Source organism: Crotalus tigris, unplaced genomic scaffold (genome assembly GCF_016545835.1).
Source record: "Crotalus tigris isolate CLP2741 ecotype Arizona unplaced genomic scaffold, ASM1654583v1 scf7180000017793.814357, whole genome shotgun sequence".
NCBI classification, from domain to species: domain Eukaryota; kingdom Metazoa; phylum Chordata; class Lepidosauria; order Squamata; family Viperidae; genus Crotalus; species Crotalus tigris.
Genome location: NW_024096640.1, coordinates 379,865 through 524,043, shown reverse-complemented (window position 1 = coordinate 524,043; position 144,179 = coordinate 379,865).

Below are 144,179 nucleotides of genomic sequence, written 5' to 3'. Positions count from 1 at the left end.
TCTCTCCTTGATTAGTTTCCACCCGTTGCTTCTTGTCCTGCCTTCAGGTGCTTTGGAAAATAGCTTAATTCCCTCTTCTTTATGGCAGCCCCTGAGATATTGGAATACTGCTATCATGTCCCCCCTTGTCCTTCTCTTCGTTAAACTAGACATACCCAATTCTAGCAACCGTTCCTTATATGTTTTAGCCTCCAGTCCCCTAATCATCTTTGTTGCTCTTCTCTGTACTCTTTCCAGAGTCTCAACATCCTTTTTGCATCGTGGTGATCAAAACTTTACAGAGTAAAGTATTGACTTTACTCTGGAACACTGATTTTTTTTTTCAGCTATACACAAATTATAATCCATTTTCCATTGAGGGTAAAGAAGAAATCAGGCAGTGCATAGTTAAGCAATGACTTCCAGAGGAAGGAGTGGCTCTGCCATCAGGCCTTGAAACTCCAAGTGAGATGGTGAAGTGGCTCCATTATTATTAACATCTGTTCTAATCCTAATATCTATTCTCAGCCTTGTTAAAAGGATTTTTTTTATAATAGTTTTCATATATTATTTTTCTCCCTGTTGCATTTTTCCCAGTGTAACAAACAAACTGTCAAGCGCAAATCAGGAAAGAGGGTGGTTCAAATAAATAGAGGTTTATTGCTCGCTAACATTCTCTACAAGAATCTGAACTATTAATGCTCAAAGCATATTGGTGGTAGATCAGAATCAATGGAATTCAAGGTGGGCCTGACTTAGATCTCTTGTGGGTACAAAGGGATTCAAAACTAATATTGCACTTGACCCTTCCCTGGGATCTGATCCCTGATCATCTCCTACATCAACAAACAGATAAGGAATGAGTCAAGCTAAGCTTCACAAGATCCAAGTACAGATTTCTTTTTTCCTGTCTTTGGTTCAGTTGAAAAGGTTGAGAATTTGTGGCCCTGCAAATTACTCTAATCTCATCTTCCTTAATTATTGAGATCAAACATGTAATTTGGAAGACCACATGTTCTATACTGCTGGGTTAATCTTTTCCCCGCAATCCTCATTAAAATCACTAAATCACTAAAAAAAATATGTTTTCTTCTTTATTACTTTCATGATAAAAATTAAGTAAATGAAAACATATGTTATATCATCTGATACAGATTTATAACTCCCAAAATATAGCTTTAGTTAATTCAATGCGAAAATTTAAACTATAAATGTGGTGCGGCTTTAGTTTCTTAGTTTGAGCCTGTTAAACAGCATACAGTGTCAGGTGCAGTTTTAAAAAAAGAAATATTGATCACTTTGTCATGAGTAATTAGTTTATATAGTTTACACGTGCATGTGGAAGAATTAAAAGAAGCTTTCACGGGGACTGATCATAAAAAAAAATATTTTGAGTTAACTGGGATGACAGCAAAAAAAGAGTAGAAAAACCAAAGGCTCAAATGAGTTCATTATTTAATTTTTCCTGACTTTAGAGTTTGTACCAGCAGAGGCCGCTACAAACCTCATAAACTGTGTATAATAATAGATAAAATTAATTATGACTAATAAATCCATAATAATGAAAAGAGAAATTGGATATGTACGTAATGTGATATTCTGCTTCCTAAGCTAATGGAGCAGTTTATTATGGAAGTTTGCTGATACAGACTAAGGACACTTTTTGGAAACTACATGCCTATAGAAATCCAGATAAGCAGAGATTCCAAATGCAACTCAGTAGGAGAGTGACTTGTATGGGTTAATCTGAAATACTTAATATGAAATGGAACAAAATTAACTAGGATTCCCAGAGCTAGTGTCAGGCAGACAAATTACAGAGAATTTGCTTTAAAATTCTCTCAAAATGGAATTTAGAAGGTTTTTTTTAATTTATTCAATCTTATAGTATAGGAAATAGCAATATGGCTTAGACTTATAAATCGTTTCGCAGTGCTTTACAACCCTTTCTAAGCAGTTTACAAAGTCAGCATATTGCCCCCAACAATCTGGGTCCTCATTTTATTGACCTCGGAAGGATGGAAGGCTGAGTCAACCTTGAGCAGGTGAGGATTCAGCTCCTGGCAGTGAGCTGAATTAGCCTGCAATACTGCATTCTAATCATTGTGCCACCACGCTTTAGTGTGAGTATGAGCAAACACATTATAGTCAGAATAATTTTTTTGATGTAGCTGGAAGCCTTTTAACATTCCCATTCAGTTCCTGGGAAATGGTGCCTCCCATGGTGCTTTGGACTAACACAATTCGACCACACTGTGAATGATGACATCTGACATCAACTGAGAGTCACGCCAATCATAGCAAAACTGCAGGAAGGAAGACTTTGGTATGGACACATTATATGCAGTAAAGAAGACTCGGTACAAAAACAGCCATGAGTCTGGACTCTGTTGACCAGCAACCCCACTGTAGACCAAGGAAATGGTAGATGGATCACATCAAGGAGGGCATAAAATGTATGGGCGTCACCCTGAAGATGCCCTGGATTGAGTCAATTGGAGGCAGTTTGGCTGACAAGCGGACCCTGTGATAGTGCAGAAATAATGCTATGAAGAAGATCCAGTTCCTGGGAAAGATATTATAAGGGAATACCACTCACTACTTATTTCAATTTGGTGCTGCTGTCATTGCTAAATGGGAGTCCTGGCTTGAGAAATTGTTAGAAAATGTTCCTTTTAGAGGAAGAATGAAAAATGGACAGTTTTGAAAGTCTATTTCTGCACAGCTGAATTCAGAATAAACTAAGCAGGTCAGCGGTTCAAATCTCATCGGCTCAAGGTTGACTCAGCCTTCCATCCTTCCGGGGTAGGTAAAATGAGGACCCAGATTGTTGGGGGCAATGTAAATATATATATATATATACATTGCTTACTGGTGTACACCGCTTAGAGAGTGCTTGCACTTAAAGCGGTATATAAGTCTCAAATAAATAAATAAATAAGAACGAAACTGTAACATCTAAGTACTCTCCACCAAGTTGGTGATGTTTAAGCCATATCTGCAGTTAGTTATAGGCTGGGTTTGTACATTATTTGTAATTAGTTATTTTTATAAAGTAGTTCAAATTAATGGATAGAACTTGATTTGATTTGCCTTAACAGAACAGGGCAGATTTAAATGGCTTCAGTCTTTGCTTCAGTGGAAGACATCTTTCCTTTTCATCAAAGCGATCCAACCTAGAAGACCTCATGAGATGGTCTCAGGCTTGGGAACTTTAGTATACAATAACGTTAATCCTACAACGTTTGTGGAAGCCAAGAAGCTTTGAAGAACTTCAGTCAGTTCTGTAAGCAAAGACTCCTCTCAGTCTTCAGTCTGCAGCATCCTAAAAAAAGAAAACAAACAACCCTTTTTGAGGCTTTTTATGCCACCAGGTTCTTGTTAAAAAATAATGATTGGAAAATTCAAGATGTATGAAACAAACCTTTTCATGCTGTTGGTGTTATGTCCTGAGCCTGTGCAAGCAGGCTCGGGGCATTGCAAACGGTTCCGGCAGGTGCAAGCTGCCCGGGACCAGACAGGCTGTCGCCAGTACTTGTGCGCATGCGCAAGTGCTGGCGCGCCAAAAGTTGCAGATTTACTCAGGGATGGCCTATATAAGAGGCCAGGAGTTTTGGGCGTCGTCGGCGTCTTCTAACTGTAAGCTGAACACATGAATAAAGAAGTTTCCTGAGAACTACAACTGCTTCTCATGTCTTGCCATTTCGCGAAGGACTCAACACTGGCGATGAAGGTGGGATCGCCTTACATCAACACAAGGGTGTAAGCTTACCCGAGTGAGTCCTGAGCGGCAGGAACGGCGTTGACTCGGCAGCTACCCACCAATCCAGCGTGCATTCGGGGGTAGGCTGGCTGATAGACCCTTCCTGATACAAAAATGGCAAAGATTGGAAGGCTTTCGGAATTCGACGTCTCACATCCAGAGAGGTGGGAGTCCTACACAGCCAGGGTGGAGAACTACCTCAAAGTGAATCAAGTGAGGGAAGAAAGTTTGAAGGCTGCCACCCTGCTGTGTGTTTGCGGTCAAGATGCATTCGAAATCGCTGAGAACCTTGCAGCACCTGTTCCTTTAGACTCTGTCAGCTACGCAGATCTAAAAAAGCTACTGAAGGAGCACTTCCAGCCTAAGATGTCCGTCATCGCGTGGCGCCACACCTTCGAGCAGAGGGATCAACGACCCAGAGAATCGGCCAAGGAGTACATCGCCGCATTAAGGAAAGCCGCCAAACATTACGAGTTCAAGGACCTCGAAGAACGACTGAGGGACAGATTCGTATGCGGGCTAAGGCATCGTGAGTTACAACAGAGACTTTTTGCTAAGAAGGACTTGTCTTTCCAAGATGCCTTGAGAGAGGTCACCGCAGAGGAAGCAGCGGGCGGCGCCATCAAGAACATGCGGCCTATCAGGAACAGTCCAGATGCTGCATCCGTGCACCAGGAAGAAGTCCAAAGGAACTCTGAGGAGGATCCGAACGAGGAAGTCAACCGTCTTCATCCCACAAAGGAAGGGAAACAAAAAGGAAGCTCTTCAGCTCTCCTCAAGTGCATCGGCTGTGGAGGTCGCCACAAGAGAACCGACTGCAAGTTCCGCTCCGCTATCTGCAGGGCGTGCGGAAAACAAGGACACATTGCAGCTGTGTGCCTGGGCTGTCTGAAGGTACAACCTCAGGAAGAATTGCGCCTGAAAGGTACCAGGGTTCCCAGCCAGAATAGGGTGGGGTTTTGCGTTTCGCGAAGAAGCATCTATAGGACAGGCACACACAAGCCAATTAAGAAAAAGCTGTCACTTAAGGTGAAGCTACAAGGGGTTCCATTAGCTATGGAACTGGATACGGGGTCTGCACTTTCAATCATTTCCATGCAAACGTTTAGGAAGATTTGTTCCGGTAGTGGAACCCAGGCCAAGCTGAGGCCTTCTGACATTGTGTTAACAGACTTTCAAAACTCCAGAGTGTGTGTTAAGGGGGAGGCCACCCTTAACGTACAGTATAAGGATTTTGAAGGTCCACTAGACCTATTAGTAGTAGGGGGTGAACGAACGAGTCTCATAGGACTCGATTGGTTTGAGGCCTTGGGAATACACGTCACAGGGCTCAACAGCCTACAAACACTCGACCTACAGGAAGTCTGCAAAGAATTTGCAGATGTTTTCAGCCCCCAGCTGGGCACATTCAAAGGACCTCCTGTGTCCTTAAAGCTAGACCCCACTGTCACTCCCATTAGAATTAAAGCAAGAAGGGTCCCTTTTGCTTTAAAGAGTAAAATTGACACTGAGTTGGATAAACTGATCCAACAAGGAATTCTAGAACCAGTTGACTCCAGTCCCTGGGAAACCCCCATTGTCACGCCTCTCAAGGCAAATGGGGACATTCGCATCTGTGCTGATTACAAATGCACTCTGAATAAGGCATTGCAGCAACATGCCTATCCTGTTCCTGTGGTCAGTCATATTCTGGCCTCCCTCAAGGGGGGGCGTGTTTTTGCAAAGCTTGACCTAGCTCAAGCATATCAACAGCTGCCTGTTGATGATGACGCTGCTATAGCTCAGACTATTGTGACCCACAGAGGGGCTTTCAAGGTAAAGAGACTTCAATTTGGAGTAAATGTCGCTCCTGGGATTTTCCAAAGCATAATGGAAAACACACTACGGGGTATACCAGGGGTTTGCCCCTATTTTGATGATGTCTTAATTGCAGGAGACTCCACACACATTCTAGCTGAAAGGCTAAGGGCTGTCCTGTTAAGGTTCAGGAAAACGGGACTCAAACTCAAGAAGGACAAATGTAAAATTGGGGTGCCTTCCACAGAGTTTCTGGGGTTCAAAATTGATGCTGCTGGGATTCACCCTGCTGAATCCAAACTAAAAGCCATTATGCAAGCCCCTAGGCCAAAGTCTAAGGCCGAACTACAGGCTTTCCTGGGCCTTCTGAATTTCTACAATTCCTTTCTCCCACATAAGGCTAGTGTAGCTGAGCCTCTTCGCAGGCTATTAGATAAACAGGCAGTGTGGCAGTGGTCACAAACACATGAGGCAAGTTTCAATGAGGTCAAGGCCTTGCTCACTTCTAACAGTGTACTTGCACACTTCAATGAGTCCCTTTCTGTGTGCATTGCTTGTGATGCTTCCCCTTATGGGGTAGGAGCTGTACTGAGCCACCTCAGGTCTGATGGAACTCAGGTTCCTGTTGCATATTACTCCAGGACATTGTCTTCAGCTGAGCGCAACTATGCTCAAATAGACAGGAAGGCCTTAGCTGTTGTTGCTGGAATTAAAAAATTCCATGATTTTTTATATGGTAGGCATTTCACGGTCTTCACTGACCATAAGCCTTTGCTGGGACTGTTTACCACACGTAAACAAACCCCCCAAATCATCTCCCCCAGGATGCTCAGGTGGTCTATCTTTTTGTCTGCATATGATTTTTCCCTACTTCACAAGCCTGGGAAGGAAATGGGCCATGCTGATGGCCTCAGTAGATTACCCCTGCCGGTAATAGAAGCTGACCCTGCGCCAGCTATCAATATTCTCTCTATCCAAGCCTTGCCCGAGTCTCCCCTGAATGCCAGGGATGTAGCCGCTGAATCGGGCACAGATCACACACTTTCACATGTCCTTTCTTGGGTTTTGTCTGGATGGCCTGAGCACTGTCCTAGTCCTGAGTTTCAGAGTTTCTGGTCTAAAAGGAACGAGTTGTCCACATCTCAGGGTTGTCTGCTTTGGGGAAGCAGAGTTGTCATTCCCTCCTCAATGAGGACTAGGGTCTTAGGTTCCCTCCACGAAGGTCATCCTGGCATTGTACGAATGAAGGCTCTTGCGCGCAGCCACTTGTGGTGGCCTGGCCTAGACAAAGACATTGAAGCTAAGGTGCATGCATGCCACCTTTGTCAACGCTCGCGCCCTGAAATGCCACAAGCTCCTGTGCATAGATGGGAGGAAACACAATCTCCATGGTCTAGGGTGCACATTGACTACGCTGGGCCCTTTCAGGGTCAATTCTTCTTGGTCCTCGTTGACAGCCATTCGAAATGGCTTGAGGTTGTACCTGTCTCATCCACCACCACTGCAAAGACTATTCAGGTACTGAGGGGGGGTTTTGCTGCACACGGGCTCCCAGACGTCATTGTGTCTGACAACGGCCCTCAACTCACTTCCTCCGAATTCCAAGCTTTCTTGCAGGCTAACATGATTCGTCAAGCCACCTCTGCACCTTTCCACCCGTCCACCAACGGTATGGCTGAACGCATGGTGCGCATCACCAAGGACGCCTTGAAGAAACTCACCTACGGAGACTGGCATCACAGGTTGGGTGACTTCCTCCTTTCTTATCGCACCACACCGTCCACTTCTACAGGGAGAAGCCCAGCTGAACTTCGTTGGGGGCGCAAACTGACTATCAAGCTTGACCAGTTGCATCCGGACAGACTGCCTCCTTCTGTCTCACACCCCAGGGCACTTAGGCAACTACTTGTGGGTGCCCCGGTTTGGACTCGTAATTACGGGCCTGGTCATACATGGGTCCCCGCATCTATATCCAGGGTCACAGGTCCTCTATCCTACGAGGTATCCCTGGACAACGATCGTGTCCTGCGTCGGCACATTGACCAACTTCGCCTTAGACGGGACCTTCCCGATGAGACTCCTGGGTCTTTTCCAGGGGGGGAGGGGGAGCCCTTTGGGCAAAGGGAGGGGCATGGAATGATGCCCATTATCAATGGGGAAGCCACAATCAGCCCATCTCAAGATTCCGCGAGTGCTCCAAACAGGAATTCAAGGAGCCCAACTAGATACCAGGCATCAACGCCTACTCCAGCCAGGGAGTTACCCCGGGAGCATAATCACTACTCACCCGCATCACTCAGTACTCCAGTCAGGGAGAATACCCAGGAGCATCCCAATAAACCATTCCCCGCAAGAGAGCTGGCACACACTCCTTCGAGTTGGCCCGACACTACCCTGTCCCTAGAAGGGGGCAAACACACAGGGAGGTGGTTGAGAAACCAAATCCCGACTACAACACCTCTGACTCCACTCAGAGGACAACTGAGTTTTGGGACAGTACCTGAAACCCACACAAGCCCGGACACAGAACAGGATTCAGGGGACAGACAGCCTCCTGACAGGTCTTGGACGGACCTAGGAGGTTCTACAGAAACGCCCAACAGTGACAGTCACTTAGAAGGGCCAGAGAGCCTACAGCTAGGCAGGACAGCCAGGTCACATAGTGAAAGAAGCCCTGGCCTGATGAGCCCGGTGGGCAAGCAAGCAGGCCGGGCATTGGAGCACAGTCTTTGGGAATCACCAAGGCAAAACAAGGGGGACAGGCACGCATCACCCCTCAATCAGAGGGTACTTGGCAAGCACCCTGAACTTAGGAGGTCACAGAGAGCAAGGAAATCTCCTAAGTATTTGGAGGATTTTGTAACCCTCTTGGCCAAACAAAGCTAGTAGAAAAATAGAGCATTGAAGCTGATGGAAGACCAGGAATACCTGGTATTGGGGAGCATGGCACTACACTACAGAAATGAGTTATGTGTTATTATGGTATAAGGAATAGTTTTAGCTCGGGGGGAAGGGGTGTTATGTCCTGAGCCTGTGCAAGCAGGCTCGGGGCATTGCAAACGGTTCTGGCAGGTGTAAGCTGCCCAGGACCAGACAGGCTGTCGCCAGTACTTGTGCACATGCGCAAGAGCTGGCGTGCCAAAAGTTGCAGATTTACCCGGGGATGGCCTATATAAGAGGCCAGGAGTTTTGGGCGTCGTCGGCGTCTTCTAACTGTAAGCTGAACACATGAATAAAGAAGTTTCCTGAGAACTATAACTGCTTCTCATGTCTTGCCATTTCGCGAAGGACTCAACAGTTGGCCTCAGTCAGTAGAAGCTGAACAGCATACATATAGATAAACTACCAAATCTGATATGTTTTCAGGCTGCATCCAGAGTCACCCCACAGAATATTAAGGGGGAGGGGAATCTAAATTCTAAAGTCGGCACATTGATTACAACTTCTTGAGTTGACCTAACACATGACACCTAATGCCCTAATATGGATTTTAGAATTAATATACTGATGTTTGGAGGTTGGTGACAGCCAGATTCATTTCCCTTTATCTTCTTACATGCCTTAATAAGAAACAGGATCCTACAATTGCCATAGTATATTTTAAATATATATATAAAGTGTTTGTCATTTACATCATATTAAAACAGTTCTTATTCTTAACAGAATGCTCAAAGTACTTCAAATAAAATTTCATGTGAAGAAATAAAACACGATACACTTGTTATCATGTCTACCTACCCTGGGAAGATGTTTGAACAACCATCCCTGAATCTAGTTAGGTCTATTAGCATTTTAATTATTTGTTCCCTGTGGGAAGGCTTCTTCAATTATCATTCCTTTCCCCCCCCCTCTCAGTGGTATGCTGTTCTGTTTCTTTCAGCTCCAAATTTTAAACTCAAGTTACCACAGACTTTACATGGATAAGTATTCTAACCATTTGCTGTTCAGTCTCATGAATTTCAGGCAGGTGTACAATTTGCATGAGATAATCTTTGGGGAGCTACCAAATAGTGTGCTCCCTCTACCCTTAGATGATGATGGCGATGTTTTAGTCTGGATTATGATGCTTGTCTTGATCTGGAAGCCACAATTTCAATGCTTTGTAATTGTCACAATATAACATGTGTACATGTATGTATAATACCTTTTCTCTTCTATGGGTGGTATATGTTTTCCTCAATCTAGGGTCCGCTACCAGAAGCCTGGGAGTCTGAGATTCTGCACAGTATCATAGCTTTTCTGCTCTACCTTCTGGATAGAAAACTCTGACATTGTTCCATTTTTGAGCCATTTTTCCAGTTAGGAGTCACAACCTTGCATGCTCCTATCACCACTGGGACCATTTTACCTTTACTTTCTACATCTTCTCTAGTTCCTCCTGCAGGTTCTGGTACTTCTCCAGCTTTTCATACTCTTTCCTGAAGTTGGTCTCACTTGGCACCACTATATCTATCAACAATGCTGTCTTTTAGACCTTGTTTACTACCACCGTGTCTGGTTGATTGGCCAGTATCTGCCTGTCTGGATCTGGAAGTCCTACAGGATCTGGATTTGGGAGAGTCTAACCATATGACTGTGCAGATGTTCTTGTACATTATGTCAGTTACTTGGTTGTGCTATTTAATATATGCTGTCTTTGTAACACCTTGTCTTTGTGTGTCAGACTGTCTCTGAGGCCTTCCTGCACACTCTTCATTTTGGGTTCTCACTAGTGTGGTAGATCCTCTTCTATGGATCTAGTAGTTAAAGCTTGGTCTTGTGCCGCTATGATCATTGTCTCAGTAGTGTTCTTTTCAGCCACTGCCAGGAGTTTTCAATGTTAGCCACCTCAGCTATCAGTCAATGGTAGATGCAGAATCTTGTCTTGCCATGGCACTTCCTTTGCTTGATCTGCCTCCCATGTCTGCTACTGCCTCAGGCATTTTCTCAGAGGTTCTTCTTTAGGTGCCATCTTACTGATATACTCCTGTGTGTTCTGGTTTTTTCCAGAATAGTAGCTTTGACACTCACCAGATACCACCACCCTTTTTCTGCCTGACTTTCTGTCTCTGGGTGTTGAACTTGTGATGGAAACCTCAATACATTGTGAGAAGCTTCTAGGTCTTCAGGTTGGCAGCCTTCATGTCCTCCTTTCAGCAGCTCATTATATTGGTAGGGTATCTGATACGGGCAGGCAGGCATGTTGATGGTGTGGATCTTGGCTCTTCAAGGACCTTACTTTATCCTTTTGTGGTTCTTGGATGTTGCTGTCTTTCTTGCCTCCTCATTGTAGTTCCCTGTGGGGTACCAATGTACTTGTAGCCAGTCTGTATATCTGCTGTGTGGCAGTTTTTTCATTTCTCACTGTAAGGGTTGAAGAGAAGCTTTATTCTGAAAAAAAAAAAAAAAACGAAGATGTAACAGTGAAATATGAAACCTACAAAACTATGCAATATGTGAATGCTTTCTATTGTCTCTAACCTATTGCTATTATTTCTATATTACTATGCTAATTACTATTATTAAAACTATTAATATACTCTATTATACAACTGTTTGATTACTATAATATACAGTATTATATATTAATATAGTATAACTATGATATAACTCTATGATATAATTACAGTATTTTTTCTTTATTACTACTTTGCTACACTCTGTAGTATTACTAGCAATGTTTTCTTCTTACAAGTCCTGTATTGTCTTCTGCTTTAATTCCTCTCTTTGTCTGGGATTTCTTCTGCTTATTATTTTCTCTGTTAATGATCAGCATGTCAGAGTACCTGTACCTTTCCACATTGTACTTTATTTTGCTGTGCTTCTATACTTCTTTTACCTCTGGACCATCCATTCCCTTTGAAAGAAAGATACCTTCATTTGTCTAATTTTCTCTGTTTGCTAGTGGCTGCAGAGCTTCCAAAATGCACATCTTTTCTCATACCTGCTTACAACCTTATTGGCAATTCTGCCATGATGACAAGGGGCAAAAAGATCAAATGGGAGGGGAGGAAGACAGCATAAATGTCTGCAATTTTTCTAAGCAGGCTACTCTTCCACAGGTTTTAAGAAATGCAAAGCTAGATAACTGTTACAAGCCACAGCTGGATGAAGAGGTTTCCTTCTTAAGCAAGCAAAAGTCAGAAAATCTTATGAGAACTATGAGAGCTTAGAATATGATCCTTATTTGAAATTGCCAGCAGTAGAGCTGCCAAGATCTGTGCCACACTATCATACTTTTGCATTTTTATCAAGCAGAAGATGGGGAATCCTCTCCAATCTGAATCACTGTGATTTTTGCAATACTTTCCTGAAAACTTTATTTCAGCATGAAAAGTATAGAAAAAAAAGTTCAGTTTAGTAAATAATAAAGTTGCTACACACTACATATTTCTGAAGTAAGGCAAACCTTATTCATTGTCTCAGTGGCATTTTACTTTCAAATAAATTATTTTCGATCAATTTATGGGATGCCCATCATGCAAAAGTGACTGAACAGTTTAATAAAATTATTAAGTACTGTAAACTACTGTGTTTCACTGAGAAAACCTATTTGATGCAAAATATCCATACAGTAATCAAAACCTCCATAATACTTCATAATACCATAATACCTCAAAACCTCCTATTTGGTCCTTGCAGGACTTCAGCAAAGAACCCCTCAAACCTCTCTTACTATGAAAAAGTCTCTTCTATTGCTTAAGACAGAACTAGTGTTTCTCCAAATAATAATAATAACAACAACAACAACAACAATAATAGTTGGAAGGAACCTTGGAGGTCATCTAGTCCAACCCCCCTGCTCAGGCAAAAAACCCTATACTAGGGGTCTTCAAACTTGGCCCTTTTATGACCTGTGGACTTCAACTTCCAGAATTCCTCAGCCTGCCCTATACCATTTCAGACAAATGGCTGTCCAGTCTCTTCTTAAAAACTTCCAATGATGAAGCATTCACAGCTTCTGGAGGCAGATTGTTCCACTGATTAATTGTTCTCACTGTCAGGAAATTTCTCCTTAGTTCTAGGTTGCTTCTCTCTTTTGTTAGTTTCCATCCATTGCTTCTTGACCTGCCTTCAGGTGCTTTGACACCCTCTTCTTTGTGGCAGCCCCTGAGATATTGGAACACTGCTATCATGTCACCCCTCATCCTTCTCTTCATTAAACTAGATATACCCAATTCCAACAACTGTGCCTTATATGTTTTAGCCTCCAGTCCCCTGCTCATCTTTGTTGCTCTTCTCTGTACTCTTTCTAGAGTCTCAACATCTTTTTTACATCATGGTGACCAAAACTGGATGCAGTGTTCCAAGTAAAGTGGTATTAACACTTCACGTGATCTTGATTCTATCCTTCTGTTAATGCAGCCTAGCACTGTGTTGGGTTTTTTGGCAGCTGCAGCACATTACTAGCTCATATTTAAGAGAACTTTAAGATCCCTCTCATAGTTGCTACTATTGAGCAAGGTACCACCTATAAACCAGTTGATTCTACCCTCTAAAGCAATAGTGAACAATTTTTTGTGCTGTGCAGGTTTTTGAAATATCTCTTCATATCCTTTTTGCTTCAACATTTTCTCATAGCTTGGTGCAGCCAAAAGGTATAGTGATCAGAATGCTGAACTTGGATAGAGGTTACCAGTACAAATCCTGACTCAACTGTGAAGCTCACTGGGTGACTGTGGGACAATGACTCTAATTTCTCTGAATAGGAAGACAATGAAATATTATCATGCTATAAAGCTTTGGAAAAAAACGGGAGTGGAGTGGAATGGAATTCCAAAGTATACCACTTTGAGTTTGAAAAAAAAATAGAGATTCTGTCTCTGTCTGTCTGTATACACATACATACATACATACATACATACATACATACATACATACATACATACAGTATATATAAATATATGTGTACATATTCAGTATTTTGGAACATTTTGTTTCCCTTTTCAAAACCTATTCTACTGTAGTCTGTCCACAATGCTCTTAAGATGTTGTGAAGTGTACGTAATGTATTAAGGATAACTCTCATTATAATTATTGTTTTTTCTGAACATGTTTTGCTTCTTATATGTTTTATTCATTGCTCTTTTCTCTTTCCTGTATTTTATGAAACAGAATTTCTTTTCTTTTTTAAAAATCCTCTTTTTTATTGGAAAAAAAGGAACTTCATAGTTCTCAACTTTCGGCTTGCAGCTGCATAAGAGAACATTTACTGGATCCATAGAGAGGTCATAATATACATAATCTTTGATAAACTATATTACTGCTTGCCAATGTAATTGAATCCTGGGGCAACGCCAACAAACACAACTGAAATATGCTGATGAGTTATAGTACCATCTGGCTTTTTTCTTAATTACTTGAAGCTTAAAAATATTCAGATATTACACTTTGTAGCAGCAATATATTCATATTTAATGCAGATTGATTTAGAAGAAATAGATCCAAATGCAACACTTGCAAAGATCTGTCGCTTTTTAAAATTATTTTAATGACACATGTCATTCTATCATCTCTGAACTTAGGCAGTTAATTTTCCTAGAAAAGAAATTAGAGCATAGAAGAGGATTCTCAGAGTCTCATCTTCATGTGTCCTATATTTTCCTTTCCTCATTAGGCACAAGGTAGCATGCAGCAACTCCTCCAGTGGATATGATTAGGTGAGAGAGAATCATAAGCTTTCTCAATACAATATTTGTATTGGGCATTGGTGCTTTGGGAAGAGATGCTTGTTTTTATCTCCCATGATGGGAAGCAGGGCACCTCTTGTTGACTATCTTTCCAGTGTGAAACTGAGGTCACTATGAGAACTGTTGTGCTGGCTCCTAGGATTCAACTGGAGTTACATCATATGTTGGCCACAAAGCGGCCAACATATATTTATATATGTAATATATATTGGCAACAGAACAAGAATGGGGTATGACTTGGCTAGTCTAGAGAAAATACTGATTAGGGGGTAACATGATAGCAGTATTTCAGTATTTGAGGGGCTGCCACAAAGAAGAGGGGGGTCAACTTATTTTCCAAAGCATAAAAAGGCAAAACAAGAAACAATGGATGGAAACTAATCAAGGAGAAAAGCAACCTGGAATTAAGGAGAAACTTCTCCTTAATGAGGATAATTAACCAATGGAACAGCTTGCCTTCAAAAATTCTGGGTTCTTCATCACTGGAGGTTTTTAAGAAGAGACTGGACAACCACTTGTCTCAAATTATATAGGATCTCTTGCTTGAGCAGGAGATTGGACTAGAAGACCTCCAAGGTCCCTTCCAGCTCTATTCTGATTGATTGATTGGCTTGCCAAAGTACCCCATTGTAATTCTGGGTTAGAGAAATAGAATTTGGGGAAGAAGCTCTTTTCAGAAGAGAAAAATGTGGTGTGTCAAGAATTAAATATTACTTCATGCCCCTAATTCTCAACTGCAACTGTCCAAAGCCTAAAACCATCTCAGAGATTGAAGCACTATACAAATTGATAAATAGAACAAAATTAAACATTCATTTAAATATTTCAGGCTCTTCTACCTTATTTATGCAATTGTGAATTTAAATATTATGAATGAAATTTTGGTAGAGTATGTAAATTTATTTCAATTGCCCTAGAGCAGAGGTGTCAAACTGCCGGCCCACGGGCCAGTTGCATCATGTGGAGGCCGCACCCACCCCAGCTCCGGCAATGCAAAAAAGGTTGTGATACGTCATGACACATCACATGATGGGGCGAGTTTGACACCCGTGCCCTAGAGGCACATTCAGAGACCTTGCTTAGGAAGCTCCTGAGTAGATTTGAACTGGCACAAAGACAGTGCCAAAAACAAAAGGATAAGCCATAACCCATTAAAGCTCCTGGGTGATTAAGATACAGCATGCAACTGAAAAGTGGATTGCCAGAGCAATAGACTTTTGGGCAATGGAGCCTTATTTTCAAGGAGAAGTTTCTTCTGAACAGCTTAATGTCTAATAACATGAACATTGCAAGAACCCAAAGGCTCTAGTTTATGAGGCCTCAGTTCTGGACAAGCAATACTAGTTAAAGTGGTATTAAGAAATCCTCTGGACTTGGTTTCTGATTGACCTTTGTTTAATTCTTGGGCTCTGTCCTGGGAATCTTTGTAGCTAAGACTTCTATTTTTCAACTTTGTGTTTGAACTTTAGATTTGATATGTTTTAGTATTCCATCTGTTTAATTGTTCAAATACAGAGGTGATTAAATCCTTTTATTTCTCATGCATTCATGTGTAAGTCTATTTCAAATCACTTTCCATACTAAAGTGCAATTAAAAACAAGTTTTAGTTGTCACGGTTGCAGACCCCTGCCCTAGGGTGAGAGCATAGGTGTCGCTGTTGTAAATATAGGAGTGGAGGCCCAGTAGCCCTCTCCCTGAGTGACAGTCAGGGACAAGGGGCGTGTGGTATATGTGTGTGCGCGCACGTGCAAGTGTGTGTGTGTGTGTGTGTGTGTGTGTGTGTATTTGCTTGTACCCTAACCCAAATTGGCCAATGAGACAGACCAGATCTGGAGTAGGACACATTGGATGTGAATGGGGATAAAGATGAGGGAGAGCTCTCTCTGGCACTAAGAGCCAATGCCGAAGTGCCACTGGAGCTTCTCCCCTCACCTATCAGGTGATTGAGTTGCAGTGGATGGTTGAAGGAGGGCTGAATAGATGGTTGAGGGAAGGGCAGGATCTCTGCCTCAGAGGAGAGGGATGCGAAAGCCGGCAGGTTTATTCAAGAGGTGATGAGCATGGGGCATTTAGATGGGAGTCAAAGGGCAGGCTGTTGCATGGGAAGACGCCATTGATGCTTAAGACCAGTGGCATGTTCTGGCCCTCTGAATTCCCATCTAGACCCTGGACAGCAGTCCCTCAGAAGCCCGGATCTTGATGATGAATAGAATAGAATAATAATAGTAGTAACAGTAGTAACAATAACAATGTAACAGCAACAGTAACAATAATAATATCAATCAGAATAGAGTTGGAAGGGATCTTGGAGGTCTTCTAGTCCAACCCCCTGCTCAGGCAGGAAACCCTAGAATAGAATAGAATAGAATAGAATAGAATAGAATAGAATAGAATAGAATAGAATAGAATAGAATAGAATAGAATAGAATATTCTTTATTGGCCAAGCATGATTGGACACACAAGGAATTTGTCTCTGGTGCATAAGCTCTCAGTATACATACAAGCAACAAAGTGATAAATCATGAATCATAAGATACAACCAACAAACAACCTTTCTGTCAGAGCAACCCACTGCTAATAATCAGAAGAAGAATTACTATCAAAGGCCTACATTCCTGGAAGGTGCCAATGAGAATGTTTTTGATTAGTAGAGTGTTTTCTTTGAAGTATATTATTCATTCAACTTGCAGGTTCAAAATCCAAGAATGCAAAGAGAAACATCCCCCCAAAATGCTCAGTGGCGTTATTATCTGGTGTATGGACTAAGCAACTTCCAAAAATATTGCAAGATATTGTTATATGGATTAAGTTCTGTTGTCAGGAGGGCTTTTTCATTTGCTTGTTATGATATGGAGCCTGGAAAGTATGACTCTGACCTTGCAATAGTGTGTGAAGGGTAATAATAATAAATAAAACCTCCTATTGCATAATAATCTGCTGAGGATCTGGAAGATTATTAGCCATAGACTTGAGGTTTTAATGCTTCACAATAGCAGTTTATTGCCAGGGTGATTTAAGAAGAGCCAGAATGTTAATTATTCCGGTAACAGCTATTCATCTTCAGGAAAAAATCCAAATGGACTAGGGGCATTTTTTAAAGCAAGAGCATCTCATAATTTAAAATTACCCTGTCTGTTGCCTGAGGCTGCACATGTTTCCCAGCATTTATATAATCAACAAAGTATTCATAATGTGAGATAGATGTGTGTAGTGATTTATGACAGCCTGTCAGAACAAAAAAGTAGTTTTTGATGGAATGGAAACACATCCTGAAGTTATTTCCTGAAAACCAATCATTTTCATTTCATTATCTCTGTAGTAAACACTAATGCAGGGGGTTGGACTAGAAGACCTCCAAGGTCCCTTTCAGCAATATGATTCTATAAAATTTAGAAATTAAAAAATTATACATTTCTTACCTCTTTTTTCCAGCAATGGATTCTATAACATTCTTACAATTAATATTCTAGTTTGCGATACAAAAGTATTAGGTTAAAAGCACAATGTGATCTAATATGTCATGTTTTATATTTTGAATGGTGAAGAAGTTTCTCTGAGAAAATATGTTAAATTTCCTGTCATACAAGTAGTATCAACTAAATAAATGGGTATTTGGAATCAGGAAATTGTAAACTTTGGCCACAGGACTAAAATTCTAATCAAAAACAATGTACAATAGAAGGCAAAGCTGCATTCAGAAGCTTGAGTGTTCCATTTTATGATGGAATATAGTAAGGAGGTGGATCTCCAGGAGGGAGAGGGTGCATTCCAGAAGAGTAAGAGGCAATTCAGTCCAGATGTTATGTATAAGGAAAAGAGGATGAAGACAGCCCTTCCCCAATAATTTGCTGTGTATACTATATATTTAGTATATACTAAATATGTGTATACTATATGTATGTATGTATGTATGTATATATGTATGTATACTATATACTTTGAAAGATTAGTGTTCAGCAGATCACAGATCTGCTTTTAGACCCTTTGCAATTTGCCTACCAAGAAATAGATTGTCAGATGATGCTATTAATATGGCTCTGCACTACATCCTATAACATTTTGAATCTCCAAGGACCTGTGCAAGGAGCTTTTTGTAGACTTCACTGCAACCAAGCAAGAGAGACACAGACTTCAACAGATAGTTAGAATTGCAGAAAAAACAATTCCTACCAGCCTGCCTTCCACTGAGGACCTGTGTACTGCATGAGCCAGAAAGAGGGCTGTGAAAATATCTACAGACCCCTCACATCCTGGCCAAAACTGTTTCAACTTCTTCCCTCAAGGTAACACTATAGGGCATTGCACACCAAAACAAGTAGACACAAGGACAGTCCCCTCCCCCCATGCATCACTCTGCTAAACAATTAATTCCCACAACACTGTTAAACTATCTAGTAGGCCTGTACACCTAGTAGGGCTGTATTACTTTTTTAAAAAAAAAAACAAATTTTATTGGTTTTTTAATTAATACAAAGTGCTCAAGACACACCATGGGGCTGGGGTAATCAAAAATCCAAAAACAAAACATATATAAGTAATTCAATCAATACATCAAATATTCCCTATTTCCCTCAAATAGCTTATATATTTAGACTAGTCTATTTCTACCTTAAATTTCTATTAATCCTAAACCTGTTTTAAAGCTTGTGCAATTACAAGACCATAATTAAATTTGACTTCAAATACACACATTATCAGTTCAGGTATCCCTTCTAAATATGTCCTAATTCTTTAATTTCATCATAAATCTTATTTATTTCTTCTTCCACAAATATCTCCCAATTAAAATAAAAATTAATCTATCCTATACATATCTAATCCGTCAATCCATCAATTTTTTTTGTTAACAAAATAATAACAACTCTTAAATCATTTGAGTCCCTTAAACAAGGATCTGTTTTATCCAATTAAATTATCAAACCTAATGTCATCCATATTATCAGAGAGAACACATCATCTTATTAAAATCACATTCAATTAATTATTAATTCAATCCCGATCTAAAACATCTCTTCATTTTTCTTTATTCCATTATATAGTAATTTTCATACATTAATCACCCATTTTTTCTTATTTCTATTCAAAAACTTAATCCTTAACTCAGTCCATAGTTCTAAAATGCCTTATATCCAATATATATAATTTTAAATTTCTCTTTTCAGTCTTATTCTAGGCTTTTTTTTCTGCCAAGCAGGTTTCCACAACAACACTTCCCTTCCAACTGGTAAATCTCTCTTTGTTGCTTGTGATGTTATTTGAGGCAGCAATAAGCTTCCTGTCATCTGGATTGGACCTCCATTTCTCTTATTCTTGAAGCCTCGCTGCAATAAACATTCAAATCTCAATCTTTGTTATTTCTGGTCCTCACAACTGTAGATAAGATACTTGTAGGATGAAATAAGTTCCTCTGTATTCTCAATGAAGTCCTCTTTTAGTGTATTTTGGTTTGTAGAGTAGTCTGGTGTAATCTGAAAGTCACTTTTAAAATTTGAAGAAGAATCTCTGATTCTTAGTTCTGTGGTGATCTCTTTCATTGTAACAAATTCCTCTTTAATTTCTTTTAATTCCTCTTCTGGTATGTTTTGGTTTCTAGCATAAACAGCTGTAATCTGAAGGCCAGTTTGAAAGTTTGGGGTAGCATTGACTCTTCGTTCTGTAGTAATCCTTTTCCTTATAGCACATATTTCTTCAGAAACCTCATAAATCTTTTCCAGTATAAAGCCTGTAATTTAAATAGGGGTCAAGACGCCTTCGAAATTGCGGAGAACCTTGCAGCACCTGTCCCATTAGAGTCTGTCAGCTATGCAGATCTAAAGAAGCTACTGAAGGAGCACTTCCAGCCTAAGATGTCCGTCATCGCATGGCGCCACACCTTCGAGCAGAGGGATCAACGATCCGGAGAATCGGCCAAAGAATACATCGCCGAATTAAGAAAGGCCGCCAAGCACTGCGAGTTCAAGGACCTCTAAGAACAACTGAGGGACCGATTTGTGAGTGGAATTTCTCCATTTTAAAAGTAATAAAAAGTCTTTTCTTTATTATTATTATTTTTTAATGAAGGCTGTAATTAAACAGTGTCCACCCCCTCAGTTCCCACAGCTGCACCAGCTTATCTCTTCCAGGAATATTTTGAAGATCAGGTTTCTATCCAAAGAATAGTTGCAACATTAACTTTTCACCACTAGATGTCCTCAGTAAATAAAAAAGAAACTTTTCCAGACACCATTTTTTCTTTTTTTCTCTCTTTTAAAGGAAAGAGAGGAGAAAAAAGTATTATTCCAATATTAGCTCTTAATAAAATAAAAAAAAATGTTTTTTTTTTCTGTATCCCAAAATGAGTGAAAATAGAGTGTGGTCTTTAAAAAGTTTTTATTCTCAACGCCTCTCTTCCTACACATACAGAAGCCGCCCTTTCCAAACGGGGAAATAATTCCAACCCAAGTTTTTCAGGCCAAAAAAAAACCAAGTAAAGGAAAGAGAGGGGCTAAAGGGGTCTCACCTGGATCCTCCGTGGTGGGTCTAATATCGCTTAGCAGTAATTGTGACTTCGGCTGGTGCAGCAGGATAATCGGCCATCTTGCAGGACAATCGTTGCTTTGTCGGCCCTAAGGAAATAGCTGGAGCCGCAGGAGAAGCTGCCGCTCTCCCGCAGTCACCAGCAAGCCTCCTTCTTGGTAGTTGCCCCTCCAGGGCAACTTTTGACTCACTGGGGGGTCTACTGACGCAGAAAACCCAGCCGAGCTGGTGACAAGTCCCCAGACATGACCGGCGTTGCCGCGTACCGGAACCAGAAGTATTACTATTGTCCTTCTCACCTTTTCTATTACCTATTCTTTATCTTCTTATGACTATATCTTTGTTGCTTGTATCTTACAATTTATATTAATCATTTTATTTAGTATCCTAGTATGATTTATGTAGATTGCTTATTTAGTATCCTATGACTATCACTGAGTGTTGTATCTTATGATTTAGTATCCTAGTACAATTTATGTAGATTGTTTATTTAGTATCCTATGACTATCACTGAGTGTGGTATCTTATGATTTATGATGAATGTGTTTTATTATTATAATCATGATTTATCACTTGTTGTTTGTAGGTACACTGAGAGCTTATGCACCAGAGACAATAATGAAATAACTAAGCATGGAAGAATCTATATGCGTCTTTCTCATATTTCCCAACACTCAAGCACAGCTTCACAGACATTAGAACTTCACAGACATTTGTGTTACCTCATTATTATTGCCTGTGCTCTCTTACCAATATACCTGCATTTTCTACATTTAGTATGGAGGTTTTGGGGGTCCTTTTATTTGTGTTTCTTTAAAGGTGAATAGAACTATTTTATGATTAAGAATTTTGCAATAGCAATGTTTCCTAACTGCAGATGCAGTTACATTCAAGTGAAGGTGAATTGGAACTTCCCACAGGTTTCCTTGTTCAACAGAAAATTAAGGCCAGGCTGGTAGAACAGATTCTACCTTTCTTGTTGTCCATTATGTTTGTTAATCACTATTTTATTTCTAATCCTTCCAATATTAGAAAATATTTGGATGGGTTACAGGGTTACTGAGAAATTAAAATTTCTTTTTTTTTCTTTTTTGAACAAAGTATAATTTTAAAAAATAAGAAAAATATCCACTCTTGCAGAAAACAATGTTATTAAAACATCTCAGAGAAGATTGACTCTGCATAGCACTGAAAAATCATTAACAGAGGCACCATGTATTTCTTCTGAGGAATTCATTTCATAAGCAAGACTATGTAAGTGAAAGGGCTTCTCCTTTGACCAACCAATCACATTAACATAATAAGGGTTTCTGGATAAATCCTTTGGATGATGATCAAAGAAAATAATCAGGTACATATTAGAGGAAATATTCCTTGAATTATTGTGGTCCCAAACAGTTAGTCTATTCATGTATCCTATTCAAGGATAATTAATACCTTGGCTTTTATCAAAATGGGCAGTATGATGGCTCAATGGTTAAAACGCTGGGTCTGTCACTGACAGCTCAGGTTGTACAATGGAGTGAGCTGCCCTCACCCTAGCTCCTGTCAACCTAGCACAGGGCTTTTCAACTTTTTCACCCATTGTACCACTTTTAGAATATGGCAACATCCAAGTACCACCAGTCGCCTAGCAAGGTGTCAAAAACTTGATGACCAAAAAAAAAAGGAAAAAAGTGATAAAGTACAGGTAGTCCTCGACTTACAACAGTTCACTTAGTGGCCTGCCTGCCCACCCAGCTGTTCTCTTCCTCCTGTCTGAGGTTTTCATTGTTGTGAGCATTTCTCTTGAGGGTTGGCAGTGGGAGTGGGGTGGGGGTGTTTGGTTTTTATCCCCCCTGTCTGCTGGGTGGTTGCAGCAGGTTTTGGTCACTTCACATGACCCTGGGTCACTGTGACCATCATAAATATGAATCAGTTGCCAAGCATCTGAATGTAAATCACAAGACCCTGGAGATGCTGCAACATTCCAGCTGATCGACGCTTCTTCTGGGCTCAGCAGAAGTGCCAGGATCAGTGCTGCTTTCCAGCTGATTGGTGCTTCTTCAGGGCTCAGCAGAAGTGCCAGGATCAGCTCTGAGCTCCAGCTGGAGCCTGGTGCTGATCCTGGCGCTTCCCCTGAGCCCTGACAGCCCTGCAGCTCCAGCCATCTCTTGCTCAGGCTTGTGCGGTGCTGCCATTGGTTCAGCTCATTCCCCTCCCCCACTACCACATTTCTAGGATAGTCACGTACCACCTGCCAGGTGCCAATGTACCACAGGTGGTACCCATACCACTGGTTGAAAAGCCCTGACCTAGCCGTTCTAAAGCATGTACATGTGAGTAGATAAATAGATAGCACTTTGGTGGAAAAAATAACAGTGCTTCGTGTTGTCATGCTGGCCACATGACCTCAGAAAAATCTTCAGTGGTTCAGTGTCCCTTGAAACAGATGAGCACCATCCCCTATAGTCAGCAACAATTAGTGGAATAAAAACCACAGGGACTCCTTTTATCAAAATAAATGTTCATGATACCACTCCAAAAAGCTTCATAGGAGCAGAATTTTTCATGCAGAACATGTTTATTTATTGTAGTACTATTTTTTATTTTTCTTTCCAAAAGAGTTTAATTAAAAACACAAGAATAAGGGGCAGCCTAGTCCAACTTTCTGTTCCTGTTCTGACCTATGAAAAGTTTCTAATGAGCCCACAAGCAAAATATTTTAGCACCAACCTCATAATGTTTCCCAGCAACTGGTGCCAGAAACAATATATAATAATTATCTCTGACAACTTTATCTTCAATAAGTGACCTTATTTTCTATGTATTTAATTCTCTATTAAAATTATCCCAGTTGGTGGTTGTCATTGATTCTTATTTCCAAACCTGGATACCCTCCTAATGTGTGATCAACTCTGAGAATTGCACAGATAGCATTATCTTTGCAGAGTTTCCACTGAAATCCATACTTCCAGTGCATGTTCAGGCAGGAGAAAAGACTCTTTTATAACAGCCTTTCTCCTAATATAGGAGAAGAAGTGACTTTTTCTGTATATCCAGTTTCTTCGTGCATAGCTTTATTCATAGGTATTATATGATAGTCTTATTCATCTTTCCCTAAAAGACTTAAACAATGAAAAAAGAGCTAAAAATGAAGAAGAAACTTAGCTGCATTATTATCTACAAATTGAAATTCATACCCATTTAATTCATTCATATTTATTCATCCATTATCCATTTTGCTAAAATGAAATTAACTTATTAACCCTGTTTAAATACATAATACAGAAACACAATTATTTGGAATGATAAAAAACGTTACATCATTCATACATTTGTAGAATGAAGACAGGGAATTAGCAGAGAAGTACAGTGTTACTAAACTGAGAGTTCTACAATGACCAAAAATTCAATAAATTACAAGTTATCTACAGACTGGTAAGTATTCTAGGATTAAAAAAAAGATGGGTATGTAATTTATTAATATGTCTCCTGCTTCTGGTTTCAATTATACACTCTCTCATGCAGTTGTTTTGGAAATTAGTAATTATGGCCAAGGAAATAAAGCAGACAAGAAATGCAAACCAAAACAGTTTCTAAAAAAGCTTGCCTGAAGGGTTTTGCTTATAACCGGGGTGCACAGAATAGTCAAACTCCAGAGTTCCAAGATACAGGTCAGGGCTGTCAGCCAGTTTAGAGGTCAGAGGTTAATGAGCACAATCCATGCAAATATTATGCAACAGCTAGAGATAAGAGAGCCAAATCCAACAAGGGATCACAGGTCAGGGTTACCTCTTTATATCAGGCTTTAGCCTACTGCCTTTGCTTGGCAAGAAGCCTTTTTGCTCTGCTCTTTGCTCTACTCACTGAGTATGGGAGTTGGGAGGCCTAACGTCATCCTCATATGACTGCTCCAGCTGTTGAGACTGGTGCCTGTTTCAGGTGATTTTTGAGTTTGTGCCTCCTGAGGCTGACATTCCACAGATTCTCTTGAAGCAGTTTCTTCTAATTCAAATCCACCATCTGAGTCTTGGGCCCTACAATATGATACCTAAACCACATATAAGCAGAAAGGAAATCTAGATCAACATTCTACAGCTGATAACTTCCAGATCCTGTTTGGGAATTCTGGGATTTATTAGAATCCCAACACATCTGGATGGTGCTAAATTGTTTCACACTGATCTATATCTGAGACCACTGGGGTAGTTAGCAGTAAAGTGACAAACATTTTGAAATCCATTGTTCATTAAGAAAACTAATATACATACATACATACATACATACATACATACATACATACATATATAAAGTTGGAAGGGACCTTGGAGGTCATCTAGTCCAACCCCCTGCTCAGGCAGGAAATCCTATATCATTTTGGACAAATGGCTGTCCAGTCTCTTCTTAAAAACTTCCAGTGTTGGAGCATTCACCACTTCTAGAGTGCTTTACAGCCCTCTCTAAGCAGTTTATAGAGTCAACATCTTGCCCGCAACCATCTGGGGCCTCATTTTACTGACCTCGGAAGGATGAAAGTCTGAGTTAACCTTGAGCCAGTGAGAATCGAATTCTGCAGTCGGCAGAATTAGCCTGCAATACTGCATTCTAACCACTGTGTCACCACAGCTCTAGAGAAACTGTAAAAGTATAATTGTCTTCAAGCTCTCAAAAAATGAATTCCTGGTCTCAGAATGTTTTCATATCTCATGTATGTATGTATGTATGTATGTATGTATGTATGTATGTATGTATGTATTACAATGCTGTTATGCTGCCCAGTTATAGGACCATGGACAGTTTACATAATAACATACATTAAAATGTCTGTTTTTTAAAATTCCTATGTATAAAACTATCTGATTGTTGTGTGCTACCCAGAGTTGCTTTCAATGAGATGGGTGGTTATATAAATTTAATAAATAAACTCCATACTATCTCCAAAGACACATACTATACAGACCAAAATAAAACAAACAGGCAAAAAAGCATCAAAGAGGTAGCTCAACAGTAATACTACTGTCCAAATGAAACTGCTTTAATAGTTCTGCAAAAGTCCATCAGGATGGAAATCAGTTGAGCCCAAGAGATCATCAGATATTCCGTTACTGAGAATGTCTGCCTCCAAGCCTCCATCCCATTTATCTCCAATAGGGTAAGGATTAAGCATCTCTCCTAGAATGACCATAAAAATGGAGAAATTCATCTTGGAATAAACAGTCTTGAAGAAATGAGAACTTAGCTAAGTAGTCTTTATAGACTTACCTCTGCACTTTGGATTAGGCCCAGAAACTGACTGACAGACAATGCAGGGAAGATAACACAGGTATTATGCTACCAACGTGACTCTCATTGACACACAAATGGGTTGCTGCATTGTGAACCTTCAGTTCTGAATTGTTTTCAAAGTCAACTCCAGGTACAGTGCATTACAACAGTCTAATCACATAGTGAGAACTATGAAATGATAACAGCATGAAATATTTCCATAAGAACTTCTCAATCCAAACAAGACCACAAACCAACCTAATATGGGCAAAGGCACCTTGGCCTTCACCTGCCACTGTAAGGGATCCAAGCCACAGACCTGCTCCTGCAAGGGAGTATGAATCAATGCAAAGACAAGATAGAACCAGAATGAGGCCACAAGATTCTATTATTATAATCCATTTTTATAAAATATATTTCTATTCTTCCTGGTTGATATTTTGGTCTTGTCTACCTAGTTGGACTGACACTGTATGAAAAAAATGAGGTAGGACAATGAGCCAGCTCAAAGGTTGCAAAGCTCATGCTACAGGGAATAGTATTTACTTTTTCAAGTTCCACAAGATCAGGGGTCTTGGATTACCTTGCACCAGGTATCTCACTCAATTCTCTTCAATGACAGCCATCTCCAAGCAAACATGAATGATTTTATCAACATAACACAAGAGCCTGCAGTAGAATTGATCCACCTTTTCTTCTCCAGAAGGATGCAGATAATCTTGAACAGAGTCACTTTATGAGAATTCAGATACAGTGAGAATGGAGAACTCTTTTGCTGATTTTATTGCCATAGAAGAGGCCCAAATATGGAGACATGAATGTCTGGGTCACATTCATTCTTTGTCTTCTTCCATTGTCACCTTAGGCAAGTCTTCTGTTGCTTCATCTTTCAGAGCCAAGAAGTTTTAAGGAATTGAAAATCAGAGAGAAGTTGCTTTGTAGTAATCTCATCCAGTGCCTCATCACTTTGAATTACAATGCTCAACAAAGTTCTAATTGGTCCACTACTCTTGTTGATATCAAAGCCACCTAACATAAGTTAATGGGGAAATGTTCTGGCCATTGCAAAGGATTGATCATAATGTCCTCCATCTGTAGATTACACGTCATCTTCTATAAAATAAAGACCAACTTTAACACAACTATCTCAATGAGTTGGGCTTGGGGATCACCTGGGACAAGTCCATGATTGCTATAGAAGCATGAATTCCTAAGCCCATTCAGTTCCTAAATTCAAAATGAATTTCCCCATCCCTAACTGTGGTAGAAAAGTACAGAGATAACTTTGATGAAGGAATACAGGAATTGTTAGCAGAAAATAAATAGCAACTCAATCCTAGAAAATGATATAGTATGAGAAAGAGACTCAAAATAACCTCAGCTTGATTCCTTGTGCTGTAAGGAGCAAAAGGAAATTCTGGAAGCTTCAGGATTCTGTTATTAAACCCTATAAATTGGGGGTCCAATAGTCCTCTTGTTGACTGTTCCATGATCTAGCCTATTTCAAAGGATTAGGAGATTCCAACATGAAGCCTGCCACTAGAAGCTCAGGGAGAATTGCTGCTAAGCAGCATGATAAATGGCATATCAGCAGTCCTTATTCCATCTTTGAGTTAGGGACTTGTTGTCAATAATCTTAATATAAAATCCAAAGCAGGCAGCCATTATTTCTGAATATGCTTCTCCCAGTTTCCAGTGGAGAGGAAGGAAAGAAGGAAAGCAACTTCTCAAATAGTGAGGAGCCTCAATCAGTCATCTATATTCTTTTTAGCTGACATAATATTATTTAAACATTTTCATCAACATATTTTGTCTACCTGTCAGTTGCTATATGGATGACATGTCAACTAGGGAGCAATACAGACAGACACAGAATCTGATTATTATACCCTTACGTAGCTATTTGCTCTACCTGACTGCATCTGAAGCATTCCTGTGATTGATACTTTTGATGCTTGAGAGATTCACACTCCATGGGATAAGCAAAGAAGCAAACTCTGTGTTGGGATTGGCAATTTCTCTACCAATGTTAACCACCGGGGATAGGTGCATTTTAATGATGGCTGTGGGAGAATCATACACCTTAAATCCTAATTCACACGGTACTCTCAATAAATTAGGAATCAGTTAACTATTCACACTAGTAAATGTTTTTTGCTGAGCAATTATATTTTGATATTCTGCTTTTATTTGTATTCCATAAGATACTCAGACTGTTTGTAATCAGAATAGATTTCATTTATAAATTTTTGCAAACAGAATTTTTGTTAAAATAATTTTGCTCAAAAGAAAACAGAATAAAACAAACTTTTTTTTAAGAAATAAAAAGCCACATCATTCTTAGACATAAATTGAAGTTGCTTCTGATTATAAAGCTGATGTCAGTTATTTTTTTTAAAAGTACATTAATAACAGAATTCTGGTTTGCTTTATATCTTGGTTTAGATAAAATCAGAATATTTACATTCACGGGTATAGTGTATTATGTTGTTGCAATTCCAAAGTTTACCCTGCACTTCTGTTCGTGTTTGTCAATATTTTTTCATCCACAGGCACTCTGAGTATGTCCATAAGATCCACCAGTAGTGGATTCTGAATTAGTTCACATTACAATATCCTCCAAATAAATAATAAATACATTTCATTTATTTTCGTTCCCATGTGCTTGGAGGTTTCTTCTGTATATAGCCCTATTGGATTTTTTTTCCTTTCAAGGAGTCGGTGGCAAAGAACATTGTAAATAATATAAATGATTGCCCTTGTGGCTGCATGGGGATATTACAGTAAAAACCTTTCTTAATGAAGAAGAATGAGATTTGGGAGTGAAGGAGACCAACTGTAAAAGGCAACTAGAAAGATTTGGTGGTGACAGCCTCTGTGGGAGGGGATGATGCTAGACTGCAGATGAGGTATCTGATCTGTTTTCAGATGGAAGTAAAACACTAGAGCTAAGAACAGAGGATAGGGTGAGAATTTCTCCCAAGGAAAAAGATATCTGTGGTTGTACAAGTACAAATATTGCTACAACATGGATAAGAGGAACAGAAAAGATCAAATAAATTGAGAAAGAGGAATAATTAAGATTACTAATTTTAGGAACAACATTGGAAACAATTAGAATAACCTCCAACCTTCTGAAATTTCAGGCTCTTTGTTTTTCTTTCTTGCCATTATCATCTGCTCCTCGGCCTCTCTTAGAGGTATCAAGGCAGATTAGATTATAAATTAAAATGCAGGCAAATAGGCAATAAAATGGGAATAAAGAGACAGTAGAAAGGATGGCTAGTTGAAGGTACCTTGCTTAAGAATTCTTCAAAACTTGAAATTATAAGGTTCCTTTTTAATTCCCTGATTAACTGAGACAGTCTTGGTTTCTCCTGCCAATTCCATTATAATTTGCAACCTTCCAAAGCCCTCATGCTCCACCATGCATCTTTAATTTCCCAACTCTCACAAACCACTTTTCCAAGGTCAAAATAGTCCCGTAGACTTTACATCAAGACTCAATTTCTTTGATTGCTTCAATTACAACCTCACAAGAACCTTGTTTTCATTTTAGTCAACCTAGTTCAATCTTGCCTTCACAAGTTGGCTTCCTGGCTTTCTGATAGGACTCTTCTCTGCTGCCTGGCAATGCTGTGGATTAAACCTGCAATTTAACTTTCCTATCTCTGCCAAAGCAGAGAAAGAATTCATTGCTGCATAAAGGGCATTGCTTGCAATAACATTCTTGGCTTTACACAATGGATGAGGCTAGCACAGAAAGTAAATGAGGAGCACCTTGTTATACTGCAAGCAATCATAACGAACAATGTCCTGTGAGTGCCAGGAATAAAGGGAAGAGATGGAAATATATAATGATAGAAGGTGGTTTTTTTTTTTTAATCTGGGAAGATAGGAGGAAAAAAAGCAGAAGAATACAAAGTGATCTTTGAAAACAACAAAATGCCATCATAACTCTAAGAGAGATAACTTCTTACTTAAGTTGAATATGGTTGATTCTGATTGAGTTGAGTTGAAGTGGGCAACCCGGTAAAACACAGCCCACAAATATAAAATGTAGAAATAGCAATAGCACTTAGATTTATACACTGCTCCATAGTGCTTTACAGCCCTCTCTAAGTGGTTTACACAGTCAGCCTATTGCCCCCAACAATCTGGGTCCTCATTTTACTGACCTCAGAAGGATGAAAGGCTGAGTCAACCTTGAGCCAGTCAGGATGGAAGGAACTGAACTTCTGGCAATGTGAACATGGTTAGCCTGCAATAATGCATTCTAGAGATTGGACCCAAACAGAAAAAGGCAATTATTTTAAAGCATTTCAAAATCCACCTGCATCTATTCTGTGACATATTCAGTGAGCTGGAGTGTTTTTTTGTTTCCTCTGTCTCCCATCCAGCCAAGCTGTTCAGCTACTATCAATCAACCTGATGGCTAACAGCCCCACTGAGCTCAATGGACAAGCCAGTTTATCAGCACTAATTAGCTCTTAAGTGCTGTTTAACGAATTGTGCTCTTCCACAGACCATGCACTGCGGAGCAAGGAATAACCTATGCATGTTCATTATATCTAAGAAAAAAGAAAGATCAGCCCTTTGTCTAAATTGTCCGGGGTGGGGTTTTTTGTAAGTTTGTAACTTATCTTGTAAGTTTCCTGAAGTGCTTTCACCATGTTGTAGATGATATATCTCCATATTTATCACAGATGCCCAAATCACCAAAGCTACGGGGTACATATTGAATTTGCTCAGCTTTTTAAAAACAATCTTACCAAGGTTGTGTGGGATTATTAACATTGAGAGAGTTTAAAATATAAATGTGAGATACAAGCACCTTTTAATCTGATTTCTTTCTTCATGTCCCAATATTTGGAGTACTTTTCATTAGAGGCAGTGATGACCAGTTATGATTACTTCAGATCAGATCAGAAAAATAGCGTGTAGAACCTGTTGTAAGCTAATAAGCTTTTTTCTGTGGCACTGGATTCTAATTCTAATTCCCTATAAACGTATTTCTACTCTAAATGTTGCACTGCATTATTTAGCCATTAAATGTATTTGGCACATATTTGGTTGTGTGCGGTATCCCTCCATTGGTCCCCATTTTAGAATTTTAGTTTCTTCTAAATCTTTGTACTTTTCCAATGTCTTGGCTTCTCCAAAGTCTGCTTATTGGTCTTTTATGTAAAACTAATCCTTACAGAAAAAATACACTACTCAGGGTAAAAGTGTGTGTGTGTGTGTGTGTGTGTGTGTGTGTCCTAGCTGCATTCACTGCCATCCTGCCCAATATCAGCTATTCACCCAGATGACCCCAAAGAGTTCTCTACAATCATTAATTCATATCCCTGTGTTCAAAGGGTTTTCTCACTCTAAGATAAATTAAATCTCCAGACACAGTTAGTATTCATCTGAATATTAGTTGCCTGCGAGGTGAAGATATGTAATACATATATTATTTCTATTTTAATCTACCCAATTTCAGAATTCTCAGGGTGGATTATAAAGCTATTAAAAGAGAATCAAAGGGAATAAAATCATGTTTTAAAAGGCATTAAAGTATTGATAGATAATAAATGCCATATCCCTAAATACTGTGTATGTTGACAATCTCAGAATTCTTAAAAATTACAATGCCTAGCAAAAGAGATGCTTGTCTTTGCCTGGTTCAGAAAGGATAATAGTGCTATTCCCAGACTGTTCTCCTTATTTATTATTACTTCAATTTTGATGTCACCTGATTCCACAGTGACTTTGGATGGCTTACAATTATGAATTTAAAAGAAATGTAAATGAAAACAACATGTATTCAGAGAAGAATATATCAGAGAGAAACATATATCAGAGAGAAGGATGCAGCTGATTGGAATATAGAACCTAAAAACCAAAAGGGATGCAACCACCATCCTAGTCCAAGGCCTGGGAGAACATTCAAAAGATAGGGAACAGTACAGATCTCTGAGGAGATGTCTTGCTTCCTGGCTCACACAAGGCGTCATTGCTTCCTTAATGGGGATCCAGACCATGCTCACTCTAACTGAACAGGCAATGTACCATGAAGAGCTTGATAAGTGATAACCAACACCTTGAATTGCTCCCAGAAGCCAATTGGCAGCTGGGACAGCTCCCAAAGCAGTCAGATATGTGCATATGATGCCGTATCATACATCCATCACTGCCCATGCCACTGCATTTTGGAATAGCTGTAGCTTTTGAGTGGTCTTCATAGCAGCCCCATATAGAGTGTATTACAGTAGTCCAAAGCATAAATATGTAAAGGACCTCTTGGTCCAGGAATGGGTTCAACTATCACACCAGGTGAACCTGTGCAAAGGCCCTCTTGGTTACAGCTGCCACCTGCTAGTTTCCCATTTTCCCATTAAAAGCAAAATATGGACTATCCCCAAACTAGGGGGTGAGGTTTATCAAACAAACAAAGGCAATCTTGGTTGTCAAAGACTGAAATATATAAGTGGGTATCATCCACACACTGCCTATTGAGAAGAGACATTCCATAACTTGTTTCCCAGAGGGAAGAGAGCCTTTCTCCAAAAGTGGGATATGAGACTTCCTCAACATCTCCATCAGAGACAGCTTTTCCCCAGTACCTATTCTTTCCATTTTTAACGGAAGCTTTAACCCCTCTCTTTATTACTCGTATTTCTCCTGCCTCTTTCTAGGTGGAAATTTTATACCAATTCCACCAAATATTCAAGTCTATTCCAATAGCATAAGAAACCCTATAGCACATAAGGCATAGGGAGGGTGTGATTTTGCAGACTTTATTGAGCTCCAGCTCCCATAAATGCCAACCATCCTGGAAAATGAGAAAAATTATGGACACTGATCTCTTTGTTATAGGAGATATAATTTCTCCATACCATTTCTAGTTATTCAGGAAAAAGAGATCACACTGCTACCAAATATAGCATTATGTTCCAATTTAATTATAACCCTTCAACATAATTCTCTGTGTTCATCAGAATAAACCAGAAGTGAGCATTTTTAAAACCCCAAATGCCCTACATTATATTAAAAAAATAAGTCCCCAAGGGCTGGGAGGATATATAATAAAGTGATATATGATTAAGGAAAAAAGGTTTATGGTTTGTGATTGAAGAAAAAGTTTGTGGATCAAATGAACCACAGCCTCTGAAGTGCTTAAGAAGATGCAAAATGCTTTGAATGAATTTTATAATTTCTGTAGATCAAATTTATTGGGTAAACCTAAACATTTTTCTATCATTGAATTGATTAGATCACCACTTTGTTTCTCTGCCTAAGAAAAATTCCCATTAGTGACTAGTAGCATCCTCATAGCATAAACAAGCATCACTGAAGTGATTCAAAATCTGTTCCACTTAGTAAGGAAATAAAAGTAAAGAGTTAGCCAACTGCCACTATACCAAAATAACGAAAATAACGATGGCTGGATAATTTTTCTGCATTCATTCCCTCAATTTGGCAGGAAAGGACTGGTTGTCTTACTGTTTGCAGTGCTGTGTACCTTAACAATTTTGAAAGTGTCTTCCTCCTGCATAACATCCCTGAGCTAATTTGATCCCGAGTTCCCTGATCTCGTCAGGTATTGTGTCCTTAATTTGCATGCCCACTAGACAAGCAGGATCCCCTAATTTTCATAAAATGTGCTTTTCAAAAAGGTCATTTGTCTTTTAGTTGCTACTTATGAAAAATTGCAATTATTTTAATGAGTATTTATCAGGCAATATCAGAGTAGCGAGTGACATACGAAGAAATAACTGCACATTCATTGATGGTTCAGGCATTTGCTCAGCATATTAAGGAAGCAAAAATACATTTAACAAGGACAAAGACATTCAAATGAGCTACTTAGAAATGATATTATTTCAATATTGTGCTGAAGAAACAGATTTTATTGTGCTACATTTTTAGGATGAGATTGTATTTTAACACATTTAAATCTAACGTGCTTCTGCGGGTCACAAAGTGACTAATCTACCAGAGAGATTCCCAAAAAGATTAATTTTCTCCTTAGAACATGTGCATTTCTGGCACAGAAATAATTAACAATACTGAGACCAGTATTTTAAAGTTGCAGCCAATTATAACTGGGGGGAGGGGCAGGAAGAAGAAGCTCTTCACTTCTTAAAATTGATCTATGCACTATGCTTTTAACAGCAGCTTGGTATACCAGAGTTTCTGGTATAGAGATAAACATTGGATGAATCATTTTGGTTCCTTGGGTGCATTTGAAAGCCTAAAAACTGAAATGAAAACACCGGGCAACATTGAGCAGTAGTAGAGGAGACAATACTTTAATATTCATTCTTATGTTCAAAGAATCATGGTCTTTAAAACATTAATACCTGCATATATTTAAAAAATACAAATGTACTAGTATCAGATGCAATAGATATTACCTGCTAAATCATGTGTCATGGAGAGGTGTGAGCTGGAACCAGAGGCAGATGTTGTGGGCAGGTGCTAGGGTGAACAAGCACAAGTAAGTGCATGGATGCTATGGGTTGGTTCCACTGATTAATTGTTCTGTTAATTGTTTCTCCTTAGTTCTAGATTGCTTCTCTCCTTCATTAGTTTTCATCCATTGTTTCTTGTCCTGCTTTCAGGTGCTTTGGAGAATAGATTGACCCCATCTTCCTTGTGGCAACCTCTGAAATATTGGAACACTGCTATCATGTCACCCCTCATCCTTCTCTTCATTAAACTAGTTGTACCCATTTCCTGCAACCATTCTTCATATGTTTTAGCCTCTAGTACCCTAATCATCTTTGTTGCTGTTCTCTGCACTCTTTCTAGAGTCTCAACATCTTTTTTATATTGTAGTGCCCAAAACTGGATGCAGTGTTCCTAGTATGGTCTTATTAAGGCATTGTAAAGTGGTATTAACACTTCACATGATCTTTATTCTATTCTTCTGTTAATCCGTCTGTTGACATCATGTATTTAAGGATAACATGTCATTTTTCTCCTAGGTTCCAGTCACTGTCAGATCTATAACCATTTGCTTTCTCTTTGAAAGTATTAGGTTCAGAATAGCAGAACTCTTTATTTCTTTTCTTCCTCCTATCCAAATACTAGCTCATCTTAGCTTTTCAAATCATCCAAAAATGGCAATATGTAACATATAAACTTCCCAGTCTATCCTACAATCATGATATTTTCTGAAGTTTTTTACTCAAATACTGTATTAATCAGACAAATTCTGCCTAGATTCCAAACTCAGATCAAGTCAACCCTGCTTGAAAGCCTACAACTCTACCTTGAAACCCAGATAATTTGTTATGTAGATGTACTGTAGATGGAAACCTAGAAACTTTTTTTGAGGATTTTTGTTCCTCCTACAAAATTTTTCACCACCCGTCCAAATAGACACAATCACCAGTTACAAATATCCCTACTTCCTTCTGTCGGCAAGCACTCTGAGCTCTTTGCAAAACACAAAAGTTTGATAAATATAGGTTGTGTCTGGCTGTCCTGTTTTATTGCAGAAGCAGGATTCAATGGCTCTTTCATCTCCTCTGCATCTAAAACCATTTTTATAGCACCTCTTGGAACGTTTTACTTGGAATCATTAAACTTTAAACTAATTTCTGATCCTGCTGTTTTCAACAGCATGCAGTAATAAAAATTAAACTTCATCACCCACAGCAATTAATAGCACACCATTTTATTACAGCTCATTCCTCTGATAGGAATGCTGCTCTCAAAATCACACTTTGGGTAGTGCAAGGAGTAACTGTAAACACTGTTTTTTTCCCCCTATTTTTGCCTTCATTCAGTACCATTTTTTCCCCCTTCTATTCAATCATGTCCGATTCTTGGAGAGTGCCTGGACATGTTCCTGCATTTTCTTGGCAAGGTTTTTCAGAAGTGGTTTGTCATTTCCTCCTTCCTAGGGCTGAGAAAAAGTGACTGGCCCAGGATCATCCAACTGGCTTTGTAACTAAGGTGGGACTAGAACTCACAATTTCCAGGTTTCTACCCTGATACATTAACCACTACATCAAACTGACTCTCTCATACGGTACTAGAGCTTTCCAAATTGTGCTTGGTAGACCTGTATATGTTTGATTGTAAATCTGTTGCATTCCAAATTCCCCAAATAAAAAATAAATGTATATTTTTATATATCTTTCAACTAAGAACTGTGTAACAAATTTCAAAAGAATACACAAGTGGTAACTCGGTTTCAGTATGTAGTTTTATTTAGAAAGTTCCATATGGAAATTTCCCTTATTTGTGCCTTAAAATACAAGCCAAACAACATTCTCCAATATCGCTAAAACTTCTAAAATCATGTTCATGTGTAAACATAAGAAAATGATTTCTTTAACATTTAGATGTAATGACTCCTTTCAGTTGAATACAGATATCCTATGGGAAAAAGTATGGAAGTGGTTTGCAATGATGCAAATAGTTGCTTTAGATTCTGAGTCTAATGATCCTACATGTATACAACCTTAAATTATTAAGTATTATCCTTCTTCTTTGTTTTTCTTATCTTATCCTACCCAGCTTCACAACTCTTCTGTATTTGAATGTTTTGTGCTAATTCTTGCAAATTTAATCTTGGACCTTTTGCTTTAAAACCCTACTGCCACTACCAACTAAGAAAGAAGTGAAGCGGATCATATTGAGAATGAGACAAGTCATATTGAAGAGCAAAGCTATCATTTTGTGATATCTGATATCCCAGAAGATTGCAAATGAGAAGAAAAGAATACCAGTTAGTGAGCATGTTCAACCTGAAAAGCTGCTTTGTCACATCCCTAATTTGTGTTCATGTCAAGCACTACATTTCATGAGCCAACAAATCCATTCAACAGTAATTTGTTTTTACCTGTTGTGGACTAGTACTGTAACTTTGAGGGGGGAAAAACAGGATACCAAAAGGATCAATGCTTTTGAAATCTGGTTTTGGAGAACATGCCTGAAAATACCAGGGACAGCCAAGGAAACAAACAAATTGAATATAGCAATCCAGATTATGTTACTTCATAAATATTATGTGAAGACTTAGCTCTCTGTAGAAGAAACTAATGTTGAGAAAGGCTGAAGGAAAGAAAAGAAGAAGAGGGCCAGCAATGAGGATGGACTTGGTTACAGGGGTAATGAGAGCACTGTTGGAAGACCTGAAGGATCAGGTAAAGGATAGATTGTCATAGAGAAAATATATGTGCGTGGTCATGAAGAGTCAGCACCAACCTGATGGTACATAATTAATCAATTATAGTACTGAGTTGATAAATGCCACAAGTCTTTGCCTTATTGCAAGGTACATCTGTCTCTGCTTTGCTCTTCTGGGATTCACTGCCCAATCTCCTATTCAGAAATATATTTATTTCTTTATTCATGAAGGACCAGATCCAGATTCTGAGTCTTCTATGACTATTTCAAAACTATTTCTGAGTGCCATTGTTGCAGAATATCTTCTAGGCTTCTTGCTTGTGACTATCACTTTAACCCATTTATGCTCCCTGGAAACTGAAACTTGACAGTTTTTTTTAATCACCTCTATTTTAAAATGAAAATATTCACCACAGAAAATTCAGTGCAACGCTAACTACATACATCTGAAAACATTCTAATTATGTTCAGTTTACTTCTACTTCAGGTAGTGTAGGAAATAGCTCTTCCTCAATTTCTTTTCACAATATATTCTAGTAAGATACAGACAGATAAAAACTGGCCCAAAGCCACTAATAAGCTATATCTCATTGTAGCACTGAACCTGGATTTCCTTGGTTCTACCTAAATATGTAAACTACTAGCTCAGCAATGAAATATGCACCGAACATAAAGTATCATACAATCCAATATCCTTCCATACTACAAGTTATTTGCTTTTTTTGCTTGAATATATTTACAAGGTGATATAACATTTATCCACAGGTACTTTAAAATTGCTTTAATTGTATCCATAGGTACTTTAAAATTGCTTTAATTGATGAGTTTCAATTAAATAGAATGCAAAATTTTCATTAACTAAATGGAAAACGCATGCTTCCCCTGATAATGCTTGATGGTTCTCACTCTCCCCTCCCCTCCTTTCCCCAAATTAAAACAAGCCAACTTTATATTTTCTGCATTTCTTGCCAGTTTTGGAGCACAGATATTACTCAGTTTACAACTCTCCATAGGAGTATTTAAAAGTGAAGAGGGAAATAGAATTGGAGTAAGAAATGATGGTATTTCAGCTATAAATTCAGCCAGCCTTGAACTTGAGCCATTGCAAGAGCTTTGAAAGAACTCTGAGGTCCCTAAAGAAGCAGATGTAGAACTGTTGCAAAATTGTTGTCTGGCAAAAAGAGCTACTAGAACAGTGGTTCTCAACCTTTTTAATGCCGCGACCCCCAACCAGTCATAAGTCGAGGACTACTCAACCGGTCGTAAGTCGAGGACTACTCAACTGGTGTAGCACTGTTTGCAGAATGGGACTTTTGGCGGGCTCCGCAGGGCAGAGACAGCCTGGACAATTCCTATTGGCTTTTGAAAGCCAACAGAATTAGACTCTATTCAAGAGTGTCTATTCTATTGGCTTTCAAAAGCCAATAGAATAAAAGGGAGTAGCACAGCTAAGGAAAGGGGGGGAAAATGGCGGACTGCATTGTTTGGCGACCCCCATGAAATGGTCGTTCGACCCCAAATGGGGTCCCGACCCATAGGTTGAGAACCACTGTACTAGAAGGAGAATCTTTGGGCTTTATTTTTTGCACCAGCTTTGGCTGTTAAGCCAATTGCCTCCCCTTTTTCCACTTTCCTGTAAAGCTGAATATTGCCAGTCTTTTTTTTTTTTGTAATATTTTATTAATTTTCTAATTTTACATTTAAGTATTTAAAAGCAATGTGGTGGCTGAGTTAATCAATAATTCAATAACATGCAAAAATCTTTAGTACAAATCTCAAGCTACCACATCAACTCGCGATGTCACGTGACGTTGTGCGACATATCGTAACTTTTTACCCATTGCTGGCAATGGGGTGGACGCAGTTTCCTCGTGACACGTCGGCCCTGCTCTAGCCTATCAAAGACAAGGATTGGGGGGGAGGGACATGATCACTGCCTTCTAGGATTTCAGGGGCGAGAAGAGGGGACTGACTTACTCTCCAAAGCAGCAGAGAGAAGGACAAGAAGTAGTGGGTGGAAGCTTGTTAAAGAGAGATCCAACCTAGGAGTAAGGAGTAATTTTCTGACAATAACAATAATTAATCAGTGGAATAACTTGCCTCCCAGAGTTGTGGGTGCTCCATCATTGAAGGTTTTCAAAAATAAACAGGATAACCATTTGACTAGGAGGGCATAAGGTTTTTGCCTTGAGCAGGGAGATGGACTAGAAGACCTCCAAGGTCCCTCCCTACAAGTGCACAGATGTAGAAACCCTTGAGGATGAGGTAACAATAGAAAAATTCACATTGCATACTTGCTTGGCCACTCACATCTCTGTAGTTAAAAAGATAAAAGCTGGAAAGATTCATTGTAATAACATTTAACCAATATCTGGCTTTTTAAAAATACAATGCTGTCTGAAGAATTTTATATGACATGATGTTAAATATAATTCTGCCACTCATGTGTAGCCGCAGACATTAGTCAAAGAAGATATACCCTAACAAGATTTACTTTTCAAGTGCCAGTGGAGTACTTTCAAATTATGACGCAGTTTAAAAAGCTGCATTGATCTGTGAAACTTTAAGCAAGTCTGCCAGACAACCTAGCATATATCACTGACTGAGTTCCCTTCCAGCATGTCCAGTTTATCACTGGAATGACGCACAGAGCAATGCAAAGTGAAGCAACGCAGACATTTCACTTCTGTCTTCTAGAGGGGGCTCCCAAATCTCCCACACTAGAGATTTGTTAAGAAAAACCAGCCAATTTTACCATCTACATTACTAGGGTAGTAATTCTTTTCCAGGGAGAGGGTTTTTTTTTTCTTCCAAATGTAGAAATCAACATAGAAAAACTACTACTCTATAGGTAATCCTCAACGTATGACCACAATTGAGCTCAAAGTTTCTGTTACTGAGACATTTGTTAAGTAAGATTTACCCCATTTTATGACCTTCCTTGCCACAGTGGTTTGTGAATCACTGCAGTTGTTAAATTAGTAACACGATTATAAAGTGAAACTGGCTTCCCCATTGACTTTGCTGTCAGAAGGTTACAAAAGGGGATCACATGACCCCGGGACACTGCAACCGTCATAAATATGAGTCAGTGGCCAAGGGTCTGAATTTTGATCACGTGACCATGAGGAGGCTGCAAATCATAAGTTTGTAAAATGATCATAAGTCACCTTTTTCAGTGCCGTTGTAGCGTTGAACAGTCACTAAATGAACTGTTGTAAGTCAAGGACTACCTGTAATTGTTTATGCTTGCAACATCTCTTAGCATTTGGAGCTTTTATAAACTTCTTTCACTAATTAAAATAATTGTTAATGTAAAGTGCCTAAGACCCTTTTTATTTTAGTGCAAATTGCTTAAATATTGGATAACAAAAGCTTCTACTGTGCAGACCTTTTCAAGAAAAATTTCCCTAATGCTATTCTTTAAAATTGTTACTGTTTTTATCAGCTTTCACTGATTTTACTTCTATTGAGACATATTTCTTTGTGAAGTATGATCAGAGAACTTTAATTGGCTTCCTTGTGCTAATACTGAGTCGAGTGGAAATGGGAAGCCTAACTTGGTTCTCAGTGAATGCCATGATGGAATAGATCAATTTTAACATCATCATCATCATGAGTTGGAAGGGACCTTTGAGATCTTCTAGTCCAACCCCCTGCTCAGACAGGAAACCCTATACCATTTCAGACAAATGGTTGTCCAGTCTCTTCTTAAAAACCTCCAATGTTGGAGTATTCATCGCTTCTGGAGGCAGGTTGTTCCACTGATAAATTGTTCTAACTGTCAGGAAATTTCTCCTTAGTTCTAGGTTGCTTCTCTTTGATTAGTTTCCATCCATTGCTTCTTGTCCTGCCTTCAGGCGCTTTGGAGAATAGCTTGACTTCCTCTTTTCTATGGCAACTCCTGAGATATTGGAACACTGCTATCATGTCACCTCTTGTCCTTCTCTTCATTAAACTAGACATACCCAATTCCAGCAACCGTTCCTTATGTTTTAGCCTCCAGTCCCCTAATCATCTTTGTTGCTCTTCTCTGTACTCTTTCTAGAGTCTCAACATCTTTTTTACATCATGGTGACCAAAACTGGATGCAGTATTCCAAGTGTGGCCTTACCAAGGCATTGTAACACTTCACATTATCTTTATTCTATCCCTCTGCTAATGCAGCCTAGCACTGTGTTGGCTTTTTTGGCAGCTGCAGCACACTGCTGGCTCATATTTAAGTGATTGTCCACTAAGACTCCAAGATCCCTCTCATAGTTACTACTATTGAGCAAGTTTCCACCTATACTGTACCCGTGCATTTAGTTGTTCTTGTCTAAATATAAATAGCGCACAATGTCCAAGTCTGTCAAGATCCTTCAGTCTCAGATATATGTAGTTGTTGATCATTCTGTAATCAAACAAGTTAATTTTGGCCTTTCTGCTAGTTCTGTTACCTTTACTAAGCATTACCCCCTTGTGGGCATTTCAGAATCTTTCAATTTTGGTGCATATAACAGTCTCACACTAGTAACCATACATTTAAAAAAATCTTCTTTAGCTCTTTTCTAATTGATTGTCACTCCTCTTCTAATTTAATGAACAGAAATCTGGACTTGAGAGATAGCGATATATCTAAATTAATCTTTGGCAGGGTTACTTTAGTCCCTAAATCACTAAATTATATAATAATTCTTCATGCCAGAAATATTTTCAATGTCCTCCTGCCTTTTGTAACACTTTCTCTAACTTAGCCATGTCTCAGTGCTGATAAGATTACTGCTTATTATCCAATCATCGAACTGGAAGGCATCTTTCAGATTATTGACTCTAGTCTAACACCTGTTCAGTACAGAATCCACCAGAGTCAATCTCATCTAATCGTTAAGACAACAGGCTATGGGTGACTGTGAGTTCTAGTCCTATTTTAGGCACAAAGCCCACTGGGTGATTTTGAACTAGTCACTGTCTCGAAGCCCTAGGAAGCAAGCAATGGCAAACCACTTCTGAAAAACCTTGCCAAGAAAACTGCAGGGACTGGTCCAGTCACCAGAAGTCAAAAATTAACAGGAGAATTCCCAACCAACCACCCCCCCCCCCGCAAATTGTAGAAAACCATGTAGTCTTTTTTGAAGACTTCAAGCAGAAGACAAGTCACTACTTTAATAATAATAATAATAATAATAATAATAATAATAATAATAATAATAATCACTACCTTGACGTGGTTGTGGGGCTTGTGTACTCTGAGGAAGATGAGAGCTATGCCAGAGGTTCAACCATACTGGACAGGTCTCATCAGAGGAGTCAGACAAAGAGTGTCTCTCCCATAAAAAAATATGGTGAGACGTAAATTTCAGAATGCCATACCGGCTCGGATGTCACCCGGGTTAACAAGGTCCGCGCTAGATATTGGAGTTCCTGGATATCTGGTGAAAAATGGGTTACAGGACTCAGGACTATTGGTTGAGCAACCAGGGCCAGCAGCTGCAGAACTACTGGAAGGAAAGGTGTTTACCCGTCGCAGATACACAGTGATGGAAAACAAAGAAATAATGAACTGTTATTACAGATCAAGTCCAACAAGAAGAGGATATCTAAAACGAATGCACTAGTTCTGGAAAGAACAACATCCAGAATCAGAAATAACAGAACAGAGACTAGCAGATCAACGCCGATTTATAACAAGAAATAAAGTATTCACAGAGACAGAATTGGACGAACTGCAAAGGTTTACCCAGGGCAAAGAAATCAAAGCCTTACCAGAAGTAATTCAGAATGTAGAGGCAAACCAGGGGGAGTTGGCAGTGAAAGAATCCAGTATAGATATACAACTGTTCTCATTTGGAAACCAGGCACCTCTTCCTCAGGAAGAACAAAACCCTCTAACTAAAGAAATAAAAGAATTGAAACAAAGAATAACTGAACATCTAGAACAGCACAAAAACAACAGAATAAGGCTGCCTGCATTGAAGCTTTTTCCAAAGAAACAGCTAGCACAAGCATTAAAAGATGCAAATACTGCAATAGCAAGTATAAGCACCAATTCACTGCAAGAAACAAACCAACTAATGTACAGCATAGCTGCAGTTATAACAGAATACCTGGGATGTAAAATCAACAAAAAAGAAAAACAAACAAACAATGCACCAGAAAAATGGAAGGTTAGACTAGAAAATAAGATCAGCAAGTTAAGATCACATGAAAGCAAGCTAGAACAGATGAAAGAAAAGAAGCTGAAGAACAAGAAGACCAAAGAATACCTAATCAAGAAATACCACTTAGAAACAAGGAAGATCAAGGAAGCACTGGAAATAATAAAGCAACAGATAACAGCTATAGCCAGGAAAATCAGTAGATATGAAGCTCGAATTGCAAACTATAGGCAGAACCTCCAATTTCAATCCAATCAGAAATGTTTCTACCAATCCATCAATGGAGAAAATGCAAGGAATCAGTCAGTACCTGACAAGGAAGAAACAGTGAAGTTCTGGAAGCAGATATGGGATAACCCAAAGAAATACAACAAGGATGCGGCTTGGTTAAAAGAGGTGGATGCAAATAAAACAGAAGTTGAAATGAAAGAACTAGTAATAACAACAAAAATGATAGAAAAAAGAGCAAGGAAATCAAAAATTGGTCAGCACCAGGTGAAGATGAACTGCATGGGTTTTGGTTGAAACATCTAACTGTTATACACCCACTCATTGCCAAGCAGTTCAACAATATACTACAAGGAGGAGAAATTGAAAAGTGGCTAACAACTGGGAAAACCTATCTAATAATGAAAAATCCAGCAAAAGGGGCAACACCAGGCAACTACAGGCCAATTACCTGTTTACCAACAACTTTCAAATTACTAACTGGGTGGTAGCTGATGCAGTACAACAGCATCTAGTTGAAAACAATCTCTTTCCACCTGAGCAGAAAGGAAACCGCCCCAATAGCAGAGGAACAAAAGATCAACTCCTAATAGACAAAATGATCTTGGAAAACTGCAAGAGAAGGAAGACCAACCTGAATGTGGCATGGATTGACTACAAAAAGGCATTTGACTCTCTGCCACATGATTGGATGGATAATCAAGTGCCTAGAAATAACAGGAGTCAGTAGAAACATCAGAAAATTTGTGCAAAGATCGATGGCACAATGGAAGACACAGTTGCAGATCAATGGTGAGAAGCTGGGAGAGGTTAATATCAAGAGAGGAATATTTCAAGGAGATTCATTATCACCATTACTATTTGTTATTGCACTGTTTCCTCTGTCAACAATACTGAATAACTCAGGACATGGCTATCAAACATCAAAAACATCTGCCAGACTATCCCACCTCCTTTACATGGATGATCTGAAGCTGTATGGAAAAACATCATCTGAAATAGAATCGCTGCTCAACACTGTCCGTATATATAGCCAAGATATTGTAATGGAGTTTGGTTTGGACAAATGTGCCACACTTACTATCAAACAAGGAAAAATAGTGAAAACTGAAGGAATCAAGATGCCCCACGAAAATAACATTAAGAGTCTGGATGAGGAAGAGTACTACAAATACTTGGGTATCCTTCAAGCTGACAACATCAAGCACACTGAAGTCAAGAAAAAGATTAGAGGTGAATACATCAAGAGAGTGAAGAAGATCTTAAAATCCAAACTCAATGGAGGAAATACCATAAAGGCAATCAACACCTGGGCAATCCCAGTCATTAGGTACACAGCTGGAATAGTGGACTGGACTCAAGCAGAACTAAAAGCAATGGATAGGCAGACCAGAAAAATAATGACAATGAATCATGCCCTTCATCCACACAGTGACATTGATAGACTTTATCTACCAAGGCAAATAGGTGGCGTGGAATGCTACAAGTACATCAGATGGTTGAAGAAGAAAAAATGGCTTTGGAAGAATATCTGAAGAACAATGATGAAGATGCACTGAAATTAGTATATCAGGAAGGCTTACTAACTACTGGAGAGACCAAACTGGCCTACAAGAAAGACCAAATGAAGAACAGAATAGAGGCATGGGAAGACAAAGCACTACATGGCCAATACATGAAAAAAATAGCTGGGAAAGCAGATAATAATAAAACCTGGCAATGGCTAAGAGCAGGAAAATTGAAGAAAGAGACCGAGGGACTAATTCTGGCTGCACAAGACCAAGCCTTAAGGACAAATGCATACAAAGTCAAAATTGAGAAGACAGCAACAGACAGTAAGTGCCGCCTATGCAAAGAAGCTGAAGAAACAGTGGACCACTTGGTAAGCTGTTGCAAGAAGATTGCACAGACTGATTACAAGCAGCGGCATGACAAAGTAGCAACAATGGTGCATTGGAAGATCTGCAAAAAATATCATTTGCCTGTAAGCAAAAACTGGTGGGATCATAAAATAGAGAAAGTCATAGAAAATGATAAAATTAAACTGCTCTGGGACTTCAGAATTCAAACAGACAAGCACCTGCAACATAACACCCCAGACTTAACAATTGTCGATAAGAAAGACAAAAAAGTCTGGATAGTGGACGTGGCAGTGCCTGGAGATAGCAGAATAGAAGAGAAAGAACTGGAGAAGATAACAAAATACAAAGACCTACAAATAGAAATAGAAAGACTGTGGCAAAAGCAAGCAAGGGTAGTACCAATAGTAATAGGCTCCTTGGGTGCAATCCCAAAATAACTGGAGCACCACTTGAACACCATTGGCAGTGACAAATTCGCTATTTGTCAATTGCAAAAGGCGGCCTTATTAGGAACTGCTTCCATCCTGCGACGATATCTGTAATACCATCAATCATCCACATCTGCCTATCCCAGGTCCTGGGTAAGGACTCGATAGGTAGACAAAATGCCAAATCCAGTCTGAACATCTGGCTGACTGTGCGATGACCCATAATAATAATAATAATAATAATAATAATAATAATAATAATAATAATAATAATAGTAATACCATCAAACATCCACATCTGCCTATCCCAGGTCCTGGGTAAGGACTCGATAGGTAGACAAAATGCCAAATCCAGGCTGAACATCTGGCTGACTGTGCGATGAATGATAATAATAATAATAGTCAATTGCAAAAGGCGGCCTTATTAGGAACTGCTTCCATCCTGCGGCGATATCTGTAATACCATCAAACATCCACATCTGCCTATCCCAGGTCCTGGGTAAGGACTCGATAGGTAGACAAAATGCCAAATCCAGTCTGAACATCTGGCTGACTGTGCGATGATCGATAATAATAATAATAATAATAAAGTTGGAAGGGACCTTGGAGGTCATCGAGTCCAACCCCCTGCTCAGGCAGGAAACCCTATACCATTTCGGACAAATGGCTGTCTAGTCTCTTCTTAAAAACTTCCAGTGTTGTTGTTCCACAAGCGGAGAGTTTGTAAAATCAGGGAGTTCTTCCTGATGTCTAGCCTGACTTTTCCTCCTTTTATGTGAACACACTGGTTCTGGTCCCATTAGGTTATCCTAGAAGTTCCAGCTATTATACACTGATGCAAACAATAGTTCACCCATTATTTTAATTTTACATTTAAACCCAGTCACTTCAGATGTAATAGATAATGTTTACCAAACAGAATGTAGCGTTATACACAAAGTAAGCCTTACCTAAAGTTTGTTTAATTCGCCCTCACTATATTCCCTGTCCCTTTGTCTCCAAAATGCAGAGTTCTGACATTCTGTAACAGCAATCTTCTGCAGCGCTTCTACAACCCATGGAAGTCTTCTTCCTTGGGAGAAATTCTCATTCCTCTGCTTTCCAGCTCCTCTGCTTAGATTCAATATTTTACTATCATTCAAAAAACAGATCAGATACCTCATCTGCAGTCTAGTATCAGACCCTCCCACAGTATCACCTCCTAGTCTTTGTATGTACATTTCTATTAGCCAGTCTCCTTTCACTCCCCAAACTCACCACACTTCTACATTCAGAAAAGTTTTCAGTACTATCACCAGGCAGCCACCAGAGCATTCATTTATTATTATTTACAATGTTCTTTGCCACCAAGGGCCAGAAAGGATTAAAAAAAAAAGCAAAGAGCAATATGACAGTAGCACTTAGACTTATATACCACTTCATAATGGTTTACTAAACAGTTTATAGAAACAGCATATTGCCCCCCCAAGAATCTGGGTCCTTACTTTACCAACCTTGTAAGGATGGAAGACTGAGTCAACCTTGAGCCAGTGAGACTCAAACTGTCAGACTGCTGGCAGTCAACAGAATTCCATAGTTCTTGTGTAGCTTAATAAAGTAGAAAATTCCATGCACATGGAAATGAAAGCTAATGAAATTTATTTAATCATTGGAAGGATATTATAATGTGAACTAATTCAGAATACAGTGCACTGTCAGTGGGTCTTGGGGATATACTCAAAGGATACCTATTGGCCAAGAAACACATATTGAAATGCAGTATAAACTTTGGAATTTTAATAATATAATGTAAATATAAATATTCTGAGTTTATTTAAGCCACATTTAAAACTTCAGGAAAATGATAGGATGTATCCTGGATAGCCTCAGTAGGTTAGTTTTGTCCCTATGGGTTTCTTTGCTTCCATAGGAAAAAAAAAATAAAAGTGCATAGAGATATGAAAATTATGAAAATATATTCTTTTTAGTAATAAGTACAAAATGTTAATCTGATATTGTAAGGTGCAAAGAATCAGGACCACACACATTAAGTTCCATTTAAGCTGGTTTATTGCTCAAGCCGATACATGAGAATCTAGTCAACTAATGGTCAGCACTAAACTGGTGCTAGATAAGAGATAACAGAATTCAAGGGGAGCTGGACTTGGATTGTTTGTGGGTACATAATGACTTCAGGCTGATTCCTCTCTTGACTCCAGCCCCAGGATCTGCCTCTTCTTCTCCTACAGATATAATATTCATGTAGTATAAAAAAACAGAAGTCCCATTAATTTCATGGTTGCCATTTCTGTAATTATAATTTAAAACACAATTTCTCACGTGCCCTGATGAGTATTTCCTGACTGATCCATAACCCACAGTGTCATTAAAAGCTCAATATTCTGGTGTCCAATTGGTGATGCTTCCATTTCTTATTTATATTTGTCTTATTGAACACTTTGCCAAGAGTGATTTGTTTATCTTTTTAAGAAAGACAATTAAAAGTCATTGCACTACAAACTATTTGTATTGAAGTACCCTGAAGATTTGTCCTACATCCCACTGATGGAGAACCAGAGGAACTGTAGAGTGAAGTTAAAGAGATAATTAAGGATGAATATGAAAAGGGACTGCCAAACATCAGAAAGCAAACTGGATGTCAGAACAAACAGTGGAAATTGCCAAGAAGAAAAGAAAAGCCAAAACCAAGAAAAATCTCAGAATGAAGTTTAACAAAAATGTCAATGAGAACATATAAGAAGCAGAATTAAAATGACATCTGTAAAGATATCAAAGATAGAAACAGGCAAAAAAAGTCTCCTTTCAAACTTAGGAGGTACTAATCTTGAATTGATATGCTGAAGGACACTAATGAATGGAAAGTAACTAATCCAAAGATGATCAAAGAAAAATGAAGGAATATACTGAAATTATATATAGCTTATATTGTATATAGAATTATGTGCAGAAGAGGTGTCAATATCCAAGATACCTAGAAGGTACTCCCTACTTAGATATCCTACTTAGACTATATCAGCCATCTGTTCACTATCAAGTGAGAAAGCTACATACTTTTAGCCAACCTCTGGCTATCATTAGTGTGTGCATAGCCCTCTACAACTCATGAATCTGCAGTTTCCCACTTCTCCAATTTCCTACAAAAGAGGCAAGCAGTACAATGTCTCTTTAAAGAGCAGTTTTGTCCATTCTTGGATGGAGAGGAATAGATACTGTAAGGCACTCTATATGTAATTCCCCTTGAAATTATAGCTGGTCCAGGATGTAGCTTTATGAGCATTGATAGGCAAGTTTCTCTAGATCCATATAACACCCCTACTATCTGAGGTTCATTGGTTACCAATTGGTTTCCAGCTGCAATTCATGTTGCTTATTGTTACTAAAAAGCCCTATGTGTCAGACAGTCTAGCCATTTGAAGACTGTCTATCATTCCATCCTATTCAGAGCAACAGAGTTAACTTGCTGTCAAATAAACAATGCTATCTACTTGGAACCAAGAGATGGGCTTTCTCTGTTTCTGCATCTGCTCTTTGGAATAGGTTTTCCCCTCTGCAAAGTTCTGCATGTCTGCCTTCTGGCAAACTTTAAAAACCTGTTTTCCCAGGCACCAGCTATTGGTTTCTTTTGGTGTTGCAAAGACATGTTGGATTTGTTGTGATTCCTCCTAAACACACACCAGTTATGTGTTTCAAAATATTGCAGTGTTTCAAATTTTGTGAAGTCAATTTGAAGTTGAGTGGCTTATAAGTTTCTCACATATACACCCTCATACCCCCTCACACCCACAATGCCCAAATAGCTTTGTTTTTAATACCTGTAGCTATTATGTTATCATCCTCTGATTCCTGGTCTATGAATCCTCAGTTGTATCCACATTATAGTACTCTCATCCTTTTGTCAAGATCCTGTCCAAGAGAATCCTCAATCTGAATAAAGCTTTTTCGACTTTGTTAACAATTACCTATGGAAAGAAGTCTGTATTGAAGCAGAGACACAAGAGACAGGAGAGGGATCAGCAACAACTTGAAATTGATATAGCTTTCTGCTGACTTAAGCATGGGTGGAAAACAGTTCTAGCAGGGGGGAATGGACCTTGAAATCAAGAAATACAGAGCTTGAAGAGGTACTTAAGTTTCATCTTTTCTAATTATATCTATAACATAACATAATAAATGTGGTTTTCACACTGTATTGGATATTGGGGCAACATATATAAATATACAGAGATATTATTTCCTACTTCATTAAGTTTGAAAATGGGAAAAATCTTGATAATTTAAACTACTGTTACCAGTTTCATATGGAGCAAATCAAAAGTTGCAGCTGGTGCAGTTGCTCACTGTTCAGGGCCTGCTAGTTCAACAGAATAGCACTTATTTTGCATTGGTTGCCAGCAACTTTCCAGGTTTAATTCAAGATGCTGATGGTTATCCACAAAGACCTATATGGCTTGGGCTCCTCTTTCAAAACTATCAGATCTCTGTAAAATCAACTTGCCTATGAGCCAGCAATGTGCAGCAGCAACCAAAAAAGCTAATACAATCCTGGGTTGTATAAACAGAGGCATAGAATCAAGATCACGCAAGTGTTAGTACCGCTGTATAAAACCCTAGTAAGATCAAACCTGGAATACTGCAGCCAATTTTGGTCATCATATCACAAAAAAGATGTTGAGATTTTGGAAAAAATTCAAAGAAGAGCAACTAAGGTGATCACAGGGCTGGAGACTAAAACATACAAAGAACAGCTGCGGGACTTGGGTTTGGCTAGTCTAAAGAAAATAAGAAATAGGGGAGACATGATAGTAGTATTTCAGTATTTGAGGGGCTACCACAAAGAAGAGGGGGCCACGTTATTCGCCAAAGCATCAGAGGGAAGGACAAGAAGCAATGGATGGAAACTGATCAAAGAGAGAAGCAACTCAGAGTTCCAGTTCTGGATTGCGGCATTTGCAGCCTTTTGAAGAGACTGCTCTCTTTGTTGGCTGATTTCCCTCTGCCGGTAGACCCTTAATCGGGTACTGTTAAGGAGGTCCTCGTCGACCGTGGGAGAGTGGCAGCTTCTTCCGCGGTCTGAGATTGCTCCTTAGGGCTGACGGAGGAAAGATTGGCCAATAAAATGGCCGATCACTTTGCTGCTGTAACCAGAAGTCAGAAGAACATCTAAGCACAAAGAACCACCGTGGTTGATCCAGGTAAGATTTTTCCTTTCCTCTCTTAGTCCCTTTTTCCTTTTGGTTTCCTGCAAAAAGCATTTTTTTGGGAACTATTTCCCTGTTTTGAGAGAGTGGCGTGTGCTAGTGAGGGAAGGAAAGCTGTGAAATGGAATGAAAATTGAATCTAATTGACTATCGTTGACTTTCATCTACTTTGGGGTCTTGAAAAGATTCCTACTATTGAACTTTATTACTGGACTTAGCATATATGCAAAAATATTACTTTTTTTGTTTTTCTTTCTTTTTCTGACTTTGACAATGTTATCTTTGGTGTCTGGAAAAAGTATTTTATGGTCTACTGAGGACACCTTGTGAAGAAATTTAAAACTGTAACTGTCTTTGTTTTCTGTTTGGTGATGAGTTTGGCTTGGACCTTCAGATTATCATAAAGGAAAAGACAAAGAAACAACAGCTGTTTTGTGGGGGTGGACACTGGCTAAATGTTTTTGAATATAACCTCCATTAAAAGATAACAGGTCTAGTCCTAGTTACCATTAAAATGGAGAAATCTTATTTACATTTCAACTTATACTGGAGAAAATCTATGAAGCTACTGAGCAAATATGTTGCCAAATAAGAGAGAGTACTACAGAAATAATAAACAGAAATTCTATCTTGAACTTACAAACCGATTTTCAGATCTTATCTGAATATTCCACAGACCAAAAGGCAATAGAAGAGGAACTAATCATCATTAAAGAGGATTCTATTTCATCTTATATACAACCTTTTGAGATTTTTGATGATCAAAAATGATTGTAATTAAACCATCTATAACTTCAAAATTAACAGAAATGGACTTGCAATTACAATTGATTAAGAACTATTACAATGTTGTTAACCAACTATTAACTACAAAATTGGTCATGAGTGAGTCTCCTATTCAGCAGAGTCAAATGTTGAGGCTTGAATCTTTAAAACAACAAGGGACTACCTACAAAGGACTCAGGCCTCTAAAACAGAAGAGGGGATGCTCTTCCCTGATTCAAATGCTACCACGAGGAATAAAAAGAGACTTATTTGTTGACATAGAGGCTTTGTTATGAAAACCAGCTTGGCACAAAAAGAAAGCTAGAATAAGATTTAAGAGTATGATCTAAAATGGTATATAATGGGTTAAAGGCTTTTTAGACATGGTTTGACTTAAAGTTTAAGATTGGCAAATAAAATACCAGAGATGAGGATTGAAGAAAGACTAATTAAATGTGAAGTTAGTGAAAAGATGTTTGCTTTTTGTACTAATATATGCAAGGGGGATATAACAATAATTTGGACTGTATTTAAATGTTATTGAATGGGTTAAAAAGTATCATATAGATTTTGATTGATAGATTATAGGTTTAAAATAGATTAGAAATGTATTGTTGAGAGCAATATTTTTGTTTTCTAGGAAGGAAAGCTATTTTGTAAAGCAAGGGGAATAAGAGGGATTTTTGATAAAATAAGAAATGATATTAATAAATGAGTTACTGATTAGGTTAAGGAAAAGGGAAAGAAAAGACGCCTGAAGTGTTAATAATATGGTTATCTAAGCCAAATGGGAATATGTAATTGTAAACAGTAAAGCTCAACACAGGATTTTGATTTATATAAATGAAATGTTACTGATGATTGTTTGGATTGATTGAATTATATTGAAAAACATATTAATTTGAATACAATATTTTATTTGAGGGAACAGAGACGAAGTCTTTAATGAGTTAATTTGAATTACATATGTATGATTTTGTTTTGGCATAATTGATTACCCTGTCACCATATTGTTTCTCAAGCATTTGGTTGTAAAAAGTAAAACTAATAAAACTTGTATTATAAAAAAAAAAGAGAGAAGCAACCTGGAATTAAGAATAAACTTCCTGACAGTGAGGACAATTAACCAGTGGATCGCCTTGCCTCCAGAAATCGTGGGCGCTCCATCACTGGAGATTTTTAGGAAGAAACTAGACAGTCACTTGTCTAAGTTGGTATAGGTCAGTGATGGTGAAACTTTTAGAGACCGAGTGCCCAAACTGCAACCCAAAACCCACTTATGTATTGTCAGGTGCTGGGTGGGCGTGGCCCATTGGATGGGCGTGGCTGCAGTGGTAATGCCAGACTAGGTGGGACTAAAAAGTTCAATCAATCAATTCCAACTTTGTGAGATCTTTTTTTCCCCATGAGAAGTTGAAATTGATTGATTGAACTTTTTTTTTTTTTTTTTGCACACGGTGGCGGAGGCCTAAAGCAAAAAGGTTTTATAAAACCCAGCTGAAGGCCTAGGACTGGGGCGATGGCACGCGTGCCCACAGAGAGGGTTCTGCGTGCCACCTGTGGCACTTGTGCCATAGGTTCGCCATCTCAGATATAGGTTCTCCTGCTTGAGCAGGGAGCTGGACTAGAAGACCTCCAAGGTCCCTTCCAGCTCTATTCTATTCTATGATCTAAGAGAGAAAATGATGTGGTGCCCACTCCACAAGAGACTGAAAGAATGGGACCCAGGAAATGACATTCTCAATAGCAGCTCCTCATTGTAAATCAGCATGATCTCTAAGATTAGATTCACTTCCACTGTTTTGTCCTTCACAAAACTGGTAAAGCAGTCATCTTCTATTGCAGGCATGTCAAACTCGCAGCATCATGTGACATCACGTGATGTATCATGACTTTTTCCCCATTGCCGGCAATGGGTTGGGTGCAGTTTTGATGTGACGCATCCAGCCCACAGGCTGGCAGTTTGACATGCCTGTTTTATAGGATATTCTGAATGGAAAATTCTATTTAAATGTTGAATTTTAATTGTTTTTTTTTTGTTGTTGTTATTCAGTATATTGAAAATTATCTAGAGTCCCATGAATATGTGGCATACAAATGCTGGTAATTAATAAAGTTTGAATAAATAGTGTTTGATCTGAAATGAATCTGAGAATTGGACTCTTTTAAAAAAAGCATTGATTGCTATGGGTTTATTTATGGTTTTACGAGTTTGGTTTGGTTTGGCTTGGTTTTGATAACCTATAGAGCAATTTACTTTATTTCATTTGAAGCATGACTGACCAAGTTCAGACTATCATATTTTGAACATTATGCAAAGATTGGGATACTCATAGTGCTGAAATAAGTTGAAGAAAATATGATTATAAGCAAATTCAATGAGCTCATAAAAAACATAAGAGCAATGATTGCACTTAAATAGTCAAGGTGAAGATAGATTGTTTCAGAAAGAATTGATCAATTTGGTCACTAAGCATTGACACTGCCTTGATGGCATTTTATCAATAAGACAGGAGCTCTTTTTTCATATCTGTCTAAAATTGAGAAAGTATGATTTTTCAGAAAGGTTCAAATTTGTACAAAAACATAGAAGTTATATATTAATGACAAGTACTTAGGTCTTCTACAAAAAGCACTATGCAATGAAAACAAATAGAAAAAACAAAAATGAATATAATATAATAAAGATTTGACTTGAATTGATAAAATTATAATTAAAGAAATTTAGACAATCTCAATTTCCCCAACCAGCTTCAAAGGAAGTGCTGCAGTCATCTACTTGAGACATTGAAGCTAATAAATATGCAACAGAAAACAAATAACTGATCGTGTCCTGCCTTTTTGTGGCACTAAAAGCCTGCCTAGGGAACTATGTCAGTTTGCCAAAAGTTGGACAAGCTTGGATGGAGAAGGGACCTCCATAGAGCTTTGCATCCAGGAGAAACTTCAAGAGTAGTGATGGAGTCCTGTCTAAGCACATTATTTTTTTATACATTACCACATGTATAGATTTAGCAGGTGCTTCATTCACATATTAATTTGCAGTCAGCAGATATTCAAGAATACTTGAACCTGAAGGGTTTTTGTTTTTGTTTTTAATTCTACTGCGCAGGCCGTTTTGCTCATCAGTTAACAATGAGATTCCCAGCTGTACTGAACATGCCTCCTGAATAAACATTGGGAGAAAAACAGCTTGTGAATGTAATCGTATTGTTAATCATGGAATGCCGCTGTTTTTCTTCTAGCAATACTATTCTCAAACAGCTTTATTGTCAGGCAAATTATAGCATACTGGAAACCGGATGTCAGCCTCCTCCTTCAACTCTACCCACTGCTATGAAATATCTTTGTTCCATATGGATTACTATTGAAAAATTGGGGTGTCAGGAAACAATCAGTCAATGCAGAAAGCAATTTTCAGAATGGTTCATTTTTACCATCATGGCTAATTATAATAATAATAACCCCATCTAAGAAGAACATCTACAGACTTTGCATCCTGCGATTTTAGATATTTTTTTTCCCTTCTTGCCTCATTAAGGTGACTATACCTACAAAGGTCAGAATTGTGTAGAATATAGTTTTCCCTGTGATACTCTATAGAAACAAAGTTGGACTTTGAAGAAGCAGGATAGAAAGTATTGGCACATTTGAATTTGGGTATTGGACAAGTATAGCCAGGGTTACTAGATATCTGAACACAGGTTATGGACAATTGGAAAGAAGACAAAAAAACAGTGCTTTTTTTCTAAAAAAAAAAAAAAAAGGTGCCGTAACTCACACACGTCATACAAGCCACTTTGCCTACCCTACAAGGTTCCATCCAAAAAAGGTGCCGGAACTCCATTCTGGGCATTCTATGAGAAAAAAAGCCCTGCTTATAACTATATAATCAAAGAGGCTTCAAACTTTTCCTTTGATCACGGAGATCAGATCCTTGGTGCACCCCACTGCCCACAGAACAACTTGCCAATTCCATGGCTGGATCTGCACAACATGCTAGACCAAAATAAAATCAAGTCTGATAGTGAGAAAAATTTCTATGAACCACAACCACCTATATCAGAATTAGGGTACAGTTTGCTTTAAGAACAGAACAATTGTGTTTTTTCAACCCAAGTTTAAAATGAAATGTGTCTTCATTTGAGCAGAGTCTCTACATAAAACTGACATTATTAGTCCTCTGTTCACACCAGAGGGATTGTTTGGTTACTTGTTTGTTTACTTATTTACTGATTTACATTCCATCTTTCATACAGGCTTTCTGGCCAGCAAACACAGCGTTCTTCCTCTTATTTTCTTCCATAATCCCTTTGTGAAGATAGTTATGCTACAAGAGAGAATGATTCACTCAAAGTCTCAAATAGCTTCCATAAAGGAGAGTAAACTAAAATCTGGGTTTTCCCATTCCTAGTCCTTCACAAGGGTTGTCAGAGAATTGTCCAACTTTCAGAACATACGTGAACAGTATGGAGATATGTGGAATTGCAAAAAGACAGAGGGGAATATCAAAATAATAGCATTGGAAGGGACCTTGGAGGACTTCTAATCCAGTCCCCTGCTATAACATTTTAGACAAATGGTTGTGCAATCTCTTCTTAAAAACCTCTAGTGTTGTAGCACCACAACTTCTGGAAGCAAGTGATTCCACTGATTAATTTTTCTATCAGGAAATTTCTCCTTAGTTCTAGGTTGGTTCTCTCTTTCCATCCATTGCTTTTTGTTCTGCCTTCAGCTACTTTGGAGAGCAGGTTAATCCCTCTTCTTTGTAGCAACACCTTAGATATAGAAGAGGGGAAGTTGTAAATTAATTCTGCTCATTGCTTAGACCTAGACTTCCTTGGGTGTTTTTTTTTCTTGCTCTGGTGGTGGTGGTTATGATATGTTGCCAAAGAATAAATACTATTGTCAATGCAAACATTCCTTACAACAACACTATACAGCAGAGAAAAGCAGTACCAAAACATCAGTATTATGAAGTGTCTCCGACTTTGAGGGTTGGGTTCGCTGCCCACTAGATGATGCATTGAAATTCTTTCAGTATCTTGTTAAACTAATCAGAAAAAAATAAAGTGATGTTTTAGGCAGTTTCCAAAAGATTATATGGGTGAGCCTGCTGCAAGAGAAGAAAAAAAATTGAAGTATAATTGATCGGTGGAATCTGGATTGAAAGACTGTTGCTTGCAGAAGCTCATGTCAAAATAAATCCTTTACAGCAATATAGGATTTTGGACCTCAACCTCATGAGAAATCCATTCAATTCTGTGAGCTATCTATGGCTCTGCCTGTGGTCCGAACCAATGCAATCACATGATGAAGGGGAACAGATAACTGTCTGTACAGAAATTTGGCTCAATAATCTTTTTCTCTTTTCAAATGATGTTCCATGGACTTTCTTGCTGGGATTTGGGGATGGTATGGGAAAATAACTCCAATGGATTTTGGAATGGGTTTTCCCTCTGCAACCCTGAGCCTTTGGAGGAGAATGAGCCCTAGAGGGGTGGGAAGGGGATAAAACAAAAACAATAAGTAAAAGAAAAGTCATGCACTTGCAAGATCCCTTAATGGAGGCAATTTGCTTGGAAAAACTTATTCATGAACCTAAGGAGCAGATTCAGAATAGCACCTGCTTCCTCTGGGGGATCGGCCAAACATCCTCATCTCAGCAGGAATAGTCCTTTCCCTTTCCTTTCTCAGGAAACCCTCTTACAAAGCTCCAGTTTCACTTGGCCTAATCCTGTCCCCAAGAGCAAACCCCAGCTTAATGAGATCCCCAGAGGCCCCAGACTTTCAAAGGAGGTGAGCGTGGACTGGGGACCATTGCTTGGATGTCACTAAATGAAGGTTAACATCTGAAAATTGCAAGGCTGATCCATTGCTTTCAGGCTTCCCAGAAATCAGAAATCAGCTATGCAAATGGAAAGAGGTCAGAAGGACACTTGCACAATTGAAGAGGAAAAGTGCTTTCCAAGACTTTTTGTTTAATTTCAGAAAGAAAACTCTATCACAGGGTTAAGCATGGACTCCACCTTCCTGACACGCTATCAATCAATCAATGTATGCAGAGTGCCATCCCAGGGACTATGGCAGGCCTTTATGCTTCCATCCAACTGTGTTACTTCTTGCCTCTAGAAAGGATTGCCTGATTCCTTCCAGGACACAATGGTATTTTCTCTAACTAAATGGGGGAATAATTCCAGCTTGGGTGGGTGGATGAAGGTAGTGGAAGGAAGCCACATGATGACAGCCTATTAGTTACAATCTTGCCATCACACTTGGAAACTTTCCACAGAACTTTCCTTTCTATTAGCCATCCCCTGCTTGTCCATTGGCCTTGACTCATTGATTCTCCATTGCTCCAAGCTCCCTGCCTGGAATAGCCTGGAGTGCCAAGATGCATGCTGCAAAGAAAGCAAAGGACCCTGAGCAGGACAGCTCATCTGAAACACACATTTGCCAAAGACATCAATAAGTAATCCTTAATGGTACTACGTCTACAAGGAGGAAAGTAAGCAGTGGGGCACCACAAGGTTCCGTCTTAGGCCTAGTATTCTTCAATATCCTCATAAATGACTTAGATGAGCGAACAGAAGCAGAACTTATCAAATTTGCGGATGATACTAGGCTGGCAGGAATAGCCAACATCTAAGTGTTAGGCTCAAGATCCAAATGGATCTTGACAGGCTTGAATGCTGCCCCCTATCTAACCAAATGAAATTCAATGTATAGAAAAGCAAAGTCTTACACTTAGGCGAGAAAAACCAAAAGTACACATATAGATTGGTGAAACCAGGCTTAATGGCAATAAATGTAGAGGGATCTTGAAGCCTTAGTGGACAATCAATTAAATAGGAGCCAACAGTGAGCAGCGGCAGCCAAAAAAGCCAATGCAATCCTAAATTGCATTAACAGAGGGATTCAATCAAGATCGCGTGAGGCACTAATACCACTCTATAAAGCCTTAGTAAGACCACATCTAGAAAACTGCAGCCACTTTTGGTCACCACAGTATAAAAAAGATGTTGAGACTCTAGAAAGACTGCAGAGAAGAGCAACAAAAATAATTAGGGGACTGGAGGTTAAAGCATATGAAAAACGGTTACAGGAACTGGGCATGGCTAATCTAGTGAAGAGAAGGACGAGGGGAGACATGATATCAGTGTTCAATATTTGGGGGGCTGTCACAGAGAAGAGGGCATCAACCTATTTTCCAAAGAACCTGAAGGCCAGGCAAGTAATAACGGATGGAAACTGATCAAGGAGAGATTCAACCTAGAAATAAAGAGAATTTTTCTGACAGTGAGAACAATCAACCAATGGAACAGCTTGCCTTCAGAAGTTGTGGGAGCTTCATCACTGGAAGCTTTCAAGAAGAGACTGGACTGCCATCTGTCAGAAATGGTGTAGGGTGTCCTGCTTGGGCAGGGGGTTGGACCAGAGGACCTACATGATCCCTTCAAACTCTGTTATTCTATTGGTTTTATACTATTAGTTTATATATCCACCAACCTCGGTTATGAACAGTGGTCCTCAGCAACCCCTGCCAAATTCTCCTGAGTTCTTCCAATGAATATCCACCAGTTTTCTTTCATTCCACACCATAAGGATGCTTAGTTCCATTCACAGCACCATAAGACCCAACAATGCTGGGCCCAGGCCTTATCCTTCCACACCACCATCACATGAGACTAAGCCGACACCAGGCTCTCTCTTGCACCACGTACACATTCAATAACTGACACATATACACACAAGCACAATGCAGGTTACATCCATTCTGGGATAGTACACACATTGTATTTTCAACTAAGCACTCAGCAATGGCAATCTTAGCATTTTAGATGAGTTAAATGAGATTATGATCAAGAGAAACGTAACAGATGTTCAATATTGGCTGAACTAATAAATATACTTCTTTGGAACTATTTGCTTATGAAAACTGCTTAATGATCATTGATCATAAATAAATGACATTTTGTTTATTGATAATTACTTAAATTGTTTTCTTTTATAGAGAGCTCTATTCCTATTTCCTTTTTTGTCAACAACAAAAAAGATGCAATATGTAGCTAATATTTAACCTGGCACTGAGGAAAACATTTTATTATATAGAAACCATTATACAATGTTTTAAACATTAAAGCCACGGTCTATTGGAAATTAAGCCTAGAAAGAAAACAAGAACCAATGCCTTGAGCTTTGTCTTTGTTTGTAGTAACTATGAAGAACTGGATACTGTTTCCAGTAAACAGGACTGGGCAAATGCTTGTTCCAATGAAAAGGACACATAGACTTTATTATCATGTAATAAAAAAGTTTGTAATTGAGTCTTTGTTTTCATTTCTTCCTGCTGATAATAAAGCAAAAACATTTCCTGTAGCCATCTCTCTCCCTCCCTCCCTCCCTCCCTCCCTCCCTCTTGACCTATTGGGACATGAACAAGATATACAGTATAAGGAAAACTATGACTGAAGATTGCATTAAATTGGCATTACACAAGCCAAGGTGCTTTCAATTACTCATTTCTTACTTGATATTGAGCAGAATGAGTGGGTTGGTTAAGAAAATAGAAGAACATTTGGAATTGAGAAATAGCAAAAGTACATCCAGATAGAATAAAGCACAAGGGTGAAATTAGTAGGATCACCATGCTCTGTTAAAGGCAGCAGATAATCTTTAGTAGAAAAGAATGTGACTTTCTATGTCAATACAAGTTTCATTCCAAGTACATGACATGTTTCAGCCAAGCTAGAGGTAACAATTTTGCCTTCCTCTGCTCTATTATTCCCATTATTTGGCACTAGCTGGATTTGGCTCTTCTTCTGCATGGAGTAAATGTTCAAATTTCTCAACATGCAGCTGAACATAAGAAATAAATATTAATCAGTTAGAAATGAAAGGTAAATGTTTCTGTTTTAAAGAACTATCCCCACCATCACCAAAGCAATAAATAGTTATCTGACAGCATTCCAAAAATAAGAAATGTGAGATTTCTCTCAAGATTCTCTATAATAAAATAATCCTTCAGTGAGAAATCAAAAGTCTCCCACAGGGAAAACAATCTGGAATATTTGAATTTCATTGGCAATAATAATTGTCAATCAACATTGCTTTGTGTTTTGATTGAATATTCTAATTTTCAGTTTCTTTTTTTAGTTGAAAGCAGCTGCAAGGGGTTCTTAATTTAGATGTAAAAATAAATCTGTGGGAGTTAAGTTTCACTGTATTCTTTTTATTGACACACTTATGAGCTACATTAGTAGTGAAAGAAAAATGTCAAAGATACCCATGTTGTACCTGTCTCATTTTTTTGTCCAAGTAAAATGTTCTAGATTAAAGTCAAGAGCCATAGAGAAAATAATTAATCATTCTATACCAGAATCATAGACCTGCCCCATGATTTTAGATCCATATACTTATTTTTAACTTTTAGGAGATCCAGCCACATATTTCCCATTGTGCTCTGATATATTTCAAAATAGGGTAGCAGCAAATATTGAGAAATTTCAAGGCCATGGGAATCAAGGTAGAACAAATACATTTTGTGTGAATTGTTGAAACATTTCCTGTTTTAACATGTTTTTTGAAAAATTGGTTGCTAGAAAGATCTTCCCCAGAACTTAATCTGCAGCATATTGTTTTAAATTAATTCAGCTCTCCTTATGTAAATATTGGCTCAGGACTGAGCAGATTTCAGAGTTATGAAATTACTTTTTTAACGCTTCCTTTACCGAAGTCTCAAAATCCATCATCTGGAACTTGCAATAGAATATACCAATTGAGCATTAAAGTTTAAAACTGAATTTTGAATACCAGCAATGAATGGACCTCAGAGTCATTCTGCATCAGAATTTACTCCTGTTACTAGTCCAGATTTTCCTCATTTCAGCAATATATTTTAGGCAGGAAAGGAATAATTTTGTGGCTATTATATGTAAACAGCTAGGAATTGTATAAAGGATGCAAAGGATCTTACTAGGATACCGAAATCTATCTTTAACCACTCTGGAAGACAAGTTTTTAAGTATTTTTTTAATGTATTATGTCCTTTCAGGTTGTTTCTGGGCTTTTTAAACATTCCTTTTATTGTGATCATCTCCCATGAAATAATATGTAAAAGGAGTTATCATTTTAAAGCTGCCAGCATAATATTGTTTTGCCCTGCCATTTCTTGAACCTTATATTTTGGCCCCAAGACTTGAATAATAAGTATCTGAATTCTTAAACAGTTCTTTTTAGACATACACTCCTGGGGGGGGGGAGATTGACCATTGTAATGGTATATAGGAATGACTCAGGGAAACAGGGTGAAGGAACACAACCAAGGGAATGGTCAAATAAAAAGTAAATTAGCTGCAGAAAAGTGGATGGGGCAGAAGGCTCAAAAGGAACCCTCTCCAGTTTCTTGGGCTATAAAGATGATGGGAAGGGAAATACATTTTCAGGTTTGCAAGACTCTCTTAGTATAATTTTCAAATAAAGCAGAATAACCTTTTCTGGCCATATTACCTGTCTGATTTAACTTGCAAGGCTGACACCCATGTACTGAAGGGACTCTTGGTTACTTCTCATCAAACTAATAATTTATAAACTGGCATCCTTAGTTATTTTAGCATAGTGTTTCTCAAACTGATTGTGGGAGTTAAAGTTCACATGTCTGAAAGATGCCAGGTTTGAGAAACATTGTTAGCATCCCAGATTTGAATGGCTGCTCTAGTTCCTAGGTTTGTTTGTTTGTTTAAACTAAAGAAGACCTACTGCCAAAATCTGTAAGCAATGAGTTCTATTTTATTATCCATGCATTTACATGGTGATGTCAATCTGCCTTAACTTTTCTAGGGTGAAACTAATAAAGAATTAGGAAGAAGACAAAATTGTCAAAACATGCTACTACTTAGTAAGATAGAGGTACTAAAGGTAGGCCTTGACTTACAACAATTCATTTAGTGACCATTTGAAGTTACAATGGCACAGAAAAAAGTGACTTACAACTATTTTTCACACTGTTGCAGCATCCCCATGGGCACATGATCAAAATTTGGACACTTGGCAACTGAATCATATTAATGATAGTCGCATGGGCTCATGTGACCATCTTTTGTGACCTTCTGATAAGCAAAGTCAATGGAGAAGCCAGATTCATGTAACAATCCTGTTAACTTAACAACTGCAATGATTCACTTAATAACTGTGGCAAGAAAGGTTGTAAAATGAGGCAAAACTTACTTAATAACTGTCTCACTTAGTAATAGAAAGTCTGGGCTCAATTGTGGTGATAAGTTGAGGACTATGTACCTGTCTAGCTATCTATAGCTTCTCCATCTATTCAAACAGCACTTCTTGAAGAGGCATGTTTTTTGTTGTTATTGTTTTTGCTAAAAGAGACATTTATTAGGTTGTGGTTGCCTTTCCTAGGAAGAAATAGTGACTTAATTTGGAACCTGTATTTAAAGTTGTGACTAGAGACACAAATAACTTCAGTAATGAACAAGGTCTATGCTCATTTTTTATTATTTTTGATGGACCAGGATTCGCTGACTTCAGTTATCCACAGCACAACAATCTCACAACCATAATGCCAATTTTCCTAACAGGTTTTCTGCAGCTATATTGGTTTTTCTGTTTTCTTCCATGGTTTCCTCATCCACATTGGTACTGTTTGCAGCATGGCTCTTAACACCTTTCTTTAAGTCATTCCTACTCTTCCCCCCCCCCCCATTAACTAATGTCAGTCTTGCAAGGCAGACTGGACAGAAAACATAGCCATATGAGCTAACTCTACTTTAGTGTACAGTTTTATTAACAGAATAGTGCAAGTCTGAAAGTATCTCTCCCCCCCCCCCACTCTATGACTGCCGCCTCAGCTGCAGTCCAAGAAACTAGGGAGACATTTGATATGCCCACATTGCTGTTGTAGGCTAAGCTGCCTCTTATCCAAACATTTCCCTAGCTGTTGCTTCCCTTATTTCCCAATATCATTCCCACTTAATTATACACAACTTTAATTACTTGTAATATCAAGATTTCCAGCATCACATGGTTACTTCCTCTCCAAGCTGCCACTCTTTATCTACTAAATTCCCTTTGCTGGTTGGCATCAAACTGGATATGCATCAGAGATAGCATATCCTCTTGTGCATCCCTCCACCCTCTGAAGGAAAATTTATTTGCTAAACTGACCCAGATTGGCAAAGTTTGTTTCCTAATAATTCTCGCTCTAATTCTAACCCCAACTTTAATGATCTTTTGCTGAAATTAAAGCCTAAGAATGACAGTCCTCCCAATCGGATTCTCACAATGGAAAGCAGTTTCTTTTTGCTCACAATGTTTTAGAGTGCAGCAGTGATGTTGTATCAATCATTGCAGTGGTAAGGCACACTTTATTGATTTTTTTGATTGTTTGTTTAGTAAAATAGGCAAGTCACAACATCTATTTTACTTCATTTGAGGAAGGGGTTTGTGAGCCACAGAATAAGGCCTAGGGGGCTACTGATTACCTTTCATAGCCAAAGTAGCTTGGAAACGTTTCTTCTTGTTATTTTTATTACTTTGCTTTCTAATGCTTTGGGAAACCAATAAATAAATGGATTGATTTGCTGCTAAAATTCCAAATACTAAATTTAAAATGCTAAAATTGCATAATTCCTGGTCAAAACGATGTGCTAATGATGACTTCTCATTTATGAAATTAGATTGATCGTGTATTCTGGCCTACCTCACAGCACTGTAAAAACAATTTGCAAAATAAAGGACATTGCACACTAAGCAAGCTGTATGGAAGATTAATACAGTAATAACTATTTTTGGCATTAGATTTTTTTGGTAATATTCCTCAGCCTAACTCCAGATCATCTTTTCCTTAAACACAACCTGTCAAAGAGCTTAATTATGTTTTTCTTCCTTAGCAATGCTAATTATATCTTTCAGTACATAAAATAAAATCAGTATGCCATCTGATATTTCCTGTGCATCAGCACCTGTTTGTGAACCAATGGGATTATTTTCAATCACCTTCTGACCGTTACTGCTCCTTCTCAATATATTATGTGTAAATAAGAATGCATGAAAGTAATGAGGGTATCAGTTACTGAATATGTGTGCCTCATCCATCCATTCTTCATAAGGCAGTATAACTGTAATTCAGGAAATGAGATGAAAGTGAGAAATTCTAAGCCTTGAATCTGTTATTATGGATCACAGTTCAAAGCAAAAGTGAACACTTTCATGTAGACTATATCCTGTTGAATAGTGGGTTTTGGGGTTTTTTTTTGAAAAAAATGATGAAATTCCTGTGATACTATGCATATTTATTGTGGCATGAAATTTTACAACAAAAAAGCACTTCATCAAATGAATATTTGTATGGGATTTCCAGTGGATACCATCTTTAAAACTGCCTTTGAAATGTCTGGGTAATGACATGAGATCTGCACAACAAAGTTGCCACCAACTGGAAAAAAAAAAAAAAAGCTCACCCACAGGCTCTGCTGAATAACAGCACTACAAAGGGAAAAAGTTCCCCCCTCTTTCAATGAAAATGGTATGAAGCCAGAAATGAGTTGATTCAGCTTTTGAAATCAGCCAACATGGGGAAATGAGAGAGGTTCTAAGCTTCTGCTTTAGAAGTGAGGTACCCTCGCATAGAGACACCCAAGTTTTCCCAAAGAAATACTACAAAATTAGGGAAGAGGTAGAGCCCACCAAATTCTCTAGACCAGTGTTTCTCAACTTCAGGAAGTTTCAGACATGTGGTCTTCAACTCCAACTTCAGCTCCCAGATTCTCACATCCAGCATTCCTCAAAGGAAGTCCATACTGCTTGCACTGGAATAAAATTTTCATTAGCATCCACAACTTTTTTTTTCAAACTCTAACAACAGACTGATAGGATGATTTTCATTGGGAGAGGGATGGGATGAATTTTGCTTCCCCTCTTATTTGATATGGTTGTGATGATGATGCTAAAATTCTCCATGTCTGTTGGCATTTTTTTTTAACCAAACTCATTGCTGTGTGCTTGAGATATAATGATACATGTGGGTTTATGCATAATGCTGTATTTATTTATTTTTGTCATATTTATGTAGTGTATATTAAAGGTGGTGACCCTTTAAGAGCTGTACACAATGACATTTGATTTTAATGTATCCGATTAGTCTACATTCAAAGTTATTATTCTATTCTATTATTCTATTGAGACATTTTTGAGCTGAGTTTTAAACTGATCATCTTCTAAAGTCTTAAAAGATGCAACCGTATTTTATGCAGAATGAGATGTCCCTTGTTAAAATAGAGATCCTATTTAAGATACTAAACTTAGTCAAAGTTTCTATAATACTGCCTCTTTTTCCTCCATTTTAATTCTTATGTAGAAATAATTATTAAGAATAAATAATAAAAGGGTCTAACTCTGTAAAAAAAACTAAAGGGTAATTAATTAAATAAGAATGGATACAAGACACTCATTTCACTAATCATTATTTTAAAAGACATCTATGCCCCTTAAGAGCATGATCTCCACAATAGCTGATAAGAAAAGGCAGAGTTTTCAAATACGTCCTTTCATATTTCTTCATACAAAGGTTAACTTGCCTCCTCCCCATTTACTTTTCCAGCAACAGGGTTCCCCTTATTCTGGAATGCTAGCTTCATGTCACGATTAAATCAAAACAGTTCTCAAGAGCTCTTAGAGCTAAGGCTCCAATTAGATAAAAATATAGCCTTGATGTAGTTAGTTTTCTCTAGCTCTGTAAGCACCTCATGAAAGATAAGAGGTGAAAAATGTCAAATTGCTGGCACAATCATCAGGAAGTTCATTTTGTTTCCACTTATGCCAATTTCAGCTGGAGGCAATGACATCTCTAGCTGGACTTGAGAGAGTTTATGTCATATTAAATGCAGCAGCACATTTTTTGACATGAATAGTTTGCTGCCTAGTCTATGTTGATGTCCAATAAAAAAGAACTCTGACTCTTTATTGCTGTTCTATTGTTTTACAAAAATCTGGAAGAAAATAGACCACCACATACAAACATTTTGGCCTGATGCTGAGTTTACATAGCATTCATCATTGGCATCCTTCAATCTCGAGAGACCATGGTATCGTGCTCTGGAAAGAGGTCCCAAGGCAGCACCTGGTGTGGTTAAAAAGGCCAATTCGAGAATGGCAGCCCCTTCCACACTGAGGGAAGATACAATCTGTCCCCTGTCCACCCCCCAGATTTCGCTGGTTCCAGGACTGTCCAATGCATGATTTTTTGTATTCCTCAGGATAATGTATTTCAATTATAAGGATAAAAAGAAACTGGTTAGAAAAGATACTTTTCGGCACATTTTTCTTTCAAATGGAAGATATCTTAAAATACTCAGTTATTTCCCATCATACAGATATGTTTAAAGGGAGGTGGCTGCAAAAGAGAATATCCATAGATCAAAAAATCTTGCCCATTCATTAAATCCCCTTTTTAAAAATATTAAATGAGATACAGTCCTTTATAACCAAATGGGTAACTAGAATAAATTTTCTTGCTGTATCCAATGTTCACTTGGGATTTAATTACAATCTTACAAAGTCACAGTGGTTTCTAATCATACTGCATAAGTTAATTATATGATTTCACCAAAAAGGCAAATGTTGCAAGTCACAGATATGCCAAAACATTGCTCCAATAACCAAGAGAGAAAAACAAGACAGCGTTTATATAAATTGTAAGAGATCAAGAGTTGTAAAATAGCAAGAGAAACCTTCTACATTCTTCATGCAAGAGATGTCAGTCTGTGTTCTAAGTTAGATCAGAAAAAAGGAAAAAAAATATCCTGTTGTTAAATCCTAGATTTTATTGTGCAGTTGACAGGTATCCTGTTCACCAATACTTGCCCCTAAAACTTGCAGAACTTCCGCCTAATGGAAGTATGCCTTATTTAACAGCACACAGCAAACAAAAAAGAAACAGAAAAAATGATCACCATTCCATTTAGTCTTCATTCATTTCCAAGCAAATGCCAGGAATAACCGTTGGGAATTGCTCAATTTCTGCCACCCCATTCATAACACATTCAAGCGTGGGAGGGTCCCTGAAATTCACAAGAAAAGCAATGGCACCTGATCTAATCAAATCTATGCAGAATAAATCCAGTGCAAATGGATTAGTTAACTCTAACCAGAAGAGGTAGCACATTTAGAACAGGAAGGTAGGAAATTGTGCATATTGTAGATTATATCAGAATAATGGCTGGTTCAAGCTGGAAGAAGAGCAGCTAAAGCTCTCTGCCAGTAAAGGATAATATTTGCAGCTCAGGGTTGAAATGAGGGGTCTCTGAGCTTGGTTGTTTTCTTGCAGATTTTTCATTACCCAAACTATCAGTGCTAGTCATAAAGCTGTATACTAATAAACAATGAGAAAGTACTTTACCAAGAGCCAGCTGAAACTTAGCAATAAACATTTTTAATATAGCTGGTTCCACAATTTCTGGAAGACTTGACTGGACTCTTAAGAGATTGCCATTGATGCTAAGCAGAGTTCTGCAAAGCCAGGGAGATGGACCCATCTGGAAAAAAATGACAAAACTATATACACTTTCTGGCAGAGTCTTTGTTTGATATCTTTTCACAGAAAAGAAAGAGAGAAATTTCACTTGTACCCAGAATGTCTGAATGCTATGCAGCCTCAGAACTCTTCCCAGTGAGTGACATCTGCTTAGATAAATAGCATTTGTATAGCTAATGTAGATTGGCTCTTCTCATTTTCAAATTGTGCAGAATGATGCAACCATATTATACAAATAAAACATGTTATGTGATCTTATTGGGATTCAAATCTTCTCTCCCCCCCCCCAAACTGTCATCTGTACATAAAAATGTTGTTTGCAATAAATAACCTTAGGGACACATAGCAAGTGTTGGGTTTGATTTGAAAGCACAAGATTGCAAAGAGGATAATTAACAATCTTTTTTCTAAAAGTGTGAATAATTTACACCTTTTTCTTTCACTCCACTGTCTGTATGACATTTTCTATCAATTTGGCAGATTTGTTCTCATCTTTAATCAACATGTTCTGGCTTTCATTTAACACATCAGTTTAACCTCAAAAGAAAAGAAATGTGGAATATTTAAATTTTTAAACATTAAAGTATTAAAAATAATATCACAGACTATTTAAAGACCTTTAGAATTACTTACATAGAATGCTTAATGCATGTTTTCACAATCCTTAAAGTCAAGTTTACTGTTCATTCAGAATTCAATTCCATTTAATTCATTGGTAAATATGCTTAGGATTGCAATTCCAAAATAGGACACATAAATATTTTAAATTGCAAATATTATCCCAGGTTTAGCACAGAGGGATTATAGAAAATGGGGCAATGGAAAAATCACAGTAATATAATTCCATTAGCTTCTTAAACAATTCATGCTTTTCAAAGAGCAATTCTGATTACACTGTAAGGTGAAATGAATGAAAACTGTCAGAAAATGTGTGTAGGTGTGCAGTAGCCAGGCAGTTGGGAAATGTGTGACTGATGTGATGATAAGCAGCTATGTTCAAAGCAAGATAAAGGAAGAGAAGGAATTTATTATATTTTAAAAGGAGCTTGCAGAGATGTTATTATCTCTTTTTGGAGATAATTTGTCCAGATGTTTTATTATGAATACCTTTGTCAAAGAAACTTAATGGCACCATTTATCATGATGTAGTTTTAATATCAGGCTCCATTTGCATCATCTTTCAAGAGGTTTTTTTTAAAGTTCCCTATGAACAGATCCTTCACTGGTTCCTCCTTTTCTTTTGCCTTTTTAAACATGAAAACAAATGTTTCTTTGATCCAGCAATCTATTTTCCAGAGTAGGCAAATAGAGTTACACAGGACAAAGTGTAATAACCTTTTCCTTTTTGCAGATAAGATGACCATTCACACATTGTTAAAAAGACAGTCTGAGTTTTATGAAATACATAAAAATAATTACTCTAAATAAAAATATAAACTATTTAACATAGGTGGGAAAACTGTTACAAGAAACATTGGGTAGTTAACTCAGTCTACTTATTGTTGTTCATCAACTTTAGATTGCTAACTATCCCTCGTTATAATCCATTCTTTTTAAAGCAGACTAAACAGATGTTTACATAAATCATATCTTCAATTAAAAGATAATCTTATGCAAAGCAAAACAAAAAACATCTTTACAGAGAACCCATAAAGTTGCAATAAAATTCATTGCCATGAAGGTGATATAAAATAAATGTATACAATTATCAAAGAAAGCCACCAAGTGGAACTTCCAGGAGAGGAAGTGAAGATGGCTCTACAAAAGCAATTCCAACAACTGGAGCAAGGACTAAGGAATCAGTGAGTAAACTGGCTCCATGGAACTGTCTGAATAAGAAGATGGAAAATTGCTCACATGTGCTCCAGACAGTTGCTCCTCTCAAGGAGACTGCAGAACAACAGTTTTCCATGGGTTTGAGTACAGAGAGATGATGGGATTAGCCATCTTGCTCACAATTGCAGGGGAGCTTTTAAAAAGATGTTAAGTTTGCAACCCTCATTTTCTAATCACTTTCAAAAATTGTCTATTAGCATCCTAAAAGTATCCATGACTTTCAAAATGACAAGTTTGAAAAGTCCTCATTGGACAATGGGTTCCTGTGTGATCCAGTAGGATTTCTCTTTCATTGGCTGCTGGGCTGGTTTCTTTCTTACTGGTCCCAGCTGCTGAGGGTAAGGGACTGGACAACTTGCTGCTCGATGTCCCTGAAACACTTGATCAGTGGGCCTGCAGGTGGTCTGGGATTTTCAGTAGCCACAGCAGTTGGAGGCTTTTGGGGATTGTGGCTGTCATTTGGGCTAATCTGGCCTTGACTCGGCTTCTTGTGGGGGTGGCTTCTTATAGTGGGTGAGCTGAACATCTAATCTTACTGCTGCCTAGTACTATTCTTGCAGCTTATCAGGGACTGCTTGATAGATACAAGCCTGGGAGAGGTGGTCATCTAGTCCCTCCTTGAAGTGATGGACTAGGGATGGCTCGGGCCACCTCTCTATTTGGCCAGCTATCTTGTGAAACTCTCATACATATTCCAGTGCAGTTCCACCTCGAACCTTGCTCTCAGTCCTAGGAGGGAGAGATTGGAGTCCTCCAACTCTGGTGCTTACTCGTTATATAAATTGTTCAGCCACTCGGATGTTTCCCCTTCCAAACTGGATGCAACCATATCAACCATAGTGGCTGGATTCAGATAGAAATAGGCACAACAGTTCAAGTGAGAGTGCACCTGGTTGAGGAAAAAGATCAGCTTCTCCAGGTCCCCATCAAAGGGTGCTCTAAGAGGTGGAACCATCAGTGGTTGCTGGCCTCCCCACTGTGGATGTTGCACCTCCAACTGTTGCTGCCCCCCACGGCAGCTGCCACATCCCCAGTTGCCCCAAGCCTCCCATCAGTTGTGGTACGCCCGGGAGCCATTGCCACCCCCACGGCTGTTGTAGTGTCGCTGACAGCTGTGACATCCCCAATTGCTGTATGACCCCCATCGGTCTCAGAGGCTGCTATAATGGCACCGGCCAGTTGCTGCGGGCCTCCCAGGTGGTTGCTGCATGGGTGGGAGCTGCTGCCATCCCCACTGCTGCTGGCCTGCAGGGGGTTGTGGTATCCCCAGTTGCTGTAGACCCCTGCAGTCCTGGGGCTGGTTTTTGCTGGATCCCCATTGGTTGTGGCCCCTTCAGTGGTTGCTGCATGTTTGGAGGTGGTGGCCAGACCCACTCCCAGCAGTTGCTGATCCCCTGGTGGCTGCATCACCCCAGCTGTTGCAAGGCCCCCATCTGCTGCTGCACATTCAGGGGCTGCAGCCACCCCCAGATCAGCTGCTGCACTGGCAGCAGCTGCTAGCCTCCCTCCTGTGGAGGCTGTGACATCCCCCCTTGCTATATAGGTCCTGGACTGGGTGGCCAGTAAGAGCATCAATCCGGGGTTTGGTTGTCCCATTGACAGCTCGGGCTCTTATCTCGTTGGCGGCGATCTAGGCTTTTGGGGGGGCGGCAACTGGAGCTGTCTCTCCTTGTGGTGCTGGAGGCCATGATAGGTGGCTTCGAGGATGGGGAGGCTGCCTGATCTGCATAGGTGGGACTGGGGGTTCCCCTTAGCAGGAGATGGTGGCTGCCTTGCCGATCATCATGATTGCTCACATATGGGGAACGGGAAGGCTGTTCTTCACTTTTCATCTCTAGCTCCTCAAATCTTTCCACCAACTTCTCAACCTATTGACTACAGGCTGCAGACAGGTACTTCCACTCACTCGAGTCTTCAGCAGTAATTGATTTTGTGGTTTTCTACCAGTCTGGGGAACGTGACCTGCGGGAATCCCCTCTTTGCAGCTCAACCTCGTCTGCCTTCGAAGCACTTGAGTGTGGCAAGGCCTTCTCGAGGTGCCTGGAGTCTCTACTCGGTCAGGTCCATTCCGATGACCAGATCAGCTGTCTTCATGGCTTGGGTTTTCCCCCCAACTGAGAGGCCTTCTCCACTGGCATGCTGGCTGTCAGTCCCCGTCTGGGGTAGCAGCTGCTGCCGGGGTGCTGGTTTCAGGCACTTTTTCTTTTTCCATGTTGGAATCTTCCCCGAATCTTTGTTGGTCTATCCCTCAATTCTAGGGATAGCGACTGGGGCTCGGGACCCTAAATAGTTAGGTAAAAATTGCAGGTTTTGACTTATTGTCATGGTTCCAACAGATGAAACTCTTCAAAAGAACTTTGAGGCATTGTTTACCTTAAAGAATCTTTTATTAAAGAAACAAAGTATCAGCACTATATAGTTAAAGCCAAAAACTGAATTTCCCTCCCCTGGGCACAAAGTAGCAAAGCACAATTCCCTCCTCCAATTAACAGTCATAAATCACATTCCCCAATTAACTTGAGTATGGGCTTTCTCCCCAGCTCTCCAGCCTGCCAAATCTTTATCAACTCTGGGCACAATAACTTGGCTGAGTTATTATTGTTATGACTAGCTGGACTGTCATCCACATCCCCCCCTCCCAGCATCAACTAACTCTAAAAGCAAAAGAGGAAAATGACTGCATTTCCATCTGTTGTCAAAGCAAGAACATCTGATGTTAGCAGCATTGACATATATTATTAAAATTTGCAATATCATGAGAGCATGGATCACTTTTTCTTTTCATTTTAAAAAGTGAGTGAACTTTGATAATGATTTGTTCTACAACTGGCCAAAAATAGAGATGCCATTTGAACATCAAACTACCCATTGTGAAAATATATATCAGGAACTGCTGGAGCTGAATGTACCTAATAAGCTACTGGTATTTCTGACTCTACAGTTGAAGGCAGTAGAAAAAGAAAGTATAAATAAGCAATCCTTTTTAAGTGACTTTGTGTTTTTTCCTCCCTCCTCATTGCACAGCATGCATTTGGATTTAGAACTGTACCATAGGGGAAAAATAGACTTTTGTATGGGAATCATACTGCTGCAATACGATATCCAAATTGTTTATTTTAATATGATTTAACACGCTTGATTCTACTTTTCAGGAGATGATGCTGCCTTTTAAGAAGACAGTATTTTAATGCACCATAGAACAGTGATAGCAAATTAGGAAGATATGGTTTCCTATAGCCACAGCAAGAGAAAACTATTTCATATAATGCTTTATAATAGAGCATCAAATAAGGTATGGGAAGGAAATGTATGTGGGGGGGAGATGGCATTCTTATTTTTTCATTTGCATAATGCATGTCATGGAGCAAATCAATTCCATCTCATTGCATCGCATATATGTGATTGGTTGTCAGGTACAAAATCAGCCCTGTCATTTTTGATGAGCAGGAGGTGCAAGGTAGGAATTGCAATTCAGCATCCCTCCCCAATTTATTAATTAGAAAGCTGGCATTCACATGATAAAAACATACTTTAGCTATTTAGATTAAACATTTCAGGAATATTATTTAATAGCGAATTGTTTGCTCAGCCATGTCAGGCATTTGTCCCTTACTTCTCAAAGCCACCAATATTTGCTGCGATGCATAGATGAAATAACTGTTGTGTGAAAAAATGTTAAGTGTGATTTGATTTGCATTGGCAAGTTGCCAACATTTTTGTACCAAGGGATACTCCCACAGCTGTTTCAGGGGCACAATGATGGATGAGAGGAGAGATCCCTTTTAGAAACACTATTTTTATAGCACAGTATCTTTTTACAGTATCTTTCCAGTTGATGTATCTTACAAAAAGAAACAAAATGATTTTTTTTAAAAAAAAACCCTCAGAATTGCCATTACATGTAGGTAACAGAGGCTTCCTCCATCTGTTTGGCTATTTTTTGTAACTTCCCTATCAAATGTGCTGCTTCTTCCAGGATGTATATTCTGCAGATGCTAAAATATATACTAATCTGGGGCTAAAACATCAATCAATGATTGTATTTCAGCCATAGGCATATTCAATTTATCAGTGTGCCATCAATTTTATTCAGCAATGGTATGCACATTTCATTTATATCTAATCAATATTTTCTTGGACTGTACATTTCATGTATTTATTGGTTTGATCAATTTATTAGGACAGTTATTGATTCTTGAAAATACACAAGGTAATAATGAATGTAGAATGTCCTTGGAATAGACATAGTTTGGGATGGAGTCAACATCCTTGTTTATATAAAGACAATTATGATTGTTAGGCACAACTATTAATTAGTGTAGACTTTTAGCTAGCGAATAAGTAGTGGCTGATAACTTGGATACAAGCTGATTCAATTGAATGAATCATTTTTTTTTTAAAGGAATCAATTGATTTAGAAAACAAACAGATGTTTTTGTTATCTCATGAAACATTTACACAGAGATAGGCAACATGTAGCACTCAAACTATTGATAAATCTGGGGGATACAGTTTGGTAATGTCAACTGCCAGTAGGCGGTGTCACAATCTCATTGGAAAAGATGCTGACACTGGGAAAAATTGAAGGCAAAAGAAGAAGGGGATGGCAGAGGATAAGATGGTTAGATAGTGTCATTGACTCAATTAACATGAATTTGGGCAAAATCCAGGAGACAGGGGAAGACAGGGGACCCTGGTGTGTTATGATTCATGCTCACAGATTCAGACATGATTTAGCAACTGAACAACAAAACCAAGTGTCACAATCTCTCGTGTAAACTGCTTCTTCAAGTTTAACTTTCTTCTTCTCCTCTCTTTTTTTTCTCATGGCTAACTCCCATTTTATCCATGAAACACATAGGATTTTGGACTGTTACTTGGCAAGCAGTTGATTTCCAGATTTCTCTACCAAAAACAATATTTACTCCATTATATAGTAACCATATTGGTTAACAGGAATTTTAGCCTTGAGAAGACTGAAGGGGAATATGATACTGAAAGGGATGTTACACAGAGATTCAAGACCTATTTTCTATTATCCTGGAACGCAGGATACAGAATAATGATTTAAAGTTAAGGGGAGGCAAATTTCAACTAAGTGTTAAGAAAAAGTCTCAACAGTAAGAGGAGTTTGACACTGGAACCAATTACTGATAGAGGTCTCCCCTTCAGTGGTGATGTTCAAGCATAAGCTAGACAGTCATCTTCTAAAGATGCTTTAATTTGGATTCCTATTCTGAACTTGGAATTGGAATAAGGGGCCTAAATGACCTCTTCTACCACTATGATTCTGCAGCCCTAAATCCAAATCATGAACTGAATATGTTTCTAGGGAATTATTGTGTAAGGTTATCTTGTTGCTTGAAATGGAACTTGAAAAAGTAATATGTAAAACTCAAAGAGCTGCTAGTCACAGAAAACATCCATTGTCACAAAACTAACTGGTGTTTAGACTGTGGATAGAATAAGAATAAGAATTTGGAATGTGACAAATCAGCTTGGTGGCTTTTCTGAAGTCATCAGCTTTCGACCAGTCTGCAGTTATTGGTTAATTTATTTTCATTATTTTGTGATGGTGTAGTCAAAGAGTGCCTTGTCTTTCATGTTATGGTTGTGATGACAGAGTGAAGTGAATTTAACTTCAGGCACAGCTTTGCAGTAGAATCTACACAGATTCATTGACTCCATAACATTGGGACAGGTGATGAATTGATCACACTACGTTGTAATAAGATGGGGTAAACAGTGTTTATCAAACAATACATTGACATTTCTTATACCAAAATGGTATGGAAAATGAGTTCTTGAAACCACTGCAAATATCTTACAGCCTATGTTCCTAAAATAAACTGTTGAAGACTATTTATAGTCCATAACATTAAAAAAAAACTACGTTCTCCTTCCTATCACTTCAGAGAGAAGAAAAAACACCCCCTTCCCCCAACTTTGACAGTCTCCTAGGGTTCAGTTCCACCATTTGAGATCATCTTCCATAATTGCTCCCTTAGAAACTACTGTATATCAAATGGTTTGTATATTGTCTGATAACACCATCATACTATGCTGTGATTCCATGCCAAATATTTTCATAAAAAGAAAAGTATTATTATATATTAAAATAGCTGTATTTGTAGGGTCATTCCCCACTCCCATCCCAAATTGTAGTTGCCTAATCATTGAGTTAAAAGAGAACAGCCAAAATGTGTTGAGGATTTCACACCTAGTACAAAGTAATGTAACATCAGCTTCTCTTAAGCTTCAGTGAGGAAAATTGTTGGGAAATAAAGAAGCATAATCCTTATAGGGAGTTTATGTAGCAAAGGAACAAAAGCATTAAACTTTGTAAACATATTCAAAAAGCATATATTCCAAGTCATTCCAAGTTATTGTCCAAAAAAGGAAAATATTTTTAATTGATTCTTGTTGCTTTTTAAATTAATAACAAAAAAGAACAATACAAACAATAAGTGGTAAATATATATTCAAAGAGAAAAAAAAATACATAAAAAGTGCTACAAAAAAATGAAAAAATAGATAAAAACATGTCTGTATTTTATAACAATAAACAAAGTTCTGTGTATACTTGTCTAATGTAAATATTATTTAAGATGTACATATTTCTGATTCATCTATACAATTATTTTTAAACTACTATATTTTGTATAAATAAGTCCCATATTTCATTATATTTGTCTATACAAAGTCTATGTCTACAGGCAACCCACTCGTACATGGCAAGTGCAATCAAGTCTTAAATCTACTAAGTGAAAGAGCCATGCATTTATGTTTCCAAAGCTGCAACATCAATTTTTGGCAATGTAAGGACCTGGAAAATCCATTCATGTTGTCTGTTCATCAAATTCCCATGAACTAGATTTGTAGTTCAAGAGAATAGTATTATCTTAGAATTTCAGCTTTTGTCACATAAACAAATTTATACGATCCACTATTTTCTTCCAAGTATAGAATATTGTAAAAATATGTGTTTTAAAGAAATAATAAAAATTATCCTTATTACATCCCCAATAAAATGCTGTTTTTGACGGTCCTTTTCTATACAAATGTAATGTAGTCCAATAAATTCTAAATATCATTTTTTTTGTTCTGTGTTGTAATTTTAGATTTATTGACACTCTTGCTATAGAAGTTAAGACACTATCCCATTGTCTAGCCAATTAAGGACCCTCTAATACTTTAATCATCCATTTAAAGTATATCAATTCTGTATTTGTACCAAATCCATTAGTTCATAATGGATATACCAAAATATATAACTTAATAAATAAATATATAATATAAAAAATAAGGGAGTTTCTCCAGATATTGATAGATGGGAGTCATTAAATCTTACACCTTGGGAAAAGGTAACACTTTCAAAATGAATATTATTCTCAGATTGATTTATATTCTGAGCGGAAGCAACAATTAGTGTTAAAAATGAAAACAGCTTTAACAATTCCCAAAATTGACCACACCTCACCAATTCTGCCCAAACATCTTTCACAACCTTTAAAAACTATTTGTTAACACAAATTTTGCAAATCAGAAAAGTAAGGTTCTACATTTAGGCAAGAAAAACCAAATGCAAAAACCAAATAGGTGATACTTGGCTCAAAAGTACCGTATATGCCGGCGTATAAGACGACTTCCGGAAGCGCTAAACTTGGCGCCAAAGATGGGGGTCGTCTTATACGCTGAGTCATCTTATACGCCGGAAATACTGGTAGTTTCCGGCGTCTAAGATGACGTTCTAGGAATGCAGCTCGGCGATAAAGACGGTGGTCGCTGTACAGTAGTTGCCAAAAAAGCCAACACAATCTAGGCTACATTTACAAAGGGATAGAATCAAGATCATGTGAAGTGTTAGTATCACTTTATAATGCCTTGGTAAAATCACACTTTGGAATACTGCATCCAGTTTTAGTTGACATGAAATAAAGATGTTGAGACTCTAGAAAAAGTACAGAGAAGAGCAACAAATATGATTGGGGGCTGGAGGCTAAAATGTATGAAGAATGGTTATAGGAATTGGATTTTTCTACTTTAGTGAAAAGAAGGATTAGGGGGTGACATGATAGCAGTGTTTCAATATCTCAAGGGTTGCCACAAAGAAGAGGGAGTCAAGCTATTCTCCAAAGTACCTGAGGGTAGGACAAGAAGCAACCGATGGAAACTAATCAAGGAGAGAAGCAACTCAAAACTAAGGAGAAATTTCCTAATGGTTAGAAGTTTTTAAGAAGAGATTGGACAACCATTTGTCTGAAATGGTATAGGGTTTCCTACTTGACAAGGGGGTTGAACTAGAGAACCTCCAAGATTCCTTCTAACTCTTTTATTCTATTAGATTGTGTCCTTTGGCTTTATTTATTTAATTCATTATACTACTCTTCCATCGCTCATACCTATTTTTCAGCCCCAAACAGCAACATAACAATTGTAGTTTGTCATGGTTCCAATAGATGAAACCCATCAAAATAACCTCCAGGCAAAATTCTTCCTTAAAGAACATTTTATTCAGGAAACAAAGTATCGGCACTACATAGCTGAACCCAAAAACTAAATTCCCTTCTCCCAGATACAAAGTAACAAAATACAATTCCCACCCCCAATAAACTGTCATAAATCACATTCCCCAATTAGTTAAAAGTGTGTGCTTTCTCCTCAGCTCCTCATCCCGCCAAAACGTTATCAGCTTGTCCTTGGGTTCCCACAGCAGTGTCATTGGTATGGTTAGTTGAGCTTTCATTCCAACCCCCCCCCCCCCAGCTGCACCTGATTTCTAAAAGCAAGAAAAAGCATAGTAAAGGAGAAGAGAAAATGGCTGCATTTTCATCAGTTGTCAAGGCGGAAACATCCAATGTTAGCAGCATTGACATAGTTATTGTAATTATCTTTGTAAACAAGTGCCCAGTTGATTTATAATAATATAATAATACATATATAAATCGGAAAAACAGATATATATATATATATATATATATATATATATATATATATATATATATGTGTGTGTGTGTGTGTGTGTGTGTGTCTTTGGTTGTTCGGGTTTTCTCCCGCGTAAAATTGGAAGTGTCTTGGCGACGTTTCGACGAAGTCCCATTCGTCATCTTCAGGCTGGTGTTTTCAGCTTCGTGCTTTGAGCTGCTCAAAGCACGAAGCTGAAAACACCAGCCTGAAGATGACGAATGGGACTTCGTCGAAACGTCGCCAAGACACTTCCAATTTTACGCGGGAGAAAACCCGAACAACCAAAGACCTACATACAAATACCCGCGAAAACCTCAGAAAACATATATATATATATATATATATATATATATATATATATATATATATATATATATATATAAAACACCAAGGTTTTAATAAATAAAATCAAGCTTTTGATGGCTAACATCTGCCATCATCGTCAGGATACAAGCCAGTTAGTGAGGAAACCTGCTTATAAGCATAGCCACACCTAAACTCTACGCATGGACCTTGTAATTCTGAAAAAGAACAATATTTCATAAACATGTACTTTGGGATCTATATATATAAAGAAAAGACATTCGGGACTATACCAAAACTAGGACTCCATTCTGACCACCCCAAAATCTGCCTTGTAAAGACATTATAGTGACTAGTAGAAAGTGATAGCCTTAGCCTGCATGGATGTGTCTAACTCTTTCTTAAAATCACCCAAATTGACACCCATCATTGACAATTTGTATGAAGAAGCATTTCCTTTTATTTGATCTCAGTTGGACCCATGTTGCTTGCCTTTATAGTAGTTGTGGTGTTTCTTCAAACATCTATTATAAATGGGAGAAGCCGTACATATGACAAAGAGGAGAAGCAAGAAGCACAATACTTTCCTCCCTGTACTTGTTAGTCTCTACTGTATACAATTGTATGCAGCAAAAACTTTCATCAGTTTGTACAGGTCACCCCCTGTGATTTGGAATCTTGAATTTCCAGTGTTTAAAATCAATAAAGGAGAATATTTGTAGCTCAGAGTTAAAATGAGGGGTCCTTGGTGCTCTCTGAGTTTGGATGTTTTCTTGCAGACATTTTATTACTCAAACTAGGTAACATCATCAGTTCTAGTAAGGAGTGGGGTTTGTGTTCAGCTTATATTCTGGCATTTAGTGTTTAGTTTATATTCTGTCAGGGTTGGTCAGAGTGGTCATAGAGATTCTTTAGTGGGACAGCTTACTGTCGGCTTGTTTGGTAGTTCCTTGATTAGGGTATTGTTTACTTCAGGGGTTCCCAACCGGGGGTGCGAGACGATATTCCAAGGGGTGCAAAAAGCTGGGTTTTCAAAATTATAGTGTGTATGCATAATTCATTGCCATTATTTTGAACTTTTGCAAACGGTGCGAGAATATATCAGAAGCGTTCTAGGGCTGCAGGATATAGAAAAAATTGGGAACCACTGGTTTACTTGATTGTTGGTCTGATGTTAATCCTGGAGTTAATCTATGCTCGTCTCTGTGCTGTTTGTTGGTGAGGAGGTGTTTTGGCCTTTTTGTTCCCTTTTTGGCTTGTTGGTTGTCTCATCTGCATAGTATGTAGATATTATTTATGTCTATGCATCTATTGACATAAATCTAATTTTTCAGAATGCCAGGCTTCTAGAAATTTCCTGGGGTTTTTGGACTTGGCTTGGTTTAGGACAGTCAGTTGAAACTATGGCTAAGTCTGTTCCACATGTTGTGAAATTAAAGAGTTTTCGTCATGTCGTCTGACTGCTAGCTGGTGATCATGGAAGCCAGTCTTCTGCCTGTTTGTCCTATACAGAGGAGTTTTTCTGTTTCTGACTTGAGTTAGTAAGATGTAACAGCAATTGTGTCTACTTACGTCATTACAGATATTTTTATACCATCCTTCAATCAACTCCCCAAGGCAGTTTACAAGAAGCATTAAAATTAAAACATAAGTACAAATAGCAAAACATAATAAACTAAAAGGTCATGAGATAGGAAAAACAGCACAAAATAGTTAGCAGTTTAAAATTATCTCTAAAGACCTTTGGAGCATAAAAGGTCTGTGCCAGGAGGAAAAGAAGTCAATAAGCTGGTAACTTATTCCTAAGACTTTTCAAACAACTGAATAGGTTACCAATCTATTTCCATAGCTAAATAATTGAAGAAGACTTGAAATTCTATTTCATGAGACCTATCCAAATGTTTATTACTCTATCCTGTGTGTGTGTGTTTGCACCTATTACACTTTTTAAATTTCATTATTGAAGTATGACCAAGGAGAGGTATTTTTTTTTTCAGACATGATTTATGTAATGCCCTCCACAAGGAGGTTTAGTACCAATGGTGAATCACTGCAAAGTCTCAAGCAATAGCCATAGATGATGTGTGGTCAAAAAAGACAAAATGATGATTGCTACCAACATCTTGACTTTTTTATTCCACCTCCCACAAATTTCCCTGAAAGAGTCTTTTATTTCAGAGCTTTTCAACCTTTTCACCCATTGTACCTCTTTTAGGATATGGCAATATCCGAATACCACAAGTCTCCTAGCAAGGTGTCAAAAACCTGATGACCAAAAAAAAAAAAAAAAGAAAAAAGTGATAAAGTACAGGTAGTCCTTGTCTTGCAACAGTTCGCTTAGTGACTGTTCAAAGTTACAAGCCACAGCTGAGCAAGATGCCTGCCCACCCAGCGGTGCAATTTCTCCTGTCCGAGTTTTTCACTGTTGTGAGCATTTCTGTTGGCAGCGGGGTGGGGTGGGGGGTATTTGGTTTTTATTCCCCCTGTCTGCTGGGTGGTTACAGCAGGTTTTGGTCACTTCACATGACCCTGGGACACTGTGATCGTCATAAATATGAATCAGTTGCCAAGCATCTGAATATAAACCACAAGACCCTGGAGATGCTGCAACATTCCAGCTGATCCTGGTGCTTCTTCTGGGCTCAGCAGAAGCGCCAAGATCAGCACCGAGCTCCAGCTGGAATCTGGCGCTGATCCTGGGGCTTCCGCTGAGCCCTGACAGCCCCAAAGAAGCACTGATCCTGGGGCTTCCACTGAGCCCTGACAGCCCTGCAGCTCCAGCCATCTCTCGCTCAGGCTTGTGTGGTGCTGCCACCGGTTCAGATCATTCCCCTCCCCCGCTACCACTTTTCTAGGTTGGTCGCGTACCACCTGCCAGGTGCCAATGTACCACAGGTACATTCAACCCGTACTACTAGTTGAAAAGCCCTGTTTTATTTGATCTCATACCCTAGCAGCTTGGTATCAACAGGTTCAAGAGTGGTTTTTATCACTTTTCTGCACCTCTCTGCTGTCACAATTTTAAGATACCTGTCTTTTAATTACATCTGGCAGAAAAATAGCAGTTCAATAAAAAGAAATGGCTCTATATTTTAAAGAGAAATGGTTTGTGAAATAGCTGTTCCACCCAAAATTTGAGTCATTGATTAATTCCTTTGACCCTTCAGAATGAGATCTTTTGAACTCACCTGGACTTTTGTTTATGCTATTCAACCCCAATTCTCCCTTTCCCATCCCATTTCCAAGATCAAGTCACATCCTTCAAAACCTCTTTGTTCTTCTTTTTTTCTCTTTTATTGAAAAATGATGGATTAAAACAGTTCATTTCAATGAATGAAATGATTTGCAACAATCACTATAATTCTGATCCAATCCTCATTTTATATGATCATTATAAGTTGCAATTTTATCATTTTGTACTATGTCATCTTAATAATTTTTATTACTAAAGAACAGCCTAGAAACTCTTTAAATAAATGTTAATGGACATTTCTAGAAATGTTTTTCCAACATAATTTAAGAACTTGTTGAACATGATACCACTGAAAATTTCAGGGCAAATCTAATCATCACTATTTCATTGTAGTTACCAGGTATGACTTGTCCAGTCTTTCTTCTCTCCCCCCTCCCTCACAGCAACACTTATTCAAATCCTGCTTTGACAATGGTATATCTTAGTTCACATGATATTACCAGAGATAATGGGAGTTAAGGATTTTTAAATGTTTCTCCTAATAGCTATATCTTCTATATGTATATTCTATATGTTATATATTTCACAGAGACGTAATATTAGTTTTCTTTCTATGTTATTCAGGATTGGTTTAATGATATATGTTATGGTTTTTAAAATGGTGAATTTAGCAGGACATATGTGAAAGTGGCACAAGTTACTTCTGGAGGCAGAAATGCCTTTTGTTTTTGTTTTTTTAGAAAAATTTTATTGGTTTTTTTTTCATCAACATATGTTAATTTTTCCAATCAACAAGTTGTCTGGAATTTGCTATGCTAATACATGTTCAATTCCTAATCCTTCATTCTTTTCTCTAACCAAGAATAAAATAAGTTCCAAATTTGATAGTAGTCTGTATCTTCTTTATCTTTCAACCTCATAGTTAATGTGTCCATCTCTGCACATTCCAATATTTTCCTGATTATTTCTTCCTCTGATGGCAGTCTTTCATTCTTCCAGTCTTGTGCAAAAATTATTCTCGCTGCTGTAGTGATGTGTAAGATTAAATATAATTTCTGCTTATTAGTCTTTTCAGGCATAATACCTAGTAAAAAAAGTTCAGGTTTAAAATCCACTTGTTCACCCAATATTTTTTCTAACCACATATGTATCTTTCTCCAATAGGCCTTTGCCTTACCACATGTCCACCAAATGTGATAATACGTGCCTATGTTATGTTTACATTTCCAACATCTATCTGACATATTTTTAAACATTTTTGCTAATCTTGCTAGCAGCAGGTGCCATCTATAAAACATTTTATACAGATTTTCTTTGTATGAAGTTGACATTGTTAATTTATAGTTTCTCTCCCATAAAATTTGCCATTTTTTTCTAATTCTATATTGTAGCCAAAATTTTTTGCCCATCTTGTCATTAATTCTTTCATTTGTTCACTTTCCATATCTAAAATTAACAAAAAGTTATACATTTTCTTGATTAATTTCTCATCTGAGGTTAACAAAATCTTATCAAACACAGTTTGATCCTTGTAGAACCCATACATTTTTACATCTTTTTCATATCTAGTTTGTATCCGTAAATGTGCCCACCAGGACAGGTTAATTCCCTGATTTTCCAATTCTTGTTTAGATTTTAATTTCCCATCAATATCTAAAATATCTTTATATGTCCATATTTTTTCAAAGTCTACCAAGTTCGGATGTATAAATGCCTCCATCATTGATAACCACCCTGGAAGAAATGCCTTTTCTAAAATCTTCCCCTAGAAGTTTTGTCAACAACAATGCAAATGGTGCCTATGGAGATTTTCAGTCATCCGGGTCATGGTTGTCCCAAAGGTGCTTTTTCAAGAGGCAACTGGACTTTCTTTGTTTTTCCTTGAAGATGTTCGTGTCTGGGTGTTTGTGATATACACTGTACAATGCAGTGAGACATGTGCAGATCTGTACATTGGAGAAACAAAACAACCACTTCACAAATGCATGGCACAACATAGGAGAACAAACCCACCAGGACAAGAGTCAGCAGTCCATCTGCATTTGAAAGACAAAAGTCACTCTGTTGAAGATAGCAAAGTCCATATTCTGGACAGAGAGGACTGCTGGTTTGAAGAGGGGATCAAAGATTAAATAGCCCTCTCTCAACAAAGGAGGAGGGATACGACACCACCTATTCCTTTTTTACAACACAGTCCTTTCAGCAATTCCAAAATGTTCCACACCCATTTGTACTATTCAGGCAACCCTGAGGGCACAGATAAACCTTCAAGTGGACTCAATAACTCTCAGAAAGAGTGCTAATAACTCTGCAAGGCGTATAAATCCTTCCATTTCCCACCATTCAGTCTGAACTGAAGAAGCCTGTTGTATGAGAAGTGAAACGTCTTCAAGGAAAAACAAAGAAAGTCCAGGCACCTCTTGAAAAAGCACCTTTGGGACAACACTGTAAACAATCTTGGGCAAGATGTAAGAGCAGAGGAATGAAAAGGGCTTAACAAAGAAAGAATGGAGATACTATACGCAAAGCCTCTAAACAATAGCTGGTTTCAGGATGGATCTTGGAAGGCAGGATCGAGCAGCTTGACAGATTCATTTTGTTAGAAGATTAATGCTGCTATTTCTAGCTCCATGAATAACCATTGCTCCTCTATTTAAATTTAGAAGAAAGATTTATTTGCTGGTTAGCAGGTAACAGAGCATACAGAAAGTATTTTCCCTGAGATTCTTTGATGAGAATGACTTAGTACAAAACTATTTAAAAGTGTCAAAAACTTTTTTTGTATTTTACAAAAGTACATGCAACAGATTAAAGCACAAGTGAAGCTCTATTTATAAAATTATACTCTTTTAGTATGTAAGCTACATGTGGTGCAAAGAAAATGCATGAAATGCATGAAAATAGAAGAATAATATAAAGCAAAATTTAAACAATGTAGGAGACTAAAAGTTAGATATAACATTTTAGACATTCAACCATACTCTTGCTTCTGAATTCATGATAAGAGAAGCCTGGAGACTCGGTCTCAAAATGTTGAGTTTAACCTTTTAAATAATATTTAATATTAGTTAACTGATTTATGGTTGTTCAGGAAGTACATGCTATTTTTCTGTTGAAAATGTGTATGCAACTATATTATTTTAAAAAATGGATAAAATTGACAGGTAAGTACAAAGAATTATTATTCCAGTACAAAAAACATCTGCTATTGTTGTTAAGTTGTAAAAACTCATTGCAAAGGAAAGGGGGGGAAAGGCAATACATAGTTATTGGCAGAGAATTATTTTACCTTCTTGCCCAGTCTAAAATAAAATTATTTTCCTTTTAATTTCTCACAAAACTTAATGAAAAAGACAAATGAAGATATGTTTAGAATTCTCTTTCGGAGCTCATTTTCACTGAGGAAGTGGGGCATTTGGATGAAATTGCTTCTGCTGTCAAAATGTAGGAGGTAATACCTGTAGCAAGTGGCTATACGCCTTTGCTATTTTTAGTTCATTGTTAATAGATGCCATGTGAGCATCAATAATAGCATAGCATTGCACCTGAAATTACTCAGGTGTCAAAGATGACTACCAGTTATACCAAAGTCCAATTGCTTATGCTTTGATTCCTCGGCATTTCTTATTACTGTCTACAGTTCTACAGGGAGTTTTGAATACCATATCTTCTTTGTTTAGAAAGCCACCTAATGCTTTTTTTCTTTCAGTTATTTTCCTCTTTTCATGTTAGAAAAACAGTCATTGGAAATGATTTTTGCCCATTTTTTTCCCAACACCATTACTATTTTTGTTCACATCATGAGATCTGAAATATAGCCCATTCAGACAAACAATCAAAAGTTAGCTTGTGCCGGATGATTTGAAATTGAGAACCAAGCCAGATTCTGAAAGGGGAAAACTGTAGCCTAATTTGAAAGTTTTGTTCAATCAATATAAAATTCCCATTGATGTAAGAAGTTATTTTGTTTCCAGTTAGTGGCTTCCATGTCATTTTTGAAAGCCTGAAAAACCTTCTAAAATTGGTCTTTGAAAGCAGGAATCTTTTTTTTCCAATTGACTGAAACACATTATTTCTCTAGAAGAGCCTCATAAACATGTAAAAGTACAATTTCACAACTCCAAATATTCACTTAACCCATGCACTTAACTCAATCTCAAAGATCATACTTTAGTAGGTATGATCTAGTAGTTGCTAGCATCCATTTTTTTCAGGGTGAAAAATTTTTATGTTTACATTTAGGATACTAACATATTAACAAAATGCCTAAATAATTAAAATACACACTCAGTGGTACCTCGGTACTCGACGTTAATTGGTTCTGGGAGGCATGATAAGTATTAAAAACCACAAGTGCCAAACAAACCAGGTGACTTACCACATGACCCTTTGCTTTGGCTGGGAAGAACATTCTGTTTACCTTTTATTCTATGTCAGCAATCTTCCCATCATGGTCAACTTCCCATCTGCCCTCTATGGAGGTCATCTTCTCTGCAACACACCAATGAGTACTGAGGCAACATTTCTGCATCAAAATGCATCAAGTACCAAATTTGATGTTTGAAGCAGTTGAATACAAAGGCACCACTGAATACATATACTCAGTTAACTAAAACAATATTTAAACTTGAAGAAAACATAATTGAAAGTTTAAATAAAAGCAACAGGATAAACAAATAACCAAAAAGGTTATATTTTTTTTAAAAAATACCTTACACAGTGTATTAAATGTATTAGTGGTCACTGGTTTAGTAATAAGGTCATAGAGTACTATAGTATCACATCATATACCATTGTAAAACCAGCACAAAATATTATTATAAAATATCAAAAAATCTCTGCCAAAGTACAGTAGTACATATTGCGACAATGCTTTGATCAGTAGTAAATATAGCCTTTTCCAGATCCATTAAATCACACATTTCCAAAAGCCATCTCTTAAACATTTCTCAATTATTTTACCTCTCTCCCTCCCACCCCCACTCCAAATGTTCAATACAGTCATAATTCCTTGTAAACAGTCAAATCCCAAGCTCTAATATATAATTTAACATATTAAAGTAGAGAAGGGAACTAAGGGATTAGCCATTTTGGATCTAATTCTCACTAACAGAGATGAAATGATAGAAGGTGTTGAAGCCATAGGAACCCTGGGTGGAAGTGATCATGCAATATTGGAATTCAACATTGTGGAAGCACAGGCAATAGAACACAGTCAAACTAGAGTCTTGGACTTCAAGAGAGCTAAATTCAATAAACTTAGAGAGGGCTTGGGAAGTATTCCATGGATGGGAATCGTCAAGGGGAAAACAACTCAAGAAGCTTGGGAAATTTTGAAAAATGAGATAATAAAAGTCCAATCTAGCACAATACCAACAAAGAGGAAAAATAACAGCTCTCAAAAGAAACCAGCATGGCTGCATAAAGAACTCTCTGACAAATTGAAAGATAAAAAAGACAAGTATAGAAAGTGGAAAGAGGGGCACATAACTAAGTCAGAATATCAGCAAATAGCCCGAGCCTGCAAAGATGAAGTGAGGAAAGCCAAGGCTCAAAATGAACTAAGGCTTGCAACCAAAGTCAAAAATAACAAAAAAAAAACTTCTTTCAACATGTAAAAAACAAGAAAAAAGTGAAGGAAATGATTGGTCCATTAGTGGGTGAAAGTAGCAAGAAGGTGACAAGCAACAGGGAGAAAGCAGAACTATTTAACTCATTTTTTACATCTGTCTTTACACAAAAGGAAAAAACAGACCAACCTATCATAAAAAACAGAATAGAAACACAAGTTAAGATAGGCAAGAAAATGGTAAGTGAGCACCTGTCCAGCCTAGATGAGTTCAAATCACCAGGACCAGATGGATTACACCCCAAGGTTCTCAAGGAACTGGCAGATCTGATCTCAGAACCACTGAATTATATTTTTCAACGATCTTGGAGTACAGAGGAACTACCAGAGGACTGGAAAAGAGCTGATATAGTTCCCATCTACAAAAAAGGAAAAAAAATGGACCCAGGAAATTACAGACCTATCAGCCTGACCTCAATATCTGGGAAGATCCTGGAAAAGATAATCAAACAATGAATCAATGAACACCTAGAGGCAAACAAAATCATTACTAAAAGCCAACATGGGTTTGTCAAAAACAGATCATGCCAGACAAATCTTATTGCATTCTTTGACCAAATGACAAAATTAGTGGATCAGAGGAATGCTGTGGACATAATTTACTCGAACTTCAGTAAGGCATTTGATAAAGTAGATCACAACCTACTATTTGACAAAATAGAAAAATGTGGGGTAGAAAGCACCACCACCAGATTGATCCGTAGCTGGCTGACCGGCCGTACTCAGCATGTGGTCCTCAATGGAACCGCATCTATATGGAGGGAAGTGTGTAGTGGGGTGCCCCAGGGCTCTATTCTGGGCCCAGTGCTCTTCAACGTCTATATCAATGATTTGGACAAGGGGATAGATGGGGAACTCATCAAATTTGCAGATGACACAAAGCTGGCAGGAATAGCCAACACTCCAGAAGACAGGCTTAAGATACAGAAGGATCTGGACAGACTTGAACACTGGGCGCTATCTAACAAAATGAAATTCAATGGTGAAAAAAGCAAGGTTCTACATTTAGACAAGAAAAACCAAATGCACAGGTATAGTATAGCGGGTACCTTGCTCAATAGTAGTAACTGTGAGAGGGACCTCGGAGTCCTAGTAAACAATCACCTAAATATGAGCCAGCAGTGTGCTGCAGCTGCCAAGAAGGCCAACACAGTGCTAGGCTGCATTAACAGAGGGATAGAATCAAGATCACATGAAGTGTTATTACCACTTTACAATGCCTTGGTAAGGCCACACTTGGAATACTGCATGCAGTTTTGGACACCGCGATGTAAAAAAGATGTTGAGACTCTAGAAAGAGTACAGAGAAGAGCAACAAAGATGATTAGGGGACTGGAGCCTAAAGCATATAAGGAATGTTGCTGGAATTGGGTATGTCTAGTTTAATGAAGAGAAGGACGAGGGGGGACATGATAGCAGTGTTGCAATATCTCAGGGGCTGCCACAAAGAAGAGGGAGTGAAGCTATTTTCCAAGGTACCTGAAAGCAGGACAAGAAGCAACGGGTGGAAACTAAACAAGGAGAGAAGCAACCTAGAACTAAGGAGAAACTTCCTGACAGTTAGAACAATTAACCAGTGGAACAACCTGCCTCCAGAAGCAGTGAATGCTCCAACACTGGAAGTTTTTAAGAAGAGACTGGACAGCCATTTGTCCAAAATGATATAGGGTTTCCTGCCTGAGCAGGGGGTTGGACTAGATGACCTCCAAGGTCCCTTCCAACTTTACTATTATGGATCATCGCACAGTCAGCCAGATGTTCAGACTGGATTTGGCATTTTGTCTACCTATCGAGTCCTTACCCAGGACCTGGGATAGGCAGATGTGAATGTTTGATGGTATTACAGGTATCGTCGCAGGATGGAAGCAGTTCCTAGTAAGGCTGCCTTTTGCAATTGACTAATAGCAAATTTGTCAATGCCAATGGTGTTCAAGTGGTGCTCCAGTTGTTTTGGGATTGCACCCAAGACGCCTATGACTATTGGTACTACCCTTGCTTGCTTTTGCCACAGTCTTTCTATTTCTATTTGTAGGTCTTTGTATTTTATTATCTTCTCCAGTTCTTTCTCTTCTATTCTGCTGTCTCCAGGCACTGCCACGTCCACTATCCAGACTTTTTTGTCTTTCTTATCGACAACTGTTAAGTCTGGGGTGTTATGTTGCAGGTGCTTTCTCTTTGAATTCTGAAGTCCCAGAGCAGTTTAATTTTTTTCATTTTCTATGACTTTCTCTATTTTATGATCCCATCAGTTTTTGCTTACAGGCAATGATATTTTTTGCAGATCTTCCAATGCACCATTGTTGCTACTTTGTCATGCCGCTGCTTGTAGTCAGTCTGTGCAATCTGCTTGCAACAGCTTACCAGGTGGTCCACTGTTTCTTCAGCTTCTTTGCATAGGCGGCACTTACTGTCTGTTGCTGTCTTCTCAATTTTGACTTTATATGCATTTGTCCTTAAGGCTTGGTCTTGTGCAGCCAGAATTAGTCCCTCGGTCTTTTTCTTCAATTTTCCTGCTCTTAGCCATTGCCAGGTCTTGTTATTATCTGCTTTACCAGCTATTTTTTTAATGTATTGGCCATGTAGTGCTTTGTCTTCCCATACCTCTATTCTGTTCTTCATTTGGTCTTTCTTGTAGGCCAGTTTGGTCTCTCCAGTAGTCAGTAAGCCTTCCTGATATACTAATTTCAGTGCATCTTCATCATTGTTCTTAAGATATTCTTCCAAAGCCATTTTTTCTTCTTCAACCATCTGATGTACTTGTAGCATTCCACGCCCACCTATTTGCCTTGGTAGATAAAGTCTATCAATGTCACTGCGTGGATGAAGGGCATGATTCATTGTCATTATTTTTATGGTCTGCCTATCCATTGCTTTTAGTTCTGCTTGAGTCCAGTCCACTATTCCAGCTGTGTACCTAATGACTGGGATTGCCCAGGTGTTGATTGCCTTTATGGTATTTCCTCCATTGAGTTTGGACTTTCAGATCTTCTTCACTCTCTTGATGTATTCACTTCTAATCTTTTTCTTGACTTCAGTGTGCTTGATGTTGTCAGCTTGAAGGATACCCAAGTATTTGTAGTAATCTTCCTCATCCAGACTCTTAACATTATTTTCGTGGGGCATCTTGATTCCTTCAGTTTTCACTATTTTTCCTTGTTTGATAGTAAGTGTGGCACACTTGTCCAAGCCAAACTCCATTGCAATATCTTGGCTATATATACGGACAGTGTTGAGCAGCGATTCTATTTCAGATGATGTTTTTCCATACAGCTTCAGATCATCCATGTAAAGGAGGTGGGATAGTCTGGCAGATGTTTTTGATGTTTGATAGCCATGTCCTGAGTTATTCAGTATTGTTGACAGAGGAAACAGTGCAATAACAAATAGTAATGGTGATAATGAATCTCCTTGAACTATTCCTCTCTTGATATTAACCTCTCCCAGCTTTTCACCATTGATCTGCAACTGTGTCTTCCATTGTGCCATCGATTTTTGCACAAATTTTCTGATGTTTCTACTTACTCCTGTTATTTCTAGGCACTTGATTATCCAGTAATGTGGCAGAGAGTCAAATGCCTTTTTGTAGTCAATCCATGCCACATTCAGGTTGGTCTTCCTTCTCTTGCAGTTGTCCAAGATCATTTTGTCTATTAGGAGTTGATCTTTTGTTCCTCTGCTATTGGGGCAGTTTCCTTTCTGCTCAGGTGGAAAGAGATTGTTTTCAACTAGATGCTATTGTACTGCATCAGCTACCACACCAGTTAGTAATTTGAATGTTGTTGGTAAGCAGGTAATTGGCCTGTAGTTACCTGGTGTTGCCCTTTTGCTGGATTTTTCATTATTAGGTAGGTTTTCCCAGTTGTTAGCCACTTTTCAATTTCTCCTCCTTGTAGTATATAGTTGAACTGCTTGGCAATGAGTGGGTGTATAACAGTTAGATGTTTCAACCAAAACCCATGCAGTTCATCTTCACCTGGTGCTGACCAATTTTTGATTTTCCTTGCTCTTTTTTCTACCATTTTTGTTGTTATTAATAAACGAATAAATAAACTTCTGTTTTATTTGTAGCCACCTCTTTTAACCAAGCTGCATCCTTGTTGTATTTCTTTGGGTTATCCCATATCTGCTTCCAGAACTGCACTGTTTCTTCCTTGTCAGGTACTGACTGATTCCTTGCAGTTTCTCCATTGATGGATTGGTAGAAACATTTCTGATTGGATTGAAATTGGAGGTTCTGCCTATTGTTTGCAATTCGAGCTTCATATCTACTGATTTTCCTGGCTATAGTTGTTATTTGTTGCTTTATTATTTCCAGTGCTTCCTTGATCTTCCTTGTTTCTAAGTGGTATTTCTTGATTAGGTATTCTTTGGTCTTCTTGTTCTTCAGCTTCTTTTCTTTCATCTGTTCTAGCTTGCTTGCATGTGATCTTAACTTGCTGATCTTATTTTCTAGTCTAACCTTCCATTTTTCTGGTGCACTGTTTGTTTGTTTTTCTTCTTTGTTGGTTTTGCATTCCTGGTATTCAGTTATAACTGCAGCTGTGCTATACATTGGTTGGTTTGTTTCTTGCACTGAATTGGTGCTTATTCTTGATATTGGAGTATTTGCATCTTTTAATGCTTGTGCTAGCTGTTTCTTTGGAACAAGCTTCAATGCAGGCAGCTTTATTCTGTTGTTTTTGTGCTGTTCTAGAGCTCAGTTATTCTTTGTTTCAATTCTTTTATTTCTTTAGTTAGAAGGTTTTGTTTTTCCTGAGGAAGAGGTGCCTGGTTTCCAAATGAGAACAGTTGTATATCTCTGCTGGATTCCTTCACTGCCAACTCCCCCTGGTTTGCCTCTACGTTCTGAATACTTCTGGTAAGGCTTTGATTTCTTTGCCCTGAGTAAACCTTTGCAGTTCGTCCAATTCTGTCTCTGTGAATACTTTATTTCATATTATAAATCGACGTTGATCTGCTAGTCTCTGTTCTGTTATTTCTGATTCTGGATGTTGTTCTTTCCAGAACTGGTGCATTCGTTTTAGATATCCTCTTTTTGTTGGACTTGATCTGTAGTAACAGATCATTATTTCTTTGTTTTCAATCACTGTGTATCTGCGACAGATAGACACCTTTTCTTCCAGTAGTTCTGCAGCTGCTGGCCCTGGTTGTTCAGCCAACAGTCCTGAGTCCTGTAACCCATTTTTCACCAGATATCCAGGAACTTCAATATCTAGTGCGGACCTTGTTAACCCGGGTGACTTCTGAGCCGGTATGGCATTCTGTAATTTACGTCTCACCATATTTTTTATGGGAGAGACACTCTTTGTCTGACTCCTCTGATGAGACCTGTCCAGTATGGTTGAATCTCTGGAGAGTACACAAGCCCCACAACCACGTCAAGGTAGTGCCTCACTGGGGGATGATGATTATTATTATTATTACACTAATAACTTTAACATTTTAATTTTTTTTGCATTAATCCACCCATATATATTGAAATATCATTCCAAAAAGCAACCAGTGATTTGCATGGTCACCTCTTATAGGTCAGTGACCCCTATTTTTTTTCACATCATCAGTGAAGAAACCCTGATGTCAAATATATTCTTTGGAGAGTCCAATACATTCGAAATACAATTTTTGATTAATCAACTTTAATCTGAAATCTGTTGCTAGTGCTTTAAACATTTTAAAAGGATCTGACACCATTGATAGAGTACTCGGTAGAATCTTGGAAGTTGCCACAAATTTGAGAAAGGATGACATAGAACAGGAGTGTCAAATTCTCAAAATCACGTGATGTGTCGCAACGTATCGTGACTTTTTTGCCATTGCCGGCAATGGGGTGGGTGCGGTTTCGTTATGATGCATCCAGCCTGTGGGCCGGCAGTTTGACATCCCTGACATAGAAGCTGTAGAAGTTGCTTATTAACTATCTCTCCAAACACTTGAGCCCATCATAATGATGGTGAAAAGGTAAAGGGGCTTTTAATTCAAGTTTGGTTTGATTATCTGATGATTACGCAATCCGATAATGGCAACAATAGGGAAATAGCTTCCATAGCCCTGTTATATAATATATAATTGTAATATATAATAGGGCAATTGAAGCTATTTCAGCTTCAGAGGAAATCTGGCAAGATTAAGCGGCTCTGGGTTGTGAGGCCTACTAGTTCTAGGACTATGCCATCTTTAGTGTTAGATGTGGTTCACTGCCCCTAGGAACACATACCAAGCTGATCACTTTCAGTCATTGACCTACAGTATCACTGCATGCTTATGAATATGATGAAGATAAATGTGTTATACAATATAACTGCAGAGAACATTTAACCGCACAAAACAAAAACATCCTTCTGAGCAATTCTATTGGAAACTTCCAGTTGTCATAACAACCTCAGCTGCAGCTCCTCTCCTATCACTACAGGAGATTTCATTTACTTATGATACTTCCCAGGAAAACAAAGCCCTTTTGAAAAATTAAACATAAATCTGGTTCAAGGGAAAAAAGACAACCTTGACCCCACACTTATGGTGACAAGCACAAAGAGGATTCTTTTTATTCCATGATATACTGAGATACACATTCATTTCAAACCTTCAGTCTACAACAGACATGTCAAACACAAGGCCCGGGGGCCAGATGCGGCCCGCGAAGTGGTTTCATGTGGCCCACGAAGCCATCCTAGAAACAGTGAGGGAACAGTCCCCGCTGCCTTGGCCCTGGCCCAGGCCAGCCGGGAGCCAATGTACACTTTTGTGGTGGCCATCTATGCTGAAACACATTTAGTCTTAGGTCCACAAGGCCAACTAGAAACAGCGAGGAACCAGCCCCTGCTGTGTCGGCCCCGCCCCTTGGGTGCATGCTGGGGAGGTGTTACCCTTTGTGAGGACTGAAGAAATGGACCATGCCTTGGCGCTTGCCTCGGTCCCACCACCTTCTGCCAGAGACCCTCAGATCTGTCCCACTCCTGCCCAGGCCCACAGAGGCACCCTTGACATGAACAATGTAGAGCTGGCCATGCCCACCCAGCAGGCCACACCCACTCCATCCACACCCACCCAGTAGGCTGCACCCACCCTGACCACACCCACCTGCCCCCCCCAAGGGCAACCGCAATGCTGATGCGGCCTTCAATGAAATTGAGTTTGACACCCTTGGTCTACAAGATGGCCTTGAGAGTCATTTCATTCAGTCAATGAATGGGAAATAATATGCATTCTCTGTTGTCTTTATTAAGATTGTTAGGGGTTCAAAAACAACAGTAAAGACTTTCTAAAATGAAAGTTCAGACAAGGCAAGTGGTGAACATGTGAATTTGAAAAATATGGCACACCTCTTGGTAGCACAACATACAAATATAAACTATTGTTAACACTGATAATATATTGCTCCAAGAACACACAACATGTGGTATTCTATATCCATTAATCACTTATTTTATTTAATTTTGGGGGAAAATGAAAATAGTTGGCTTGTGTAATGTAGCATTATCTACACCAGAGATAAATAATCTGCAACTAAATTTAGGCAAATGCAATTGGAAGGGTTTTAATTGCTTACTGATGATAATATGCCATCAAGTTGATTCTTAATAACTACATACATTTTCTTCAGTAAGCTATATCCCCAGCTAGCTCTTTGTAGGAGATGACCAGCTGGAGATGACCTTCAGGAGCCTGAAGGAGGGGTCAAAAGCATCATAAGTCATGAGTTCCTTTGCGCCCGCAAGAGATCTAAGTACAGCCCACCTTGAATGCCTCTCTTATCTTTCCCGTATCTCCCTTAACGATCAGTTGGCCAGAATCTTGTGGACAGCTTAAACTTGCTCTTTATACTCATTTGAACTGCCCAACTCTCCTGTTTCTCCAGCACATGACACTTTATATCCTGTTTTGCCAACCCTATAAAGAGTTGAGGGTAAAAAACAGACACCATGTGGGTCTAAAACTACTTTTTTTTTCAATAACTATAGGATTTACAGAATACTATAAATTGCAGCCATACGACTATGGGATGCTTCAAATGACCATAAATGTGGTCGGGTTGTTGAGCATCCAAAATGCAATCACGTAACTGCAGTGGGAAGGAGGCCATCAGAATTTCAAATCTGGATCGTAAGTATCTTTTGGGGGGGGGGTCTGTTGTAAACTTGAATGGTTGCTAAGCAACCACTCATAAATCAACTACCTTTATGCAGTAAATCTATAGATATGATTCTGTCATTTAAAAAAACATATTTCCAAATTAAGTAAGTTTGCATCTACTTGATGGAAAGTTATCAAGAAATGCTAGAATTTTGGTCTAAGTAGATTGGGAAATTGAAAAACATGCCAGGAGATAGTAAAGGCAAACCAATTCCATAATTAAAGACCACTTTTTATAATTGTCAGACAGCAAGCAATTGTGAGACAGAATTGCAAACAATCAAAAACTAACGCTCAAACTTTTTCCCAGTCTCACACAATGCATCTTCTCTAATATTATCCTGTATCTGTTTATTTCATCCATACGACCTGGTCAGATAGAAATTTTCTGTATCTATTCACCAAAGCATTTTCTATTCATGTAGAAGATGCCAAACTTTGACACCTGTGTGAATACCATATTAAGGTCCTTCACAGTTGAAAAGACACAATATTTTTTCTTTTCTTTTCAATATTTTTTGAGGTAGACAATGTAGTAAATATTCTCATTAAAATCCTGTGGAATCATAACAATAAAAAAAAGAACCGAGTATGGAATTGACTCCGTGTAGTCTTGAAAATCTCTGCCCTTTTGAACTAAATGGAGGTTGGACAGGATATGAACTACTAGAACAGACAAAAGAGAGATGCAGATTTCGATGTATGCAGCTTCCTTTCTTCACATATCCAGCAATGAACATTTCAGACCACCAAGGGGGACAAATGTAGTATTCTGTCCAATGTATAAGGCTCAGTAAATAGTACACTGAGGCAGCAACATTATTCAAGAAGAAGTGGATATGATATTTTTCTTCTTTTTTCAAAAAATCTTTTATTTCTCCAGCACAGATATCCTTTTTATTCTTTCCAATTCAATATAATTTTAGAAAGCAGTTGTGTAAAGCTTAAGACTCTATCTAGTTGCATGTCCATAGGAGGATAATTTTCTGAAAAACTGAATAGAATGGGACCACATTTAGTGTGTGGGAGAGTGAAACTAACAAAAGAAAGATCAAGTTAAAAATGAGCTAGATCCAGCTTTGGGCTGCAGAGAAAAATGTTCTCCAAAAATTATCCAATGTAGTCCATGAAAGAAGCAGTTGTGTGGTGGTCCATACTCATGGCCCAGAGCAGAACTATTATTTAGCTTTGGGAAGAATCCTAGAAGCTGTGCTCTGCATGCTTTTCCTACTCTGTTGTTAATAAAAATGCTAACGATGCACTGACATTTAATAATATATAGGAATTAATGGCCCAGTCAAGTCTCACTGTGAGTGTAATATTGATCATGTAGAGATGTTTCAGAGGATTGATAGAACTTGATAAACCCCCAACACAACTAGATATTGGGAGGCAATAGGAAATCTATGCCTGCCCTTCCTTCTCCGCACAATGCAAGTTAAATTTGCCCTGGAGCACTTGAACATTGGGCAGATAAACAATGGCAGAAGCACACACATCTTCTTTTTTATATATAATGTTTTTATTCATTTTTCCAATACAAACAATAATAATTTTTCAACCAACATGCTATGAGTTTACATATGCTAATACATATTTAATAATAATAATAATAATAATAATAATAATAATAATAATAATAATAATGCAGCGGCATGACAAAGTAGCAACAATGGTGCATTGGAAGATCTGCAAAAAATATCATTTGCCTGTAAGCAAAAACTGGTGGATCATAAAATAGAGAAAGTCATAGAAAATGATAAAATTAAACTGCTCTGGGACTTCAGAATTCAAACAGACAAGCACCTGCAACATAACAACCCAGGCTTAACAATTGTCGATAAGAAAGACAAAAAAGTCTGGATAGTGGACGTGGCAGTGCCTGGAGACAGCAGAATAGACGAGAAAGAACTGGAGAAGATAACAAATACAAAGACCTACAAATAGAAATAGAAAGACTGTGGCAAAAGCAAGCAAGGGTAGTACCAATAGTAATAGGCTCCTTGGGTGCAATCCCAAAACAACTGGAGCACCACTTGAACACCATTGGCATTGACAAATTCGCTATTAGTCAATTGCAAAAGGCGGCCTTACTAGGAACTGCTTCCATCCTGCGACGATACCTGTAATACCATCCAACATCCACATCTGCCTATCCCAGGTCCTGGGTAAGGACTCGATAGGTAGACAAAATGCCAAATCCAGTCTGAACATCTGGCTGACTGTGCGATGATCGATAACAATAATAATAGTAAAGTTGGAAGGGACCTTGGAGGTCATCTAGTCCAACCCCATGTTCAGGCAGGAAACCCTATACCCTATACCATTTCAGTCTCTTCTTAAAAACGTCCAGTGTTGGAGCATTCACCGCTTCTGGAGGAAGGTTGTTCCACTGGTTAATTTTTCTGTCAGGAAGTTTCTCCTTAGTTCTAGGTTGCTTCTCTCCTTGATTAGTTTCCACCCGTTGCTTCTTGGCCTGCCTTCAGGTGCTTTGGAAAATAGCTTGACTCACTCTTCTTTGTGGCAACCCCTGAGATATTGGAACACTGCTATCATGTCGCCCCTCGTCCTTCTCTTCAATAAACTAGACATACCCAATTCCAGCAGCCGTTCCTTATATGCTTTAGTCTCCAGTCCCCTAATCATCTTTGTTGCTCTTGTCTGTACTCTTTCTAGAGTCTCAACATCTTTTTTACATCGTGGTGACCAAAACTGGATGCAGTATTCCAAGTGAGGCCTTACCAAGGCATTGTAAAGTGGTACTAACACTTCAAATGATCTTGATTTTATCCCTCTGTTAATGCAGCCTAGCACTGTGTTGGCCTTTTTGGCAGCTGCAGCACACTGCTGGCTCATATTTAAGGTGATTGTCCACTAGGACTCCAAGGTCCCTCTCACAGTTACTACTATTGAGCAAGGTACGCCCTATATTATACCTGTGGATTTTGTTTTTCTTGCCTAAATGTAGAACCTTGCTTTTTTCACCATTGAATTTCATTTTGTTAGATAGCGCCCAGTGTTCAAGTCTGTCCAGATCCTTCTGTATCTTAAGCCTGTCTTCTTAATTAATTAATTAATTAATTAAGCCTGTCTTCTTAATTAATTCCTAATCCTTTTTTCTTTCCTCTAGCCAATAGTAAAATAAATTCCAAGTTTGATAATAGTCCATTTCTTCCTTTTCTTTCAATCTCATTGTTAATCTGTCCATCTCTGTGCATTCCAGTATTTTTTTTAATTATTTCTTCATCTGATGGTATTCCTTCATTCTTCTAATATTGCGCAAATGTGATTTTTGCCGCTGTTATAACGTGCAAAGTCAAATATAAGCTTTGTTTATTAGTCTTTTCTGGCATTATGCCTAATAAACAAAGTTTAGGCTTAAAATCAACATGTTCTCCTAACTTCTTTTCTAATCAATAGTTCTTTGCTTTATCACTTACATCTTCTATTCTCCCAAATATTTCACTGAGTGGTCTTTCCATGGTGCCTGTGAAAGCACACCAATAAAGAATTCTCTGCTACAGTAATGGAACTGGATATGTGTTAAAAATAATTTTGTGTGATTTGATGAATCCTGTTAGATTTGTATGTTTCTTTCTAATAGAACAGATAGCATCAGTAAGAGATGTCAAAGCATCAAGTGACATTCTCTGTTATCTGATTTCTTTTTTTAAAGAAAAGAGCACAGCAAGGTAACTGCCCCATAAATTAGTGTGAATTGGTTCACATCGTTTTAGACAAGCTCACAGTCCAAGAGGTGGGAATATATCATATATTTGTCTGGATCAATGCAAACCCACATTTCTCTACACCCTGGGGGGGGGGAAATGTATGTATACAATGAAACCATTTAATTATATATCTAATTAATATGATGCAGATTCACAGTTGATCTAAACTGCTGGATACTGCAAACTATGGGTGGGATGGAGCAGCTACACTCGGAGTGTAAAAAGGAGAAGAATCAATACCCATTCTGCCATTCGGCACTAATAAGAAAAGAATGGGAATGTTGCTTTATTAGTGATAGGTTATATTCTAATGCATACAAATACATTGTGCTGTTGTCATATTAAGGCAAAGGATGGGGCACATGACAGAGTCCAAAAGAAAGAAGGATCTAAAAGGATAGATGAAGAATGATTCTGCAGTGCTGCTGCCCATCTGTGTGCTTCTGAAGCAGAAAGCAGGATTTTGGACATACTGACCTTAGACAGCTATTCAAAACACCGTAGTTCTAGTGCACTGGGGAGGCAACCTTGGCTCTTTTATGACCTATGGACTTCAATACCCAGAATTCCTGAACCATTCATGAATCAGCCATCTGACTCAGGAATTCTGGGAGTTGAAGTCCACAAGTCATAAAAGAGCCAAGGTTGCTTACCCCTGTTCTAGTGTAAAGAAGTTTGGAGCTGCAAAATAGTGCAGGCTCAACAATTATAAGCTTTTCTAAAGGCAAAGATAAAGATGTAGATTATCAAGCTCAAAATTTAAATCATAACCAGAAATGAAGTGAAAAGATTCATCATCTTTTGCCACATTTTTGGCTGACCATCCAACCAATCGTTGCTTGACCAAAACAGAGAATCTCAGCCAAAAGCTTCAATACAAAAGAAGATACAGAACCAAAGAAGCCAAGGATCCTCAAGTAGTAAAAGAAAAGATTGAAGCCAAACTCAAGTTCTCACACTGAGAATTGGAGTTTGGTTTCTTAATGAAATTACATTCCAAGTGTTTGACCCCATGAGCCTAAATGCTTTCCACATTGATAAGTCCAAAAGTACTCTTGGATGGTTTGTATAAAATCCAAAAAACAAATGGAAAGGTGGACCTGGAAAGCTTGGCAAGTGGTGATTTTGCCCCTAAAATATGTATTGCCTGGGGAAAAAAAATATTTTGCTTGTGGGTACAAGATTTGCATTTGGACATTATGAGCAACATAGAAATGAAATGCCATGTCAAGTAAGAGCTACTCTCCCTTGGAAAAGCTTTATTTAGCACAGCTGTGAAATGCCTACTAGAAAATCTGCCTCTTTGCTTCAAAGCGTTTGGATGGTGAGCCAGTTTAAAAGCATTTCATAATAAGCATGCTAATTTGATTTGGTATACTGTTGAATAAAATATAGCTTCTTCATTCTATTTATAGGTTGCAAAATTAGAGGAAATGTGTTTGAAGGTGATGAGAAAATCTCCAACAATTTATTTCCAAATGATTTTATCAACCAGGCCACTTTTTGATTCTCCATAATGCCCTCTGTGTGTATAAAAAAACATTAGCTACTCAAATAATTATGAATAACTTTAAATAACTAATATTAATTAGTTATCATGAAGTATCATGAAATATGCTTCAAAATTACTGTCTCTCAGGAAAGGAGGCAGTGAGATAAACAGAAAGTTATCAAACATGATCAGAATTTTTTTTTCTGTTGAACAATTTCAGCCCAATATAAATGAGCTTGTCATAACATGTGTTCAAGTCCTTAACTTTATCCATGCTGGTAGCCAGCAGAGGCCTAGATCCTGAGATGTAATATAGTAAATGAGAAGAACATTCACATGCACAATATAGAGGTCTGTACTGAACATTGTAAGTTGAAAAGACATAAAGGCATGTTGAAGGTTACCACAGATGGAATCAAGAGGTGATTTAAAGATTGCTCAGGATGTCTTCATATGTTCACCGGAGACTTCGTGTAAGCCAAACAAACAGTTTCTGCTATATTATGATCTATAGATATTGGCTACCAATTATGTTCAGAGCTTTTCCCCAATTCTTGTTTTTAAGCCTAAAACATTTTTTTTTCTTACTTGAACAATAAGTATGAGATTGTCAACATCTTCCCTATTTCCTTTAAGGACATTACCTCACAGGAAGTACATACAAGTTGGCCTTGAGAGTATATAAATTCAGATCATTCACAAACTTGATTTTAAGCTGAGCATTTACACTAAGAAACTTTTACGATTAAGAGAAAACATCTAGAGAAAAGCCTTCATACTGGTAGCTATAAATGGATAGAAAATACTTCTTGCTTCAATATATAGTTTGTCCATTCATCCACTAAATCTAGGCAGTATTATAAGTATCGGACATCTATTTTATAAAATGTCTTTAACTTTTTTGCTCTAGGCTGGAAAGGACCTCAGAAAAAAAATTCTTGCTAGAAGTCAATAACAATTCAGGAGTGATATGTTCTATTCCAAATTATAACCCTGACTTACAAATGAAAAATATTGCATAAAGAAAATAAAGGTAATGATCACAACACAAAAAAACTGCCATTAAATGTTTAACTGTTTTTCTGACTAGTACAGAATGTGCAGCAATCCAACTATGTAGTCAACAGGCAACTACTTACCATGCAATCAACACTGACTCCTGCTTGCTTCTGAACAAAGCTAATTCTATGCCCTACTAGTTTGTAAATTACTGACAGATCAGTGCACTCTTAGGATGCTATTGTGGTTCAGTCAGGCCTACATTCTCGCTCTGATCATTTCTCTTTCAGTCTGTTAGAGGTATTTCCAGGAAATGTAGCTAGTAGGAATACAGTATCTTCAACTCTGATGATTAGTGTTATGTCCTGAGCCTGTGCAAGCAGGCTCGGGGCATTGTGGACAGTCCCGGGCAGGTGCAAGCTGCCCGGGACCAGACAGGCTGTCGCCAGTACATGTGCGCATGCGCGGGTGCTGGCGCGCCAAAAGTAACAGATTGACCCGGGAAAGACCTATAAAAGGAGGCCGAGAGTTTTGGGCATTGCCGCCATATTCCAATGTAAGCTGAACTGAAGAATAAAGTTTTCCTGAGAACTACAACTGCTTCTCGTGTCTTACCATTTCGCGACGGACTCAACACTGGCGACGAGGGTGGGATTGCCTTACATCGGAAAAGAGAAGGTGTAAGCTTACCCGTGTGAGTCCGGAGCGGCAGGAACGGCGTTGACTCGGCAGCTACCCACCAATCCAGCGTGCATTCGGGGGTAGGCTGGCTGATAGACCCTTCCTGATACGAAATGGCGAAGATTGGAAGGCTTTCGGAATTCGACGTCTCACATCCAGAGCGGTGGGAGTCCTACGCAGCCAGGGTGGAAAACTACCTCAAAGTGAACCAGGTGAGGGAAGAGAGCTTGAAGGCTGCCACCCTGCTGTGCGTTTGTGGTCAAGACGCATTCAAAATCGCTGAGAACCTAGCAGCACCTGTTCCTTTAGAGTCTGTCAGCTACGCATATGTAAAGAAGTTACTGAAGGAGCACTTCCAACCTAAGATGTCCGTCATCGCGTGGCGCCACAACTTCGAGCAGAGGGATCAACAACCCGGAGAATCGGCCAAGGAGTACATCGCCGCACTGAGGAAAGCCGCCAAACATTGCGAGTTCAAGGACCTCGAAGAATGACTGAGGGACCGATTTGTGTGCGGGCTAAGGCATCGAGAGTTGCAACAGAGACTTTTCGCCAAGGAGGACTTGTCTTTCCAAGATGCCTTGAGAGAGGTCACCGCAGAAGAAGCAGCGGGCGGCGCCATCAAGAACATGCGGCCGATCAGAAACAGTCCAGATGCTGCATCTGTGCACCAGGAAGAAGTCCAAAGAAACTCCGAGGAGGATCCGGACGAGGAAGTGGACCGTCTCCACCCCACAAAGGAAGGAAAACCAAGAGGAAGCTCTTCAGCTCTCCCCAAGTGCATCGGTTGTGGAGGTCGCCACAAGAGAGCCCACTGCAAGTTCCACTCCGCTATCTGCCGGGCGTGTGGAAAACAAGGACACATTGCAGCTGTGTGCCTGGGCCATCAGAAGGTACAACCTCAGGAAGAATTGCGCCTGAAAGGTACCAGGGTCCCCAGCCAGAATAGGGTGAGGTTTTGCGCTTCGCGAAGAAACTTCTACAGGACAGGCACACACAAGCCCATTAAGAAAAAGCTGTCACTTAAAGTGAAGCTACAAGGGGTTCCATTAACTATGGAACTGGACATGGGGTCTGCACTTTCGATCATTTCTATCTTTTAGGAAGATCTGTTCTGGTAGTGGAACTCAGACCAAGCTGAGGCCTTCTGATATTGTGTTAACAGACTTTCAAAACTCCAGAGTGTGTGTTAAGGGGGAGGCCACCCTTAACGTACAGTATAAGGATTTTGAAGGTCCACTAGACATATTAGTAGTAGGGGGTGAACGAACGAGTCTCATAGGACTCGATTGGTTTGAGGCCTTGGGAATACACGTCACAGGGCTCAACAGCCTACAAACACTCGACCTACAGGAAGTCTACAAAGAATTTGCAGATGTTTTCAGCCCCCAGCTGGGCACGTTCAAAGGACCTCCTGTGTCCTTAAAGCTAGACCCCACTGTCACTCCCATTAGAATTAAAGCAAGAAGGGTCCCTTTTGCTTTAAAAAGAGTAAAATTGACACTGAATTGGATAAACTGATCCAACAAGGAATTCTAGAACCAGTTGACTCCAGTCCATGGGAGACCCCCATTGTTACGCCTCTTAAGGCAAATGGGGACATTCGCATCTGTGCTGATTACAAATGCACTCTAAATAAGGCATTGCAGCAACATGCCTATCCTGTTCCTGTGGTCAGTCATATCCTGGCCTCCCTCAAGGGGGGGGGCGCGTTTTTGCAAAGCTTGACCTAGCTCAAGCATATCAACAGCTGCCTGTTGATGATGACGCTGCTAAAGCTCAGACTATTGTGACCCACAGAGGGGCTTTCAAGGTAAAGAGACTTCAATTTGGAGTAAATGTCGCTCCTGGGATTTTCCAAAGCGTAATGGAAAACACACTACGGGGTATACCAGGGGTTTGCCCCTATTTTGATGATGTCTTAATTGCAGGAGACTCCACACACATTCTAGCTGAAAGGCTAAGGGCTGTCCTGTTAAGGTTCAGGAAAACGGGACTCAAACTCAAGAAGGACAAATGTAAAATTGGGGTGCCTTCCACAGAGTTTCTGGGGTTCAAAATTGATGCTGCTGGGATTCACCCTGCTGAATCCAAACTAAAAGCCATTATGCAAGCCCCTAGGCCAAAGTCTAAGGCCGAACTACAGGCTTTTCTGGGCCTTCTGAATTTCTACAATTCCTTTCTCCCACATAAGGCTAGTGTAGCTGAGCCTCTTCACAGGCTATTAGATAAACAGGCAGTGTGGCAGTGGTCACAAACACATGAGGCAAGTTTCAATGAGGTCAAGGCCTTGCTCACTTCTAACAGTGTACTTGCACACTTCAATGAGTCCCTTTCTGTGTGCATCGCTTGTGATGCTTCCCCTTATGGGGTAGGAGCTGTACTGAGCCACCTCAGGTCTGATGGAACTCAGGTTCCTGTTGCATATTACTCCAGGACATTGTCTTCAGCTGAACGCAGTTATGCTCAAATAGACAGGGAGGCCTTAGCTGTTGTTGCTGGAATTAAAAAATTCCATGATTTTTTATATGGTAGGCATTTCACGGTCTTCACTGACCATAAGCCTTTGCTGGGACTGTTTACCACACGTAAACAAACTCCCCAAATCATCTCCCCCAGGATGCTCAGGTGGTCTATCTTTTTGTCTGCATATGATTTTTCCCTACTTCACAAGCCTGGGAAGGAAATGGGCCATGCTGATGGCCTCAGTAGATTACCCCTGCCGGTAATAGAGGCTGACCCTGCACCAGCCATCAATATTCTCTCCATTCAAGCCTTGCCCGAGTCCCCCCTGAATGCCAGGGATGTAGCCGCTGAATCAGGCACAGATCACACACTTTCACGTGTCCTTTCTTGGGTTTTGTCTGGATGGCCTGAGCACTGTCCTAGTCCTGAGTTTCAGAGTTTCTGGTCTAAAAGGAACGAGTTGTCCACCTCTCAGGGTTGTCTGCTTTGGGGAAGCAGAGTTGTCATTCCCACCTCAATGAGGACTAGGGTCTTAGATTCCCTCCACGAGGGTCATCCTGGCATTGTACGAATGAAGGCTCTTGCACGCAGCCACTTGTGGTGGCCAGGTGTAGACAAAGACATAGAAGCTAAGGTGCATGTTTGCCACCTTTGTCAACGCTCACACCCTGAAATGCCCCAAGCTCCTGTGCATAGATGGGAGGAAACACAGTCTCCATGGTCTAGGGTGCACATTGACTACGCTGGGCCTCTTTCAGGGTCAATTCTTCTTGGTCCTCGTTGACAGCCATTCAAAATGGCTTGAGGTTGTACCTGTCTCTTCCACCACACTGCAAAGACTATTCAGGTACTGAGGGGGATTTTTGCTGCACACGGGCTCCCAGACGTCATTGTGTCTGACAACGGCCCTCAATTCACTTCCTCCGAATTCCAAGCTTTCTTGCAGGCTAACATGATTCGTCATGCCACTTCTGCACCTTTCCACCCGTCCACCAACGGTATGGCTGAACGCATGGTTCGCATCACCAAGGACGCCTTGAAGAGGCTCACCTACGGGGACTGGCATCACAGGTTGGCTGACTTCCTCCTTTCCTATCGCGCCACACCGTCCACTTCTACAGGGAGAAGCCCAGCTGAACTTCGTTGGGGGCGCAAACTGACTACCAAGCTTGACCGGTTGCATCCGGACAGACTGCCTCCTTCTGTCTCACACCCCAGGGCACCTAGGCAACTACTTGTGGGTGCCCCGGTTTGGACTCGTAACTACGGGCCTGGTCATACATGGGTCCCCGCATCTATATCCAGGGTCACAGGTCCTCTATCCTACGAGGTATCCCTGGACAATGGTCATGTCCTGCGTCGGCACATTGACCAACTTCGCCCTAGACGGGACCTTCCCGCTGAGACTCCTGGGTCTTTTCCAGGGGGGGAGGGGGAGCCCGTTGGGCAAAGGGAGGGGCATGGAATGATGCCCATTACCAATGAGGGAGCCACAAACGGCCCATCCCAAAATTCCGCAAGTGCTCCAAACAGGAATTCTAGGAGTTTAGCCAATTATCAGGCATTCACGCCTACTCCAGCCAGGGAGTCACCCCGGGGGCATGATCACTTTTCACCCGTATCACTCAGTACTCCAGTCAGGGAGAATACCCGGGAGCATCCCAACAATCCATTCCCTGCAAGAGAGCTGGCACACACTCCTCCTAGTTGGCCTGACTTCAACCCTATCCCTAGAAGGGGGCAAACACATAGGGAGGTGGTTGAGGAACCAAATCCCGACTACAACATCTCTGACTACACTCAGGGGACAACTGAGTTTTGGGACAGTACTGAAACCCACACAAGCCCGGACACAGAACGGGATTCAGGGGATAGACAGCCTCCTGACAGGTCTTGGACGGACCTAGGAGGTTCTACAGAAATGCCCAACAGTGACAGTCACTTAGAAGGGCCAGAGAGCCTACAGCTAGGCGGGACAACCAGGTCACACACTGGAAGAAGCCCTGGCCTGACGAGCCCGGTGGGCAAGCAAGCAGGCCAGGCATTGGAGCACAGCCCTTGGGAGTCACCAAGGCATAACGAGGGGGACAGGCACGCATCATCCCTCAGTCAAAGGGTACTTGGCAAGCACCCAGAGCTTAGGAGGTCACAGAGAGCGAGGAAATCTCCTAAGTACTTAGAAGATTACATAACACTATTGGCAAAAAAGAGCCAGTAACAATAGAGGCACAGAGGCCGATGGTATTGGGAGCATGGCACTACACTACAGAAATGAGTTATGTGTTATTATGATATAAGGAATAGTTTTAGCCCGGGGGGAAGGGGTGTTATGTCCTGAGCCTGTGCAAGCAGGCTCGGGGCATTGCGGACGGTCCCGGGCAGGTGCAAGCTGCGCGGGTGCTGGCGCGCCAAAAGTAACAGATTGACCCGGGAAAGGCCTATAAAAGGAGGCCAAGAGTTTTGGGCATTGCCGCCATATTCCAATGTAAGCTGAACTGAAGAATAAAGGTTTCCTGAGAACTACAACTGCTTCTCGTGTCTTACCATTTCGCGACGGACTCAACAATTAGATTACTCAGTTGAGATGAGTTGACTCTTTTCTCAAAAATTATATTTTCATCCAAGATGGTACTTTATGACTATATTAACATGGGTCTACTTTGGGATTCTCATCTCTCGATTTTTTTATTTATTCATATCATATATTCAAAAATATAGATCATTTTTCTTCATTACTTTTCTGCTTTATTCTCTGCCTGAAGTACACAATTCCTTTGAAAATGTTCAGAAGAAACCATCACCACCAAATATTTTGATAGTTATGTAGATAATTTTCTCTTTTCTTTAACTGCCATGGGAATAGCTAAAATATTTTTAAATTGATATCATGCTTTTCATTATAAATATGCACATTGCAGCTTCAAAAAATAATCACTATTTAAAAGTTCAAATGAATAAAAACAGTATATCATACATTAAAACCAAGAACAACCAAAAGCAATTCAATTGTTTTAGAAGAAATTATTTTTTAATGTCTCTAATAACAGATAGTCTGTAAAAAGTTCATATTTTACCTAATTGAAAAATCCTTCTATTTTTTCTAGAAGATTAAAATAAACAGCTTCAGTACATGATATATATAATTTATGTACCATCCCATAGCTCACTTTCAACAGTTGAGGCTATATTTAATTGATTCATAAATACAGTAAGCCATAAGCCATGGTTTATGAAATCTAGTGGCTAGGTTTATAAATCAAGCTGTACCAGATTGAAATCAGATTGGGTTTTACATGTGTTGTAAACAAAACCATTATATCTAAAGAGGAAGCAGTAGTTTAATGTTGGTTACTAATTGGGATATGAAGTCAGGATGTGTTAAATTTTGTGGGAATTTTTTTTCTGTCAGACTGTTATTTTTCATGCTATAAATCTGTACTAGAATTATTCTGACACAACTTTACAAATTTACATTTTGTAAATTCTTTGAGATGTTACTAAAGAGAATGTGGGAAGAATGTATAATTTGTAAATTCTTACATTTTGTAAGGTTTACTCCACATCCCACTTAGTAACATCTGAAAGCATCCATCCTCATGTATCTACCTCAGCCCAGTTCTTTTCAAATATTTTGCAGGGGGCAACCTTATGGCCATGTCAAAGAAATTAGCATTATTGATTGGTTTCAACCAGTATAATTCCACCTATATAAAGAAATTATGGCATTTATATTTATTTTAAAAAATCTCTTGCAAATGAAACAAAGCAGTAGATATGCATACATGAGTTTTTGTTTTTTATTTTTTTTTTTTGCATTAGCTTGTTCTCTTTGTTTGCTTCATATTTTTTCATGAAAAAATGTACATTTAATCTTTGTAAAAACAAACATAATACAAATACGCAAAATACGTGCAGAAGGAATATCCAATCTTCTTCTGAAACCTAACTCTTTACAGAGATGACCACTTATAAAATGTTGTATTTTTATGGAAAAAAATAAATTTAACATATATAATCTCTTGGGGAAGAAGTTAAATACAAATTAATATTGATAAAAATAAATGGTATTTTGATAAAATATGGTGTTCTGGAAGTTCACTGAGACTGGATGTCTTCCTTGTGAATGAGCAATAGATTTTTGTCATAAGGATGTTGAAGAGAATCATAACCATGATAGTTGGAAGGTAGGTTTTGAGGGTAATAACAGGTGGATTCTTGAATGAGTCTGTATTAACATGACTGAATGTGAAAGTTCATTCATCTATCAAGATTCCTTGTTATACATTGGAGCAGTATATAATAGAAGAAAATGTCTACTGTTTTGGTGGTAGCAGATTATTAATACCATGAATATCTTTCCCATTAGCAATGATGTTGCTAGTTAGGGTAATAAAACATCTGCAAGAAAACAAGCAAGCTCAGAGAGCACCAAGGACCCCTCGTATCTTTCTCATTCTGGATAAGAAATGGATCACTTTAAAGTCCACCTCCAATAAAACTACAAAACAAGGACATTTATTTTCCCATCTGAGCTGCAGTATAGACTGCAGAAAGATTTCTAATGAATTAATAACAATCAACATGGCTAGATATTCAATCCCCATTTTTGAAAATTCATTCAGAATGCACATAATTCATCTTTTTCATTTTCTATGCTCTAATATAAAATTGTTAGTAATAGGTTGGTTTCAAAAGTGTTTATATTAAAAAAAAAGATTTTGTTTAATGAAGCATAGGTAAAATCCTGTCATCTTCAAGAGCAGAATTTTGATGGAATAAATTATATTTGAGCATCATCATGACCACTACCTACTAAGTTACTCTTTTAGATATTTTGTATACAATGGGAGCTCATGTTTTCATATTTTAACATTTAAAAAAAACTAGAAAAGACTGATCTGAGGAAGCCATACATCCAACTGTTAAGCAGTTTTGTCATAGAAGAGACAGACATATTTTGCCTGGATTGTGCACTGTTGTACATTTTGCTGTAGTAAACCATGATTAGTTTCTGAGAAAAACATGGTTCCTGAAGGATTTGACTGAATCTAGTAATTCTCAGCTCAGAAATTAAAGAAGGGTTTTGAACCAGAACAGATAGAAGCAAATGATGTCAACAGGTTATTCCCATATGCTACTTGGCCTTTTCAAAATAGCTTTAAAAGCAAATGAAACTTTTGTTCAAAGCTTTATTGATTTTATTTCTATTAGAAATTGTCCAAGAATTTCTTATCTCAAAAGAGGTAAGAGGCTATCCAAACTTCTTTTGGATTTATCACCATTCCACAACAGGTCCATTGATAATTAGCTTTTAATTTTTGAGTCTAAAAGAAGCATGTTGACACAAATAATAAAGCAACTGTCACTCATAGTCATACAAATTAATTTTAAGATATATTCAATTTCACAACAGTTGATGTCAGTAAAATATGTGAACCAGCTCATGGTATTAAAGGGTATTTTTCAATTAGTTTAAAATGAGGGGAGTTTTAAATGTTTTAGAAGCTGAGTTAGTATTATGGACCTGGGAGAGGGGGTGATGCTGCCCAAATAATGAGTCATTTTTTAAACCAAGATTCTCAGAGGAGAAGGAATAGAAACAGCTTGTTAAACCTCCTAAAGCAGTGTTTCTCAACCTTGACAATTTTAAGGCATGTGGACTTCAACTCCCAGAATTCCACAGCCAGCAATGCTGGCTGTGGAATTCTGGGAGTTGAAGTCCACATGCCTTAAAATTGTCAATGTTGAGAAACACTGTCCTAAAGTATTTTAATTTGCCTACTTGGAGAATTGCAGACACTTCCACACAGATTTTTGAGGGTGGAGAGAATAAAGAGAAATTTTGGATTTTCTTGTCCAATACAATCTTAACAAATTTTGTGAATATCTTAAAAATACAAGGGCCTTGTTCTCTTAACATATTTGACTCAGCTACTGATGCAATCAAATATTTACCATTGCTTCCACAAGTTACCATTGCACTGACTAGGACAATAGGATCTTCTGGACTGGGCAGCCATGATAAATTTCAGCACCACTATCACCCCATCCCCATTTTAGGTATACAAAATTGCCATTCACTCTGTTTATGAAGAGGCTTTTATCCCACAAGCCTTCCCATCGCAGGGATGCTGGCAAAGCTTCAAGACATCATCCCTTCTTTTCCCATCAATCAGGCACCAAAGGTTGTGGGAAGGGAATGGCCTTCACAACAAATGGTGATAATTCTAAAACAAAGGCATATGTGTAGTGGTGTGCAAGTACATCATCACACAAATGCACATAAATTATGTACTTCCATCCTAATATCTGACACAAGCTTGTGAGTTGCAGCTTTTGTGTCATGATATCATTGTGTTTTCTTATTTGCCTCCATATAAACATTTATATCCAAGGTTCAATTTACACACAAAAAAATGCTGGTTTCTGCTGGCTGTTTATCTCTGCAGCAACTCCTTCCTCTCAAAGAGGCTGTTGTAAGTTCAATCACTTTCAATTATTTATGATCCAATGGACCTCATTTTGCCCAGATTCTCTGTTAGTAACTGTTTCTTTGAGCTCTCGTAAGTGTTGTACATGCCTGTGTCCTAACTCAGGGGTCCTCAATCTTGGCAACTTTAAGACTTGTGGACTTCAACTCCCAGAATTCCTCAGCCAAGAATTCTGGGAATTGAAGTCCACAAGTCTTAAAGTTACCAAGGTTGAGGACCCCTGTCCTAACTGATCACCTCACCATACGACATTTGAAAGACCTGATCCTTTGAAGATAAATGATGGTAAAGGAAATAAAAGGTCTGCACTATTCCCACTTTCCAGCATGGTGTCAATTTACCAGATGCTCCAGGGGGCACTGTTGAGCCATAACAAATTATAGGATTTGACACACAGGGCACATTTTAAATATGTTTGAACACCAAGCTTTCCATATTCCTTAAATATATGCAAAACAAAACAGGCATATGTTTTATATTGCTAAGAGCCAGTGATGGATTTTGTCTTTGGTGAGAGTTTATCATACTTAATACATTCTGTAAAACTAGAAGATAGAGCACCCACATATTACTAAACTTTGCAATTCTATTTTATGAAATTGATTTATCAGATTTGATAGTGTATGATCTGATGTGTAATAACCTTGCTTTGTTGAAAACTTCTTTCACAGTGATGGAATGCTTTTGTAATATTCTATCTGGCTATATAAAATGCTTCTCTTACTCAAGCTGTTTACATTTTCCTATAATGTATTGACCTGAGGTAGTCAATAGAATCCTTACAAAGTTTATCTGCGCTGGAATTTGCATCACAGTTCATTTTCCTGACATAAAATTAAAGGAACATGAATGCTCCTTCTTAACTAGGTCATAGGAAAGAACAAGTTGCTTAAACACCCTGATCAAAATTACAGACTCAGTCAACTAAACCTGAGAGTTACTTTTATTGTAAAATAGTCCCAGGGCTATTTGTTACCAATGTAACTTCTCAAGTCCTCTGTATATTTTCCTAGGAATTACCTTTCTCTTTTCTTTCTGAAATAAATAAACTAAAGAGGCTAATCTTGCCTCCAGAAGTTGTGAGTGCTCCAGTCACTGGAGCAACTGGATAGTTATTTATCTGGAATGGTAGAGGGTCTCCTGCTTGAGCAGGGGGCTGGATTAGAAGATTTCCAATAATAATAATAATAATAATAATAATAATAATAATAATAATAATAATAATAATATATTTCAAGGAGATTCATTATCACCATTACTATTTGTTATTGCACTATTTCCTCTGTCAACAATACTGAATAACTCAGGACATGGCTATCAAACATCAAAAACATCTACCAGACTATCCCATCCCCTTTACATGGATGATCTGAAGCTGTATGGAAAAACATCATCTGAAATAGAATTGCTGCTCAACACTGTCCGTATATATAGCCAAGATATTGTAATGGAGTTTGGCTTGGACAAATGTGCCACACTTACTATCAAACAAGGAAAAATAATGAAAACTGAAGGAATCAAGATGCCCCACGAAAATAACATTAAGAGTCTGGATGAGGAAGAGTACTACAAATACTTGGGTATCCTTCAAGCTGACAACATCAAGCACACTGAAGTCAAGAAAAAGATTAGAGGTGAATACATCAAGAGAGTGAAGAAGATCTTAAAGTCCAAACTCAATGGAGGAAATACCATAAAGGCAATCAACACCTGGGCAATCCCAGTCATTAGGTACACAGCTGGAATAGTGGACTGGACTCAAGCAGAACTAAAAGCAATGGATAGGCAGACCAGAAAAATAATGACAATGAATCCTGCCCTTCATCCACGCAGTGACATTGATAGACTTTATCTACCAAGGCAAATAGGTGGGCGTTGAATGCTACAAGTACATCAGATGGTTGAAGAAGAAAAAATGGCTTTGGAAGAATATCTGAAGAACAATGATGAAGATGCACTGAAATTAGTATATCAGGAAGGCTTACTAACTACTGGAGAGACCAAACTGGCCTACAAGAAAGACCAAATGAAGAACAGAATAGAGGCATGGGAAGACAAAGCACTACATGGCCAATACATGAAAAAAATAGCTGGGAAAGCAGATAATAATAAAACCTGGCAATGGCTAAGAGCAGGAAAATTGAAGAAAGAGACCGAGGGACTAATTCTGGCTGCACAAGACCAAGCCTTAAAGACAAATGCATACAAAGTCAAAATTGAGAAGACAGCAACAGACAGTAAGTGCCGCCTATGCAAAGAAGCTGAAGAAACAGTGGACCACTTGGTAAGCTGTTGCAAGAAGATTGCACAGACTGATTACAAGCAGCGGCATGACAAAGTAGCAACAATGGTGCATTGGAAGATCTGCAAAAAATATCATTTGCCTGTAAGCAAAAACTGGTGGGATCATAAAATAGAGAAAGTCATAGAAAATGATAAAATTAAACTGCTCTGGGACTTCAGAATTCAAACAGACAAGCACCTGCAACATAACACCCCAGACTTAACAATTGTCGATAAGAAAGACAAAAAAGTCTGGATAGTGGACGTGGCAGTGCCTGGAGACAGCAGAATAGAAGAGAAAGAACTGGAGAAGATAACAAAATACAAAGACCTACAAATAGAAATAGAAAGACTGTGGCAAAAGCAAGCAAGGGTAGTACCAATAGTAATAGGCTCCTTGGGCGCAATCCCAAAACAACTGGAGCACCACTTGAACACCATTGGCATTGACAAATTTGCTATTAGTCAATTGCAAAAGGCGGCCTTATTAGGAACTGCTTCCATCCTGCGACGATACCTGTAATACCATCAAACATCCACATCTGCCTATCCCAGGTCCTGGGTAAGGACTCGATAGGTAGACAAAATGCCAAATCCAGTCTGAACATCTGGCTGACTGTGCGATAATCCATAATAATAATAATAATAATGTTGGAAGGGACCTTGGAGGTCATCTACTCCAATCCCCTGCTCAGGCAGGTAAACCTATACCATTTCGGACAAATGGCTGTCCAGTTTCTTCTTCAAAACTTCCAGTGTTGGCGCATTCACCGCTTCTGGAGGTAGGTGGTTCCACTGGTTAATTGTTCTAACTGTCAGGAAGTTTCTCTTAGTTGTAGGTTGCTTCTCTCTTTGGTTAGTTTCCACCCGTTGCTTCTTGTCCTACCTTCAGGCGCTTTGGAAAATAGCTTGACTCCCTCTTCTTTTGTGGCAGCCCGTGACATATTGAAACACTGCTATCATGTCCCCCCTCGTCCTTCTCTTCGTTAAACTAGACATACCCAATTCCAGCAACCGTTCCTTATATGTTTTAGCCTCCAGTCCCCTAATCATCTTTGTCGCTCTTCTCTGTAGTCTTTCTAGAATCTCAACATCTTTTTTACATTGTGTTGACCAAAACTGGATGCAGTATTCCAAGTCTGGCCTTACCAAGGCATTGTAAAGTGGTATTAATACTTCACATGATCTCTGCCTAGCACTGTGTTGGCTTTTTTGGCAGCTGCAGCACACTGCTGGCTCATATTTAAATGATTGTCCACTAGGACTCCAAGATCCCTTGGAGTCTCTTCCAATTCTGTTATTCTGTTATTCTGTAAAATAGGATCTCTGTAGATATTTTGATCGTTTTTAAGGAGTCTTTTGGGAAGATGGAAGGCAGCAGAAATGTTTGGGATCAATAAGTAACTTATTCTGCCCATCATCCCTGACTTCCAAAAGTTCAGGGAGACTATATTCAGGTGGCCATTGATATCCTGTTTCACATTTCCATAGTTGGAAAATAAAGATCAGAAATAGAGATCAGCTAGAATAAAGTAGTTCACCCATTCTGGAGTGGTGGTGGTGGTGGTGGGCTCTGTGTGTGTGTGTGTGGTGTGTGTGTGTGTGTGTGTGTGTTACTCACTCCCCAACATGGTGGATGGGTTTTTACAATGTATAAATTATTTTTTCCATAATTTCATGAACTGTGTTCTTGTTCTCTGCATTTCTATTGTTTGGAACAGAAGCCCTACATTTCTATCTCCATTTTTATGCTGTTGCGGTTTGTCACTTTACTGGGCCTAACTCAAGTGTTCGAGATTGGCAATCTAGGGCTACACAAAGCTTTTTTTTGTATGAGTATATCAGGCCTTGTGACATAACTTTGAGTTATGTGAGAATGATCTGGCTTTTGTGAGAATGGTTTTGAATTAGGAATGCCTATTATTCTGCTACAACATTGACTAACTGTGAATCAAACTACATCCACTGCTCAGACAAGTTGTGTAAGTTTAAATATCCAATCAACTCATAAGTGGATCTTCAATCCAGTTGAAGATATTTTATCTGAACTGCAAACATCTAGATTAACCATGGTAATCTGAAGTTAGATTTTTTTGTACTTCCTTGTTGCCATCTAGTTGTTATTCAGATTCTTGCAACCTAGATACAGTTATGTTAATTCATGATTTAGTTAAACAAATTGTGTAAATCTAGTCTATTACTTTATTGTATTAGTTCCAATGGTGGGATTCAAATATGTGAATAACCTGTTCTCCGTGTGGATGCTGCTTCCAAAAGTCCATTCTGGGCCTGGGCAACAAAAAATTAGCTACTGGTTCTGCTGAAGTGGTGCAAACTGGCTGAATCCCACCACTGATTAGTTCCCCAAATAATCTAAGAGGTCTGGAAACCTGTCCAGTAAAATTTGGTAAAATGCACATTATCAAATGTTTTCTTATTCACATGATTATTGCAATTCTCACTGCAGAGGAGAAAAATGCAAAAGGCAACTCCTGTTCCAGCAAACTAGCATTTAGAATCACTGTCACAGAATGCAATGAAATTGAAGAAAACCTATAAAATATGCAATGAAGCAAAAATACCATGATTGGTAGTCAGGCCTGCACAGCATGAGAAGAATGGCCATAAACACTAATCAAAGTGAGGAATGAAAGGGGAGAAAACATTTACAAATAGAATTTTCCTCTGCCTGGGGAATAACATGAATCCAGTTAACATCCAATTCTCTCCTTTTTTGGTCAAGGGCTTCATGACCTTCTATACAAAATTATTACTTTCTTCCTTGCTTCAAGTCATGTAAAAAGAAATATAAAGTTACAGGGTTGATCCTCCAATTAGATAAAGTGAGAACATTGCTTAAAGGGATAAGTGCTACTGTAAAGTTTTTCATTTGAGTATCTACTATAGAGCCTGGCCTTCTTCCAAGTGATATTCCAACAGATGTGGGAGTGTCCTCTGCTATCTTGCTACTAATAGCAAAATATCTCACTTACACCATCCATAATGTCGTGCAATGTAATTCTGACTTTCTTACACATTAGTACAGTGATGGCGAACCTTTTAGAGACCGAGTGCCCAAAACCTGCCCCCCCGCCCTGTTCTGCCTCCCGCCCTGCCTACTCCACCCCCACTCACCCCCTGCGCCACCCACCCGTAGGGCCATGCACTGCCTCAATGGCCCACTGCAGATCACCCAGGCAGCCCTGCAGCACCATGGCAGCTACACCGTCCACCAACACCCCGCAGCATCATCTGTACGCTATAGGGCACGAGGGCAGAGTCTTGTCCCTGCTGCCCTGTGCTGCTCTGTGCAGGCCACACCCGGGGGCAACTGTCCTCCAGGGAGATGCTGGTGAGAAGGGGGCCACGGGGGGAGGCAGGGCTAGGGCAACAATGCATAAGCCCACAGAGAGGGCTCCGAGTGCCGCCTCTGGCACACGTGCCATAGGTTCGCCACCACTGCCTTAGTATGTAGTGCTTTAACTGTATTATTATAACTGTACTACTATGTCTGCCAAATTCTACTGTAGTTCTTTTTAGAAATGGTCAAACTTCCAGTAAAAATTAAAGGTGCTCTAGTCATCTTTGAAGAAGCAGCGACCTCACTACAGCAGAAATTGGCACCCAAAGGCCCAACACTAGATGCCAAAATCTCTCTGGACAAAGAAGACATCGTGATATAAGCCACATGTTCTCCAGGAAGTTGATCCCTGTAAATAAACTAAAGGAATGGAAATGTTTGTGGTTCGCTTGCAAGTTGAACAGCTGAGAGGTATGGAACTCCATCTATATTCACAGCTGTGATGTAGCCTAAGTGGACAATAAGACCAGCCAAGGAATTTTATAAATTGAGAAAGATTTCCTTTTACAAAAAAATAAGTGTTCCTTTTGGTGAGTTTCATTTTTTTTCTTTTAATTACAAAATTAAAAGAAGATTTAAAGACTTAAAGCATGAAGAATATTTGTCAGAAAGCTTAAAAAGCAATGATATAAGAAAGCTTAAAATGGATAAAGGATAATGTTATTTTTAGAAAGATTAAGTTTTCTATAAAACTGCATTGAGAAAAACTAACTGAATTAGGCAAGTGACTCAGATCTTGATGAGATGTATGGATATTATTTGCTTCTTACTAAAAACCATAGACAATTGGTGGAATTTACAAAGCAAAAAATAAAAGTAAATTGAATAAACTGAATACTGCAGTAACCACAGAAATGAAAATGTGATCTGTACCTGAAATTACAACATCAAAAGCACAGGAAGAAAGAAGAAGAAGAGGGGGGGAGTTTGTTTTTCTCTTTTCCCTTGTTAAACACTTTCACTATTAGATTGCAACATAATGATGTCACATAAGGCTGCACAATTAGAGGACAGAAGAGGATCCTTAGAACAGAGAAAGCAACTGCAGAAAATATTGGATCATCTTGACCATAAATTGGCTGACTCACCTGAGACTAAATTTACAGCTTCTTCTAGTCCAGCCTCTGCTCAAGGAGAAGAGCCTATACCATTACAGATAAATTGCTGTCCAATCTCTTCTTAAAAACCTCCAGTGATAGAACACCCACAACTTCTGGAGGCAAGCCGTTCGATTGATTAATTATTCTCACTGACAGGAAATTTCTTCTTAATTGACATTTTTGGATAGGGAAGACACAAAGGCAAAGACAGATAAAAATTTATTCTGTAATTTGCCTTTGTGTCTTCCCAATCCAAAATTCAAGATTTGGAGAACAAGAAATATTTCAAGGAATGTTTTGGTGCATTTTGTGAGGATTAATTTCTGTAACAGCATTTCAATACAAGACTGAAGATTAAGAATGCAGTTGTAATTATCCAAAAAGAAATCCCTGCCAGAATTCTACTACTAAGAGAAAAGAATACTCCTTTTTGATTAAAAGAATAAAGCAAAAAAAAGATTTCTTTTACTGTCTCAAATTAGGTTTGATTTTTACTTTAAACAACAGAGATTCTGATTGAATTCTGTTCAAATGGTGAGATAATTTTTGGAAAATTTTAAAGGAGAAGAGGTCCAAATACAGCCTACAGAGAGAACTGTACAAAAATTACAATAGATGCAAAAATACTCTAGCAGAGATGATACTGAGAGGATAAGTATTTCTCATAAAATTAAATTTTTGTAGCAACAGCTATCAATGTTAACTGTAAGAGAACTGAAAAAAAGAACGATGTAAAGCAAAAAAATTGAATTCACAAAGACCATAGGGAAACTGAGAAAAGAAATGGAAAATAAAATGATATTGAAACTTCAAGAGGGAAACACTGTATTAACATGGCTATACAAAGACCAAAAAAAGTGTCGGGCCAGGTGGATTGTTGGATTCTTATTACAAATATTTTGAGGATAAAATTTTACAATCTTTGAAAAATACAATGAATTCTATTATATAGGGTGTAAATATGCCAGAAACTTGGAAAGAGGCTAATATGGCACTAATATTTAAAGAGGGACAAGAACTGAATTTAACAAAAAATTATAGGCCTGTATCACTATTGAATAATGGTTATAAATTGTTCATGACAATCCTAGCTGATAAGCTGAAAATAATTTTACAAGAATTCATTCATGATAAACAATATGGATTTTTACCTCAAAGATAGTTGAAAGGCTATTTCAGAACATTGGACATTCTAGAATATTTGGAACAGCACAATAAAAAATAAGGTGCCTTAATTTTTTTAGCTGCAGTGAAAGCATTTGATAATTTGTATTGGACCTTTCGATTTAAAGTTCTAGACGATATGAACTTTGGAAAGAATTTCATAAAATGGGTAAAGTGGATCTAGCACAGTTGTTGTTAATGGAAATCTAACAAAACCACGTAAGATGCAAAAAGGAACTGGACAAGGTTGCCCACTGTCTCCCCTTTTGTTTATTTTGGTTCTTGAAATTTTGAGTAGACATATAAGATAAAATGAGACGATAGTGGGAGTAAAAATTTAAAGAGACAAGTTGAAAATGTCTGCAAATAATTTGGTGCTGATCTTGGAAGATCCTTTAAATGGACTTGAATTATTAATGGAAAAACTAAAAGAATTTGATACATTAGCTTGTTTCAAGATTAACAAACAGAAGATAAAGAAGTTAACAAAAAAGTGAAGCTGCAATATCAAATAGACTCAATGAATAAAATGGGTTTTAAGTTTGAGAAGAAAAAAGTACTTTGTATTTGACAAATATGAATAGTATGTGATTTCAAAATAATTATGTTAAGACATGGAATTAAATTTTAAAAGATATATTAAGTGGGACAAAATGCAAATGTCATTGTTAGGGAAAATTTCTGGAATTAAGATGAATGTTTTCCTAGAATCTTATTTTTGTTTCAGACAATAACTTTTTTTAACAATCGATGTGCCAGTTAAACAATGGCAGAAAGATATATCTAAAATTTAGTGGCCAAGAAAAAAAACATGAGTTAATACAAGTAATAAAAGAAAGGAGGATTGGGCTGATTTGAAAGTGTACTGTGCAGTTTGCTGTCTTCTCTGGATGAAAGAGTGGATGCTGCTGAGAAACAGAAGAGTATTGGAGTTAGAAGAACATGGTTTGAGTCTTGGGTGGCATGGACACTTATTATAAAGTTAAGGTTAATGTAGACTTCAAAAATCAATGTCAGATGTGCATATTGAAAATGTGAAATAGATATAAATTCAGGTTGTGTCCAAAATATCTTTGTGGCTTTCAACACAAGAAACTTTTCATAGATGTGAAATGATAAACATAAATGGTTAACCTATTGTGACATATTAGAATCATGTCAAGGGGAATGTAAAATAAAATGAAAAGATGATCTGATGACAGAGGGAGTTTAAAACATCATTGTGTATAAATGATGAACATGTTATTCCTAAAGTACATAAAATGCATTTACTGAAATTTGAAATAGAAGAACAAAGAATGTTTCATCAAACGGGCTACATTTTTTGGTTACTCATACAAATGGAACTGTAAAAGAATATGCGGATGAAATATTGAAATTTAGATTGTGTTATAATTTTGAAAAGAATCTTATAAAATGATGATTTCAAAGAATAATATACAATTGAAAACATATACAATTGAAAAAAGTCACGGAACTTTGCTTTTATACATGACAACTGCAGCAAGATTATTAAATGCACAAAGTTGAAAAGACTTGATGTTGTAAGAAGGTATGATAGTTTTAATATTACTAAATTTTTAATAGAATGTACTTAAAAGGATATAGTCAAAACAATTTAATCTATTTTTAGACACACATATTTGTATATGTGTAAAAATGTTATTCAGCTCTGTCTTATCTTTTCAGTAATCCATTCCTCTTTTGTAATTTTTTTTGTTGACATAGCTATCTCAGCAGAAAGTATCTTTAAAACAAAATAAATTCTTAAAACACATATTTGCCACTAATCTGTATTAGAAGAAAAATCATTAGATGCAAGGAGAATTCAAATTGAGCCCTAATTATATAACTATTTCATTGGGCTGTATATTGGGCCAGAAGAAAATTCATCTACATCTAGGAAGGTGAAAGGCATGTCTTCAAACATTAGCAGTTTGAGAAATATAAATTAGAGGGACAGATATGGTAAAAAAGAAAAAAAATGGAACATCTAGTTTCGTTAGCAGTAAAGTTGTGAGATTTAAAATAAGGCTAAGAGGTGTGTTTGATACAATTAGCTGTACGAGATAGACCAGATGAGGAAAGTGAATACAGATAGTCCTCAACATATGACCACAACTGACCCCCCAAATTTCTGTTGCTAAGTGAGACATTTGTTAAATACGTTTTGCGCCATTTTATGACATTTCTTGCCACAATTGTTAAGCAAATCACTTCAGTTGTTAAGATAGTAACACTCTTGTTAAGTGAGTCTGGCTTCCTCATTGACTTTGCTTGTCAGAAGGTCAGAAAAAGTGATCACATGATCCTGGGACCATCATAAATATGAGTCAGTTGCCAAGCATCTGAATTTTGATCACGTGGATGCTGCAACAGTTGTAAGTATGAAAAACAATCACTTTTTTCAGTGCCATCGTAAGTTTGGTCACTAAAATAACTGTTGTAAGTCAAGGATTATCTGTACACAGAAAGAATCAAACACTAACAATATCCTGCAAGTCTGACTGCATTTTCTCTTCCTTTCTGGTTATACCCAGAGATTCAACCAATCTGAGTCTTTTTTCTAATAGTTTCCCTCTTTCCTCATCTCATGCATGCTTCTGCACCTATTCTTGTCTTTACAGCTTTTGGATGGCTTTTCCAAGGTCATCTCCATGGCTCCCCACACTAAGTCTTTGTATTTCATCACCCCTCTTCCTTCTGTTAACATCTTCTGAAAGAAATCTTAAAAACCCATTGGAGCTCTAGATAGAAATCTTGCTATTCCAACCATGTTCCTCAGTGAAAGGATTATATATCACCTGAAGCAACCCTGCCCACTTCTCCTTGCTTAGCAGGTTGAAGTGGGAAGCCAATTCTCCTTGGCCTTCTGTTTCACCTTTTCAATGCAAGAGCAGTAGGCAAGATAATTATATTTCAGGGAAATGGAATGAAATTTTTTTGACACTTTGATTCCTTTTCAACCCCCTTCCTCATCACTGCTTTCTGTCATGCCTCAAAATGCTGCAGATTGGTGGGGGGAGAGTTGGAATGTTGTTCCAATAGATCTTTGCTGGACTATATTTAGAGAGAATTTTCTTACTGCTTTCTCATTTTCTCATGGGGAATCTATCATAAGCTATTACGTGGAGTGGGCATGAAACATGGAGCAAGTTTGAAGGAATAGAATAGAATAGAATAGAATAGAATAGAATAGAATAGAATAGAATAGAATAGAATAGAATAGACAGAGTTCCTGCTCTATACCATTTCAGACAAATGGTTGTCCAATCTGCTCTTAAAAACCTCTGGTGTTGGAGCATTCACAACTTCTGGAAGCAAGTTGTTCCATGTTGACATCACATTCTTTGATTTTTCCCTAAGTAGTTGATCTTATGATGAGGAAAATCAGGGCACATAGATGGCATTTATTCATTATAAATATTGAAGGACCAGATCTGAAGGACTGAAAAATCTTTAAGTTATCACAAATAGCTATATACAGGAAAACCCATACTCCCCGACGCTTCATGCTTCTGTGTAATGGAGGACACAGATTTGCATCTTGATCAACTGAACGTTTAAACACTTGATGAATTAGGAAATTAGGTACTGAGTGACAGACATTAAGAGATAAACATTCATGTATAAACTAATCGACATCAGACTTTTTTTATCAATGTAGAAAAATTGTGGGAAACTGAGGTTGTCTGTCTGGTGATGCAAATCCACCACTACACACTTGTACATTGATGTCTGATACAAATATGTAAATTGTGATTTTGCATAATTCAGTTATCTCCAAATGTGTGAACTACAACTCCCATCATCCTCAGATAACTTTCTCATTTCATCCTCTATAAACAATTTGCTACTAATAGGAGAAGAATGAGTTAGGCTGCCATAGGGTCTTTTACTTGTTGTTATTGCAAGAAAAGAAGATGGATGCTGAATCTTTTTACTATATAAAAATATAAAAAGTAATAGTACATGGATTTTCTAATAGCAATTCCCAATACAAGTCTCTAGGAAAATATTAGCTGTATGCTTACCTAATTTGTTCTGTAGAGTTCTCAACTACTCCAGTGTCTCAGTGAATAACTTATTTAACCCAGTTTTTTTTTATTCTAGCTATAACATTTTGAACATCCCCATCCTGAAAATTCCAAGTTATTATTTAGAATTAATTCAGCACTATTGGGTTTTAATTTTCGAAGAACTATTTTTTCTTTATTTTCTCCTGAAATCAGGACAACAGTAACTCTGATTTTGTTTGCCTTTACAGCAGTAATAGACAGCCCCAATCAGAAACCTTCTGAATGTATTGAAATGGAACTCTTTCAAAATGCTCAATGGTTATGCCCAATGATCAATGAATGGAATTTAGTTCACAGCTAGAGATTGTCAGAAGACTGAGTTATCTTTTTTCCCCAACCAACTTTCAAGGTAGCATACATAATTTCCTATCTGTTTCATCTTCATAATAATAGAGAAAATGCAACTAATTCAGAAGCATCCCATTGTCAAGGGTTGAGCTAACAATCAGCATTTAAATTGGAAGAATGATATGCTGGTAGAATTAGTTTTGTGAGAAATAAGAGAAAGCAGATGGAAAGCAATAGAGCAGAAGGTAAAAGTTTAGAGCAGACATGTCAAACTTGTGACGTCATGTGATGTCGTGCAATGTATTGGAGCTTTTTTGCCGTTGCCGGCAATGGGGTGGGCATGGCTCCAGTATGATGAAACCGGTCCATGGGCCGGCAGTTTGACACTCCTGGTTTAGAGGCACAAGAAGAGTACCTACTAGTTTATGTCAGTCCTTCTCAGTTTCATAAACAATTATTTGTGCAATAAAGGAAAGTACATAACTATTCTATTACTAAAAGATAGCATCTCACAGGAGAACAACTACACCTGGCTGTCAAACTAGAAGGACTACGATCTGTTTTAGAAAAACCCAGCTAAAATGGTGCTTCCATTTCTTTATATATTTATTCTAGTGGCAATTGCATCATGCATCCTGAATATTTATGAGACTCAGGCTTAAATTATCTTTCGCTAATATGGTATCCTCCAGAGATGTTAGACTCAAACTCTTTTTCAAGCTTATCTAGCAGGGTTTTTGGCCACATTCAATGGATGCTTGGAACTATAATCTAACAATTCTGTAGGAGATAGAAGCCAGGCTGGGACATTTCATGATTACAACTGCAAATACTTACCATTTTATCTCAATAGCCAATTGCATTGAAGATGCAACTCAGACATGACTTTATAAAACATAGGTCCCAGTGGTGCCTAGAAACAATTCTACAAGGAGTTGAGAATTTTCTACAATTAACTTCTAAACTCAGCAAATACTTCCTCATAACCAGAAGATAGCTGAAGATAGCTAATTTAGGAATACTTATATGTGGATTGCGTAAAACTGGATGGAACCAAGAAAATAGAGTTACATACTGTATATCTCTTTGATTCCCTCTAGTGGTTGTCTGAATTCTTGCCAACAAGTTGTAGCACCCCAAATCTAATGCAACATTTTACTTGATGAAAAAGGCCAATAAGAAATAGATAACAGCATATTTATTCTCTATGCTAACCTTTCTTGCTTGTATTGAGAAGATAAGGTAGCTCACTATTTTTCACTTTTTGATCTTATGGAAAATTGTGCTATCTATGCCATCATGTTATAAAGTATCATAAGAAATAAATGCTAGTATAAATCAATTGTAAATTAAAAGATACATTCTGACATGTTGGGTTGTTATTTTAAAATAACATCTGAAGAAAGAGAATAGTGATGGATTTATTTTTCGTTCTGACAGATGATAATCCATCATCAGAATTTTTGACAATGCTCCCGAATAATTAAGCAGCATGGATTCACCTTATAAGATCCACTCTCTGAAAGCTGTTACCAATCATTTAATACTTAAATACTAGCTGGAATCCAAGAAGCTCTGATTAAAACTAATGTCATTGTTTAATTCAAAAGCTGAAATTAAGGGCAACAACTTTCTCCATTTAGTGGTTATTTTAGAAATGCATAAATCTACCCAACTTTAAGATTACTCTGGCAATGTATAGCATAAATAATCATGCGATACAATTAAAAGTATAAAAAAAGTCCACCGAAACTGCACAAGAAAAGCAACCATTAAAAGACAATCCAACAAGTAGGATGAGCCATCCACCCCAACCCAAGGCCTGGGTTTTGATTGAAGCCAGGATGGAGGCCAGACATATCTTGGTGAGAATAGTTTTGCAGAGGGGGAGGTGCTGCAACAGAGAACATATTTTGAGACTTCCAGAATAATTAATTTTAATCTGCTTAATCTTTTCTGATGTTCTGGGTGATTTTCTAAGTTTCTTGGCCCTTTTAACATCTTTTCCACCAACTCATGCCACACTCACTTTTCATATTGTTGGCAATGGGATGAGCTATTGCAGTATCATATTCTTACTTTATATGTGTCTTTAAATGCATCTTTTCATCAAAAATAACAGAGAAATTCTCTTTGTTATACAACCAGAAGACAAGGTAATTTAGAGATAAGGGCAGAAGCTGCCACAAGGATGCTTTCGGTGATCCTATGTAATTCCACCAGAGAATGGTATTTTAGAGTGCTGATAGCAGGAGGTACAGGAAGATGGAAGTCAGATTTTAATCTTTGTTTCATGCACAGCATGAACGCTGTTTCAAGACCAAACAAGATGAGTTGATGGAGATCAGTAATGAGATACCTCATCATCTTACCTGGTGCTAAAAAACAGTGATGGAGGCAACAAACAATTCTCATGTGAACTGTACTTGGGGAAATAACATTTCATTTCTTTTCCCTCTGTGCCTTCCTCTTGATTTCCCTTATCTCCTAAAACGTTGTTATTTACTCCATTAAGATGAATAGCCATGTATGTTTACATAGCAAATAACACCAGAAGATCAACAATTATTATTTGGACAACATAAAAGAAAGCCCATCCTTAGCACCAGAATTCCAGCCTAAACTTTAATCTCCAACCTCTCTCCCAGTCCTTAAAAACAAGAATAAAACTAATGTAATTAGGTATGTCTGAAGCCACTTAAAAGCATGATCTCACAAAGTGAAAAGTTCTAATATGTCAGTATCGGGAGATTTAATTCAACCATGCTACTTAAATTTCAGATTATCATCTACTGCCATATGGCATCTGGAAAAATAACATCTTGCAGCCCTGGAATATAACATATTGGCAGTGGTTTAGATGTCACTGAAACAAAAAGCAACCTGAAAGTAGCTTTAATGTTTTATTCATAACATCTGAAACTCCCATCTGATTCTCATGCTAAAACTCTGGGTTAAATATTCAGGTGAAAGAGAAAAAGAGAATATAAAGTGTATCACCCACACCACCCAGGACTTCCTCCACTTTACTAGGCAGCCCAGGGTGAATGCAGCAGTAATGGTTTTCCCTGATATTCCTGTCAGTATCTTTTTTCCCCCTTTCCTTTACTCAGGGATATCAGAGAAAGGCTTTAAAAAAGGAAAATATCTTTCCTCTCCTACTAATGAAAGAAAAAAATACTTAAGGGCAATTTAAGTTCAACAGCCATTAGTCAAACTGCAGAGTCCTAGGCCACTAAGACATGTTATCAGACACACAAGCATATAGGTCTGTTTTTATACTATTTACTTTATGAGAAACAATGGGAAGCATTTGGGATTAATAGAACAAGAGCTGGATTCAAAGAATAAGTTTAAACAAAGGAACTATAGGTAGACTCCTTTCAGAATAAAGAGTGAGCTTCAGGAAAATAGCTATGTAATGAATCAGACAGGGTGTTGAGCACATCTAACACAGAAGAAAATTGCACATGCTGCTTACTTATTGCTTTTGGAAGACTGCATGTGATTTTTGAGTCTTGAAAAATTCTAATTTGTCAAGCATGTTCCGTTTTCTTTCTCATTAGCCAGTTTTCTTCCTCGGAAAACTCTAAGATAAAAGCCCTTAGTAAGCTCTCTCCTGGCTAGTTAACTTCATGGGGTGAGGTTAATGCTTCTTAAAGAGGAATTCAGCCAAATGCATCTCAAAAAGTTTCTTATCAGCTGGTTGTGGTCAACTGTATGTATGTGTTCTGATGCAGCAGGGACCTCCAATGCTAATGTGGCTAGAAGTCGTCACAGTTCAAAAACTCTTGGTGAGGGAACCCAGTTTCCCAGAAAAGTGAATGCTCAGTAGGAGTGCCTCCTGATTATAAGATTAAAAGTAGATGAAGGGCTCACAATTTGACTCAGGCTAACTGATTAATCTTTTTTCCTCTAAATAGAATCCAAAGAACTTAGAAAAAGTGTCTACTCCTACTCCATTCATCCACAGAACTCTTCCCTTCTAATTTCCATTCAACTTAACTTACTTCTTTCTCTCTTTGATGTTTAACAGTGGAGGCACAAGCAACATCCAAAAGGAACTTTTCTCTTCTCCATGAAGTCCTGATCAGCAGCTGCTCATCAACAGGACCATGTCATTTAACAATTCATGGGTTGTATGTATGTGTGTGCAGATTTTCAATCTGACAATGTGAGGAGATTTTCTTAATCTACAAAATAAATTGCCAGGTTGAACCCAATGGAAAAATAGAGGATGCAATTGCTTTTTAAATGTATGAAGTAGCTAAGTGGCCTCCTCCACCTTTAACTTTTGTCTTGCTGAAAGTATACCATATTCTTTGCAAACTAAAGGCTTCTCCTGCATCTCCTGAAATAGCAAAGTGGCCAAATGACATCCTATCTGCAAAGAACTTGTATTCAACAAAGTAGCACCTTTTGTAGTCATGCCATTAAAGAAAATTAAAACTTATCTTGTGCATTTTAGAAAGGTGGATCAACCGATGTCTGATCCCCTTGAGGTATTTCTCATTTTGATTATTCTATGGCCTAATGTTTACAATACTCTAAGCTATGAGGTAGTTGGTTTTATTTTGGCTTGGGTGATCAGTAAATCTAGTTGTATGGCTTCTATACAATAGTCTAGGACAATATGGTGTGCAAGCTCAGCCACATACTGCATGTTTTATTCAATAAGGTAAGCCATGAATAAAGAAACTATATAGAAGCAAAATTTTAGAACTTTTAAATTCCAGTGATGTTTTGAGGGAGGTTAGTTTGAGAAACATATGGAGTTCAAGAACTTTACTAACTTCTCTAGTAAGTTGCATGCAATTCTGCCATCTACTCCAGAATTGCTTGCAAACCATGCCCATAGGCTGGAGGAGTACAGATACCCTTAGATTTTTAAGATGCACCAGCCTTTACCAGGTGCTGCATATTAACACAAATTATAATGCTATTTAGATAAAAGCACCTATATAATCATGAAAATATTTTAAGGTTCAAATTTCAGACATTGAACATCTTATTCATAATCTTTTTAGCCATGAATCTCATTGCTTTATTTTATTTTCTTTTTAATGCCCAATTCTACTTAATGTGTATTTTAATGGCTATGAGGGAAAGATTCTTGGAGGATCTATGGTTGCTAGGAAACTGTTGCCTCAGTTGTGCAGATATTCTACACTGCACATATTATTCTACATCAGATTTTATTGTGGTTTGACAACCTTAGGAAATGGAGGTTGGTTTTACATTTTTTCCAAGGAGATGTTGGATGGATTTCACAATACAATAGAAATTGTATAGAAATACAATAGAAAATACAATAGAAATGCTTGAAATGTCATCATTATGCAAATCTAGTATCATCATTATGCAAATCTAGTGTCCCTGTTTTATAATCCCAAACTAATATTGTTCATCTGACTGAGCTAAATCTTCAAAACTTAAAGTGATATGATCCCAGGGGCAAAAATAGATGGGAAGGAAAGACTGGGCAAGTACAGGGGAGGTGATCGTGTAAAAGAAGTACATTGAAGTGGTCTGGTCTCAGGGAGTGAAGGAGTGAGAAAACTGCTGAATAACTATAGAAAGGAATATGAATGAATTGAGGGGAAGAATCTGATAGAAAGACTGAGGGTGGAGTTAATGAGATGTTCAAAAAGAGAGAGTGAGAAGAACAAAAGGAAATCAGTAAACTGGTATATTAACATGATACAAATAAGGATAATTTGTAAAGATAGAATGGGACAGATGTAGAGTGAATGATGTTTGTCATTTTCTTCTTTCCTCCTATTTGTAATTTCTTTTGTTTCTACTTTTTCCTCCTTTTTTCACTTTGCATAATATTACATACCTTGAACTATACATCTGTGGATATATATGTGTGTATACACATTTTCTCAGATATTCATTGGCCTGGCCAAGTGCTTATTTAGATGGATATTAAGTATATTCCAATGTACTTAATATCCATTTAATGTCCAAAAAATATAAAACAGTTCTTCAACTTTGCAATTAAACTTATTGAATCAAAGTATATTAGATTGCAACAATTACTCAAGAGCTATAGCAAAAGGGCAGGGGTACAGTCAGCAGATTTTTGCTCTTTGTGCTATGCATCAAGCAAATAAACCCCAATCCTCTGAATGTGTCATGGAGAATTATTCATGAGTCTACTTTGCCAACTCAATATGTTTTAGTTTAATTAATCTTTAAAGCAACATCTTAGTATTATCAGAAGCTGGCATCTTGTAAGTTGTGTTATCCACATTAACAAATTCAATATTGGTCAACTGTGTTCTTCAGGGACCCTCAATGATCTCTAAACAAACAAATGTTGCTTATTGCTAAAGCTTAAGTAAAAAGTTTGCAAAATCCCATTCAGAAGATGAAAACAAGAATCAGGAACCAAAACAACTCCATACGTTTGGCCTACAGTATGAGTATAAAAGATATCCTTTTCTTCATTAAAAAATATTCATATTTTTGTGCTATCAAAAATAGCTGAATGATCGGAACATTTTCTGTTTTTCTGCTTATGGTCTTTGTAGAGGCAAGTATAGTAGGGAGAGATGAAGCAAAAAATTTTATGCATTTTACAGAGTCATTGTGGATGTCATCCTTATTTGTCAGTTCTAACCTATTGTTAAAAGAGCCAGTTTGGCATAGTGATTAAGGCATCAGATTAAAAACCAGAAGACTGTGAGTTCTAGTTCCATCTTAAGCACATAGCCAGCTGGCTTACTCTGGGCCAGTCACTTTCTCTCAGCCCTAGGAAGGAGGCAATGACAAACCACTTCTAGTGTTGAGTTCAGGGTTTAGTGACCGTGATCTAGACAACAGATTTTCTGCTATTTCACTAGCATTTTCAGAGGCAATGTCTAATGCAGACCACAGGGAACTGGGTTTTTATTTTTATAGCCAGGTATCTAGACTGCTGTCTGTAAGTACCCTTTCAAAATCTTGCCAAGAAAACTGCAGGGATTTTTCCAGGCAATTGCCAGGAGTTAAAACTAGTAATAATCTACTGTTACTATTCCTTACTGGTAACCATGCTTTCATGAGCTATTAAGCGGTGGGGAAGAGGGATAATCACTTAATGCTTTCTTTTATTGACCTTTTATAAGTATAATTTATTTCATGAGTATATATTATGCTTGAAAGCTATTCATCAGTTTCAATGTTGATGTTCCAAGGTTGAAGTGTGCTTCTTTTTGAAATGTCTTAAATCCTAAGAGTGTGTTTTTGACTCAACTGCTTTGAGGGCTTTTTTTAAATAAGAAGAGAGATTAGATTAGATTAGATTAGATTAGATTTATTATGTATTGCATAATAAATTTGTTTAATATTCTTCAGGGAAACTGGACAATGGTAGAGCATGAGTTCCTTGACCTCATTTGCCAAAATAAGGGTGCCACTATAACATTATATTTTTAGAGTATTTTCACTCTACATTGGAATATAAGAGAGCCATATAGTGGAAGAATGGCCATGTGGTTCATTATTGACCAGTGATAGGGATTGTGGCAGATGCTAATGCTGATTGGTAGAAGAGTGGTGCAGAGGCTTTCAGAAAGCCTTATTCATGCTCAGCATGGGAATGTCTTCAAAATATGTTTCTATCAAAGAATGCTGGTTTTCCCTCATGTGGTCACTCGTATGGTTCAAATACATGCCCATATCACTTGATGCCTTACCAATAGATCAGCGGTTCTCAACCTATGGGTCACGACCCCATTTGGGGTCGAATGACCATTTCACGGGGGTTGCCAAACAAGGCTGTCCACCATTTTTTCTCCCTTTTCTTTAGCTGTGCTACTCCCTTTTATTCTATTGGCTTTCGAAAGCCAATAGAATAGACTCTCTTGAATAGAGTCTAATTCTATTGGCTTTCAAAAGCCAATAGGAATTGTCCAGGCTGTCTTTGCCCTGCTGAGCCCACCAAAAGCCCCAGTCTGCAAATGGTGCTGCAAGGCAAACTTTCTGGAAAGCTTCCTTCCCTGCTGAGCAACTACTAAAAGTAAGTAAAAGAGGGCCAGAGGTGGAGGTGGGAGGCCGGCGGGCGCAGGGAGGGTTGCTGGCGTGCATGGGGCCCGGCGGGTGCCTTATCTCCCTTGGGCTGGGCCAGTTGGTGGCCCAGCCGGTGGTCACCCTGCACCCTCGCTGCCATGTGCCATGGCCACCCAGGAGTGCCTGGGCCTGCCTGCCACCGCACCAAACGTGCAGTAGCCAAGGTAAGGCTAGTGGGGCAGCGGCGGGCGCAGGGAGGGTTGCTGGTTGCTGGTGCGGGTGGCTTACCTCCTTTGGGCTTGGCCAGCTGGTAGCCCAGCTGGTGGTCAGCCTGCGCCGTCGTTGCCGCTTGCCGGCTACGCCTCAGCCGGCGCAGGGGGCAGCACCATGCATGCGCGGCACTCCCGGGCTGAGGCAGTTGCTGGGCGATGGCTCACGTGCAGCCGCAGGAGAGGAGGCGGAGTGTGCGCGCCTTCTCCTGCCCCGCCAGCAGGGAAATACAGGTAGTTCTCGACTTACGACCACATAGTTGGGGTCGCGGCATTGGGAAGGTTGAGAACCACTGCAATAGATTGTACATTTGGCCCGAGTATTCTGGCTGGTGGGGTCAGAAGAAGGGTCTTCTCTGCTGTTGCACCTGCCCTCTGGAACATCTCCCCCTCCCCCCTGATGTGAGGTTGGTCCCAATCTCCTGATCTTCTGCAAGAGCCTCTGACAGTTCGCTTGGTGTTCCAATGGGGGAGCATCACAGTGGTTGATTAACAACAGATCCCATCACTCTCCATCCTGCTCCTACCCTCCCCATCTTTTCATTGGGCTGCTGTATTTGGCTGTATGTAGTATTTTATTTATGTTTTTATCTTTGTACAGTTTTTATTTTTTATGATTGTAAACTGCCCAGAGTTACCTCGAGCTAAGGTGGGCAGCCAATAAATTTTATAAATAAATAAATTTGGATCCCCCCCCATTTTTATGTTCAGGCTAACACGAAGTTAAAAAGGAACAAAAACAATGATTAAGTTCTAATTAGGTGGGAGGGTGTCACAGCATTCTTATATGGAATTACTTGGAATTGCCTCCATTGAGCTCAGTGGTGCCTACTTGTAAGTACAGGTATGTTCATTTAATGGGTAACATATATTGAATTTAGCCAATGATCTTTGGCCAATTGAAATGTTAACTTGTGCTTAGAAATGCAAATCTTGATGCAAAGTGTAACTGCTTGAAAGTAGCAGCATAAAGTACAAATTGCATTTTCTTTTTTAAAACGTCTCTGTAGCCTCAGTTTGATTTATTTTGCCTGTTCCCTCTCTTTCGCTGTGCTAATGTATGACAAACAGTAGTAAAACCCCAATTGTTATTGTCATTACTGCAGTCTTTTGACATTTATTCCAGGGCTCCTACCAATGATATCAGTGTCGCCCTTGCTCCAAAGTAAATTCTGTGCTCACTACATTCCCTCTTCTCCTTTTCCTGCTGCCAAAACTATAGTTCCACATATCCCACAGTGGTGGGATTCAGCCGGTTCGTACCACTTCAGCAGAACCGGTAGCTAATTTTTTGTTGCCCAGGCCCCGAATGGACTTCCAGAAGCGGCCTCCACACAAAGAACCGGTTGTTCACATATTTGAATCCCACCACTGCACATATGGTAATTTTTCAATGCCATTATGGCATTAAACTGAGATTTAAATCGCAGGTAAAAGTTTTATAATTCTGATTTAACTGAGGACCAATGCAAGGTTTCCTGGTGAGCATGTTTTTTTTTTTCACAGCTCATCTTTCTGGCCCTTACATCACATGGGTTTGTACGAAGGCACATACTCTTCAGAGATACAAGCAGCATTGGCAACAGCGGGTGCTGCTGAATCATTGACAACTTCAACCTTAACCACCTTCTCGTGCTTGCCTTGACAACTAGTCTGCTGAACTGCAATTGGATGAAACTCCTCTCTAAAAATAGCATCACATATTCACTGAGTGTTCCTTTGGCTTTGCTTCCCCCCCCCTTTATGGGAGTATGTGAAGAATGGAGGAAAGTAACGGGAAAGAGGAGAAGATATGACACCTGTGAGGAGCCAATAATCATTTTAATAAATATGGGTTGCTTTTGACAAGAAATATCTAGAGTCATATTTCAATATCTGCTTTGCAATCTTAACAGCTACACATTTTGTGTGGGAGTTAGAATTGATTCTTATGTTTATAGAGAGTGACCTGGAGAGAAAACTGCTAAGCCACAGAGCAGCCTGAATCAGGGTAGGAGATGAGGAGATTTCTTTTATAACCCTTTGATGACACAAATATAAGTCAGGCCCAAGGCAGCCTGTAACTTGAGCTGCATTCATTGTGATACTCTATTCAGCATAGCTTCACAGCTTTGAAAAAAATATATTAAAAAGTGAACATTTTAAAAAAGAAATGAAGGGAAGGGAAATAATAATAATTTAAAAATAATAAAAGGGATTTCTGGTGAAATTTTTCATGTATGTGAGCAATCCCCTCGATATGAATTCATTTCATCCAGCAATGACATAAATTTTGGGGATGGAAAGAACATAAAATGAGGTGGTGCTGTGCATCTAACAAATAGTTTCTTTATATTAATCCTTTATTGAGTGTTTTTAAAGGTTACTTTATAACAGTGGTTCTCAACCTTTTTAATGCCACGACCCCCAACCGGTCGTAAGTCGAGGACTACCTAACCGGTCGTAAGTTGAGGACTACCCAACCGGTCATAAGTCGAGGACTTTCCCTGCCCAGGAGCGCCACGCATGCATGGTGCCGCCCCCTGCGCCAGCCGAGGCATAGCTGGCAAGCGGCAGAGACGACGCAGGCCGACTACCGGCTGGGCCACCAGCTGGCCCAGCCCAAAGGAGGTAAGGCACCCGCTGGGCCCCACGTGTGCCAGCAACCCTCTCTGCACCCGCCGGCCTCCCATCTCCCACCCCTGGCCCTCTTTTACTTACATTTTTAGTAGTTGCTCAGCAGGGAGGGGTGGAAACTTCCAGACAGCTCGCCTTCGCTGCAGACAATTTTCAGCACCGTTTGCAGAATGGGACTTTTGGCGGGCTCAGCAGGGCAGAGACAGCCTGGACAATTCCTATTGGCTTTTGAAAGCCAATAGAATTAGACTCTATTCAAGAGAGTCTATTCTATTGGCTTTCAAAAGCCAATAGAATAAAAGGGAGTAGCACAGCTAAGGAAAAGGGGGAAAAAATGGCGGACTGCGTTGTTTGGCGACCCCCGTGAAATGGTTGTTCGACCCCAAATGGGGTTGCAACCCACAGGTTGAGAACCGCTGCTTTATAACAAGGTAGTCCTTGCTGATTCAAATTCTCATTTATTCTTAGACAAAAAGCAGTATATAGAGACTGTTTAAGAGATATTATCGGCTATATTCCTCATTTACAGTCTGTAGCACAAGCCTATCCATGTTATCACCTGGGGGGAATCAGCCTACAGTGTTCAATGAGTCTTACTCCCTAGAAATTGTTTAAGGAACTCAGCCATACATATCCCCAGATCTATCCCAACAAGTGTGAGGAATAGTTCTAATTATTCCACGTTGTGGCAAACAAGACATTTGTTCAAAATAAAAGCTTTCATCATGCGCTCATGATGGATGTAACTGAGCTTAGGTATCAACGCAAAGGTTAAACCACAAGTCAGTTTGGTTGAGTAGAGGAATCTGAACTTACAAAAGAAAATATTTCTGAAATATTTGAGAAAGCAGGACTAGAATTCACAGACTCCCTCTTGCCTTAATCATTAAATCAACTTGGCTCTCTACTTAATTTATGTTTTATGTATTTTTATCATTTATCAGATGTGTACACTGCCTAACGTCAAGATACGCTAGGAAGTTCACAAAGTAAAAATACAGAAAAAATAGCAATAAAACAGCATAACAATAAGCACAGAGGAGAAAAAAGGTGGCAAAACCAGACAGCAATTAAAACATAGACAATCCTACTCAGAAGGGACTGAACTGGGCAAGCAGCCTAGTGTTCAAGGCTCCCAAAACACCAGAAGGGTTGGAGCTACTCTGATCTTTGGAGGGAGGAGGGAATACCTCATTCCAAAGGGTAGCTGCTGCTATAAGTAGTAATATTTCATTCCTACCTTTATTTTCAAAGTAATCCTACTATGGTTAGGGCCCGGATATCAATTTCTGGGGTCTATTTCTTCAGCTTTTTTCACAAAATTAGTCTATTCTCTTTTCTTTTTTTTATAATGCAGACATTTTAATATAACTTCCTCTGTTTAGCCATTATTACTTACGCACAGCTATAACTGTAGCTCTTCAGCTCAGCATCCTTAGAAACAAACCTTCAGAGAGTCTCCCTATGCGAGGGACATGCCACATTTTTAGTTCTGCTTAATAGGCCAACTCTGTCCTCTTGTCAGTTTTGTAAAATCCTATTTGCACAGTGCTTGCCAATCTTCCCATTTCTTAAAACCTAGTGACACTTTGATAAATCAGGATGACAACAAAAGAGGAAAGGTCATATCTCAAGGTATAGGAAACTGTAAAAGAACAAATTCAAGATGTCCAGATTTGCTCTGCCTGAAAAAAGTGCACCAAATGTCTAAATATAAACTTTTGTGCCTAAATGGCACAATGCAATTAAAAATAGCCCATATAAATGTAATATCTCTACATTATGTTGCACACCAGACCTTGTTTACAGTTTAAGCTTAATACTAAGTAGAACTATGTGCTAGTTTTTTGATTATGTAATCTTCTGTCTTTCTGTTACTTCATCAGCCCATGTTATTCATAAATACTTTGGATCTCATAAGGTCAAACTCAGCTGAGTTTATCGCAAATGAATTATTTCAAAAAGTGTGACATTGTATTGTATTGCTCCCCATTATTTAACCCAATTAAATGTCTTAGCTTTTGTTCCATAAACAAAATTAATTGAATATCTACATAGATTAATATTTTAAATATATATGTGGAGGATTTATTTAACCCCTGGTGGTGCAGTGGTTAGAATGCAGTATTTTGCAGGCTAACTTTGCCTGCAGATGGGAGTTCAATCCTGACAAGACTCAAAGTTAATTCAATCTTCGATCCTTCCGAGCTCCGTAAAATGAAGACCCAGTTTGTTGGAGGCAGTATGCTGACATTGTAAACTGCTTAGAGAGTGTTGTAAGAGCACTAAGGATCAGTATATAAGTCTAAGTGCTATTGCTATTTATATGATTTTTATAGTTGCCTATTTCACCAAATTACCCTAAGTTCTGGTTTTTCTCTGATGATGAAATTGTATATTAATCTTTTGACATAGGTTAATCTCTTTGCCCTATCTCCCAAGGTCTTTCCCACAATACCATTACATTCCCACATACCTTTGTTTGTTTGTTTGCATCCTGCCATTATTATTTTTACAAGTAACCTAATTCGGCAAAGATATCCAATACACCTTTCTCCTCCTAAATGTCTGTGGAGATTCTCAGTCATCCAGGTCATAGTTGTCTCAAAGGTGCTTTTTAAAAAAAGGCAACTGGGCTGTTTTTTTTTTCCCCCTTCAGGAAGAAGATCTTTCTGTTCCCCATCCAAGACCAGGGCTTTTTTTCTCATAGAACGCCCAACACAGAGTTCCGGCACCTTTTTTGGATGGAACCTTGTAGGGTAGGCAAGGCAGGTTGTATGACGTGTGAGTTCCGGCACCTTTTTTTTTTAAAGAAAAAAAGCACTGTCCAAGACACTTCATTATTTGTGATGGTGGGGAAATGGAAGTAATGACAGTTGAGACTGGATGGGGGGGGGGCGCGGAATGGATGGAAGGTTCTGACAGGATGATGGGAGGGGGGATGGAATGATTGTATTTCTTTGCAGTCAGCTAGTTGTTATCCCACTTGGGGGGTTATCTATGCCCTCAGGATGACATGAATCAGAATGTAAATGGTTGTGGAATCTTCTAAGGTTTAAAGTGTACAAGTACATAGTGTTGTGAAGTTTCTTAGATAGGAAGTGAAATGTCTTCTTCAAGTAAAAAACAGTGCAGTTGCATTTTTGAAAAAGCATCTTTGAGACTTTCTCCTCCTTTAGATAGTCCTTGACTTACGACTATAATTGAACCCAGCATTTATGTTGCTAAGTGAGACAGTTAAGTGTGTTCTCCCCATTTTATGACTTTTCTTGCCACAGTTGTTAAATGAATCCTTGCAGTTATTAAATTAATAAGCGGGTTGCTTCCCCATTGACTTTGCTTGTCAGAAGGTCACAAAAGGTGTTCACATGATCTGGGGACACTGCAACCATCATAAATATGAACCAGTTGCCAAGCATGCAAATTTTGGTCATGTGACCATGAGGATATGCAAAGGTTGTAAGTGTGAAAAATGCTCATAGGTCACTATTTTCAGTGACATTGTAACTTTGAACAGTCACTAAATGAACTGTTGTAATTTGAGGACTACCTGTATTTTCCCTACAACAACAAGGTGAACTGGGCTGAGAGGGAGTGACTGGCTCAAGGTCACCCAGCTGGCTTTGATGGCTAACGTGAAACTTGCTCTCTTGCTTTCTAGCCTAGTGCCTTAACCACTAGACCAAACTGTCTTGACCATTACATCTTATATGTGCTTCTAGTTCTTTCAAAATATGCTGGGCCAACCTTGCTGCATTTGGTGGCTCTCTGATTTATTTGTTTAAATGAGACCCTTGACTGTTGCCCTAAAATATTGCCTTAATTGCATCTTTGCACTTATCTGCTTTTTTTGTCCCAGGCCAGCAGCAAAACTAGGATTATAGTGACCTTGTGGCCTAGGTTTGGTATAGTAAATCACATCATGTACAGAATTGCTATATGGCTCCAGGACTTGAAATATTAAAATATGGATTTCTTCATATTATGCAGACATGATATATACTATAGCTATGTTCTGCAAAACATGTGTTCTCAAATAATTCCCAAAGGATAGTCTGAAGACATACTTTGCTGAAACTAAGCAGATCAGTATCTACTCAGTGTCTAAATACAAAATTACCTAGGAATACTGTACGGCCAAGAATTTAGAAAAGCCAAATCAGTAAAAATCAGATTCTTATATATTAGATCTTATCTATTTCTGTGAAAAATCAAAGCTGATTTGCACATTCATGATAGACTTTCATCTGTAAATGAATCATCACAATATTTCTGTAACATGCTCTTTAATGAAGCCATCCATCTATCCATTCAACCTTCTGTTAAGTCTAAATGTTTAAGTAACCAAGGGATGTCAGTGCAAATGTGGACCTGGTTCTGTGGACAACATATATTTGAAGCATTGTGGAAAATTCATCTAGAAATGGCTCTTGGCTTCCAGGTACCTCTAGATGTGTCCAATCTTGATTTTTGCTTTCTGAAATCCAAAAATACAAATGGTATAGAAGATTATTTTTAATATAAATACAATATCTTCTTTTCCTAAACCAATTACAGTAACTGAATATATATGTTGCCTCAGTTTCAAATTTTCCTACTTCATGTACAAGCTGTTATGCCAAAACTTCTAATGAGATATAATAATGCTAAACTCAAAACTGGTCCATTCACTTCAGTGGAGTACTCAACTACTTATTGTGTAAATTGATGACATTGGGGGAAAAAGCATTTAAATGGATATAAAAATCTTATTTACCCCATGCAGACTCTAGTCTTTACTACTAGCATTGAATGATGAATAAACATCATGTATGAACCAGTTTGCAACTGAATTACTTAGACAATTCATTGTTCCAAGAACAATGGTTGGTCCATTACATGTACCCTTGTGAGCTATTACACAATAACAAAACTTGGTGTGCTCCACCATCAATAGGTTTGGCCACTCAAAGCTACTGTCTGAGTTACTTAAGATCTATACTGTAGATCTATACTAACCAGCATTGTCATGTTAAGATTTGCACCTGTAACTTTTCTTCATAAAAAACTTTATGTCTAACCTTCTATGCTATTACCCAAGCCCCTTATGGAATAATGTGTTGGAGCACAATAAAATCTGATACAGAATGTCTTTGAAAAAGCTAAAACCAATGGAAACATAAGAGCTTCTTGGAAGGTGAACATTCATTTCAAACCATTTTGGGACATGCACACGCACACACAGATACGGACACACACACAATAACCTGAAAAAATGACAGTGTGAATGGACATGGTCAAATGCTGCATAACACTTACCGACTGTGGATTTGACTAGTTCGTGGGATATTCCTTGTGTGTAATATAATCCCCATTTGGAAATTAGGCTTTCCTGAAGAACTATGGAGTCCTTGGGGTTCTTTGAGCTTGGTTGTATGCTTACAGACTTTTTGTTACCCAACCAGGTAACAATTTCAGTGCTAGAATGAAGTGGGGTTTGGTCTCTGTTTAGTACATTAGCTTGTTCTGTCAGTGTTGTTTTCTCCTTGGTAGTTCCTTAATTAGGCTATTGTTTATCGCTAGAGTGAGAATAGTCTATAAACAGAAAGCAAACCCCATTCTCTTTTAGCAGATGTTACTGAGTTGGGTAACAAAATGTCTGCAAGCAAACAATCAAGTTCAGACAGCCCCAGCTCAACCTACATATATTCCCATCTATTGTTTTTTTTTTCCCTGAAGAAAGCCATCACTGTGTTTCACCTTATGCAAAAACTAGTTATTCCAAGGATTGGTAGCACACAGCCCTATGTTGTTGCTTTGTGACCCCTCTGATTGCTAAAAAGTAGTGCATAGTTATTGGGAGCTGTAGCCAACACTTTTGGTGGTGCTAAGTTGGTGTAAATATCTATCGCTGCATAGTCATCTCTTCAGTGTTCAGCAGCCTCCCTGTCTAATTACACTTCCGTCTGAAGGGTAGATGTCATTCCTCTCAATGGACTTTTTTCAACAGTAGTGCTACTGCCACTATTAAGAAGGGGTGCATTTCTTAAAAGGTTATTTTCTTAAAGGCATTTAAGGCATGTTCTTCTTCTCTTTATAAGATTTGGACATTTTCTATCCACAAATTTGGTGAAGAGTTTTAAAAAGCCATTTGTGGCCACCTTTACTTGCATTCCTGCCTGCTCACTAGTTCAGTGGTCTAGAAGCAAATCCTAAGAGATGTTGGATAGGGCAGCAAGGTAGTATGCTAATTATTAGGAGAGTGCAAAGTTAGAAAGGATACTTTGTATCACTAATGCTTTTCACAAAGCAACCCTTTGAAGCTGCTTTGTAAAAGCATGGTAGAGCTGCTGAAGGAGTTAATTTGTGTTGCTTACACTTCCCTTCCAGTAGGTAGGAATTTGTGTAGGGTCAGCACATTTGCAGAGGTCTCTTTCAGCTACAAGAATCTGATAGGGCGAATCATGTCTTTACTGCACACTGAAGAAGCAAGCCTCTGCCAACTTGCACAAATCTATTAGTTATACATGTAGCTAGGTTAGGTTACTATGCTAGATTTCCTTTGAAGATTGCTCTACTCCCAGTAAGGCCCATTCATCAACAGTGGGTCCACCACAGTGTGCATTGTAGTAGTAACCTCTCATTCCCTTGATGTAACTGATAAAATAGTTGCCAAAAAAGGTTGACCACAACTGTAAAATAATGTTCCTATTTCCCTATACACCTCTGATCTTCTTTCTTGTTCTTTCCCTGCAGCTGTATGAAGGATGCATAGACATAGGAATGTGCACTGATGCAGATGGGAACCCGAATTTGATCTTCTATGTTTGTGTAAAACATAGGAGATGTGGGCTGATTCAGGAAATTGCACCAGCATATGTTAGTTGCTTGGGAAACACAAGGCCATGTTCATAGCCATAGGGATGGGGGTGGGGGGGAGATAGCATTCCAGTTGTAGAGCACATATGCCAACTGTTACTCTTGAGATTTAGAGTAATGAGGCACACCTATTGGTGTGACATTTTGATAGGATGTTTATTCTTGCACATCAAACAATATGAGAAAATAGGGGAGGTAAAACAATAGACTCTCCATGCGTTTCACTAGAACTGCCAAAGCAACAATGGTTTGGGGGGAATGATTTTACATAATATAGAAATTGTAAAGTGAATGGATCATGGGAAAACAGGAATGGTTTGGGGATCTGTTCTCGCTGAAAAAAACAAAATGCTGCCATATGGAAGTTCATTTCCTATTTTAATTCGTCTTAGCTCTCTCATCTAAGCACTTTCTGTTGCAGGCTACGGTATATAAAATCAGAGCACCTAAAGTAAAGGATCTTTTTACTTTCTGGAACGAAGCTTAAGGGGGCCAATATACTTTTGGAAAAATGTGTGTTGATAAGCTTGCTTTGTGACGTTATTCTCTAATTCACAAAATTGGGACGAAAGGTTCTGGATGTAATTGTACTAAGAATCCGGCGAAGGAAAAGATGCAGATGGATAGCGGCACATCCCCTAGCTGCAGACCAGAGCCCCGCTCTATGGCTTCATCGGGAAGCAACGGGTTAATCAGGAGACTTCCCGTTGTCCTGATCCGTACACCGCCACAACCCGGCGCCCTCCCGGCGTCCCGGACTACATCTCCCATCATTCCCGGCCGAGCGAGGCCTGCGCCGGTCGGGGTTGTGGGGAGTTCTGGTCCAGCACACCTGGAAGGCGGCAGGTTATGAGCAGGCTGCGGGAGGCAGAGAGTCGGGCTGCTGCGAGATGCGAAACATGAAGCGAAAGGGTTGCGTGTGCCTCGCTCTCTCTCTCCTCCCCGGCTCTGCGGGGAACGGGCGGAACCACTGGGTGAAGAGAGGCTTCCTCCTGGCCATGTCCGTGGGCTGCAAGCCGGAGAAGAGGAAGAAGGAGAGGGGGAGGCTCAGGCTAACGGCGCGCCCTGAAACTTTCCCCGAGGTGTGTGATCCAAGTCTGGGCAGGGAGGCGGCTGGTGCAGCGCGGTGCCGGCGCTGCAAAGAGGGAAGGAAAGCGGTAGAGAAGGAAAGGGGGGGGGGCAGAGAGAGAGAGAGAGAGAGATGCAGAGAGCTGTTAATTTCAAAGGCACTGAATTACGGGGGCGGGCGGCTGGGGGGGCGCGGGGGGGGGAGAACCGCTGATCATTGAAACTCTCCGCCCGAGTTTCAAGGCTTATGCGCACTCCATCTGCCGAGATCTTTGGAAACGTGACGATTAAAAGACACGCGCGCGCGCGCGCCCGCAAGAACCCATGCCAAACATCTCCGGTTTCCAGCGAAGCCAAACCGTTGGATGGTTCCAGCCGGCAGCCTCATTCGCTCTACCGCGTCCCTCCCTCCGTCCTTCCCTTCCTCCTCCTTCTCCTTCTCCTTCTCCTTCTCCTCCTCCAGCTGCTGCTGCTGTTCGGGTCTGCCCCTGCGATTTCAAGTTTCTCTCTCCTGGCATCCGAGCGGCACAGTAACCTGTTACTGGCAGCCGGTTCCCTCTCTTCCTGCCTCTCCTCGGCGCTCCACATTGAGTCATTCCATGCCTGCCCAGGCCTCCTGGGTGGCCGGCGTCTTTTCTGCAGCCTGCTGCGTTCTGCTGGAGTTTCAGTCTCTCAGCCCGCGCGTGTGTGTGTCTGTGTCTGTGTTCGTGTTAATGCTCACTCCAAGACGTAGCCTTCGTTCGCAGTGGGCTTGGGAGTCACTGACCGGCAGCAGCAGTCCTTGGGGTATATAGCCTGAACTATGCATTAATCTGCCCCCACCCCCGGAACTCTTCGCTCCCTTGCCATTCACTTGCTCCTTGTTTGATTTCTTATAGGCCTCTGCAGCAGAGATGGAGAAAATAAGGTA